The sequence below is a fragment of the Mauremys mutica genome, chromosome 1 (genome assembly GCF_020497125.1).
Source record: "Mauremys mutica isolate MM-2020 ecotype Southern chromosome 1, ASM2049712v1, whole genome shotgun sequence".
Lineage (NCBI taxonomy): Eukaryota > Metazoa > Chordata > Testudines > Geoemydidae > Mauremys > Mauremys mutica.
Genome location: NC_059072.1, coordinates 1,432,759 through 1,568,044, shown reverse-complemented (window position 1 = coordinate 1,568,044; position 135,286 = coordinate 1,432,759). Strand labels below are relative to the sequence as shown.

Genomic DNA, 135,286 nt, shown 5'->3' with positions numbered 1-135,286 from the left:
TATAGACTAAGAGACGTATTGGAGCATGAGCTTTCGTGGGTGAATACCCACTTCTTCGGATGCACCTGAAACCTACAGTGTTAAATTCAGGAGTGTTAAGAGGGGATCTGGATTGAGTAATGTGGCTTATGTAAATGAAATGAGAGATGTGTTAGATAAGTGGGTGCAGGGGAAAGGCATTACAAGCTTGGAAGAAATGTGTGATTTGGTTACTTAGGAGCAATTCCTGAATATGTGCAGTGATGATGTAAAACAGTATTTGTGGCACTAAAAGGTAGATGCAGTGGGTGAGTTAGCTGGGTTTGCAGACTCTTATGAGCAAGCACAAGCTGCAATCAAACATAAACCACTGGCAGAGGAGTCCAGGGTTGGGGGAAAGCAGAATCACCGTTTTACCCCTGGGGGAAAAGGAGGCTGGGCGTTCACCTCCCCATTCCCTTGGTACACGTCCCAAATCTCCTGTACAAGCAAAGGAGTCCAAGAGGTGCTATAATTTTAAGTCCACTGGGCACCTGAGGAATAAATGTCCCTTGCTGAGTGGGAGCAGGCAGCAGGTAACACATGAAACTGCTACTTCTCAGAGCCAGGCTGTGGTCTCTTTCCACACAGGATTTGGAAAAGACGGTTACTCACCTGTAGTAACTGTTGTTCTTCGAGATGTGTTGCTCCTATCCATTCCAGTTAGGTGTGCGCGCCGCGCGTGCACGGCATCTCGGAACTTTTTTACCCTAGCAACACCGGCGGGCCGGCTGGCGCCCCCTGGAGTGGCGCCGCTATGGCGCTAAATATATACCCCAGCCGGCCCGTCCGCTCCTCAGTTCCTTCTTGCCGGCTACTCCGACAATGGGGAAGGAGGGCGGGTCTGGAATGGATAGGAGCAACACATCTCGAAGAACAACAGTTACTACAGGTGAGTAACCGTCTTTTCTTCTTCGAGTGATTGCTCCTATGCATTCCAGTTAGGTGAATCCCAAGCCTTACCTAGGCGGTGGGGTCGGAGTGAGACGTGGCGGAGTATAATATCGCGGAGCCGAAGGCTGCGTCGTCTCGAGACTGCTGCACCAACGCGTAATGGGAGACGAAGGTGTGGACCGAAGACCAGGTGGCCGCTCGACAGATGTCCTGGATCGGAACGTTGGCCAGGAAGGCAACAGACGAGGCATGTGCCCTCGTCGAGTGTGCAGTGACGCGGCCTGGTGGTACGCGAGCCAGCTCATAGCAGGTCCTGATACACGCGGTGACCCAGGAGGAAATCCGCTGGGAGGATATCGGCTCTCCCTTTATGCGGTCAGCAACCGCTACGAACAGCTGGGGCGAACGCCGAAAGGGCTTAGTCCGCTCGATGTAGAAAGCGAGCGCTCTGCGGACGTCAAGGGTATGCAGCTGCTGTTCCCGAGGCGAGGCATGTGGCTTCGGGTAGAACACCGGGAGGAAGATCTCCTGGTTGAGATGGAAAGCTGACACTACCTTCGGGAGGAAGGCCGGATGAGGGCGAAGCTGCACCTTGTCCCCATGAAAGACCGTGTATGGCGGGTTGACCGTTAGAGCGCGAAGCTCAGAGACTCGTCTCGCTGATGTAATAGCGACGAGGAAGGCCGTCTTCCAAGAGAGGTATAGCAGGGAGCACGTGGCTAAGGGCTCGAATGGAGGACCCATCAGTTTGGCCAAGACGAGATTCAAATCCCAGGTCGGGGCCGGGCGCCGCACCGGCGGGTACAAGCGGTCCAGGCCTTTGAGGAAGCGGCAAACCATCGGGTTCGAGAAGATGGACCGCCCTTCCACGGAGGGAAGGAAGGCAGATACCGCTGCCAGGTGGACTCTCAAGGAGGAGACCGCCAGACCTTGCTCCTTAAGGTGCCAGAGGTAGTCCAGGATGGTAGGAACCGGGACCAGGAATGGATTAAGACCTCGATGATCACACCAGAGTGCAAATCTCTTCCACTTCGCTAGGTAAGTGGAGCGAGTGGAAGGCTTCCTGCTCTCGAGCAGGACTTGTCGAACTGCTGCCGAACAGCCTCTCTCCGCGAGGGTCAGCCACTCAGGTACCAAGCTGTCAGATGGAGGGACTGCAGGTTGGGATGGCGGAGTCTGCCGAAGTCCTGGGTGATGAGGTCCGGCCACAACGGGAGGGGGATGGGTTCTCGAACGGAGTGCTCGAGCAGCAGGGTGTACCAGTGCTGCCTCGGCCAGGCCGGCGCGATCAGAATGACATGAGCTCTGTCCCTCCGAAGCTTCAGGAGCACTCGGTGCACGAGCGGGAACGGAGGGAAGGCGTAGAGGAGGTGATCCATCCAGGGGTAAAGGAAGGCATCCGACAGGGAGCCCGGCGAGCGACCCTGGAACGAGCAAAATAGGTGGCACTTCCTGTTCTCCTTGGAGGCGAATAGGTCTATGTGGGGAAACCCCCACCTCCGGAAGATTGTGTGGGCGACATCTGGACGGAGGGACCACTCATGGGAGAGGAACGACCTGCTGAGATGGTCGGCCAGCGTGTTCTGCACTCCCGGAAGAAAGGATGCTTCCAGGTGAATTGAGTGGGTGACGCAGAAGTCCCACAGGAGCATCGCTTCCTTGTACAGGGGGGAGGAACGGGCTCCGCCCTGCTTGTTCACGTAAAACATCGCGGTGGTGTTGTCCGTGAACACTGTCGCACAACGGCCTTGCAGGTGGGTGCAGAAGGTGCGACAGGCCAGGCGGAGGGCGCGCAGCTCGCGAACATTGATGTGGAGGGCGAGCTCCTGCGCCGACCACTGGCCCTGCGTGTGGAGATCGCCCAGGTGAGCTCCCCAACCGAGCGCTGAGGCATCCGTGGTCAGAGTGACGGACGGGCGAGGAGGGTGGAACGGAACTCCGGCACACATGACCTGTGGGTTGAGCCACCAGTTGAGAGACTCGAGGGTCGTCCTGGTGACGGTGACCACCATGTCGATGGGGTCTCGATGCGGCCGATACACCGACGCGAGCCAGGACTGGAACGGACGAAGGCGGAGCCGCGCATACTTGGTGACATACGTGCACGAAGCCATGTGGCCCAGGAGGCGGAGGCACAAGCGCACCGTCGTGGTAGGGAAGGCGACAAGGTCCCGGATGATGGAGACCATCGTCTGGTGCCGAGCGCGAGGGAGACAGGCTCTGGCCACTGTGGAGTCGAGAACCGCTCCGATGAACTCCAGCCGCAGTGTCGGAATCAAAGTGGACTTCTCTGTCTTGATGAGAAGACCGAGCCGATGAAAGAGAGATATGATTTCTGACATCTGATCCATCACCAGTTGCCGGGACTGGCCTCGAACCAGCCAGTCGTCGAGATACGGGTAAACGTGCATCTGACGACGTCGGAGGGCTGCGGCGACTACCGCCATGCATTTGGTAAACACCCTCGGGGCGGTGGACAGTCTGAACGGCAAGACGGCAAACTGGTAGTGAGTGTGGTTGACCACAAACCGGAGGTAACAACGATGGGGAGGATAGATTGCGACATGGAAGTACGCGTCCTTCATGTCGAGGGCGGCAAACCAGTCTCCCGGATCCAGAGAGGGAATGATGGTCCCCAGGGTGACCATACGAAACTTGGGCTTGAGCAGGTACTTGTTCAGCTCGCGAAGGTCCAGGATAGGACGCAGCCCGCCTTTCGCCTTGGGGATGAGAAAATAACGGGAGTAAAATCCCCTGCCCCGTCTGTCCTGAGGCACTGCTTCTATGGCACCCACGCTCAACAGAGTCTGAACCTCCTGTAAGAGGACTTGCTCGTGAGAGGGGTCCCTGAAGAGGGACAGGGAGGGTGGGTGGGAAGGCGGGGGCGAAACAAATTGCAGGCGGTATCCCGACTGGACTGTTTGGAGCACCCAGTTGTCTGATGTTAATTGGGACCACGCCGAAAAGAAATGGGAAAGGCGGTTGTAAAACAGAGGGGAAGGATCCGGTAGGGAGAATGATGGGCTGTCCTCGAGCGTCCCATCAAAAGGCCTGCTTGGCCCCCTGAGGGGCCTTCGAAGCGGCCTGGCCCTGGTTGCGGCGGTTGCCGGATGGACGACGGCGATTTTGGGCCGGACGTCGGCTGTTGTAAGGCGATACCGGGACTGGTAGGCCGGTCGGGAGGGCTGTGGACGGAATGGCCTACGCTGTGTCGCTGGCGTATGCATGCCTAACGTGCGTATCGCGATACGGCCGTCTTTTAAAGTTTGGATCCTAGAATCCGTCTTCTCAGAGAACAGCCCTTTAGTATCAAAGGGAAGGTCCTGTAACGTATATTGGACCTCCGGCGGCAGGGTGGAAGACTGCAGCCAGGCGATACGCCTCATTGTGACCCCGGAGGCCAAGGTCCTCGCACCCGAGTCCGCAGCGTCGAGGGCGGCTGAAATGGAGGATCTGGACGACCTCCGTCCCTCCTCCAACATGGCCGTGAACTCCTGTCGGGAGGCTGACGGCAGGAGCTCGGTAAATTTCGCCAGGGACATCAGGATGTCGAAGACGTACCTGGCGAAGAGGACCATCTGGTTGGCAATCCTCATTTGCAGGCCTCCTGCAGAATAGACCTTTCGGCCTATCAGGTCCATACGCTTCGCGTCCTTTGACTTGGGCGCCGAAGCCGGTTGACCGTGCCGCTCCCTGTCATTAACCGACTGGACTACCAGGGAGTCCGGGGTCGGATGTATATACAAGTATTCATAGCCCGTGGGAGGGACAGAGTACTTTCGCTCAGCACCACGGGCTGTAGGGGGCACGGACGCTGGCGTCTGCCAGATGGTGTTGGCGTTCTTCTGCACCGTCCGTACAAACGGAAGTGCAACGCGCACCGGCATGTCAGCCTCGACCACGTTGGTGATAGGGTCCTCGTCCTCGTGTACCTCCTCTATGGGCAAGGCCATCGCCGTCGCCACACGATGAAGGAGGTCCTGGTGAGCTCTCACATCAATAGGGGGAGGCTCCTTAGTCACTGCACCGGCCACCGCCTCATCAGGCGAGGACGAGGAGGACAACCCCTGGACGACCGTCTCCGAAGAGGGGTCCGCCACCAGCCCGTCGGAGGGTGCGGGCTGCGCATGGCCTTGGGACTCCGATGCTACAGCCTCCGCCGCCGGCGGCGAAGGGGCCGGTCTGGATACCGTCGCCTCTGGGACTCTGCGCTCTGACGCGGGGGGCCTTGGTGGAAAAGGTACTACCCTGGGCCTCGTACTGGGCCCATGGAACCCAAAAGCCCCACGGTTGTGCCCCTTGAGGATGGTCCCGTGGGGTGGGCGGCAGGAGTCCGTATCCATCCGTGCCGGAAGCGACCGACTCGGGTCGAGAAGGCCATGGCGGTGCCGAAGCGCTCGCAGAGTGCGCTGCCGAATGGGGCAGTCCGTCCCCGGATGGCAAAGAAGCGCGAGGTTGCTCTGGTCGGTACCGGGAAGGCGACCGGGAGTGACGTCCGCCACGGTGCCGGGAGCTCGACCGGTGCCGGGAGCTCGACCGGTGCCGGGAGCTCGACCGAGACTGAGACCTCCGGTGCCGTGAACGCCCTCGCGAGTCACGGTGCCGGGAGCGGTGCCGGGGCGGCGATCTTCTACGGTGCCGACGGGATGGCGACCTGGACCTCGTGCGGCGTCGGGAGTATGACCGGTACCACGATGACGAGCGGCACCGGGACTGCGACCGACGTTTCGACAGCGATCGGTGCCGCGAAGGCGAGCGGTGCCGAGATCGCGACCGACGTGATGGAGATCTGCCGCCGGACCGGGACCGTGACCGGGACCGGGACCGGGTGCGTCGTTCATGTCGCCTGTCCAGGGACGGTGGCCGGGTCATTCTAGCCGGCTTCCCCGCCAATACGACAGCCCGCACCGGCGGTGCCGGGGGCCGGAGGCCTGCTGCCTCTATGAGCTTGATCAGCTCTCGCACGGAGGCGAATGTCTCCGGCGTTGACGGCAGCCAGGGCTCAACCTCGGACGGCACCGGGGAGCGTGGCGCCACCGGACTCGACGGGCCTTGCGGCGCCGGAGTCAAGGGTCCGGTGCACAGCTTGTGCACGGGCACCGCAGGGGCCGCCAGGAGCGCAGCCGCTTTCGCCGAGTCTTCAACGCGAGCCTGAGCCAGTGCCTTCGTTAGCCTCTGCTTCTTCGCGGGCGAAAGCGAGCGGTGCCGAGACTTCTTAACCGCTTTCTGCGTCGGCGGTGCCGCGGAGGTGGAGCGGCTCGGTGCCGCCGGTGCGCTCTGCACCGAGGCAGTTCGCGGTGCCGGCGCGGACGGTGCCGGTGGCTGAAGCGACGCCTCCATCAAAATCTGCTTCAGGCGGATATCCCGCTCTTTCCGGGTCCGCGGTTTAAAAGTCGAGCAGATCGAACACTTGTCCGTTCTGTGCCCTTCGCCCAGGCAACGGAGACAGGCGTCGTGCGGGTCTCCGATGGGCATAGGCTTCTGGCACGCCGCGCAGGGCTTAAAGCCTGGTGCCTTGGGCATGAGCCCGTACCGGGTGAGGTAAAAAGGGGAAAAAAAACCCCTTTCACCTTATCTATATACACTAACTAACTATCTAAAACTGTAAAACTAACTACAAAACTAACTATATACAAGAAAGATGTGAACGCTAGGGATCGTGGAGAACGAAGAGTACTCCACAGTTCCAACTGGCCGTCACGGGCGGTAAGAAGGAACTGAGGAGCGGACGGGCCGGCTGGGGTATATATTTAGCGCCATAGCGGTGCCACTCCAGGGGGCGCCAGCCGGCCTGCCGGTGTTGCTAGGGTAAAAAAGTTCCGAGATGCCGTGCACGCGCGGCGCGCACACCTAACTGGAATGCATAGGAGCAATCACTAGAAGAAGAAAGGTTGCTTCCACACAACCAAGCAAGGAGCATATACACGCAGTTAAAATCAATGGTGACGTGCTTCTTGGACTGAGGGACATGGGTGCTGAGATTTCTGTGGTCAGGAGGGACCTGATCCAGGAGAAGGATTTGTTGCCAGGGAAACTGGCAGAATTTGAGCTGGTGGGAAGTTACAAAGTCCTTGTATCTTTAGCTAAAGTAAACATGCAAATTATTCATTTGCAGGCTGAACTGACTGTTGCAATTTTGCACCGTTTCTACTAGGGAACGATTTCTTTAGTGTGGTAGAATCTGTCCCAGGGTTGGTTAGCAGTGAGAAGGAATCCTGTGCTAAAAGGCCCGTGGGGGGGGGGGGTGAAGTCACATGGACTGCTGGGGGAATAGGAGGGTGTCTCTTAGATTCCTCTGCAGCAGTAAAGGGTGCAGCTTTGGGGGCAGGGATGGTTGTGGCCAGTTCCTGTAGCCCCAGGGCTCAAGGCAAGTTCCAGAGGGAGGGGCTGGACGAAGCCAGCTCCTGTCCCACAATCATCTCCCCAGGGGAGGGGGATGTACCACCTTGTAGCAGGGGGGGCGCCCCAGCCGCTGACTGCCAGGAAGTTGCAGGTCAGCAGGGGGCAGGGCCTGCCCTGGGGAGCACAGAGACAGTGTCCTAGGCTGGAATTGGGGGTCCTGGTGACCGATGCGGTGGGAACAGACCCCAAGGAATCTGTAGCTGGAAGCAAGCCCAACCTGAGGGAAAAGGGTGCGGGGGGACTTTGCTGGCCAGTGAAGGGTCTGTCATAGCTGCTATAGTTTGTGGAAGAAACTGTTGTACATGCTAGGGATGGTGATGAGACAGTCCCACAAGCATGTTACTTTTCAGCCTATACCTGTCAACAGGCTGGAAGCTTGGCACAGCAGCAAGAGCATAACAGGCCCATGCTGCTGTATAGAAGGGGAAACTGAGGCACACCGCCTCATAGCATTGGTAGCTAAATGCCAAGACACCTCCACTTTAACAGATATTGCTGTCTGCATTCTGTTAGCAATACTACACCCCAACCTGTTTTCAGGCGCCTGGGGACCAGGAACCCCAAACCTTGCTAGCTAGAACAAGGGTTCTGGGACAGCACGTCCGCTATCAGGTTGGCACTTCCCTTCACATGGACCACGTCCATGTCATAGTCCTGCAGGAGCAGGCTCCCCCTCAGGAGCTTGGCATTGGCTCCTTTCATCTGGTGCAGCCAGGTCAGGGGAGAGTGGTTGGTGTACATGGTGAAGTGGCGCCCAAAGAGATATGGCTCTAGTTTCTTAAGGGCCCACACCATGGCCAGGCATTCCTTGTCGATGGCCACGTAGTTCTGCTCCCAGGATAGCAACTTCTTGCTCAGGTACACGATGGGGTGTCTCTCCCCCTTTTCATCCTCCTGCATCAACACTGCCCCCCAGCCCCGTGTCTGAGGCGTCGGTGAACACCATAAAGGACTTGTCAAAATCTGCGTTTGCCAGAACTGGGCCTCTGAGCAGAGCCTCTTTCAGCGCCTGGAGAGCCTGCTGGCACTGCTCGGTCCAGACCACCTTGTCTGGCTTCCCCTTCTTGCACAGCTCAGTGAAGGGGGTGGCTATGGCGCTAAAGTGGGGCACGAAACTTCGATAGTACCCCATCATCCCGATAAAGGCTTGGACCTGCTTTTTGGTTTGGGGAGCGGGCCAGTCTCTGATCACCTCCACCTTGGCTGGTTCCGGCTTTAGGCAGCCACTCCCCACCCGATGGCCCAGGTAACATACTTCAGCCATCCCCACCTTGCACTTCTCAGCCTTTACGGTTAACCCAGCCTCTCGGAGTCGGTCCAGCACTTGTCTAACCTGGGACACGTGGTCCTCCCAGGTCTGGCTAAAGACACATATGTCGTCAATATACGCCACGGCAAAACTCTCCATCCCCCTCAGTAGCTGATCCAACAGGCGCTGGAAGGTGGGCGGCGCTCCCTTGAGGCCGAAGGGCAGGGTCAGAAACTCGTAGAGCCCCAGAGGGGTGATAAAGGTCGATTTCAGCCTGGCATCTGCGTCCAGCGGCACTTGCCAGTAGCCCTTTGTAAGATCCATGGTGGTGAGGTACCAAGCGCCTCCCAGCTTGTCTAGGAGCTCGTCAGGCCTGGGCATTGGGTAGGCATCAGATACGGTGATGGCATTGAGCTTTCGATAGTCCACACAGAACCGGATCGACCCGTCCTTCTTGGGGACCAGCACCACTGGCGAGGCCCAAGGGCTGGAAGACGGCTGGATCACCCCCAAAGCCAGCATGTCCCTGACCTCTCTTTCTAGGTCCTGGTCAGTTTTCCCAGTGACCCGAAAAGGGGAGCATCTTACAGGGGGATGTGACCCCATCTCCACCCGGTGGACAGTCAAATTAGTGCATTCAGGCTGGTTGGAAAACAGCTGTCGGTACAGCTGCAGCACCCCTCTGATCTCAGCGTGCTGGGCCAGGGTCAGCTGATCAGAGAGGGGAATTGCCTCCAGGGGGGAACCAGCTTTTGTCCCAGGGAATAGAAAAGTGTCATCTCCCTGCTCCTCCCAATGTCCACACACGGCCAACACCACATTCCCCCTGTCATAGTACGGCTTCATCATATTCACATGGTACACCCGGTGGTGGTGCGCCCGGTTCGACAGCTCCACCACATAGTTTACCTCATTTAGTTGCTTGATAACCTTGAAGGTCCCTTCCCAGGCGGCCTGGAGTTTGTTTTTCCTCATGGGGATGAGCACCATCACTTGATCCCTGGTAGCGAAGGGCGGGCCCGCGCCGTGCGGTCATACCAGACCTTCTGCTTCCTCTGGGCTCGGGCCAGATTCTCCCTGGCCAGGCCCATGAGCTCGGCAAGTCTTTCCCGGAAGGTCAGGACATACTCCACCACTGATTCTCCATCGGGAGCGGCCTTCCCCTCCCATTCATTTCTCATCAGGTCTAGGGGCCCCCTTACCCGCCTTCCATACAACAGTTTGAAAGGTGAAAACCCAGTAGATTCCTGCGGTACGTCCCTGTATGCGAACAGCAGGTGAGGTAAGTACTTGTTCCAATCCTGTGGGTGCTGGTTCATAAATCTTTTTAGCATCATCTTTAGCGTCCCATTGAACCTCTCCACCAGCCCGTTGGACTGGGGGTGATACACTGAGGCCCAGTTGTGCCAGACCCCACATTTCTCCCACAGGGACTGGAGCAGGGCCGACATGAAGTTGGACCCCTGGTCTGTTAAGACTTCCTTGGGGAACTCCACTCGGCTGAAAATGGTCAGCAGCGCATCTGCCACAGTGTCTGCTTCGATAGAGGACAAGGCCACCGCCTCGGGGTAGCGAGTGGCTAAATCTACCACTACCAGAATGTATTTCTTCCTCAACCGGGTCGTCTTGCTGAGAGGTCCCACTATGTCCATGGCCACCTTCTGGAAAGGTTCTTCTATGATGGGCAAAGGCCTCAAAGCCGCTTTCCCTTTGTCCCGGGCCTTCACCACCCGCTGACAGGGGTCACAGGATCGGCAGTACTGTCGGACATGGGTAAAGACCCCAGGCCAGTAAAAGTTCTGTAGCAGCCTCTGCCTGGTGCGCTGGATTCCCTGGTGCCCTGCGAGGGGGATGTCATGTGCCAGGTACAGTAACTTGTGGCGAAACTTCTGGGGAACCACCAGCTGCCTCCTGATCCCCCATGACTCCACTTCCCCTGGGGGAGCCCATTCTCGGTACAGGTACCTCTTCTCCCACAGGAACCTCTCCTGGCAACCAGGGGCGGCTCTACGAATTTGGCCACCCCAAGCAGTCATGCACGGGAGGTGCACCGGAACCCGGGAGCAGCGGACCTCCCGCGGGCATGACTGCGGAGGGTCCGCTGGTCGCATGGCTCGGTTGGACCTCCCGCAGCTGCGGAGGGTTCGCTGGTCCCGCGGCTCCAGTGGAGCTTCCGCAGTCATGCCTGCGGGAGGTCTACCCAAGCCCTGGGACGAGCGCCCCCTCCACAGTCGTGCCTGGGCTCCGGTGGACCTCCCGCAGGCATGACTGCGGAAGGTCCGCCGGACCCGCCTGACGCCCCTGCCGGCAAATGCCACCCCAAGCGCGTGCTTGCCGCGCTGGGGTCTGGAGCCGGCCCTGCTGGCAACCTCTCCTCATGGTCTGTACTGCACTGAGGTCGGCCAGGTCTCTTGGCCTCCGCAAAGAAGGATCTTTCTGCAACTCGGCCTGGAACTCAGCAGCTGGGACAGGGATGGGGACCTGCTCTCTCTCGCTGGCTAGGTCTGAGGCTGCAGCCTCTCTGAGCCGGGTCCCTGGGCGTTCCCTCCCCACCAGGTTAGGGTCCTGCGCCTTGGGCAGAGTACCTTCCCCGTTGTCAGGGCGTAGTGCCCTGCGCCGACTCAGACTACGGGTCACGACCAGGGCACCCCGGGCGTTGCTTGGCCAGACCTCCAGGTCCCCCCTCCATTAACAGCTCCGTGGGCAAATGGGGGTGTACCCCCACGTCTTTGGGGCCCCCCTTGGCCCCCCACTTCAGGTGTACCCTTGCCACGGGCACCTTGAATGGGGTCCTGCCCACGCCCATCAAGGTCAGGTAGGTGTCGGGCACCATCCGATCTGAGGCCACCACCTCGGGCCGGGCCAGCGTCACCTCTGCACCCCTGTCCCAGTACCCAGTGACCTTCCTCCCATCTACCTCCAGGGGAACAAGGCACCCCTGTAAACCAAAAACCTCTCTCCGGAGGAGAAGCCCCGCACCCACCCTGTAAACCAAAAACCCGGAGCCTGGAGCATCCAGCCCCCGAGATGAGCTGACCTGGGGCCCTCCTCCCTCCTTCCCAGGTGGGACGCTGTCAGCCTCTCTCTCCTGGGAACGCTGCCCTTCGTCCAGCTGAGTCTTTACCCAGTCAACCCTCTGTGGGTTGGGTCTGCTTAGTCTGTCCCTGAGCCTGGGGCATTGGGCCCGTATGTGGCCTCGTTGGCCACAGTGATAGCAGCCCATGTCCCGTGGGTCCCCTCGAACGGGTCGGACGGACCTGACACTGGATGTTCCCCTTTTGTGGGGGTTCTCCATAGGTCGCCGCTGGGAGGTCCCATGGTGACTCTCTCTCTGCGTGGAGACAGGCCTGCTCCTTTGAGACTCCTCCCTGTTATCCCCTGTCCGACTGTTCACAAATTGGTCGGCCAGCTGGCCTGCATGCTGTGGGTTCTCCGGCTTCTGGTCCATCAACCACAGCCTCAGGTCAGACGGGCACTGCTCATACAGGTGCTCCAGTATGAATAGGTCAAGCAGGTCCTCTTTAGTTTGGGCCCCAGCTGTCCACTTGCGGGCATACCCCTGCGCCCGGTTGACCAGTTGTAGGTATGTGACCTCACGGGCTTTACGCTGACTCCGGAACCTCTTCTGGTACATCTCAGGAGTCAGCCCAAACTCGTGGAGCAGGGCCTGTTTGAACAGTTCATAGTCCCCTGTATCCACCCCTTTCATTCGGCTGTACACCTCCACGGCGGTAGAGTCCAGTAAGGGGGTGAGAAACTGGATCCTGTCTGCAGGGTCAACCCTGTGCAGCACGCAGGCATTCTCAAAGGCCGTCAGGAAGGTATCCATGTCTTCCCCCTCCTTACGCCGGGCCAGGAAGCACTTATCAAAGCTCTTTGTAGGCTTGGGTCCCCCCTAACTCACCGCAGCCGGGGCCCCGCTGCTCCTCAGCCGGGCCAGTGCCAGCTCATGCTTATGCTGCTTCTCCTTCTCCTCCAGCTCACGCTGGCGCTGGTTCTCCTCATGCTGACGCTGGTTCTCCTCATGTTGACTCTGTCTCTCCCGTTCCTCCCACTCCTGCCTCAGTTCTTGCCTTCTTAACTCGAGCGCCTCCCTGTCATATTCCAGCTGCATCCGCTCCAGGAATGGGGAGCTCTGCTAGGACGATCCCCAGCTGGCTGCCGGGGTCAGGGTGCCCTCGGTATTCACTGGGCTTCCCCCAACCCCTCCTCTAGGTATAGGGGGGCAGGGTCTCAGGGTGTCCTCGGCAGCAGTCTGATCTCTCCCAGCCATGTCAGGTCCCGTCCTGGGCCAGACCATCTTCTGGGACCTCTTCAGCTGGGGCATAGGAATGGTTTGTTGTTCGCCCTCCTATCCCTGGACCAGGAGAAGGCGTTTGACAGGATGGACAGTGGGTATCTCCTGGGCACTCTGCAGGTGTTCGGCTTCAGGCCCCAGTTCATGGGCTTTCTCCAGCTGCTGTATGTTGATGCACAGTGTCTGGTCAGGCTCAGTTGGACCCTGACCAAGCCGGTCAGCGTCAGGCGGGGAGTGAGGCAGGGGTACCTCCTCGGGCCAGCTGTACGCTCTGGCGATCGAGCCCTTCCTCTGTCGGAGGCCGACGGGGTTGGTGCTTCGGGAGCCAGAGCTGCAGCTTGTCCTGTTGGTGTACGCCGACGACATGCTCCTCGTGGTCCAGGACCCGGGCGACCTGGTGCGGGTGGAGGCCTTCCAGGTGATCTACTCAGCAGCCTCCTCTGCCCAGGTCAACTGAGTCAAGAGCTCTGGCGTTGTGGTCAGGGACGAGTGGTGGTCGAGCCCCAGGGCCGTAGCAACAAAGAACGTGGCCCCCTCCGAACATATGTCCGGGGCCCCTTACAATGCAGAAACTGGAATGCGGTATTTATTTTATACAATATACAGGGTTCATATTATGTATACATAGGCCTACAGTGTACATGTATTCCATATTTACGCAAAGCGCTTCTTTTGAGCCTTGTTCTCCGCAAATTGGTTAATCAATGCGTCATAGTCCAGAGATCTGGCAATCTTGTTTTCGATTGAGATAGCTGCAAGCGCAGAAAGCCTGTCATCTGTCATGGTTGAGCACAGGATATTCTTGATCAGTTTCATTCTGCTGAAGCTCCTTTCAGTACCGGCGACAGTAACTGGTGTGATCAGAAGAATTCTGATGCAAATGCAAAGATTCGGATATATCTCCTGAAGGCTGTTCTTGTATATGTATGTTAAAAAATTGTTTGCCGTGACAAGTCCTCTCTCTTTCTCGATGACATAAATAAAACGATTCAATTCCATTATGAGTTCATTGGCATCAATGTCTCCCATTTTTCTTTCAAAATTTTTGCTGTAATTCTCCAGTTCATTTTCTCTGTGACACTGCTTCAGGCTGTTAACGTTGTACAGAAATCCAAACAACTTATACCACTCCACGAGTTGGTCAAATCGCGACGAAACAGAAGATATGGCCTGATCAGTGAGAACAAGAAAGAACTGCGATTTGAATTTTTCTTCGGCAGAAAGACGACTCGAATCATCAGCACATTCGTAATCAAACATTCTCTTCTTACGTCGCACACTGGTTTCTGGAAACACCTGCTCAATACCCATATGCTCTGCTATTTCACGTGCATTTGTGACCACAGAGTTATATCCTGTATTTCGATAGTCTTCCTAAAACTTCATTGTAGCACCGACTTCTGCCTGCAGTACGTCAATTGACACATCTGGTGACTGAATTAATTTTCTGGTTTTATTGACGTGAAATAGTATATCCTACCACGTGTACACAGTCAGAACAAAAGGCCACGTACTAACATGGTCTAAAAGCGCACCGGCTTCTGTTGCTGTATTGCCATCTTTCTTTTCGAGCGCATATTCTCGCAAAGATGACAAAGCATTGCACAATTCTTCAAGGTGATAACGCAATGGCTTCACAGCATCAATTCTCGACTCCCAACGAGTGTCCAATAACCCTTTAACAGGTATTGGCGTATGTTCTTGAAGTATATCCCAACGTGAAGGTGACGAAGAAAAGATAACGTTAATCAGACGAAAAAGTCAACGGCATATTTCGATGACTTTGCCACGTCTGAGATCACAAGATTCCAAGTGTGAGCTCCACATGGTACATACAAGACATGGTCATTTATTTCTAGCATGCGGGCTTGAACTCCTTTATTCTTTCCTCTCATATTTGCGCTGTTATCATAAGCTTGGCCTCTCATGTCAGCAATGTCTATTCCTAAGTTGTTTGCCTTTTCAAGAAACGCTTCCAATAAGCCCTTGCCAGTTGTATCATGAACATTAAGAAAACCAACAAACGCTTCACGAATATTGACACCATCTTCACCGTTGCATTCAACAAAGCGTAACACCACAGACATCTGTTCTTCATGTGACACGTCGGGAGTACAGTCCAAAATAACTGAATAATATTTTGCTTTTTAAGCTGCGCTATGTTGGCCTCTTGAATGTTACTGGCAACAAGTTGAATCAGCTCATTTTGGATCTGTGGACCGAGGTACTGAACATGTGTTTCTGCCTTCTTAATCCTCTGTAAAAGTTCGCTGAGGACAGTATCATACTTTGCAAGCAATTCAAACAGTCCCAAAAAGTTGCCATTCAAAGGATCGCCGAGCTTTTCATTACTTCCTCGAAATGCCAAGTTTCTTTCGGACAAGAAAATAACGACATCAACCATGCGTTTGACAACATTTCTCCAGAAATCTCTTTCTTTCAGAAAAGCCTGCAATTCGAGTTGGTCAATAGATGTACGGTTTACTATGCCTGACCGAAGGTCAAACCATTTCACCATACAGTCTTGATGACCCTTGCCTGTTTCATGCTGCTGAAGTCTTTTTGACAGTGCTTTCCAAGCAGATGTTCCACGACGTAGCGGTATGTCGCCAAATAATTTACAACAAAAACAAAAAATGGCATCTTTCTGAACTGAGTACATTAACCATGAACGTCTTATTTTCTCGCCATTTGCCATGGTTCGATAGAAATGAGTACTTGTGAACCTCTGTCTCTCCTCGTTAAATGGAAATTCGTAACTTTCATTCTGCTGCGGTGGGCCACGTGCAACAATATCACACACTTGCCTGTCCGATATTATAGACGGCCAATCTCCTGGATCATCAGTCAGTGGTTCAGATTCAGATACTTCTTTCCCGGCAGCAGCCGGAATATCTGTCACAGTTTGTTTGGTAGAACAACTGGCTTCACCTTCGACCTCACTTGAAGCACTTCTGGATACTTCTGGATACGATTCGTCGCTGCTAGCGCTGTCCGTTTCATGTGCCTGTACCTGTTCGTTGGATTGCAGCGCAAAATACATTGACAACTTTGGAATTTTCTCAAGTTCCTTCTCGGCATCTTTTGCTGCCTTTCGTTTACTAGCTCCGTTCTTATATGTTCTCTTAGACATCACAAAGCACGCTTCTGCGTTGGAAACAATAAAAAACTAAACAACTAAATTAATAACATTTATCCGCCAAACGCCATTATGAACGCAAATACACATTCTTTGAATGGGTCCAACTAAAATTCGAAACTGACCAACAGACAACTGATGTAGCCAATAGCCTTATGATGTATCATAATGACTTCATGGTTTTGTCAGTAAAACCGACATGGATTGTGCAATAGTGTCAATAAATGTCACTTACCTAGTTATACCTTACATTTTTTTGCCACTTTTAGGGGCCCCCTTCCTTGCGGGGCCCCCTCTGGTCGGAGGGTATGGAGGGCGCTCGCTACACCTCTGGCGAGCCCCCTCCCACCCACGCTTCAAGCCATCTGGTGGAGCGTGGGTCCGTTGCTCTATCTCAGCATTTACCTTTCTGCCATGCATCCTTCTCTGCAGGAGAAATGGCAATATTTGGAGGTCAGGGTGGGTGAGCGGCTGCGGAGATGGACAGAATTCCTCCAGTGCCGCTGCCTGCGAGGGAGGGCGCTGGTGCTGAACCAGCTAGTCTTGTCCATGCTCTGGCACCGGCTCAACACCCTGACCCCCACCCCAGGGATCCTGCCCAGGCTCCAGAGGGCAGCTCTGGAGTTTTTCTGGCCAGGACTGCACTGGGTCCCTGCAGGGATTTTGAGTCTTCCCCTGGAGGAAGGAGGGTAGGGCCTAGTCTGCCTTCATAGCCAGGTCCATGTCCATGGGATGATTTAGTTGGGAATTGGTCCTGCTTTGAGCAGGGGGTTGGACTAGATACCTCCTGAGGTCCCTTCCAACCCTGAGATTCTATGATTCTATGATTCCACCTCCAGGCCCTGCAGAGACTCCCTTATGGTGCAGGTAGTCCGGCGTGGAGCACGTTGGCGCACGCCTTCCTCTGCTGCCTCCGAAGGCTCTGATATGACCGGCAGCTCCTTTATCTCCATCCAAGGGGTCTTCTGCAAGACCTCTCTGAGCTGCCGGTCTTCTACCAGGACCTCCCCCAGACCTGGAAGCTCTTTTCGGCAACCAGGTCCGTTGTGGCCACCGAGGGGATGGACCTCCTCGCGGACCTCCTGCTACACAACCCCAATCGACGTGTGGATATGGCGGAGTCTCCCTTGGTGCACCAGAGGTTGGTCCTGGCAGAAACCACCAGGGTCGGAGACCTCCTGGACTATGATGGCGGGGGCTGGGTGGATTCCCCACGTGCTCACTTGGCGCATGTGGGTCTCCACCCTTTCAACCCCCCTGCGCATTCTCCAGGAGGTGGGGGCTGCCTTGCCACCCCTTTCTCTCTTCTTCCTGCAGAGGGCTCTGCGAGAGGGCGCTCCCCGCCCACCCCTAATCCCGGGCGCTCCGGACCTTTTTATCAGGTCCCTTTCACGAGCCTTCCTCCCCCTCTCCCCGAGCCCCCACTCCCATACTCCGAGCCGGCTGCGCACCCTGCAGCGGGTTCGCTTCTGGACCATTCCCAGGGACTAACTGTACACAGTCGTGCTCAACACGTTACATTTCCTCACCCTCGTGTCCCGCCGCGACACCAATTGGCGGGACTATTTGCCACCTGTGGAGGGTGAGGAGCCCTGGTGGGCCGGCCTGTATTCCACCCTGGTCCCACGGCCGCCCGGGATACTGGTTGGCGGCTCCTTCACGGAGCAGTGAGCACAGCTGTGTACCTGGCACGGTTCACCCCCATTCCTGAGGCCTGCCCTTTCTGTGGCGTGAGGGAGAATCTGGCGCACGCCTAAATCGAATGCGCCAGGTTGCAGCCCCTGTTCCGGCTCCTCCAGACCCTCTTGCTGAGGTTCCGGCTGCACTTTTCCCCGCACCTGTTCCTCTTCGCACACCCCATCCGTGGCCCCACGAAGTTGTGAGACCTCCTGGTCAACCTCCTCCAGGCCCTGGCCAAACTCTCCATCTATAACGCCAGGAGGAGGATGCTAGACGGGGGAGGAGGCTCTGCGACCATGGGCCCTATTTCCCTTCCTCCCTGGTCTCACACCTCTGGGCAGAGTTCCACTGGGCAGTGCGCGCTGCCTCCCTTGACAGCTGTGAGGAGCAGCGGGCGCTGTCCAGGGTCCTTTGCTTGGTGTCCCACTCCGGATCCCTAGTTTTGAACCTGTGACCTTCACTCCCGAACCTGTTTTTCATTAGTTGTCCCCCATCTTCATTTGGTTCCCGGGTCCAGTGGTCTCTCCCAGTAGGCTGGGGAAGGGGCTTTTAGAAGTGGCCGGGCTTGCGCCCGCCCACCTCCCAGGATATCCAATAAGGCCCAGTGAGATCCCAGCTAGTAGGACAGACTGAAAAATGGATCTTCCAGTTTCTCCTTTCCAGTCCTCACCAGTAGTGAGGTAAAATTGCTCCCACCCCTCCTCATCGGGCTTACCCGCAAGATGTAGTGGAGCCTGTCTGTGCCTGGGGATTCTGCCAGCAGGTTCAGGAGGTCTGCCATGACCTTGTGCAGAGCCTGCAGAGGAAGGGAGACCCATGGGCCAGAGTAGGGAAATTGGGGCTACACTGGCCACAGGATGGCAAGGCGGTTCTGTGTGAAGCACTGGTGAAACCCCAAACACAGACCCTGGCCTCTCTCATTCATATCCCACTGCAGGCAACTAGTGAGGATTCATGGCAGGATGACAGCAGGCTCTTCATTTTGTAGTTGTGCATTTGCCTTTTCCTTCCTAAGTGACGGACTTTGCACCTGTCTTTATTGAATTGCATCTTGTTGATTTCAGACCAATTCTCCAGTTTGTCACGGGCGTTTTGAATTCCAATCCTGTGCTTGAAAGTGCTTGTTGTCATCTGCACATTTTATAAGCACACTCTCCACTCCATTATCCAAGTCATGAATGAAACCATTGAATCGTGCTGGACCCAGACGGAGCCCTGCCATACCCTGCTAGATTCGCTCTCTCATTTCAACAGCCAAACACTGGCAGCTACTCTTTGAATTTGGTCCTTCAACCACTTGGGCACCCACATAATAATAATTTCATCTAGGCCACATTTCCCCGGTTTGCTTATGAGACTGTCATGTGGGACTGTGTCAAAAGCCCTATTAACACCAAGATAGATCATGTCGATTGCTTCCTCGCACCCACCAGGCCAGTAACCCTGACAAAGAAGGAAATGGGGTTGGTTCGAATGATTTCTTCAATTTGTTCCAGCATTTTTCCAGGTATCAAAGTGAGGCTGACTAGTCTGTAAGTCCCTGGGTCTTCTTTGTTCCCCTTTTTAAACATAGGCACTATCTTCTTAACGGATGTGAAGATATTCTTTTTCTAGGATCTCAGAAGAGAACTGGCGTACAGCACCTGGTTGTTAGGGCCACAAAAGCTGAGCCAGGAACCAGTGGTTAAAATTTGCCCCTGACCATTTCTTCTTTCTCTAAACATTTTAGCAAATTGTAGATGCCTTGGCACTCAACACCTTGAAACCACCCTTTCTCCTCCACAAAGTGCTTTAATGCCAATTACCTCACCCAGACTCACTACTGCCAGGAGTCAGACAAGTGTCCCTCTTCCCACTGGACAGGATGGGATCCTGAGGTACAGAGAATGGAAATGAACTATCCCTGGTCACACGGCACGGTGATGGCAGAGCCAGGGAGAAAAGGCAACACTTCTCACTCTTCCTCTAACTAACAGACAACAAACACCGAAGAGAAGGGATAGAACCCAGGAATTGAGATGGTGGGAACATTTTCGTTGAAGCAGTTTTCTGTTGGAAAATCCCATTAAGATTAAACAAATTTGTTTTTTGAAATCATTAATTGATTAGGACCAAAAAAAATTCAATTTTTTTTTCTTTTTTTTTTTTTTTGCAAAACAAAAGTATCTCCTGTTTGTCACATACTGTTAAATTGTCTCATCACACACAAAGAGGAGACACTGATCTAAAAAACTAGATGAGATGCTTCAGTCTGGGCTAAGTAGTTGCTCCTATTCATCATTTTAAAATAACAAAATACATAGAAAATAGAATATTTCTGCTATGATACAACACAACCCCATTTATCAGATCTAACTGGGACCAGGGACAGATCAGATAATCAAAAACGTGGATAATCTGGAGAATGGGAAAGTGTGAGGCTGCAGCGCCATCTAGCAGCCATAAGAGAAATCGCCGGCTGCTGGACCTGTAGCTGAAGTCGGTGTATCTTAGGTCGATTTACCTGCCCGTGAGGACAGCGGCGAGTCGACCGCTGCCACTCCCCTATCGACTCCGCTTCCACCTCTCGCACGGTGGAGTTCCGGAGTCGACGGCAGAATGATCGGGGATTGATTTTATCATGTCTACAGTAGACGCGATAAAATCAATCCCCGATAGATCGATCACTACCTGCCAATCCGGCTGGTAGTGTAGACATACCCTAAGGCTGAGAAAGGTGCAGGGACTTGTCTTACGTCACACAGCCAGGCAGCAGCTGACTTGAGAATAGGACCAGGACTCCTGACTTTCAAACTAACCATCAATCTTGAATTCATACACTGAATGATCAGAACAAAGTGATCTCAAATGAGCTACAGACCAACCACTGTTCACAGTAATTATTCAGCAAGTATTTTAGAGGCACTGGAACATTAGAGAGAATCATGAACTGCTCAGAGACAATAAATGGAGAGAAGCAGCAAAATTCATCAAGCACATGACTGGTTATGGCTTATTTGCTTAGTCATAAAGAGAACAATAAAGTCCTGAGTCTCCTCCCTGTCTCTAGACCCCCAGCGCAGCCAGTCAGCATGGAGACCCTGAGGGGCGGGAGGCTGAGGGTTCTCACAGATGTCCCAAAGAACAGTGGGGATGACAGTCAGAGCACTCCTCCAGTCCCACCTCTTTGTGAGGGCCTCCCACCATGAGGGCTGGAGAGCAGCCCCCTCCTCGCCAGTGGAGGGAGGGGAGCAGGGAAAAAGGAAACCAAAACCTCAATGTCTCCAGCGATTCTAAGGGACAAAGGCCTAGGTGGGAAAAAACCTCTGCCACCCTCACCTAGTATTTCCCAGGCCTAGAATTTGGCCAGCACCAGGTGGATCAGGTTAAATAGGTTCCAAACTTCTCTGAGGCTCTTACCTCCTCAACAGGGACGTCTGTTTTCTAGTAAAATTATTACTGGGAAAGGAGAAAACTCCAGAGAGGCTCCTCCTCGTGCTCATGTACCTGAACCTGAATTCTCTCTCAGTCTTCAAGGAGTGACCTCGAGAAGGAGACTGGCTGCAGCAAAGCCACGGGGCTCTCTGAGATTGCCCCTGCCCTGCAGCCTGTCCTGCCTGGCCCTTGTCAGGGTCTCTCTGTGAGGTCACCGACTCCCAACCTCCTCTGACCAATAAGCTGAGGCCCTGGAAAAGGCCCTTGTGGTGTCACATCCTCACCCACCACTGCCCTGCAGGGCTGATGTCCAGCCCCTGGCCAAACCCTTTGGATGTTTGAGCTGCTCCCCTTGTATCACCCCTCACTCATTCACTGTTAGTTCTAGGGATCAGGCAGGCTGCACATGAAAATATCAGATGCTGCTCACGTGCCACTCTCGGTTTCTCATAGATGTGTAGGCTTTAAGGCCAGAAGAGACCAATACATCATCTAACCTGACCCATCCCCACCCCGGCATATCACAGGCCTCCTGTAGAGCAAAGTGGCTAGTTAAGGACCAAAGCCTGGTCTTCATTAGAAGACACCAGTAGGTGGAGAAACCACCACTTCCCTAGGGAGTTTGGAGGAAACTGATGCAGTGAGGGGAAGGGAAATGACGCCAAAGCCACACTTGTGAGTCTGTATCACAATTCATGTGCACAACGGCATAAGCAACCTCAACGCCGGTGTTTCCTAACTTTTAAAAGCCTGTTCTATGCACAGTTCTTTGTACTAATACAACTATTTTGGTTAGAATGCATTTATTTATTTAGTGCTACCTAAATAGTTGCTCTGGCACAAATTCTAGCGTGAACACAGCCGTATCTCTGTAAAAGTGCTTTACAGCAATATAGCTTATTCCCCTCCCTGTACTGGGATATCCTGGTACAAAGCACCTTTACACTGATATGACAGTGTCCATGCTAGGGGGGCTGTACCGCTTTAACTATACTAGTGGCACTCAAGCAGCACAACTTTCTAGTGTAAACAAGCCCCTGCTCACCAGCACTCATGCACCTTTATATTGAATTAAAACAAAAGAGTCGGGCTCTTGTTCAGAGGGAAGAGAGATTGCCTCCTCTCAGGAAAAATGGCACTCGGCTACTTGGCCCTCAGGTACTATGGTGATGGGCACCAACTGAAAAACCTAGATAAATAGCTCCCGTGTTCCATGGAGACTAATGAACGTCGGTGCCGAGATGTCATGGGGTTGCTGGTCCCTTTAAGGGGAATCTGGCCCAGGTTACGTATGGGAAGCTAATTTAAAAGGAAGGAGCCCGTGTAGGCAGTTGATTGTCTGTCGAGCACCTGGCCCTGACAAGGCCCATCAGGACTCAGTGGCAAGGTGGTGCTCTTGGGGACAGGAGCTCTCTGTTGCTGTGAAGAAGGAGAGCTACAGCCTGTCAAACTCTCTAGGCTGTCAGGTAAAATGATGGAGTAGAAAGGGGACTGCATTAGCCCCCAGCTCAGCCAATCAGCGTTGAGACTGTGAGGGCAGGAAGCTGAGGGTTCTCACCAGTGAGTCAGCTCATCAGATGATCTGAGCAGTAAATGAACATGTCCTGGGTGGATTGGCTTTGGCTGTAGCGCTAGCATTTAGATGCAGCATTTATAAGCACAATCCTGAGAAATTTATTCACTTCAAAGCACTTAGTGTAACCTATTGAGCCACATTCATTATAGTTTGTTTCTGTTGCTTTTGGGAGTTGAAGGGCACTTGTCATCTTCTCCTTATTTGTGCTTTAAATGAAAAGGTCAGACAGCCCAAGTTTTAAAAAGCGGTAACCCTGGCTTCTGTAGCCGATTGGTCACCCCACTCTGAAACTGTATTTTGGAATGATTCATTCCCTACAGATTTAACAATCATTTTTCAGCTACAACCACTATTCATTTACTTTCTACCCCTGGGAGAATTGTGTGCCCAAAATAAATAAATAAATAAATTATGCACCAAAAAAAAATAAAAAATACTGCACACAATATTTTAAAATTCTGCATATTTTATTTTTCCATATCACACAATATAATCACACCGGTTTCAATTATTTTGTAAATTTATTTCAAAATACCTGTCTGCAGTAAGGCGGTGGGATCCCCCACTGCCCCGCGGAGGGACGAGCCTCCCCTAGCACCAACGTGGGCGGAGCCAGCATGTTCTGCGCCCGCCCCCGCCCCCCCCAGAGGGCAGGGCACAGGACAGGAAGTGGAAAAGAGCAACTGCAGCGGTCAGGTGCCTGTGGCCTAGCTCCGGGGTGGGACGTGCCGGCAGGCTGTGGCTGACCTGAGGGCTGGCCAGGCCAGCCCAGCCTACCCCTAGCCAGCTACCCCGAGGAGGAGCCGCGCCTACCCCTTGCCCGTTACCTGAGGAACCAATGGTGCTGGAAACCCCCAAGGACACTGCCCTAGCCCAGATACCCTATGAGGGGGGGTCCGGAAGTAGCCCGGGGGCAGTCGACCCTGGTCGGGCCACAGGCCAGCCAGAACCGGCGTCAGTGTGTTGCGGTCAGGATCCCCCCCACCCCCCCACTCACGGGTGGCATCTGCCCCTCGCACCCAACGCTCAGAAGCCGGAGCTCCTGACTGTGTCTTTGCTGCCCTGCCCTGACCTAGGGCCTGGCTCATACTGAACTACTGGCTCAGCCCCTGCCTAAGGGCCCGAGCCCCTGGCCGTTTGTTTACTGGCCAGCCCTGACCCAGGGCTTGGGCCCAGAGCCCCCCACAGAGGGACGAGCCTCGGTCGAGCCCTTCTACACAGTCAGCAAGTATGTCAGTAACAATACAGACAACAGGACAGATTAGGAAACGTTATTTGACAAATAGATTCCTTACTAGGCATATTAATTCAGAACGCTGAGTAACAGTTCATTTAAACTACAGGACAGAACCGTATTTCCTGTACCCGTCAGAAGCAGTGCAAAGGCTTCGGGGGAGTCGGGGTTAATGGAGGGGCTGAGGGAGAGGGGAGTAACTGCAGGAAAGGAGCCTGGGTATGAACTTGAAGGGTTGCTGGGTATGGGTTGGAACAGGCTGGAACAGGTTTTTTGGGGGGGCGGGGAGGGATCGTTAGGGAGGATCCCCCATGCAGACCCTGGCTGATCCCTAGCCCCTCCCATTCAGTCAGGCACAGCTGCCCCTATCCCCATGTGTCCCTGCACCCCATGTGTCCTTGCAACCCCCGTCCACATGAGTCCCTCCACCCCCACTCAGACACCCAGTCCTCCATCTCCATGTGTCCCTTCCCCTGTCCACGTGTCTCTGTGCCCCCACTCAGCCATGCCACTTCCCCGTGTGGCTCTGAACCCCTGCCCCCTCTGTCCATGTGTCCTTTCACCCTCACAGCCAGCCCCCTCCCGTCATCTCCATGTGTCCCTGAACCCCTGCCCCCACGTGTCTCTGTGCCCCCACTCAGCCATCCCCTCCCCCGTGTGGCCCTGTTCCTCCACTCCCATTCATCCCCTTCCCCAGTCTGTCCTCCCCCACTAGCCCTTATGAGCCCGTTTGACCCCTCAGCTGCCCCACACTCTCTGTCTTCTCATATCCCCTCTCTCCTGACCTGGCCCGACAGCCACTGTGAAGAAGGCAGCCTCTTTCTCTTCCCTGTCCTGCCTGGGGCTTGCCAGGAGCAGCTGCTGCGTTCTAGCACCACAGCACCCACGGGCGGGTAAAAGGCAGAACTGCAGCAACTTTTCAGTGGAAGCTATTTTCTGCAAAAAATATATATATATATAAATAAAAATATGAGCAGCACATGAAATATGGGTGCGTGCTGTGGCTCAAAATTCCCCCAGGAGTAATTTTCTCTGGAGATGCCTTGGTTCGCCTTCAGCCTATCAAGTACACATGTAAGATCCCTTTTCAAAGAGGCATTTATCAGTGAAATTCTGATGCAGGCTTTTCACCTACTTATTGGAAGCAGGGAATAAATTCTCCTTTTTCAAACAAAGAAAACCACACTTTTTTAATATTCCTTGAGTTTAGCTGTGGTTATAGAACCATATAGTGCATAAATTGTGATCATGATAATGTGACGCTTTCATCTGAGCTGGACATAGCATCTGTTCACTATAATGTCTCAGAAATCTTGATTGATAAAAATCTAGACCTCTTTTTAATTACCGTACTTGGCAAGGGTTAATATTTTTCATCCAGGTAAAGAAGCAAACTTCTTCTCTGTGATCCACTAACTCACAGAGGCTGCTTTGCTAATAGGAGCTTTGCTGCAGCTTCACATTGTTTTTACTAAAAAAAAATAACCTCTGTTACTTTAAAACCTAGGGAAAAACTTTTAAAATTGTTTGTTACTAAAAGCTTATGGTTTTAACTTTTATAAAAACTCCTCTGTAAAAGGGTACATGGTGAAAAAAATGTTGGGGGTCTGTTTCTTTAGATAAGAATAAGACAGTTAAGGGGGGAGAGGAGGGAGATGGCTCTTGTTTAAAATCTTAAAACTCTAGGATTGGTTCATGAAAATGAATTCTATGACACTGTTGTAAAACAAACTCTAATTGGTTCAATCCAAAGGTGGTAATAACAAGTCTGAAAGGGTCTGAACCAGGAAAGTTGCCTCGTTCTACCGAAAGACTAAAAAGGTAAGAATTCTCTCTCTCATTCTCTCTCTGATTCAACCATGTGCTGTCTATCTTCCCCTTTGCAAAGGGGGCTCTCTTTTCCCTTTTCTTTCTTTTAACCTCTCTTTTTTCTTACCCTACACTGGTATTGAATAGTTTCAATGCTTTTTTATTCACTTTTTTACCAAGTGCTTACCAAACAGGCCCTGCCTTAGTAAATTCTCTTTTAAAACCTATTTTTATTGTTTTTAATATTATTTAATTATTTTAAAGGCTCTTTTCTTAACCTACCCTGATAGTAAGTAAGTTAAATGCTTTCCTAGTCACTTTTTTACCAGGTGCTTACCAAACAGGCCCTGCCTTAGTAAATGCCCTTTTTAAACCTAGCTTTTAATGTTTGTAAAGACTCTTTTTTTAACCTACACTGATAGTGAACAGTTTAATTGTGTTTTTCTTAGCAACCCTTTTACCATGGTCTTACTAAACAGGCTTTGCCTTGTAGCCTGATTTGCGGGGGGTTAGTAGTGTTGATGTAATTTATCCACTTAATTTAATCTTATTAGATTAATTAATTTAATTAAATAATAATATTAATAATAATTATTGGATATTAATTAGTATGGGTTTGGCTCGCTGTGAAGGTGCTGCCCATGGGAGCCAGCTGAGGTTACTCAATCAGGGTGAACTGCAAACCAAACGGGGCAGATAAACCCCAAACGCTAGTGGATATTCCAAGACTTAGATTTACCAACCAGCACAAAACCACTTCTCTAGTACCTCACTGGTTACTCAGAAGTCCAAACAAGGCAGTTCCCTTAAAGTACCCAGCCTTAGGCCTCCGTCCAGACACACCTGTCAGATATGATGATGATTTCTAAAAATCTTACTTCATCATATAAAAGAAAAGGTTCTTCCAATCCCAAAGGATCCGCCACATACCCAGGTCCAATTATAACTTAGATCTTACCCAAAATAGACGCTCTAGTCAATTCTTATTAACTAAGCTAAAATTTATTAAAAAAGAAAAAAGAGAGAGTGTTGGTTAAAAGATTAATATACAGACAGACTTGAATTCAATTCTTGAGGTTCAGATACATAGTAGAGATGAGCTTGTAGTTGCCAAAAGTCCTTTTAGAAATAGTCCAGAGGTTATAGTCCAATGTCCATACTCAGGGTGGCTCCAGTCAGTGACTGGGGATCTCAATCCTTGTGGCTTAAGGTTTCCCCCTTTTGAAACCCAAAGCAGATCTGAGATGAAGAAGGATCGTGTCCCAGGGTTCTTATACATTTCCAGCAGCCTTTCGGCCTGAGAAAACAATAGGCTTAACTCCTTCTCCCAAATATCCTGGCAATTAGCACAGAGTAATTTATCCATTAAACAGTTCAGATACAGGTTAGCACAACCTTCAAAGAGACACATAGACAATAATACCATTTCACTCAAGTATCATCATAAATGTTAATATTCCTTTTTTGATCTTTGAATTAAAACTATAGCAATAGACAAGACTTGTTTGCTGACATCACAAGACCTGAGCAAACATCTCCCCTTCTACCTCTAACAATGCAGACTTGCATTTCAAAGCTCTATTCATTTACATATCTTCCTAACCAGTCCTCAAGGTTCACCCATGGGTCAGGTCCGTCTATGAGTTAATTAACTCTTTCTGGCCCTGTCACCTTTCAATGAGATATTATATTATACTCATAACGTCACACTCGCCAATATGTTTGATCAGAAGATAAAGTTCGTCCTAAATCAGGCTTCACAGAGTTTATTAAAGGAACTTCGGGGTCATGACAGGAGCTTACACTGAGACAGATATAGTCATAAAGACCTTTTTATTAAAATCAATGAAATAATAAGCAAATGTTAAAACAGTTCAGGATTACAAAGTTACAAAATATCATAGTTCTTTAAGAGATATATTTATGATAATACACTGTTATAAGCTGCAGACTTAATTGATACTCACAGTCTGGTGCAGCAGCACCTTGGGCGTTTTTCACACCTCTGGCAGAGGAAGTTACTTCAAGATTGTTTGCGTTCTGATTTAACTCTATATATGCTAAATGCTTTAACTAAAATGAAATATAAGGGAGGTTGAATCCCTTTTCACTTACAGTTTGAAAAGAAATAATACTACAGCCCATTAATAGTTAATAGCCATCGTAGATGGTGACATCAATACATAGATGAGGGTATCGTGGAAGGTGGAGGCAATGAAGGTGTAGACAGGAGCAGATAGATGTGTAGAATTGCCTGTCTAATGGTGATTTGTTTCACCTTTTTATAGAGCATTAGTCAGAAATCCTTCCTCCTATGCCCAAAATTCATCTTTCCCCCACGGAAATGTTAGGGTACACTTGTCTCATAGGCTAACATGTATGTGCATATGAATGACAGGTATGTACGCATTTGTGGTGTACTTGTTAGATTTGTGGGCAAAAATCCCCTTTTCCACCCTTTACTGTTACTGGTTCAGTTAAAGGTCTCCAGACATCTGCGTAGGTATTTTGTCTTATTATCACTTTTCTGAGTAAGGGTCCCAAAATATGCTGAAGTTGCCTTAGCGTCATACAGGATGTTTGACCTGTAGGTCTCTTGCATTTCAGCTAAACTTATTCTTAATATAAATCTATAAGCCTATTACATCAAATACTTAAATTCATCAGAAAGACATTTATACAGACCAGCAGATTAATCTTCAGGGCTACACACCCCCCTTTGACGAGGTGGTTTGCACCAAGAAAACCTGTCACCTAACTAGGATTTAGTATCTGTGGGGCCCTTTTTAGTTTCATACCTGGGTAGATTTTGGTAGGTATCTGGAGTGGGCACCATGTATACATAGTCATGTTCATCACCATGTGGTGCTTGTCTATGCGTTTGTCTAGGTGTCTGTCTAGGCCTCGGCCTCTGCCTAGTTTTTGGCTTGGGTTTGTTGAATTTATACTGCATGTAACCTAAAATAAGGAAATTAATTCCAATTCCAATTCCTTGGATAATCACCCATCCTTTTAATCCAAAATTTTCCCTAGGAGTTGTTGCAGGTTCATTACTTTCATTCATTAATTGGGTAATAACTTGTTGGGCTTTGTCCATATCATTAGTAATTTGAGTGAGGTGAGTCTCCTTACAAGCCGTTAATGATTTTAGCTGTAACCCTAGTGGTGGAATATAGGCCAGAAAAGTGTGTGTGCTTTGGATAGTTAAATCCTGATAATCAGGGTTAGACTGAATAATGGTAATGTTCTCAAAAGTGGGGATAGGGGAAATAGCTTGATTTCCTATTACAGTGGGTTGCTTTGGGGTAAAACAGAAATTTGGCTCTGACAGGACACTCCAAGGGACCATATTGGTACCTCTTTTGGTTGGTAACCACGCAAAATTGGTTCCTTCCAGCATAGGTCACCCTCTCCATCGGAGTCTTCCATGTGGTCAGCCTCACCAGGCATGACAATGATGAATTCTGTGCTTTCTCTCCCTGGAGTCCACACAAAACAGTATCTGTTTCAAACACATTACACCTACAGATATACTGAGGCCCTTTCTCAGAACAACAGGCCATCTGTGGCACTTTCCAGGTCTGAGTTGGAGTGTGATAGACTACCAGGGGAGGTGCATTAACGCGTTCCCTGTAGATGTCATCTTCGAGGTGACCTATAGAATGGATAGCAGCCAATTGCCTGTACACATCCCTGTCTGGGTCAAACACTGGTGTAACCCTTCTGCCCCTCTGAGTTGGCAGCATCAAGGGCCGGGTTCAGTATCCAGGGGTTCCGTTTCAATAACACAATGCAAAACCGGCTCGAGCCCCCACCCAGTGACCTGGAACAATTACATACCACCCCCCCGGGCGCCTGTAGGAGGCAATACTTCCCCTCTCGCAAGCACAGAGTCCGAGTGTAGCAAAATCCTTTTAATAAAGGAGGGAAACAACGTGGCATCACATTGAAGAAACACGACAAACAGGATTATAACACAAACCATAAGCAACAAAAACCCACCTCCAAGTATGTTTGGCACTGTCCTTTCCCCCTTAGGGTCTTAAGTCCAATCACCCCAAAGTCCAGCAACCTGAAAGTCTCTGGTCAGTGCCACCCCAGAGTTCAAAAGTTTATCTGCAGAGTTTTACCCCCCCCAGCCTGGGTGGAAATGGGGGGGCGCACACAGAGTATTAAGGGGGCACCTTACGTGGGCCAGGGCCAACTGCTCCGCCTCTCCGTGGAGTTCTGCTGCAGCCTTCACCACGACTGGCTCCACTCCACCAGCTGTGCCGCTCCTCCAGCCGACCCGTGAGCCGCATCAGCCATCCCCACAAACCGCTCCACACTGCTCACTGTTCCATGGGCTGCTCCAACGTGCTGCAGACTGCTCCGCTCTGCCAGCCGCTTAGCGATAGATCTTCAGGCTCCCCCACTAGTTAACACAGCACTCAGTGATCTCAGCTCAGTAAGCTTAGCTCTTTTAGTGATTTCAGCCTGTAGTAGGGGGCCCCGGTGCTGGTGCACTACTGGCCCAATGTGAATTCAGCTCAGTAGGCTCTAGATGGACTCCTAAGGGAATCAAAATTAGCTCTGCTCTTCAACAGTGAAGCAAGAAAGATGTGCCATGGGTGTTCTAGGCACTCAAAAGGAAGCCATACCATAAAATACACACACCACTCTCCAACCTCTTTCAATTTACTGGGTTTTGGAACCCATGTCCCTTGTCTAGCAAGTGCTATTAAAGTTAGGTTGAGTCATTTCTGTCATAGAGCAGTCTCATAGTTCCTCATTCACATAATTAGGGTGACAGCACTTTTTTTTCCTTCCTGCCCCAATAACAAAGAAATTGGGGATCCCAGCTGTCAAAATAACCATCCCATGCTGCCGTGGGCTTATGCAATGCAAATGCTTTGCCACTCCTTGAGATTCTTTCTACACTCCCCATAATTCACCACCAGATGTCAGGGTAGAGCTCATCCTGACTCTGCTTACACTGGTAAGGAGACCGTGAATGAAACATACAAAGATCGTGTCATTATACAATCTTTTGCAAGAGAACTGTCTCCGTTGGGGTGAGGTGTCACAGATCCTGCTTCTCTCATAGCACCCACTGACAAATGCTGGCATGAATCCAAACAAGTGGATCTTTCCTTTTCCAGCTTTTGAAAACATTTAGGACAATACCAACTTAACAGTTGCTCATCTTTAATTAAGTCAGGAACTTCTCCTAATTTTAAGGATCGTAGTGCATCAGAAATTGTACTTAACAACATATTCTCCATATGCAGAGCATATAATTTCTTTTTCCAAATGTTGATCCCTTTTCTGATCATTGTTTAAAGCAATTAACTGATTAATTTTCTGTTGAGTTTCATTAAACAATTGGGTTATATCATGCATATTGTAGACAGTAAATCGTTCTTCCTGTGCCAATCTCTTTATTCCCTGTAACATTGGATTGACTACCCGGTTAGCTTCCTCTTTTAACACATAATCTATATGCTTGTGGATTTTCCTAATATCCGCTTGGTTCCAAATTGACATTCCTGCACCAAATAGTCCTGTTAGGGATCCTAAACCTCCAAGGAGATTCAAGCTACGCTTTCTCCTAAGAGTCTGTGACTTAGGGACTTTATCATCCTTCAACAGAACAATATCTCGCACTCGTTGCTGATAGGCTACAATTCTATCCACAAGTCGTACTGAGAAAAAGGAAGCTACTTTAGTATGCTGACAATAGCTAAATTCTCCTAAGTACCAATTGGACAAATTTAGCACTACAGGAATATGCATAAATTGAACTTGATTAATTTTCCCCATTATGGGTGTTGTGGTAAGACCACTAGCGGGTCCTAGGTTTAACACCGGACAATTTACATAATTTGTTATTGACTGATCATAATCATAGTCAATACTTGGGTCCTGAACCTTAAGTTCAAATGTCATATTTTGGACATATCTTTTGTTTCCTGTTTTGGTTTGAAAGGTAGCTATAATGAGTACCTTGGTCCTCATATTCAAGCTTATACAAGGTAAAACTTCCCCCTGTTATCAAATTATTACAGCTAGCTTTGTTCTTCCAAGTTCCATAAGATACACCATGCTTCAGGGAAGTTGAATTTGTTGATGTCTTGCATCCTCCCCCCTTAGAAGTTTCATCTAAGGGCCACATCTTTTTCCAACCACTAGAGGGTAATGCAGTTACTTCCACCAATTGATATTCAAAAGTAACATCCTCCCCCCTAATTCCCTTAACCTGTTGAATCGGGTTGTTGATAAGTTCTGGGTTAAGTATAATAGTCCGTTCCTTCTTTGTTGGTACGTTCTGTTGCTTGAGCTCAGGCAATTGAGCACGATTGGGTTGTCTGATTTCCTGGGGTTGCAATAGTTCAGTTCCAGACTTAGGATTTTGGCTTAGTCCTACCCTTAGAGCAACAATAAGGGTGTAATAAGTCAGAAATATCAATGTCAATTTCATTGTTTTGAAACAATCCAGTTGTTGCGATTTCGTCTGACGCTGTTCACTTAAGTCCTGAGGAGGAAGTTGCTCCTGCGACCTGGACGATCGATACAGCTTTAACTGGTTAGCATGATAAATTTTGTCTTTATTATGCTTTCCTCCTGTTATTCTGATCTTATATACTGCTGAACTGAGTTTATCAAAGATTTGGAAAGGTCCGATCCATCGGTTACACAACCCATGTTCTGGTAACTTATATGGCAACAACATTACCTGGTCTCCTACCTCCTAAGTATTCTCTCTCTGGTTTTTGTCAAAGTAAGCCTTTGCCTTACATCTGGATTTTCCCAATTTGGCAGCTACCTGCAAGTGGATGTGATTTAAATGTTTTTGCAGATTTTGCAGGTAGGTATCCATTTTTACTCCCTCTAATTGAGTGCCACTAGTGTGCCAAATTAAATGTTCTGGTAATCTCATTGTTCGGCCTGTCATCACTTGGAAAAGAGGAGACTAAGGGGGGATATGATAGAGGTATATAAAATCATGAGTGATGTGGAGAAAGTGAATTAGGAAAAGGTATTTACTTATTCTCATAATATAAGAACTAGGGGCCACCAAATGAAATTAATGGGCAGCAGGTTTAAAACAAATAAAAGGAAGTTCTTCTTCACATGGCACACAGTCAACCTGTGGAACTCCTTGCCTGAGGAGGTTGTGAAGGTTAGGACTATAACAGGGTGTCATAAACAGATAGTTAAGGGTTAATGCCTCTTTTACCTGTAAAGGGTTAAGAAGTTCACCTAGCCTAGCTGACACCTGACCAGAGGACCAAAAGGGGAACAAGATGTTTCAAAAGGAAGGAGGGAAGTTTCCTTTGTTTAGAGTCAGTTTCAGTTTCAGCCAGAGTGGAAAAGATCAAGGAACCAGCCTTTTATCAGAGTAGTAAGGTTTAGAAAAGAATAAATAGGTTTATGTTTATTTTCTTTTTGTGACTTTGTCTTTGTGCAATTGGGAATTCTTTTGTGTACTAAGTTTTGCCCAGGGGAACAAGCTCTGTGTTTTGAATCTGTTGTCTGTGAGAGTAGCTGGTATGCTAATCTCTCCCAGAGGTTTTTTTTTCTTTTACCTTTCTTTTTGTTAATAAAAAGTCTTATTTTTAAGAACCTGATTGATTTTTCCTTGTGTTAGAATCCAAGGGGATTGGATCTGGACTCACCAGGAATTGGTGGGGGAAAGTAAGGGGAATGGTTAAATTCTCCTTGTGTTAAGATCCAAGGGGTTGGATTAGTGTTCACCAGGAAATTGGTGAAGAAGTCTCTCAAGACTACCCAGGGAAGGGAGTTAGTACTTGGGAGTGGTGGCAGCAAAACCAGATCTAAGCTGGTAATTCAGTTTAGGGGTTCACATGCAGGTCCTCATATCTGTACTCTAAAGTCCAGAGTGGGGGTGAAACCTATGACACAGGGTTTAAAAGAGAACTGGATAAATTCATGGAGGTTAAGTCCATTAATGGCTATTAGCCAGGCTGGGTAAGGAATGGTGTCCCTAGCCTCTGTTTGTCAGAGGGTGGAGATGGATGGCAGGAGAGAGATCACTTGATCATTGCCTGTTAGGTTCACTCCCTCTGGGGCACCTGGCATTGGCCACTGTCGGTAGACAGATACTGGGCTGGATGGACCTTTGGTCTGACCCGGTACGGCCGTTCTTATGTTCTTAGGACTTTGCCAGGAGGCCAGTTAGGTTTTAAAGCTGAAATCTCACAAACTCAGTTTGCCAGTTTAGTGACTATTCTAGCTGCTATTTGAATGGGATTGAAGCAAGAGAGCCTGTGACGAACTGGGACTGTTCTTACTGTGGGCTGTGAATGCTGAGTTGGGAGGGTTGGCCTGGGAGGACAATCTGCTTTGGCCTTGAGGGAAGATGCCTGAGCATGTAACATGAGAACCCAGGAAGGGGTTAGAGGCCAGGTGACACCTCTGCCGGGGAAGCTGAACAAAGGCTGGGGAGTGAGAGGGTTTTCAGGAGCTGGCTGGGGAATGGAGGGAAGGACAGACAAGGCTCTGACCCTCCAAGGGGTCTGTGGTGCCCCTGGGGCCCCAAGATGGACCTAACTGGGGGGGGGGGTCCGGTTATCTGTGCCTGCAAGACCTGTCTTGGACTGTGTTCCTGTCGTCTAAATAAACCTTCTGCTTTACTGGCTGGCTGAGAGTCATGGTGAATTGCAGGAAGGTGGGGGTGCAGGGCCCTGACTCCCCCGCACTCCATGACAGAGCCTCCTTCCCTGGAGGAGAGGCCTGGGGCCAGCACAATAAGGGGACGCTCTGAGAGAGGCTGTTTGAAGGCTGGGGGCAGAGAACACCCCGTCAGTCAGGGACAGAGATAAATGTAACAGGGAAGAGGAGAAGGGATGTTCCCAGGGTCACGCAGGATCCCTCCAGCAGAGCTGGGATTGAAACCCAGGAGTCCTGGCTCAGTCTTTTTTGGTTTGTAGTCCTGTTCTGCAAGATGGGCAGGTGCATTGCAGGCAGGCTAGACAGGTCCTGCTCTGGAGAGCGCTGAGATGAGGACAGGAGGGATGAGCACCCGGGGTGGAGGGTTGGGGGGGCAGAAGGGAGCTAGATGACTGGGCCGTGTCTCAGAGGTAACGATGCCCCATGTTTTTACCAGAAGGTCAGGGCCCTCATTCCTTTTTCAGTCCCTTTCCTGCCCCTCAGGGCCTGGCTCTGGGGTGCTGAGGCTGGGGCCAGGCAACACAATGAACTGTTCATGCCAGAGTCAGGAACACAAGAAAGGAGACACAGACAGAGCTGAATGCTGGAGGGAAAGTTTATTATCACTGCACTGTGCTGAGATGGCTGAGAAGAGCAGAGTGTGGGTGCGACAGGGAGAGAAGGGGGCAGAGCAGAGCGGGAGTGACACAGCGTAACTCAGTGATGCTTTGCAGAAGGGACTTTGCAGCCAGGGACACAGGATCTGGTCTCCCTGGGGAGCGGGAGGGACCCGATTCACTCACAGCCCAAGTGTTGGGAGTCCCCAGAGCCAGGCGAGCTGCCTCCCCTAGGGTTTGCGCTTACAAATGAAGGGGTGTCTCTCTTCACAGAGAAAATCGTGCCATTTCTGAAAATCTGGAAAGAAAAACAGAGATGACCCGTGGGGTGGGGCAGGCTGGGCCGTTCCTGCTCATACAGTGACACCTCCCCCGCCCCGTTCCCTGCCCCTCGGAGAAGATCCCAGCTCCTGTGCCCAGCCCTGAGGAAGAGGAGGGTGGGATGGAGCCCTGAGCGCCCCAGATTGGGGCAGCCCCATCCTGCAAAGAGAGGCCGAGGCTCAGTGTGAAAGGGGAGATGCCTGGTCCATGTGCTACTGCTCCTACCTCCCCCACCCCACGTGCCCCCCACCCCAGCCAGAGGGCAGAGGAGAGAGCGAGAGCCCTGCCCCGCGACTGGGGCACCCGCTCAGGAACTGGGCTGCTGCCTCCTCCCTGCTGAGTGAGCTGCCCCCAGCCAGGCCCCCTCCATGCCCTGCCCACCTGGGTCTGGCTACACCCAGGGGAACCTCTGTCCCAGGCAGGGCTCAGCCGCCGTGCAGAGGGGATGTGTCCCTGCCCCAGGAGTCAGTGTCACCGGCCTGCTGTGCACGGAGCAGCACGTTCCTCCCTCAGACCCCGTTACCCCTCTGCTCTGGGGGTGTCTGTGCCCGTGCCCGGGGGCTGCCCGGCAGTCGGATTCCTGCGTAGCCAGGCCAGAGAGCGCCCAGGGAAGGAGAGTCCTGGGGCTGGGCTGGGTGGGCTCAGCCCCTCAGCAGCACCCCAGGCCCAGCAGGGAGCTCCCCGGGGGGTATAGGCCGTTCTCAGTGCCCTGTTCCCTTGGGTGCGGGTTTCTGCTGCTCTTTGACTCTATCCCCGTCCAGTGACAGCGGCCCTGGCTGTGCCCATCTGCCGGCATCAGGCCTGATGGACAGTGAGCCTGTAACTCACGACTGTATCATGATGCACATGTACCAGGGGCTCCGTTAAGGTTACATGGGCAGCCCTAGTCTGGCACTTCCTTGACTTTGGGACCTTCATGGTCCTTTAACATATTTTTTTCAATGTAATTTACTAATAGTTTATAAAAGTAACAAATTATGAATATTTTGTTGGCCTTGCTGGAGCCCTAGGCATAACTAGCAGTGTGAATCAAAGGCTGTGATCCCGCGTAGGCCTGGCCTTGGAAGAACAGCAACGCACTAACTAAGTGAGCCCTTTCCTGGGCTGAGAGGATGGTAGAAGAACATCCAGAATTCCCAAGTAACTGTGCAAACAAATTCCCACACGAGGGCACAAGAACTCCCCGACTCTTGTAAAGGTAAGGAGGGGATGCAGGGCCGGTGCAACCATTTAGGCGACCTAGGCAGTCGCCTAGGGTGCTAGGATTTGGAGGGCGCCATTTTCTTCGGCAGCGACTGCGGCAGCCGGATCTTCGGCCGCCCCAGTCACCGCCGGCATTTAGGCGGAGGGAGCTGGGGCAGGGGAGCGCGGGGAGGGCCGCCTCCAGCAAGTAATTGGGGGGAGCGGCACGCAGGGGAACTCCCCACCTCCGCTCACCCCTGCCCTACCTCCTCCCCGAGCACGCCATGGCTGCTTCACTTCTCCCACCTCCCAGGCTTGCAGCGCCTAAGCTGATTGGCACTGCAAGCCTGGGAGGCAGAAGAAGTTGTAGAACTGATAAATGAAATTGTTTTTAATTGTTCACTTTATTAATGTAACTTCTGTTCACTGTTTGCCATGTTGTAATTCAAACTCCATTTTAAAACACTCACTCCATTTTGTAAAAGCTTCCTCCAACCTTCATTTTTGCAAACCCTGCTGTAATCAGGGGCGGCTCTAAGAATCCCGCCACCCCAAGCATGGCGGCGCGCCGCGGGGCGCGCTCTGGCAGTGCCGGTCCCGTGGCTCCGGGGGACCTCTGGCAGACGTGCCTGCGGAGGTTCCGCTGGTCCCGCGGCTCCGGTGGAGCTTCCGCAGGCACGTCTGCGGGAGGTCCACCCGAGCCGCGGGACCAGCGAACCCTCCGCAGTCATGCCTGCGGGAGGTCCCCTGAAGCCGCGGCTCCGGTGGACCTCCCGCAGGCATGACTGCGGAAGGTCCGCCGGAGCCGGCTGCCGCCCTGCCAGCAAAATGCCGCCCCAAGCATGCGCTTGGCGCGCTGGGGTCTGGAGCCGGCCCTGGCTGTAATCTTATTAGTTTAGTTTAGCTGTGTGACTGAGGTATGGATGGATGATGGAATCAACCTCCAGCCCCAGCCTGTCCTGATGAAACAGAGTTCAAACCCCACCGGCTGAAGATGCAGACAAGAGCTCTAACAAAGTAAGCAGAGTCCACCCTAAAAAGAAAAGGTGCAATAGAAGGAAGATCAAAGCCAGGTCCCAGGCTGAAAGTCACCTGCAATTGACGGGTGATCGATCACCAAACCCAGAGGCAGCGGGACACAGCAAGACCTAGAGACTCTGGATTCAAACTAAAGCCTACAAAAAGGATGGGTGAGATGGGAGACTTTGGAGGGTAACATTCTGCTGCCAACATGGAAGGGCATCGGTGCAGGCCCAACAGAGACCCAGCTCGTCCTTGTGCCCGGCTTTCCTGGCCAGTTACCGCCACAAGCTCCGAACCCAAGCTGCAAACTCAAGCCACGAACTCAAGCTATCTTCAGGACTGGGAACTATGCAGCAGCTGCAGAACATCTGATGGGTGTGTGTGTGTGTGTGTCTATAGGTATTAGGTATAATGTGTGTATAAGGATTAAGATATTAGTTATTGGTCATAATCAATCAAATTGTTATCATAATAAATGTGGCATCTTTGTCTTGCCCCCTGAAAAGATCCTGTGTAGTTTTGTCTGTACAGCAAAGTGAAGTAGCGACGGCGTGCTCGGGGTGCTCGTGCGCGGAGCAGGGGGGAGCTGGGGTGGGAGCGCCTCAGGGCGGAGGTGGGGGATGGGGTTCTGGGGCAGAGGTGCCTCAGGGCGGCGGGTGGGGGATGGGGAGCTGCCGCAGGGGGGGCGCCTCAGGGGGAAGGTGGGGGAGCTGCCGCACAGGTGGGGGGGTGCCTCAGGGCGGGGGCTCGGGGACGGGGGAGGGCCAAGGTGGAAGTTTCGCCTAGGAAGCGAAACGTCCTTGCACCGGCCCTGAGGGGATGACAGGATAATGGATGAGGATGTTTGAACTAGCAGGTATAAAATCTGGGTGGTACCTAACAACATCTGGAGTGACAGACGTAACCGGTTTGTATCGGTGTGTGCCAGGGGAAGTCATCGGAGGGAAATCTGTGTATCGGTTGAGGGGACAGGACTGAGCCTTTCCCTCCTCACAAGCACACCTGTGTTAGTGTCCCTGGGACCCGTTGCACAGGGCATTAGCACTGTGCTTTGCTGGCAGTCAGCCTGGCCGAGCGCCTTTGCCACCGAACGGAGCCTGGGGTCTGTCTTTACGAGTAAGCCGGAGGCTGGAAGGACGGCAAGATGCACTCTCTGCTAGCGCAGCTGGCAGCAGAGCTCCAGCCACAGCAGCACTGAGCAGCCTTAGCACCTTGCAGAGGGAACAACCTTCCGCAGCACGAACAACAGTTTTAATCAAAGGTTAAACAATTGCTACAGAGCCCAGTGCTCAATGGGCTGCTTGTTACCGCAGCGTGTGACTGTCTAACACACCCGGCTCACGGTGGGCCCAGGCCTGTCCCAGTGATAAATGGAATTGGTCTGAGCCCCGGCCCTGCCCCTCACTCCCCACACCCACTGGCACTGCAGGCCCCACACAGACACAGCCCCCAGTGATCGGGGCCAGGCAGGGGATTCGTTGTGAATTTCACCCCTTTCCTGTTCACAGCCTGTCTGCAAAGCGACCCCTCGAATCCACCAACGCTGGCTACTCGCTGTCTGGGCCACTCAGAACTTCTTCCCCTCCCCGCTGGCGCTGTGAGCACCCAGTCACTTACACCACGTCCTGCGGGGTCTGCTCCCTGGCTGTAGCTTCTGCTAACGATCCCCTCCCGGTGCCAGTTTCCATGGGAACTGTCATTCATGTTCATTGTGTGAATGTTTTGAGACTGGGCAGCACTTTCACAAGCAGCCGGCGTGTGTGCGAATGCTTGTGAGTAACACGACCCCATGAGGGGGAGCAAACGCAGCTCTGGTGCCCACATCATTGTGTGGATCAGTGTTTGCACAGCAGGGGTGCGACAGTGACTCAGAGCCATCACCCTTTAACAGATCCGCAGAGTCCCCCTCTGGGGCCAGGGGTGTGTGTGTCTGTGTGTGTCTGTGTGTGTGCACATGTCTCTCCTGCCTGTCACTAGATCAGAGATGTGAACTGACCCAGGCTAGCTAGTAAGCAGCAGTTTTACCAGCTCACACAAGGGGTTCTCTCCTGACTGCCCTCCCAGCATGGGGCAGGGAAGAGAGAGGAGCCAGGATCTGTGCTCCAGAGCGCGCTGGGGCCAGCCCGGATCAGTATCTCAGGATCTGTGTGGTCAGGGCGCTGCCAGGGTTCCCTTGTAGTTGCATGTGGGTCTGAGCTGCCGACTTACCTGAACTGCTTTCGAACACTGTGCAGTGCTCGTTTGGTGTCAGAATATCAGGTTGCCCTTTATCCCAAGCACTGAAGCTGACCAGTGATTTATCGACCCAGCTCCAGCTTTGATTCTGAAGAGACAAAGGAGAGCAGAGCCCCTGCAAAACCCAAGGTTACACAGTTAGAGACGTGTCCCAGAGCCGAGGTGCCATGGGCAGAGGCTGCCCAGTGTCACTGGAGACACTGATCATTGCTATGAAATCTCAGCGCTGACAACCAGGGCTACATTTACTGGCAGCTGAAGTTACACCAGGACCTGCCCAAGCCTCAGACGCATGAAAATAGCAAGTGAAGGGAGAGTCTCCAGCACCCCCTGCCCCTGCCACTCCCACATCGCCGAGGGGAGCGCACCCTGACCTGCCCTCAGGTTCCACGTCCATCTCCAGCACAGGGAATATGGGACTGCAGCAGAATTAGTCACCTGGCGACCCACCCCTGCTCCTCCTCCTGCTCCTGCTTGTTTCCCAGCCCTGCTCCTGCTCAGTCCTGGCCGCCTCAGCTTGCTCCTGGTCCCGGCTTCCTTACCCTGCCCCTGGGCTCCGGCTCTGACCCTTGATGTGCCGCCTGGGTCCCCTCCTGTCTCTGTCCCTCGGCTTGGCTATTAATGCCTGACTCCGGCTCTGGCCCTTGTATTGGATCCGCTTCCTGCTCCTGCTCCGACCATTAATCCTGACTGCCCATGGCCCCGCCTCTATCGTGTGTCCCTTGGGCTGTTTGTTGGGGAGGGAAGCAGAAGCCGTATGAGCCTGGAGTGGGCTGCCAGCACCTCAGCCGATGGAAGGAGTTCTAGGAGATAGGTATATCTCCAATTATTAACTGGGGGGAGGGATAGCTCAGTGGTTTGAGCATTAGCCTGCTCAACCCAGCGTTATGAGTTCTAATCCTTGAGGGAGCCAACTAGGGGTAAAAATCTGGGGATTGGTCCTGCTTTGAGCCGGGAGTTGGACTAGATGACCTCCTGAGATCCCTTCCAATTCTATGAAGGAGCCAGGAATGTTGGCAACAATCCCCTTGCTCTATCTGTGCATTCAGGGATTTAGGTGAGTTCTGATTCCCTTGGCCCTGAACAGAGTTGTTTGGGGTTTAGAGATGGTCCCATATGAGGAGAGATTAAAGATGCTAGGACTTTTCATCTTGGAAAAGAGGAGACTAAGGGGGGATATGATAGAGATATATAAAATCATTAGTGATGTGGAGAAAGTGAATAAGGAAAAGTTATTTACTTGTTCCCATAATATAAGAACTAGGGGCCAGCAACTGAAATGAAATTCTTCTTCACACAGCACATAGTCAACCTGTGGAACTCCTTGCCTGAGGACATTGTGAAGGCTAGGACTATAACAGGGTTGTGGCGAGGCGATGATTCACTGGCCCGGCGCCTCCTGCTGGTCATCCAGGGAATTAGCTCTTCCAGCACAGAGCGCCCTCCGCAAGCTGGTGTCACCTGCTGCTGGCCCCATGTCCCTCACAGATTTCGGTGCCCTTTGCCTGGGGGTTCTGCCCACCACAGTACCCCCTCGCTCCAGGCCTCCCCTCCAGGGGAACCCCTAACCTTCTATCCCCCCTTGCCTCAGTGGCTACTGCCAGTCATCATCCAGCCCCCGCTCCCTCGGCAGACGCAGTCTGTGAACCACTCATCAGCAGCAAGGGGGTTAGGCAAAGGCAGCAGGTCCTATCTCTGGGCTGCCCCTCTGCAGCCCCAGTACCTATTTGGCCCTTTTGGCAAGGCCTGCAGCCTGGGGGTTTTCCTGGCTGGAGCTCCCCAGCTCCCTCTGCCCTTCCTCAGCCCTGCTCCACCTCAGGTACCCTGCTCAGCCCCCCAGAGAGAGAGTGTGTGTGAGCTCCTGGTTCACAGCCCTTTTCTAGGGCCAGCTGTGGCCTGATTGGGGTGCGGACCCCAGCTGTCGCTGTTTCCCCAATCAGCCTAGTCTTTTGTCTCAGCCCTGGCCCTCTCCAAGGGCTGGCTTGGAACCCCTCTCAGCTGGAGCGGGGTGACTGCCCCCCTACAAGGGTTTAAAAGAGAACTGGATACATTCCTGGAGGTTAAGTCCACTAATGGCTATTAGGCAGGCTGGGTAAGGAATGGTGCCTCTAGCCTCTGTTTGTCAGAGGGTGGAGATGGATGGCACGAGAGAGATCACCTGATCATTACCTGTTAGGTTCACTCCCTCTGGGGCACCTGGCATCGGCCACTGTCGGTAGACAAGATACTGGGCTAAATGGACCTTTGGTCTGACCCGGTACGGCCTTTCTTATGTTCTGTGTAATTAATTCCCCAGGGTTTTGTACGGGGCCGTGTCCCTCGTGGGCAGCTCCTCCGTGGGCGGGTGCAGGGGGAGCTGCCGAGGGGCAGAGGCTGACGCTGCCCCAGGCTCCGTGGACCCCCCGAGGGGTGAAAGGCTGCGACGTGGCCCAGGAGGTCTCTGTCTCTGGCATTTTGTCACGGTGAGAAGTGAGGAGGCCAAGAGCAGTCGGGCGTGTTTAGCAAGTGACGACAGCCTGTGGGCTGGAGGGAGCCTCGTCCAGGAGTCTGCGCCGTCACCCCCGCGAAACACCAGCCTCTCCCGCGCTCTGGGGCCAGACAGGAGCGGCTGCAGCAGGGTGCATCTGTGCTGCCCAGCAGTGCTGCCCCCTGAGCTCCCCCGTCTCCCATCGGTGCCACCGGCGGCATTGCTCTGCAGCTGCCGGCCGGCCAGCAGGGCCAGCAGCACCCACCACGTGCGCCCAGCCCCGAGCTCTCAGAAACGTCCCATTCAGCCTCGGCAGCTGGGTGTGTGGATTAACTAGAAGATTTGTCTTCGTGCAAGTCCCACGTCACACACACGACCACACACAGTGTCCCTGCTGGTGTCCTGCCCTGAGTCCATGGGGGAGCAGCAGCAGCTGAGCAGGGCCCCAGGGAGAGACACTAATAGACCCTGGCCTGGAAACCAGCCTCTTCGCTGGACTGCTAGTGTCACGAACGTGAATATTAGTAACAGCAGCTTATACTCTGCACCGGGCGCTGGGGATCGATCCTGTGACTGAAAACCCAGGCGGTTACAGCCCCTTTTCACCCCGTTCCAATGGAAATCCTGCTCTGGCGCCACCCCCGCCCCAAACAACAACCTCACTGAGCAGAGACCCAGAGCCCAGGGGCTGGGGAGGGGCTGCCAGAGGCAGAGCGGGCACCGGGCACTCACCTGCTCAAGATCCCACAGTCCAATCCAGACGGGACTGTTCTTTTTGTGGTACCGCTTGATGTAATAGGACATCATATTATTTTCTCCGGCACTGTGAATGGAGACGAGATGGGCCTCGGGCCCGTGGTGCTGGCACTCAGCCTGGGAGAAGAAGAAACAAAGCCAGTTAAACAGGGACCAGGGGCCTGTTCTCGGCCCAGGGCTATTCAGACTCTGTCTCAGGGATCTGGGAGACAAAACAAAATCAGTGCGGGTGAAGGCTGCCGGTGACAGTGAGGTTGCTGGAGCGGTAAATAGTGATGGACGCGTCAGGTCTACGCAGGGATCGGGATCGCACGGTGAGCTGGGCTGACTTGATCCACGTGTGCTGTAATACAGCTAAACGCAGGGTCGCACGGCCGGGAACCAAGGCAGCCGGCCACACTGACAGCCGGGGGATGTAGCCTGGCAGCCAGGACTGAAAAGCACTGAAGGGTCATGGCCGCAACCAGCTGAATGTGAGCTCTGAGTGCCATGCTGCACAAGAGGGCAGGCGTGAGCCTTGAACGTGCAAGCACAGGGTGATCGCGTTGGAGCAGGGACAGAGTGTTACACATATTCGGCACCAGTGAGACCAGCACTGGGCACCGTGTCCCGGTCTGGGATCTGCTCCTCAGGCAGGACGTTAACAAACTGGAGAGCTCAGAAAAGAGCTCCAAGAACGACACGAGGTCTGGAAAACCTGCCTCACGGAGGGAGACTTGCAGGAAAGCCAGAAGATTTGTGACTGTCCCTCCTTCCAGGCCCAGCTTCCCAGAGAGACGGGGCCAGGGTTTAGCATAATAGCTGTCCTGGGGAGGAGCTGTCCCTGGGCCAGCTGCTGCCCAGCCGGGCACTCCTGCTACCAGCCTTTCCCGTCCCCCAGCTCCATGAGGAGAGGAAGCCTTCCCTGGCTCCTAGCTGAGGTCCCCACAGATGGCCTTGCCCTGTCCCCGTGCCCTAGACAGAGCCCTGCTGGGTAATGGGTCTGTGACCTGCCCCTGTTCTATGCTGACCCGGAGCAACTGCTCCCACAATAGCTACGGGCCAAAGCACTAAACAGCATTGCAGGGGCACTATGGAGCAGAGACAGCAGAAACCACAGCCCCTCCCAGAACACAGGGAATTCAGCCTCACAGGCACATCCACGTTCACTCAGTGCCCCACACAGCATTACACAGGGCTCCAGCCACATGCCAGCCAGCAATGGGGATCGAACCGGAGACCTTCAGCACAGCAAAGCCACCGGAGCTAAGGGAGCTGCTTTGGTAACACTAAGTAAGGAACAGGCCCTTCTAGAGCCAGCCTAGAGGGAGACTGACACGCCGTACCCCAAAGCAACACCCTGACACCCCCACATTTACCATGGGGATGTGATTATGATGCGTTTCGTACAAAGTGTACCTTGTGAAGTATCAATCTAAAAGTCTTGATCTGTTGGACATTAATATCCTGTTGGATTATACGTGCTGTCATTGTATGTGAAGTTATGAAGTTTTGCTGTGTGTGTTACTGAAAGATGTTGTGAGGTTGGGAACACCCACAACCAGCTGTTCAGGTGCAACAATGAAGAAGCTAGACAGTGCTAATGACTATCTCAGGAACTGTGTACAATGGAGGCTTCCCAGAGAGAGCATGTAGGCAATGGCGGGTTCTTGATCAAGGGGGGGACAGACCCCACATCATAAGCAAAGACCTTTCCAGCAAGCTGGAAGAAGCTATAGAAGGGGGAAGTGACATCATCATTTGGCCTCACTCACCACACAACTGAACACCTGAAAACATGTCTGGAGGATAAAGACTTGGACTGGGGAGGTTGTCCCAGGTGGGAAAGAGGGAATCTCAGCCTGAGTATGGAAGATTGGTGAACTGTTTGTACCACCTGGGTGAGGTACTACATGGCTCTGGGAAGAAGCATAAAGGAGTTGGAGGCACTAGTGGTGTTCTCATCCATCCTCCCTGTGGAAGGAAAAGGCCATGTCAAATCGTGGAAATCAATGACTGGCTACACAGGTGCGGGGTCAAGCTGCCCTTTCGGTGGCACCCAAAACCCCCTCCCCTCCTGCCTTGGTCAAGCTGAGACTTGCTTTTAACAGCTTGCTGGCTAGTTGTCTTTAACAATAAGCCATAGTGGTTTCAGGCACTTTACTGGTTTGCCGGTCTCCTTGTACAGTTTCCCCTCCTTAAAGGTCACCTTTCACACAAGGGGCCTTTACGCGATCGCTGTCAAATCTTGTCTGGATGCACCTGAGTTGAGATCCAACGAAAGCTCATGGCTCTCAGCCGAAACTGAGCAAATTATCTTCTTGTTGGCATCCCATACTTAGCACACGAGCACAGCAATTGACAAGTGATAGCCTTAGCCTCCTTTCCCATGTAAGGGAGGGGTGATGAGTTCGATATGTTCCTTTCCCTGGGGTAGGAGTGCCAATGGCAGTAACCACTGACTCATCTGTTGGGGGACTTGCAACTGCCGGATTTTGCGCCAGGTCCAGCATGTCATTAGGCTGGTAACAAAAACCACTACTATTTGGTACCCCAAGATTACTATAATGGGGTGTCAGGCCAAACTCAGAATGTCTGTGCCAGTGGGGGACCATTCCAATAACACTTCCTACCAGTGGTTTGACGGGTCCTGGCCAATTATTGCAAATACCCATTTAATTTCATTGGCATTACGATGCATGGTAACCATAACTCTGTGCCCTTCCTGTTTTGCAGAATGTAACTGGTTCTGTAAATTAGGCTGTAAAAGCAATGTTTGTAAAGCAGTTAAATCCATTCCAAGGGGCACAGGTGATACAACAGAATACAAAGTATAAGACACTTAACTGACTATATTTAAATTCGAGTACATGAAATTCACAGATTGGACAAATGACCAGAGAGGAGTATAAAAATATTGCTCAGGCATGCAGGAGAGAAATCAGAAAGGCCAAATCACACTTGGAGTTGCAGCTAGCAAGAGATGTTAAGAGTAACAAGAAGGGTTTCTTCAGGTCTGTTAGCAACAAGAAGAAGGTCAAGGGAAGTGTGGGCCCCTTGCTGAATGAGGGAGGCAACCTAGTGACAGAGGATGTGGAAAAAGCTAATGTACTCAATGATTTTTTTGCCTCTGTCTTCACAAACAAGGTCAGCTCCCAGACAGCTGCACTCTGCAGCACAGTATGGGGAGAAGGTGACCAGCCCTCTGTGGAGAAAGAAGTGGTTCAGGACTATTTAGAAAAACTGGACGAGCACAAGTCCAGGGGGCCGGATGCGCTGTATCCTAGGGTGCTAAAGGAGTTGGCGGATGTGACTGCAGAGCCATTGGCTATTATCTTTGAAAACTCATGGCAATCGGGGGAGGTCCCAGATGACTGGAAAAAGGCTAATGTAGTGCCCATCTTTAAAAAAGGGAAGAAGGAGGATCCGGGGAATTACAGGCCAGTCAGCCTCACCTCAGTCCCTGGAAAAATCATGGAGCAGGTCCTCAAGGAATCAATTCTGAAACACTTAGAGGAGAGGAAAGTGATCAGGAACAGTCAGCACGGATTCACCAAGGGCAAGTCATGCCTGACTAACCTAATTGCCTTCTATGAGGAGATAACTGGCTCTGTGGATGACGGGAAAGCAGTGGACGTATTATTCCTTGACTTTAGCAAAGCTTTTGATACAGTCTCCCACAGTATCTTGCCAGCAAGTTAAAGAAGTATGGGCTGGATGCATGGACTATAAGGTGGATAGAAAGCTGACTAGATCGTCGGGCTCAGCAGGTAGTGATCAACGGCTCCATGTCTAGTTGGCAGCCAGTTTCAAGCGGAGTGCCCCAAGAGTCGGTTCTGGGGCTGGTTTTGTTCAATATCTTCATTAATGATCTGGAGAATGGCATGGACTTCTCCCTCAGCAAGTTTGTAGATGACAATAAGCTGGGAGGAGTGGTTGATACGCTGGAGGGTAGGGATAGGATACAGAGAGACCTAGACAAATTAGAGGATTGGGCCAAATGAAATGTGATGAGATTCAACAAGGACAAGTGCAGAGTCCTGCACTTAGGATGGAAGAATCCCATGCACTGCTACAGACTAGGGACCGAGTGGCTAGGCTGCAGTTCTGCAGAAAAGGACCTAGGAGTTACAGTGGACGAGAAGCTGGATATGAGCGGACAGTGTGCCCTTGTCGCCAAGAAGACTAACAGCATTTTAGGCTGTATAAGTAGGAGCATTGCCAGCAGATCAAGGGACGTGATCATTCCCCTCTATTCGGCATTGGTGAGGCCTCATCTGGAGTATTGTGTCCAATTTTGGGCCCCACACTACAAGAAGGATGTAGAAAAATTGGAAAGAATCCATTGGAGGGCAACAAAAATGATTAGGGGCTGGAGCACATGATTTATGAGGAGAGCCTGAGGGAACTGGGATTATTTAGTCTGCAGAACAGAAGAATCATAGAATATCAGGGTTGGAAGGGACTTCAGGAGGTCATCTAGTCCAACCCTCTGCTCAAAGCAAGACAAATCCCAACTAAATCATCCCAACCAGGACTTTGTCAAGCCTGATCTTAAAAACCTCTAAGGATGGAGATTCTACCACCTCTCTAGGGAACCCATTGCAGTGCTTCACCATGCTCCTAGTGAAAAAGTTTTTCCTAATATCCAACCTAAACCTGCCCCACTGCAACTTGAGACCATTACTGCTTGTTCTGTCATCTGGTACCACTGAGAACAGTCTAGATCCATCCTCTTTGGAACTCCCTTTCAGGGGTTCATCCCTGACTCAATTTTGAAGCACTTTGAGGAGAGGAAAGTGGGTGGCGTATGTGTGCATTCGGTGCAAGGAGCTCCTGGCCCTCAGAGACCATGTACGGACTTTGGAGGCCAGGGTGGCGGAACTGGAGTAGCTAAGAGAGGCAGAGAGGTATGTTGATGAGGCTTTCTGGGACACTGTAGAATTGTCCCACCTCCGCTCAGACAGCCCCTGCGCTGTTGAGGAGGAAGAACGGCCCAGGGAAGCAGAGAAGTCAATGGGAGCAGAGGGAAACCTTCCCGTAGTTGGGACCCACCTTCCAGATGGTGCTGAGGTTGCCTCTCGCACTGAAGTTGCCTCTCCGGGTGAGGGAACTCCAGTTGCTAGGAAAAGGCAGGTGTTAGTAATGGGAGATTCGATCATTAGAAACGTAGATAGTTGGGTTTGTGATGACCGGGAGAACCATATGGTGACTTGCCTGCCTGGTGCGAAGGTTGCGGATCTCTCGAAGCATCTAGACAGACTTTTGTGTAGTGCTGGGGAGGAGCCAGTGGTCGTGGTACATGCAGGTACCAATGACATAGGGAAGGGTAGGAGAGATGTCCTGGAGGCCAAATTTAGGCTGCTAGGGAAGAGACTGAAATCCAGGACCTCTATGGTGGCATTCTCAGAAATGCTCCCAGTTCCACGCGCAGGGCCAGGTAGGAAAGCAGAGCTTCAAAGTCTCAACACGTGGATGAGACGATGGTGTAGAGAGGAGGGGTTCACGTTCATTAGGAACTGGGGAAACTTCTGGGATGGGAGGAGCCTATACAGGAGAGATGGGCTCCACCTAAACCAAAGTGGAACCAGACTGCTGGCACTAAACATTAAAAAGGTTGTAGAGCAGTTTTTAAACTAGGAGATGGGGGAAAGCCGACCGCTGCAGAGGAGCGTGTGGATCGGACACAGACTTTTCTTAGGGGAGAGTCTGATGATAGAGAATCTCCAGGTTATAGTCAGGAGCAGAGGACGGAAGAGGATAATGTAAGGGCCGGATCAGATGATAAACAGTCACATAAAAAAGAATCAGACACATCAGAAAAGGGCAGACAAATAAACAGTGACAAGTTTTTAAAGTGCTTGTACACAAATGCTAGAAGTCTAAATAATAAGATGGGTGAACTAGAGTGCCTTGTGATAAAGGAGGATATTGATATAACAGGCATCACAGAAACCTGGTGGACTGAGAGCAATCAATGGGACACAATCATTCCGGGGTACAAAATATATCGGAAGGACAGAACAGGTCATGCGGGGGGGGAGGGAGTGGCACTATATGTGAAAGAAAATGTAGAATCGAAGTAAAAATCTTAAGTGAAGCCACATGTTCCATAGAATCTCTATGGATAGAAATTTAATGCTCTAATAAGAATAGAACATTAGGGATCTATTATCGACCTCCTGACCAGGACAGTAATAGTGATGATGAAATGCTAAGGGAAATTAGAGAGGCTATAAAAATTAAGAACCCAATAATAGTGGGGGATTTCAATTATCCCCATATTGACTGGGAACATTTCACTTCAGGACGAAATGCAGAGATAAAATTTCTCGATACTTTAAATGACTGCTTCATGGAGCAGCTGGTACGGGAACCCACAAGGGGAGAGGCAACTCTAGATTTAATCCTGAGTGGAGCGCAGGAGCTGGTCCAAGAGGTAACCATAACAGGACCACTTGGAAATAGTGACCATAATACAATAGCATTCAACATCCCTGTGGTGGGAAGAACATCTCAACAGCCCAACACTGTGGCCTTTAATTTCAAAAGGGGGAACTATTCAAAAATGAGGGGGTTAGTTAAACAGAAGTTAAAAGGTACAGTGACTAAAGTGAAATCCCTGCAAGCTGCATGGGCGCTTTTTAAAGACACCATAATAGAGGCCCAACTTCAATGTATACCCCAAACTAAGAAAAACAGTAAAAGAACTAAAAAAGAGCCACCGTGGCTTAACAACCATGTAAAAGAAGCAGTGAGAGATAAAAAGACTTCCTTTAAAAAGTGGAAGTCAAATCCTAGTGAGGCAAATAGAAAGGAGCACAAACACTGCCAGCTTAAGTGCAAGAGTGTAATAAGAAAAGCCAAAGAGGAGTTTGAAGAACGGCTAGCCAGAAACTCCAAAGGTAATAACAAAATGTTTTTTTAAGTACATCAGAAGCAGGAAGCCTGCTAAACAACCAGTGGGGCCCCTTGACGAACGAAATACAAAAGGAGCGCTTAAAGATGATAAAGTCATTGCAGAGAAACTAAACAAATTCTTTGCTTCAGTCTTCACGGCAGAGAATGTTATAGAGATTCCCAAACCTGAGCCAGCTTTTGTAGGTGACAAATCTGAGGAACTGTCACAGATTGAGGTGTCACTAGAGGAGGTTTTGGAATTAATTGATAAACTCAACATTAACAAGTCACCGGGACCAGATGGCATTCACCCAAGAGTTCTGAAAGAACTCAAATGTGAAGTTGCGGAACTATTAACTAAGGTTTGTAACCTGTCCTTTAAATCGGCTTCTGTACCCAATGACTGGAAGTTAGCTAATGTAACACCAATATTTAAAAAGGGCTCTAGAGGTGATCCTGGCAATTACAGACCGTTAAGTCTAACGTCAGTACTGGGCAAATTAGTCGAAACAATAGTTAAGAATAAAATTGTCAGACATATAGAAAAACATAAACTGTTGAGCAATAGTCAACATGGTTTCTGTAAAGGGAAATCGTGTCTTACTAATTTATTAGAGTTCTTTGAAGGGGTCAACAAACATGTGGACAAGGGGGATCCGGTGGACATAATGTACTTAAATTTCCAGAAAGCCTTTGACAAGGTCCCTCACCAAAGGCTTTTACATAAATTAAGCTGTCATGGGATAAAAGGGAAGGTCCTTTCATAGACTGAGAACTAGTTAAAAGACAGGGAACAAAGGGTAGGAATTAATGGTAAATTCTCAGAATGGAGAGGGGTAACTAGTGGTGTTCCCCAAGGGTCAGTCCTCGGACCAATCCTATTCAATTTATTCATAAATGATCTGGAGAAAGGGGTAAACAGTGAGGTGTCAATGTTTGCAGATGATACTAAACTGCTCAAGATAGTTAAGACCAAAGCACTTCAGAAAGATCTCACAAAATTAAGTGATTTGGCAACAAAATGGCAAATGAAATTTAATGTGGATAAATGTAAAGTAATGCACCCTGGAAAAAATAACCCCAACTATACATACAATATGATGGGGGCTAATTTAGCTACAACGAGTCAGGAAAAAGATCTTGGAGTTATCGTGGATAGTTCTCTGAAGATGTCCATCCAGTGTGCAGAGGCGGTCAAAAAAGCAAACAGGATGTTAGGAATCATTAAAAAGGGGATAGAAAATAAGACTGAGAATATATTAATGCCCTTATATAAATCCATGGTACACCCACATCTTGAATACTGTGTACAGATGTGGTCTCCTCATCTCAAAAAAGATATTCTAGCACTAGAAAAGGTTCAGAAAAGGGCAACTAAAATGATTAGGTGTTTGGAGAGGGTCCCATATGAGGAAAGATTAAAGAGGCTAGGACTCTTCAGCTTGGAAAAGAAGAGACTAAGGGGAGATATAATAGAGGTATATAAAATCATGAGTGATGTGGATAAGGAAAAGTTATTTACTTATTCCCATAATACAAGAACTAGGGGTCACCCAATGAAATTAATAGGCAGCAGGTTTAAAACAAATAAAAGGAAGTTCTTCTTCACACGGCACACAGTCAACCTGTGGAACTCCTTGCCTAAGAAGGTTGTGAAGGCCAGAACTATAACAATGTTTAAAAGAGAACTGGATAGATTCATGGTTGTTAAGTCCATAAATGGCTATTAGCCAGGATGGGTAAGGATTGGTGTCCCTAGCCTCTGTTTGTCAGAGGATGGAGATGGATGGCAGGAGAGAGATCATTTGATCATTGTCTGTTAGGTTCACTCCCTCTGGGGCACCTGGCATTGGCCATTGTCAGTAGACAGGATACTGGGCGAGATGGACCTTTGGTCTGACCCGGTACGGCCTTTCTTATGATCAGGAACAGTCAGCATGGATTCACCAGGAGCAAGTCATGCCTGGCTAACCTAATTGCCTTCTATGATGAGATAACTGGCTCTGTGGCTGAGGGGAAAGCAGTGGACGTGTTATTCCAAAGAGGATAGATCTAGGTTCTAACGAAATTGGTCCCTGACTTGACAAAGCCCTGGCTGGGATGATTTATTTGGGATTGGTCCTGCTTTGAGCAGGGGGTTGGACTAGATGACCTCCTGTGGTCCCTTCCAACCCTGATATTCTATGATTCTGTGATTCAGACCCCGTGTACTTTATAGAACTCAAATTATGATTATTTTATTTCTTAGGTAATTTACTTTGATCCATACACTTACTTATAATCACTTAGAATCTCTCTCTTTCTGTAGTTAATAAACCTGTTTTATATTTTTGTAACCCTTCTGCCAGGCCGAGTTGATAGCAGCAAGGGCCGGGTTCAATACATAGGGGTCCCTTCCCTACAACGTAACGCAAAACCAGCTCGAGCCTCCACCCAGTGACCTGGGAAAATCTTACACACACCACTGGGCGCCGCGAAGAGGCAATACTTCCCCTCTCGCAAGCACAGAGTCTTGGTGTAGCAGAAAAGGTTTAATTACATGAGATAAACAACAAGCATTAAATTGGGAAAATACCTCAACTAGAGTTCATAGATCAAACGTGAGCAAAGACCCACCCCAGGAAATTGGGCCGTGTCCTTCTCTCTGGGCCCTTGAGTCCAGCAACCCCCAAATCACCCACAGTCCCAAAAGTCCCACAATCCAAAAGTCTCTGTCCCGGGTCAGTGCAGCCCCAGAGCTCGAGAGTCTATCTGCAGAGGACCCCCTCCCCAGCCTGGGTAGAAAGGGGCACCTTACGTGGTTCAGGGCCAACTGCCCTGCCTCTCCGTGGGGTTCTGCTTCCACCAGCCGTCCCCGCAAACTGCTCAGCTCCGCTGGCTCTGTGGGCTGCTCCGCTCTGATAGCTGCTCCGCTCTGCCAGCTGCTCTGGTCCACCAGCTGTCCTGTGATCTGCTCCAGCCGTCCTCGCGAGCTGCTTGGCTCCACTCACCCCGTGGCTTCACAAACTGCTCCACTCCGCTCTGCCAGCTGCTCTGCTCCACGGTATAGCTTCAGGCTCCCCCACTAGTTAGCTCAGTGCTCTCAGCTCAGCAAGTCCAGCTCTTTAGTGATTCCAGCTCACAGTAGGGGGGCCCCAGTGCCAGTGCACCACTAGCCCAAAGTGAGTTCAGCTCAGTAACCTATATCTAGATTCTTAAGGGAATCAAAAATTAACTCTGACATTCCACAGTGGAGAGAGGCACAGGTGGAACTGGTGCTTCTGGCTCACACAAGGCACCTTGTAGCCGGTCCGACTCACCCCTGTGGCACCTCCTGCTGGTGACTCCGGGAATTAGCTCGTTTCCAGCGCTGGAGCGCCCTCTGCAGGCTGGTGATCCACCTATCCTCAGGCCCCCGTGTCCCTCCGTGGACCCGGTGCCTTTTACCCCCAGTACCTGTTGGCCCACTGCTAGGCCGCAGCCTGGGGCTTTCTAGGCTGGAGCTCCCCAGCTCCTCAGTCTTTCCCCAGCCCTGCTGCACTAGGTATCCAGTCTCAAGCTCCCTGCAGCTAGGCCCTTCTCTCTCTTAAGGCAGAGAGAGACTGTCTGGCTTCTGGTTCACAGCCTCTTTTATAGGGGCCAGCTGGGCCTGATCAGGGCATGGCCCCAGCTGCAGCCACTTCCCAATCAGCCCAGCCTAAAAGCTGCTTTCTCAAGCCTCAGCCCCTTCCTAGGGCTGTTTTTAACCACTTCAGGACCGGAGCAGGGATCCACCCTGCTACACACCTACACCACCAAGTACAGATATCTGTCCCCAGCCTCTCTCAATTCACTGGGTTTTGGAACCCATGTCCCTTGTCTAGCAAGTGCTATTTAGTTGATAATGAAACCCTTTATCATAAGACAGTTTTGTAGTTCCTCATTTACTTAATCAGGGTGATAACATTTTATTCCTCCTGCCCCAATAACAAAGAAATTGGGGATCCCACAGCTGTAAAAATAACCATCCCAGGCTGCTGTGTGTTATGCTAAGTGGGGTGGGAGTGCCAATGCAAATAACTGAAATGCCAATGCAAATACTTGAAATTCCTTTCCACACTCCCCATAATTTACCACCAGATGTCAGGGTAGGGCTCATCCTGACTCTGCTTACATCTTGTTACCTAACACAGTGTGTTGTTTGAAGTGCAAGGGAAATCTGATCAGGAACAGGGGCTGGTGCATTGTCCTCTCCACATTGAGGGGGGGCAGACTGGGTAATATACTTACACTGGTCAGGCTTCTGACCAGGGCAAGATGGTCCAGCTCTGGGGTCCCAGGCTGAGGAGCTGTGGGGAACTGGTTGGAGTCTCTCTGTTGGTTCATGAGCGGCTGGTGAAAGCACTCATGTAACTGCAGCTGGGTGTGTCCCTGCCTGTGGATGTTTGTGTGAGTGCAGGACCTGGAGGGGTTTGCAGCTTGTCACATTACCACAGTGTGAGAGGGAGCCCAGGTTGGTAAGCCAGAGGGCTCAGCGAAACCCCAGTTCCAGGCTGCAACCTGGGAAACCCATCACAGAGACATGACCCCACCTGGGCCCAGACCGTCCCTGCTGTCCCTGGCAGACACAGCCCATGCCAAGAGCTTTGGGTCCAGAGGAGATCGTGCCCCACCGGGGGCTGCGTTTACATTGTATTCTGCTCCCCAGCCAGGCCAGGGCAGGTTGTTCCCTCACAGCCTGTTCCCAGGGCTCTGTCTGGGGCAGTGGGAAATGTGCAGCCCTGGGCTCCCACCCCTCCCACCGGAGCGGATTCCCCAGTCCAGCCCCAGCCCAGCTCACTGACTGATATTCAACCTAAACCTCCCCATCCCCCCAGCCTCCGACTCCAGCCCAGCGCCCCTGAGCCCCGCTGCCCCCAGCCTCTCACCTCAGCCTCCATCCAGGTTTTCTCTTGGGTGAAGTATCCATAGCAGTAGCCTTGGAAGGGTAGCCAGCCCCTGGGACAGGACACATCTTGTGCCCCTGCAGAGAGAGGGGGTTGCGGGGCAATGGTAGGGACAGGACTCTGCAGTTAGAGGCTGTTTCAGAGGAAGAGCCATTTCTTTTCCATTAGGACAAATAACATCGGGATCCCATTTGGGGCTGTGTCTGGCTGGCAGGACCCTCCAGGCCCTGGCACTGCAGGAAGAAGCTGGATTTGCCCAGACCCCACATCAGCAGAATGGGGCCCCTGGAACCCAGCTCTGAGCAGGGATCCCAGCAGGGCAGGGCCTCTGGGTTTGAATGAGGCAGGGGCTCCTTTCCCATGGCTCCCTGGGGGAGACAAAGGAGCCAGTGCACAGTGGGGTGGCTGATAGACCCTCCCTGCCCCTGCCCCAGGGAGCCCCATGGACCCTCAGGCCCGGGAAGGGGGGGATTATGGAGCTGCCAGCCATAGTGGCCCCCATTCAGCTGCAGCCGAGAATTCCTGCCACCCTGAGCTTCTCCCTCTCTCTCCTTGGGCCATGCGGGACAGTGGGGCCAGGGAAGCCGGCAGGGGGGGCAGGAAGGGAGCACCCAGGGCCACGGGGTGAAGCTGGGGGAGCAGTGGGGTTGGCACAGACTGGGACTAGGCAGAAATCGGGGCAGGGGCCCAGTTCTGGATGGAAGGAGCTGGGGGTTGTAGGAGGAGGGAAGGGGAGAGAGGTGCCCAGGGAGGTGGGACATAGAGGGGGGATAGCAGGGATCTGTGGGGCTGGGGCAGAGGGGAGGGGAACACTGGGCAGGCTCTGCCCTGCTCAGGCCTGGGGGCACAGAGGGACAGGGTGGAGCCGCGTCCCAGCAGGGGAGGGAACGGGACAGTCTGAGGAGAAAGACACAGTGTGCAGGGACTGGGGCAGCCCAGCCGGGAGCAGAGGCCGGATGGGGGAGAAGCTGGGGCTGGAGCGGAGCCATGAGCAGCCCTTGGAGAGGGACCCCGTGGGGACACGGCCGGCCAGTGGGAGGGGACCACGGGAGGGGGGGATGGGAGCCTGGAGCTGACGGGGGCTGAGCGCCCGTTGCCCAGGGACTGGCCCCACCCAATCCTCATGGGAAGAGCCGACCCTGGGGGGCCTTTCACCCACCTTCTCTCACCCGCTCCCTGGGGAGGGGCTGCAGGGCCTGGGGTCCCCCCGGGCAGTGATCCCCAGCAGCAGGAGATGGGCAGTGGCTCTGGGAGCGACGAGGGAAATTAATCCACTTCCCGAGGGGCTGGGCAGGGACTCACCGGCCAGCGAGGGGTTAAAGATCAGGCAGCCGAGGAGGCAGAGGCTGAAGTAGGCGACTGGCCCCATCGTCTCGCTTCCCCTGGGGAGAAAATACACCAGGGAGATGGGGCCATGAGAGCCTGGGACACCCCCCGGAGCGACCCTCCCCTCCCCATGTGGCATTACACGGGGGAGGTGGTTCAGAGCTGGGCTGTTTGTTAAAGGGCCTGGCTGGGATGGAAGGGCCCCAAGAGGGATACCAGACCCAGGGGACTCAACTCAGAAGCCCCAGTGGGGCAGGGGAGCTGTGCAGAGCCCCCTCCCTGGGCTGGATCCCAAGGGCATCTGCCTGCAGCTCTCCCTGCCCCTCCTCTCCAGCCACGCAGGGCAGGGATGCGGGGAGCAGACCCCAGGGAGAGGATGCTCAGCACCGACACCTGGGGATGGGGGTAAGGGGCCGCGCTGTGGGGGAAGCAGTGGGACAGAGATGGCCCCAGGGACTCACACAGGGCAAGTCGGGCCATGAGGCCCCATCACAGGGCTCAACTTCCACCGAGAGCCCAGCATCCAGCGCGGAGGGAGAAGGGTCGGGAGTGGCAGGGACTCACCTGTCCATCTGTCTGGGCGGCTGGTCTGGAGCGATGAGGATCGGAGCTCAGCCTGTGCAGGGCGCTGGCTCTCCGGGGTATTTATAGACCTACCGGGGATGTGGGGACAGGGTGTTGAACATGCAAATCAACCCAGCTGGCAAATACAAAGATCCCAGCCCAGAGCAAACAGAGACTCTGTGACCCGCCCGGCAGCTGAGCTGGGACCATCAGGAAGCCTTGGTTAGGGTGAGATGAAAGGCAGAGGCTTTGGGTAACGGGCCCATCCTTGGCCTGTGCCCAAACCTGAGTCCTTCCAAAAAAGTGCCACCGTGGCTAAACAACAAAGTAAAAGAAGCAGTGAAAGGCAAAAAGGCATCCTTTAAAAAGTGGAAGTTGAATCCTAGTGAGGAAAATAGAAAGGAGCATAAACTCTGGCAAATGAAATGTAAAAATATAATTAGGAAGGCCAAAAAAGAATTTGAAGACCATCTAGTCAAACATTCAAAAAGTAATAATTATTTTTTTTAAGTAGATCAGAAGCAGGAAGCTACTGGGCGATCGAGATGCTAAAGGAGCACTCAAGGGTGATAAGTCCACAGCCGAGAAACTAAATGAATTATTTGCATTGGTTGTCACAGCTGAGGGTATGAGGGAGATTCCCAAATCTGAGCCATTCTTTTTAGGAGACAAATCTGAGGAACTGTCTCAGATTGAGGTGTCATTAGAGGAGATTTTGCCAGGGCCGCCCAGAGGATTCAGGGGGCCTGGAGCAAAGTGGGGGAGCTGCGGCGCTTGTACTCACCTGGTGGCGGTCCAGGTCTTCGGCAGCATTTCGGCGGTGGGGGCCCTTCAGTCGCTCCACGTCTTCAGCAGCACTGAAGGACCGGCTGCCGAAATGCCGCCAAAGACCCAGAACGCCGCCAGGCCAGGGCTCGCGGGGCCCCTGCGGGGCCTGGGGCAAATTGCCCCACTTGCCCCCCCCCCCAGGCGCCCCTGGATTTTGGAACAAATTGATAAACTAAACAGTAATAAGTGACCAGGACCAGATGGGATTCACCCAAGAGTTCTGAAGGAACTCAAATGTGGTTGCCCCATCTCAAAAGAGATATATTGGAATTGGATACGGTTCAGAAAAGGGCAACAAAAATGATTCGAGCTATGGAATGGCTTGCATATGAGAAGCAACTAATAAGATTGGTCTTTTTATCTTGGAAAAGAGATGACTAAGGGGGGATATGATAGAGGTCTATAAAATCATGACTGGTGTGGAGAAAGTAGATAAGGAAGTGTCATTTACTCCTCATAACACAAGAACTAGGGAGTCACCAAATAAGATTAATAGGCAGCAGATTTAAAACAAACAAAAGGAAGTATTTTTTCACACAACACACAATCAACCTGTGGAACTCCTTGCCAGAGGATGTTGTGAAGGCCAAGACTATAACAGGGTTAAAAAGAGAACTAGATAAATTCATGGAGGACAGGTCCATCAATGGCTATTAGGCAGGATGGGAAGGGATGGTGTCCCTAGCCTCTGTTTGTGAAAAGCTAGGAATGGGCAATGGGATGGATCACTTGGTGATTACTTGTTCTGTTCATTCCCTCTGGGGCACCTGGCATTGGCCACTGTTGGTAGACAGGATACTGGGCTAGATGGACCTTTGGTCTGACCCAGCATGGCTGTTGTTATGTATTGTTCTCCATCCTGTCCCTTATGTATCCCAACAGCATTTGCTTTTTTGGCTACAGCTGCACATCGAGCAGACGTCACCCAGGGCCCTTTCCTGGGTGACACAGAACCCCACCAGGTGTGTGACAGTTCAGCGCATTCCCTCCCCGGATCAATACCCTGCCTTTGGCAGCACTGAGCTTCCTTTGCAATTGTGTCACCCATCTTCTTTGGGGCCCTGTGAAGTATTTCACAGTCCTCGCTCTGCCTGACTAACCATAGTAACTCAGTGTCAACTGCACACTTCACCCCCTCGCTGCTCACCCCCCTTTCCAGAGCATTAGGAAATGCAGGAAACAACACAGAACCAAGTAGGGCCCCCTGAGATCTCTGCTGTTTATCTCCTGTCATGGTGAACGTTGACCAGTTAACCCTGCTCTGTGTTTCCCATCCCTTAGCCGGAGTCTGATCCTGACAATACTTCACCCCTCACCCCAAGGCCACCCACCTTCGTTAGGGCTGGGCGAGGAGCCTGGGTGACGAGCTGGGGAGTCGGTCTGTGCCATCGATGAGTTCTGTGCTAAGTGACGAACGCCTTGGATGTATCTTCACCACGCTGCAATCTCCGTTCTGAGTGTGGGCGCCGGCTGCTGTCTCTCTTGTGCGTCGGCCCCGTGTGTCGGACTGGAACGTGAAAGGGGCTATGGGCTAACCAACGCAGGCTGCCTACCTAGAGGCCAGCCACGGGCACGTAACCGCTCTAGACAAAAGGCTGCCCCTGCCCAGAGGAACCAGCTTGGCACGGCAAAGGCCGCCTAGCAACAAGGTCACCTACTGGGAGTGACAGAGGGTCTGGCTGGTCCCAACAGGGCAGGAGCAGAGCTGTTTGCTCTTCCGGCCATTCTCACCTGCTCAGGCTGAGGAGCTGCCTGGAGGAGCCTGACGAGCTGGGGGACCCGGCCTTGCTGAATTCTGACGGCCCCCCAAGGACTCTCCAGGGCAGGGGAGCTGGTGAGGGGCCAGATGTCCGGTTGGGCTCTGGATTTTCTGTGCTGTCCTGTGCTTCCTCTGGTGAGTGAAGAGCGACCGTGTCAGGTCCGTGCGATGCCGGCCTGTGTGCGATGCAGCACCCACCACAGGCCCTGAGAGCCCAAGTGCTGCAGCCTTTGGTGGGATCCTCGGGAGCCCTAGGCTACTGGGGTGTCTCGGGGGCCAGTGCTGGTCCTGGGGCCTCGGGCAGCGGGGTGAGGGGCTCTGTTGCTGTGAAGGGTTCCCAGGCAGAGAGTCGCTGCCCAAGAACGACCCAAGGGGACCAAGGGGACACAGGGCTGCAGCCCGCTGATGCTCCGGGGAGCTTGGAATAGCAGGCGTTAGAGTTGGCAACTCTGAGGCAGAGAACAGCCACTGCCCATGGCCCCTGCTCCCCCACCAGCCTGGGTGATCACCTTTTCTAAGGCAAGAGAGGGACACATGCAGGACCCCGCCCTCCCCCGTGGCCTGGCCCCCGCTCCTCCTCTTCCCCTAAGGCCCTGAGCCGGGCCAGGCCAGAAGCTGGAGCTGGGCAGAGCAGAGGTGCCAGAGAGCAGCCCCTGACCCCTGTACTCCCCCCCGGGGCGCGACGCTCAGGGCAGGTGGAGGTCCAGGGCTCCCCACAGTGGCCCGGGCTCCCTGGGTGGCTCTTACCATTGCCCAGCTTCTGGCCTGGCCAGTGATGCGACCTCAGGAGAAGGTGAGGAGCATGGGGCAGGGCCTTTTGCGGGGGTGGCTAAGGCCCACCTCATAGGGTTGCCACGTGTCTGTTTTTCAACCTGAATGTTTGGTTGAAAAGGGACCTGGTGCCTCCGGTCAGCACCACCCACCGGGCAGTTAAAGGTCCAGTCGGCGGCGTGGCAGGGCTAAGACAGGCTCCTACCTGCCGCGACTCTGCGGCTCCCAGAAGCAGATGCATGTTCCCCCTCCGACTCCTACATATAGGGGCAGCCAGGGGGCTCCATGCACTACCCCTGCCACAAGTGCCACCTCCACCGCTCCCATTGGCCAGGAATTCTGGCCAATGGGAGCTGCAGGGGCGGCGCCTGCAGATGGGGCAGCGCGCAGAGCCACCTGGCCTCGCCTCCACATAGGAGCCAGAGGAGGGACATGCCGCTGCTTCCAGGAGCTGCTTGAGATAAGCATCATCTGGAGCCTTCACCCTTGACCTTCTCCCATGCCCCAACCCCCTGCCCCAATCCCAATCCCCCTCCTGCACCCCAAACCCTCATTCCCAGTCCCACTGCAGAGTCCGCACCCCCAGTTGGATCCCTGACCCCCCCACACACTCCCACCCCCCTGCCCCAGTCCTGATCCCCCTCCTGCCCTTCAAACCCCTCAGCCCCAGCCCAGACCCCCCCCCACATCCCAAATCCCTCATCCCCAGCCCCACATGAGAGCCCACACACCCAGCTTGAGCCCACACCCAACCCCCTGCCCCATCTCAGAGCCCCCTCCTTCACCCTGAACCCCTAATCTCTGGCCCCCACGACAGAACCCGCACCCCCAGCCCAGAGCCCCAACCCCCTCCCGAACCCCAACTCCCTGCCACAGCCTGGAGGCCCCTCCCATACTCCTAACCCCTCAGCTCCAGCCCGGAGCTCCCTCCTGCACCCCAAAACCCTCATCCCTGGTTCCACCCCAGAGCCTGCACCCCCAGCCAGATCCCCAACCCCCTCCCGAACACCAGCCCGGTGAACATGAGCGAGTGTGGGGAGAGTGAGCGACAGAGGGATGGGGGATGGAGTGAGCAGGGGGCAGGGCCCCAGAGAAGGGGCGAGGCCTCAGTGGAGGGCGGGGGGGGAGCAAGGGTGTTTGGTTTTGTGCGAGTAGAAAGTTGGCAACCCTACCACCTCAGCACCTCCCACCAGGAAGAGGCCGGTGCCACTCCTGAACCTCGGACAAGAGCAGAGCAGCATCGCAGCGAAACCAGGAAAATGCTGTCCCGGAGTCATTCAGCCCAGGACCAGGACATGAATTCTGCATTGTGACTTTCAACCCAATTCAGGATGGGTGGTCTCCTCCTTCCCTGTAACCTGACCCTTCTGGGCCATGAGCCCCTACACTCGCCCACCCCACCTCATCTGTGAGGGAGTCCTCTACCATCCCCTCCAAGGAGCCCCTGACCCCTGCATTGCTGGTGAATTTCATCTGTCCTGCTTCCCAGGGGCCGAGATAGAAGAGCCACCACGGTTTCAGCAGCCAGCAGTGAGGGCCTGGCACCCAGCACACTGCATTCTGCTCGTGCATTGAACAGTGGGCCTGGATTCAGGCTGTGGTCTGCTCCCAGCCATGATGTGATCACTGCATTCCCGGCAAAAACACCCAGAAAACCAGCAACAACAAAAAGCCTCCAGTAAATAACATCCTTGGTCCAGCAACTGGCAAGTCCGTAGCAAATCCAGCCAGGGCAGCCAAAATCGAACCAGGGATTCATGGTCTGGGCCCCCTCACAGCAGTCTGGTCAGCGGCTGGCAGGGGAGCCTGGCCGGATCTGGGACACCTTGTCAAAGGCCTTTCAAAAGCCTAAATGCAGTAAGTCAGCTGGTTCTCCTTTATCCACGGCTTCACTGACACACTCAAAGAATCGAAGGCTGTGTCCGTACTACGCAGCTTTAGCGACAGCGCTGTGCTACTACAGCCGTGCCACTAAAGGCGCGCAGTGTAGCTGCTGTTTGTCTCAACTGGGCTGGGGTCTTGAAATTGTCAGTTTGCTCCAGTATCTCCTCTTCTGGCACGCCCAGCCCCGACAGCTCCCAATCTTCATAAGCTGGAAAGAGCAGGTCCAGGGCCGCAATGTGCCCAACAACTGCCATGGTGAAGACTGATACAAAGAAAACATTTCTCTTCTCTGCAATGTCCCTGTCCTCCTTAACTGCTCCCTGTGCTCTCAGAAATCCCGGCACACTCAGTTCTTTGCTAGGCAAATTCACTGGTGTCTCAGGGTGCTTTAGAGAGGTGGCTTGGCCAGACAGGCCTCCTTGGATAGTCTGCATAGCCAAGCACAGACAGCAGGCCCAGTTCTTCAGGGTGGCTAAGTGACTGCGAAGGACCTAGATGCTCGCCGCTAATGACCTTGTGGTATCAGTTGAGTTCAGTTAATTACTCTCGCTGTAAAAGGTGAATGACACCTGCTTCCCCTAGGTTCAAAGCTATAATTATGGGGCTAAGTCAGCATGACTCACTGGTTCGTTAGGTGTTCCCTGCTAGTCACTCATCTGGATAAGAGCCAACTACTACTGGGTGAAGGAGTTACTCCTCTGGCTCAGTGGTCTCCAAAATGGGGTGTGCGCAAGAGGATCCTTGAGGGTGCACAGCAGGAAGAGTGCTTTTTTGAGGGGGGGGCGCTTCAGCAGTTCGGGTGGGAGTCCGAGCGGGTTTTTGGGGGGGTTGTTTTTTTTTCCTTTTTTGCTTCGGCGGAGCAAGGGGTGCATGCTCAAAAATTTTTACTGATGGGGGTGCGTGATCAAAAACGTTTGGAGACCACTGCTCTAGCTCAAAGAGCACAGACTTGTGCTGTGGTTGTAGGCTCAGACCCTGTTCTGAGAAGCCAGTAAGTGGCTCCACCTGTCCCCTCCGCATTCCTGTTCTGGCGCCGAGGGGGCTGGTGTTGAAGTTCTTTCGGGAGCTGAGTTCTATGGATTCTTTTTCTAGATTTAGAGACCATGCAAAATTCTGCTCTAAACTGAAATTTAATGGTAAGCTTAACTATGCAGCGACTGCTGCCTCTCCATAATTCTGATACTAAAGATAACAAGAGCTAGAAAAGTTCCCATCCCAAATGACAGCTACATCTCACATCCTGGTGCTTAAATGATTCTGTCACAAAAATATTTTCCTAAACAAACATTTCCTTGCTGATTACTGATATTTGTGGAATATTTAATACAACCCCTGGACAGACGCCCAGCTTTACAAGCTTTTACAGTCAACATAACAAACACAGATCAGTTTGTTTTCATGATACTCATGGACATTATCATCAGGTGGGGTTGTGCCTCATCAGCCACGGAAGGCTCTGCATTTATTTGAAAACTGCAGTTTAACCTCCAAAAGGACTCAAACGCTTCCTGGCCAGGCCTAGGTAGTAAAACATTTGGAGTTCGGTGTCCAAGTCATTTTGGAGTGCATAGAAACTAAGAAGAGCATTAAAAGAATTTTCCAAATTGGGATCCTGCTGATTTAATGTTGAGGGCTCCTCCTCATCCACTCTAGCACCTCAACTGGACATTTGTGTGATACTAAATACTTGGAGATTAAAGGATGTTTAAACGAGGGTTCCTTGGAATGTTTGCAAAGTGGCTAATGTTTCCCTAACATCCTCCAGCTGCCCTCAGCTCCCATTACATCAGGTAATTTGAAACAGGTGATTTCTGAAATTGATTCAGGTAAGAGGAAGTTTTAAAGGGCAGAACCAGTAAAACATTTAAGAAACTGACATAGAATCTCAGGGTTGGAAGGGACCTCAGGAGGTCATCTAGTCCAACCCCCTGCTCAAAGCAGGACCAATTCCCAAATAAATCATCCCAGCCAGGGCTTTGTCAAGCCTGACCTTAAAAAAACTCTAAGGAAGGAAATTCCACCACCTCCCTAGGGAACCCATTCCAGTGCTTCACCACCCTTCTAGTGAAAAAGATTTTCCTAATATCCAACCTAAACTTAAACCTCCCCCACAGCAACTTGAGACCATTACTCCTTGTTCTGTCATCTGCTACCACTGAGAACAGTCTAGATCCATCCTCTTTGGAACCCCTTTTCAGGTAGTTGAAAGCAGCTATCAAATCCCCCCTCATTCTTCTCTTCTGCAGCCTAAACAATCCCAGTTCCCTCAGCCTCTTCTCATAAGTCATGTGCTCCAGCCCCCTAATCATTTTTGTTGCCCTCAGCTGGACTCTTTCCAATTTTTCCACATCTTTTTTGTAGTGTGGGGCCCAAAACTGGACACAGTACTCCAAATGAGGCCTCACCAGTGCTGAATAGAGGGGAATGATCACGTCCCTCGATCTGCTGGCAATGCCCCTACTTATACAGCCCAAAATGTCATTAGCCTTCTTGGCAACAAGGGCACACTGTTGACTCATAGCCAGCTTCTCGTCCACTGTAATCCCCAGGTCCTTTTCTGCAGAACTGCTGCCCAGCCATTCGGTCCCTAGTCTGTAGAAGTGCATGGGATTCTTCCGTCCTAAGTGCAGGACTCTGCACTTGTCCTTGTTGAACCTCAGATTTCTTTTGGCCCAATCTTCTAATTTGTCTAGGTCCCTCTGTATCCTATCCCTACCCTCCAGCGTATCAACCACTCCTCCCAGTTTAATGTCATCTGCAAACTTGCTGGGGGTGCAGTCCATGCCATCCTCCAGATCATTAATGAAGATATCGAACAAAACCAGCCCCAGGACCGACCCTTGGGGCACTCCACTTGATACCGACTGCCAACTAGACATGGAGCCATTGATCACTAACTGTTGAGCCTGACGATCTAGCCAGCTTTCTATCCACCTTATAGTCCATTCATCCAGCCCATACTTCTTTAACTTACCAGCAAGCATACTGTGGACAGACGTATCAAAAGGTTTGCTAAAGTCAAGGAATAACACATCCACTGCTTTCCCCTCATCCACAGACCCAGTTATCTCCTCATAGAAGGCAATCAGGTTGGTCAGGCATGACTTGCCCTTGGTGAATCCATGCTGACTGTTCCTGATCACTTTCCTCTCCTCTAAGTGCTTCAGAATTGATTCCTTGAGGACCTGCTCCATGATTTTTCCAGGGACTGAGATGAGGCTGACTGGCCTGTAGTTCCCCAGATCCTTCTTCTTCCCTTTTTTAAAGATGAGCACTACATTAGCCTTTTTCCAGTCATCTGGGACCTCCCCCGATCGCCATGAGTTTTCAAAGATAATGGCCAATGGCTCTGCAATCACATCTGCCAACTCCTTTAGCACCCTCGGATGCAGCACATCCGGCCCCATGGATTTGTACTCGTCCAGTTTTTCTAAATAGTCCTGAACCACTTCTTTCTCCACAGAGGGCTGGTCACCTCCTCCCCATGCTGTGCTGCCCAGTGCAGCAGTCTGGGAGCTGACCTTGTTTGTGAAGACAGAGGCAAAAAAATCATTGAGTACATTAGCTTTTTCCACATCCTCTGTCACTAGGTTGCCTCCCTCATTCAGCAAGGGGCCCGCACTTTCCTTGACTTTCTTCTTGTTGCTAACAGACCTGAAGAAACCCTTTTTGTTACTCTTAACATCTCTTGCTAGCTGCAACTCCAAGTGTGATTTGGCCTTCCTGATTTCACTCCTGCATGCCTGAGCAATATTTTTATACTCTTCCCTGGTCATTTGTCCAAGCTTCCACTTCTTCTAAGCTGCTTTTTTGTGTTTAAGACGAGCAAGGATTTCACTGTTAAGCCAAGCTGGTCGCCTGCCATATTTACTATTCTTTCTACACATCGGGATGGTTTGTTCCTGCAACCTCAATAAGGTTTCTTTAAAATACAGCCAGCTTGCCTCGACTCCTTTCCCCGTCATGTTATTCTCCCAGGGGATCCTGCCCACCAGTTCCCTGAGGGAGTCAAAGTCTGCTTTTCTGAAGTCCAGGGTCCGTATTCTGCTGCTCTCCTTTCTTCCTTGTGTCAGGATCCTGAACTCGACCATCTCATGGTCACTGCCTCCCAGGTTCCCATCCACTATTGCTTCCTCTACTAACTCTTCCCGGTTTGTGAGCAGTAGGTCAAGAAGAGTTTGCGCCCAAAACAAAGTGTCAGGACATCATCTGTAACTGATCTGACTGATCCGAATGCTGAAGTGCAGAACACCGTACTTCCATTGATTCCTGGCACAGAGGAACCAGAACCTGAATTGTCACCCCAAGCGCCTGTTCAAGTGTCTACTCCAGAACCTGAGCGATGCTACCCCGTGTGCCACAGGCACCCAGCCGAGCCGCTCAGTTGGCAGGTGAAACAGTTGCTAGCTGAGGCGGACGAGTGGCACAGAGGCAGAATAACCTCTCACTCTGCCTGGAGTGCTCAGCTCGTCTCTTCTGTCCTCTGCAGTTCTAGCTGCTGCAATGGATAATGCTGGGTTCGGTATTGATGGCGGGCAGCAGTGCCGTAACAGGGGCGAGGCGAGTGAGGCACTTGCCTCGGGCACGCAAAGCAGAGGGACGCAGCTGTACCGCGATCAGCGGCACTTCGGCGGCATCTCTACCGGCACCGCTTCTTCGGCGGCAAGTCAGCAGCGAGTCTGAGTCCCTCTCGGAGGGAAGGACCTGCCGCCGCTGCTTCATTCATTCTTCGACAGCAATTCGGCAGCGAGTACTTCTCTCCGACAGGGACTCAGGGACCCACCGCCAAATTGCAGCCAAAGAATGAATGAAGCAGTGGCGGCAATTCGGCAGCAGGTCCTTCCCTCCGCCAGGGACTCAGGGACCCACCGCCGAAAAGCCTGGAACCAGCCCATGCCTCGGGCGCAAAAATTCCTTGTTACGACTGTTGGGGGCGGTAACAACTCAGTGCCGGGGCAGGACTGTAATGCATGTGATATAATTGTGTGTGCTCCATGTTTCCCCGCTAGAGGGCATCTGTGCCCATCAAGACTCCCAGTAGCAGGGCTGTGGAGCGTGTTGGAACAAGATGCAATGCAGCAGCTGAATAAAGAAGCAGGTTCCTTAGCTCTCTGCCCCGTCTTAATTGGCCAGTTCCTGGGTCCCGACGTAACAGGTCTAACAGTTTGGAAATTGGACAGGGATCTGTGATTGTACAGAGGAGCTGTGGGGCAGACTGCATGAGACAGACAGACTTAGAGACCGTCCCTCTGCATTGTACATCGATTGGCAAAACCCAGCCGAGCGTGTCCCTTCCGCAGGTGCCTGGGGTGGCCAATAGAAAGGGGCCGCACTCCATCCATTATTGGGGCGGCACATCCGGGTCTTTGGCAGTGGGTCCTTCACTCCCTCTCTTCCTCTTTGGCAGCAGCTCAATTGGGTTTCCCCCCACTGCTTGGGGCACAAAAAAGCTGGAGCCAGCCCTGCCCTTCCACCCGTTGGCAGGGAAGGAGGTAGGACCACTCTGGGATGTAGGAATGATCTGGATGGGGGAAGGGATTCGCTGCACAGACACGAGAGCCCCAAAGAACAATTTCAGCGACTCATGCGAGCTGAGACAATAGCTCCCAAACTGCTCGAATAGTCACTAGAGGACAGAGCTGGTTTCCTACTGGCTGCGTTTGGCCCCCACCCCCCTTGGCATGCAGCCCAGGACACTCGGGCACTGGCAGGAACGCCTGCAGAAAGCCGACCACTCATAGAAGATCAGGGTTGGAAGGGACCTCAGGAGGTATCTAGTCCAACCCCCTGCTCAAAGCAGGAACAATTCCCAACTAAATCATCCCAGCCAGGGCTTTGTCAAGCCTGACCTTAAAAATCTCTAAGGAAGGAGATTCCACTACCTCCCTAGGGAACCCATTCCAGTGCTTCACCTCCCTCCTAGTGAAATAGTTTTTCCTAATATCCAACCTAAACCTCCCCCTCTGCAACTTGAGACCATTACTCCTTGTTCTGTCAAATGCTCACGTGAATGCTGGAGAATATTCAGGGAAAGCAAATGTGGAGCATGTAGTGACTTCCCCTGGCAAGCAGATTGTAAGTAAGGCTCATCCCGTGATGAGGACACACCATGTGACCTGGATGTCCAAGGAGTGGTGACCAACTCAGCGGGATTGTCACTGAGTGTGCAATACTTGCAAGGAGCGAAAGAGCAGGGGTTATTTGTGGGTGTGGGGGGGCGGGTTGTTATGAACATAAGAAGGAGCTCCCCCCCTGTCAGTGGTCACTCAAACCCTGCCAGCCCCCCACTCGAGGCTGTCACTGGTCACTGGATCCATGCCTGCCCCTCTCCAGCCCTGCCTCCCCACTGCACAGGGCTGGCATCTCCACTCACCCTCCCCGCCCCCACCGCACATTCCTCTGCATCACACTGCACTTTTTAAATTAAAGTCGGCATTTGTCCCATTTGTTCTTGCCCACTTGATCAGTTGCCAAAAGCAAATGGGACAAATGCCCATTTTTGCCACAAAAGTCGGGATGGCTGGGACAGGGCTTAAAAACGGGACTGTCCCAGCCAAAAGATGGGACATATGGTCACCCTACCATTGAAGGACCTCTCCGCCATGAAATTATCTAGTTCTTTTTTGGACCCCATTATAGTTTTGGCCTTCACAACATCCCCAGGCAAGGAGTTCCACAGGTTGACTGTGTGTTGTGCGAAAAAGTAATTCCTTTTGTTTGTTTTAAACCTGCTGCCTATTAATTTAATTGGGTGACCCTGAGTTCTTGTGATATGTAAAGATGCACATAACACTTCTTATTTACTTTCTCCACAACAATCAAAATTTTATAGATCTTTAACATATCCCCCCTTAGTCGTCTCTTTTCCAAGCTGAAAAGTCTCAGTCTTATTAATCTCTCCTCATACGGAAGCCGTTCCATACCCTTAATCATTTGTGTTGCCCTTCTCTGTACCCTTTCCAAGTCCAATATATATATTTTTGAGATGGGGTGACCAGATCTGCACGCAGTATTCAAGGTGTGGGCGTACCATGGATTTATATAGAGGCAACATGATATTTTCTGTCTTATTATCTATCCCTTCCTTAATGATTCCCAACATTCTGTTCGCTTTTTTGATAGCCGCTGCCCACTGAGCAGATGTTTTCAGAGAACCATCCACAATGACTCCAAGATCTTTCTTGAGTGGTAACAGCTAATTTACACCCCATCATTTTATATGTATGGTTGGGATAATGTTTTCCCATGTGCATTACTTTACATTTATCAACATAGAATTTCATCTGCCATTTTGTTGCCTCATCACCCAGTTTTGCGAGATCCCTTTGCAGCTATTCGCAGTCTTCCTGGGACTTAACTATCTTGAGTAGTTTTGTATCATCTGCAGATTTTGCCACCTCACTGTTTACCCCTTTTTTAAAAGCCAGAAGGGACTACTATGATCATCTAGTCTGGCCTCATGTGTCACACGGGCCAGAGACCTGCCCCACAATAACTCATAGAGCAGAGCTTTTAGAAAAATATCCAATTGTGATTTACAAATTGCCCGTGATGGAGAATCTGGCACGACCCTTGTAAACTGTGACAATGTTAAATCCCCCCACTCTGTCAGCCTGTTCTCTGCCAGAGTGAAGAGCTCATTATCAGCTCTCTGTTCACCAGGTAGGTACCCACAGGCTGTGATCAAGTCACCCCTTAACCTTCTCTTGGTTAAGCTAGACAGGTGGGGCACCTTGAGTCTATCAGTATCATTAAGGCTAAGTTTTTATCATGGATACTTTTAGTAAAAGTCATGGACAGGTCACAGGCAATAAACAAAAATTCACGGAAGCCCAGGACCTGTCCCTGACTTTCACGACAAATATCCCTGACAAGAGGGGTAGGCGGGTTCAGCACCCACTGCTGCTGGGGCTCCTGGGTCCCCCACCGCTGCAGTGCCTGGGAGCCCCAGGGTCACCCTGCCCGAGGGGCTGGGCTGTTGAGGGGTCCCCTCGCCCCCGGGCAGCTGGTAGCTGCAGGGTCCCCCCACTGCCCATGATGGCTGGGCAGCTGCAGGAGGTCTGCTGCTCGCCTGCCACAGCTGGGCAGCTGTGGTGTGTTCCCCACCACCAGGCCAGGGGCTGGGAGCTGCAGGGCACAGGTCTCTCTGGGAGCTCCAGCCCTCAGGGCAGAAAATGTCACAGAGGTCAATGGAAGCCATGAATTCCATGACCTTTGTGACATAATCGTAGCCTTAATGATAAAGCAGATTTCCCAACCCTTTCATCATTCTCACGGCTCTTCTTTGAACCCTCTCAATTTATCATCAACATCTTTCTTGAACTGTGAGCACCAGATCTGGACACAGGATTCCAGCAGTGGTCACACCAGTGCCATATACAGAGATAAAATAATCTCTCTGCTCCTACTCGAAATTCCCCTCTTTATACATCTGAGGATTGCATTAGCCCTTTCGGTCACTGCCTCGCATTGGGATGTCCTGGTCACCTGATTATCCCCCATGAGCTCTGACTCTTTTTCAGAGTCACTGCTTCTCAGGATAGAGTGCCCTATCCCAGCATTTCTCCAACTGGGGTCTGCAGGCCCAGCTGATCAACTGCTCCCCCTCCCTTCCAGCGCCTCCTTCATGATAGGTGACAGCTGTCCTGCCCAGAGCCCACACCCCCTCCTGCACCCAACCCCCCTGCCCCACCCTGGTGAAAGTGAGTGAGGGTGGGGGAGAGCGAGTGACAGAGGGAGGTGGGATGTAGTGAGCGGAGGGTGTAGCCTCGGGGCAAGGGCTGAGTAGGGGGGGCTGCTAAAGTTTGAGAACCGCTGCCCTATCCTGCAAGTATGGCCATCATTCTTTGTCCCTAGGTGTCTACATCTGCATTTAGCCATATTAAAATGTAAGAAGGGCAAGGATTTTGGGTGCTCAACTTGAGACACTTTTGAGGAGGCTGATTCTCAGAGAGTGAGTGTCGGCATCCTGCCCCTTTATGGGGTCCTCAGTTGAGGACCCCAAAATTGAAGCCCTGTTAAAAGTCTTAAGGTATGTTTATACTACCTGCCGGATAGGCGGGCAGTGATCAATCCAGCGGGGGTCGATTTATCGCCTCCAGTCTAGACGCAATAAATCGACCCGAGTGCTCTCCTGTCGACTCCTGTACGAGTGGTGCAGGCGGAGTCGACGGGGGAGCGGCAGCAGTTGACTCACCGCAGTGAAGGCACCGCCGTGAGTAGATCTAAAGTATGTCGACTTCAGCTACGTTATTCACCTAGCTGAAGTTGCGTAATTTAGATCGACACCATCCCCTCCCCCCCCAGTGTAGACCAGGCCTTAGTCAAAGAACATAGAGCAAGTTTGGGGAGGAGAATGTCATGATGTCATGATCCAGCCTGCTGGGTGGAATTGTCTCAGCCAATCAGAGCCCGGCGGTCCCATACAGTCACTGATTCAGCTCTCAGACCATGAGTGCCCTGCCCCTGGCTGGTTCTCTGGCCTGTGTGAGGCAGGAGTTCAGACTAAATGGTCTCAATGGTTCCTTCTGGCTGGAGCAGCTGTGGATCTGTGCAAACCAAGGTGTTGCTCCTGTGAGGCGTTAAATGTTTGCTGTTTCCACTGTAGCAGGGTGGACCCCTGCTCCGGGGTTTTAAGGGGTTTAAGAAGTGGCCTGACAGGGCTGAGCTGATTAGGGAAGTGGCTGCAGCTGGGGGCCACGCCCCAAACTGAGGAGCAGGGCCTTATAAAAGGCAGGGAAGCCAGGAGCCCAGACAGTCTCTCTCTGGTGATAGAGAGAGATGGGCCTAGCTGCTTGGTAGATGAGACAAGGTACCTAGGGTGAAGCAGGGCTGGGGAAGGCTGAGGAGCTGGGGAGCTCTGGCCTGGAAAGCCCCAGGCTGCGGCCTAGCAGAGGGCAGAAGGTACTGGGAGGTTGCAGAGGGCAACTTAAGGTTAGGCCAAGGCAGCAGGTCCAAACCCCCTTTGCCAATGATGAGTACTGGATACTGCAGTCTGCCCCAGTGAAGGGGGGGGGCTAAATAGAGACTGGGCAGTAGCCACTACTGAGGCGAAGTGGGGATAGTAGGGTGGGGGGTTCCCAAGGAAGGGGAAACCCAGACAGAGTAAGAAAGGGGTTATTGCCAGGGGGCAGCACCCCAGAGAAAGGGGCACCGGGTCCAAGGAGGGACACGGGGGCCTACGAACAGGTGGATCACCAGCCTGCAGAGGGTGCTCCAGGGCTGAACAGGGCAAATTTGGAGAGCAACCAGCAGGAGGCGCCGCAGGGGTGAGTCCAACCCGTTTACATGTGGCAAACCAGGCAGGAGGCGCTGCAGGGGTGAGTCTGACCCGTTCACACCACCCATCGCCCTTATCTGCAGGAATCACACCCCACGTGCCCCTCGGGGCCATCCGACCGAAGAGGTGTGTTTGTGGAAGTTTATCATTCAGGGACGCTCCCTCGAAGGGACAGTATGACGACTCTGCGAATTTGGCGATGTGCCCTGGAAGGAAGCAGGGGTGAGGACACAGTGAGGCTGTACACAGCCATTCAGAGTTGTATTTCTCTCTCATTCACGGCTTTGTTGTTTAAGGAGCCCTGAGATCATGACACAGGCTCAGGTGCCCAACGGGGAGGAGATGGCAGCACTGGAAGTTAACTCCTGTCTTTGAAACTGAAAGCAGAGGCAAGGGAGTGCTGGAGCAGCAAACAAACAGAGAACAGAGGCTTGTGTATGTGTTTTATGAAGCCAAGAGTAGCCCGACTAGCTTAAGACGAGGGGGGAGGGGAAAGCGAAAAATGGAGATGTCGCAACCTCCAGCCAGTCTGCAATTGTCAGGAACGCTGCAGAGAACTTGTAAACATGCAGAGGGATCTGAATGGTCTTTAGCAGCCAGAGGGGCAGAGGAGAAACATGCTAAAGTGAAATCCTCGCTCTTTTTGCACGTTGTCGGGGAGGAAGCGTTGGGTGGTTATAACAACTTTACATTTGAAGAAGATGAAAGCATGAAGTTAAGTAAAACACTGACTAAATCCGAGGAACGTTGCATGCCAAAAAGGAATGAGATCTTTGAGAGACACCAGTTTTTTACATGCATGCAAAGAAACAGATGACACCAGGGAGCAACATGTCACAGAACTAAGGAAGCTCAGTAAATCCTGCGAGTTTGGGGAGTGACAGAGTCTGGTCAGAGAGAGAATCATTTGTGGCATTAAAGAACATGTACTGAGAGAGAGACTGCGCCGCAGAAGAGATTTAACTGTAAGCAGGCTCTGAATGAGCTCTCCCCTGACAGCTCTCGGGGGAGCGGAAAGGCTTCAGGAGCAGACTGTATTTACACGACCACACGCATTCGGGCTCTGTATCCAGCAGGCAGAGCTGGTTCAAATCACTGTAGTACTGAATGCAGGGCAATGAAACGTTGGTATCAATGTTGTTATCTTTATTGTACGAGTAAAGGGCACCAGATCTGTGCTTAGCCTGGCCTGATTGAGGGGGTCACCCTCAACTAACGGAGCTCACTAAGTCTGGGGCTTGAATGCCAGAGGCCTGGGACAGTAAGAAGGGGTGGGGACAGGTAGGTGTTCCTGCTGGGAAGGCTGGACTCTACCAAAGAGCCTTAGGTAGGGCTTAATGGACTTCTTCTCACCTTTCAATGATAGCACTAATTAAGGCTCTTTGAGAGTCTGTTTTATTAAAAACAACAAGGCGTCCTTGTGACACCTTAGAGACTAAGGCTGTGGCTACACTTAGCACTTCAAAGCGCTGCCGCAGCAGCGCTTTGAAGCGCTAAGTGTAGTCAAAGCGCCAGCGCTGGGAGAGAGCTCTCCCAGCGCTGTCCGTACTCCACCTCCCTGTGTGGAATAACGGACAGCGCGGCTCTGACCACACTGGCGCTTTGCAGCGCCGCAATTTGCAGCGCTGGAGAGGGTGTGTTTTCACACCCTGCTGCAGCGCTGCAAATTTGTAAGTGTAGCCATGCCCTAATACATTTATTTGAGCATAAGCTTTCATGGGCTAGAACCCACTTCATCAGATGCATGCAGTGGAAAATACAGTAGGCAGGTATAAATACACAGTACATGAAAAGATGGGAGTTGCCTGACCAAGTCGGGGGGTCAATGCTAACTAGGCCAATTCAATCAGGGTGGATGTGGCCTGTTCCCAACAGTTGACAAGACGGGGTGAATGTCAGAGGGATTTTTATGAAGTGATCACTCCAGCTGAGATCACTTGCTGTGGGACAGTGTTTCTGCCCAGCCTGATTCTGCAGGGTCATTCCCCCGCTAAGAGCTGACAGTCACTAGCAGTGTGGAGGGGGGCTCAAAACACTGCCCTGCAGAGGTCACAGAGAGGCAGGTAGCAGCAGGAGGTGACATGTGGACAGCTGGCAGAGCAGCTGGCAGAGTGTTATGGCAGCTGGCAGGGCAGCCAGGCAGAGCAGGTGCTCAGATGGCAGAGCGAGCAAGGTGCCTTCTCACCACCCCTCCCACCAGCCCCCGGGGTGAGAGGGGAACTCACACACATGCATAGCTGAACCCTGGGTCCTCTCTGACCAAGGACAACCACTGTGAGTGGGGTGTGAGAGGGAGCAGAGAGGGGCACAGTAAACAAACTTTTGGTTGTAGAACTCAAGAACATGAGGCAGAACACACTGCCCCACATAAGAACGGCCACACTGGGTCAGACCAAGGGTCCATCTAGCCCAGTATCCCGTCCTCTGACAGTGGCCAATGCCAGGTGCTCTAGAGGGAATGAACAGAACAGGAATCATCAACTGATCCATCCCCCATCACCCATTCCCAGGTTCTGGCAAACAGAGCCTAGAGACACCATCCCTGCCCATCCTGGCTAATAGCCACTGATGGACCTGTCCTCCATGGACTTATCTAGTTCTTTTTGAACCCTGTTATAGTCTTGGCCTTCACAACATCCTCTGGCAAGGAGTTCCACAGGTTGACTGTGCATTGTGTGAAGAAATACTTCCTTTGGTTTGTTTTAAACCTGCTGCCTATTAATTTCATCAGGTGACCCCTGGTTCTTCTAGACTTTAAGGTCAGAAGGGACCATTATGATCATCTAGTCTGATCTCCTGCACAACGCAGGCCACAGAATCTCACCCACCCACTTCAGTAACAAACCCCTAACCAATGTCTGAGTTATTGAAGTCCTCAAATTGTGGTTTGAAGACCTCAGGCTGCAGAGAATCCTCCAGCAAGTGACCTGTGTTATGAGAAGGAGTAAATAACACTTCCTTATTTACTTTCTCCACATCACTCATGATTTCATAGACCTCGATCATAACCCCCCTTAGTCGTCTCTTTTCCAAGCTGAAAAGTCCCAGTCTTATTAATCTCTCCTCATACAGAGGCTGTTCCACACACCTAATCATTTTTGTTGCCCTTCTCTGTACCTTTTCCAATTCCAATATGATGTCTTTGAGATGGGGCGACCACATCTGCACGCAGTATACAGGATGTGGGCGTACCATGGATTTATATAGAGGCAACATGATATTTTCTGTCTTATTATTTATCCCTTTCTTAATGATGCCCGACATTCTCTTCACTTTTTTGACTGCCACCAGGGCTGTGGAAGAGGCTGAATGGGAAAATCATCCCAGGCGGTGATCATCCAAATGTAGAGTAGATAGTTCAGGGAACTAACAACCCCACCCCGGTGCCGGGGGGCCCCCGAGGGACCAAGGGGGCAGGTGTTATTGCCAGGCAGTGACTGAGCAGCATCGGGCTGCTCTGGGGCAGGAGCTGGAGCAGATCTATCCCCCAAGAGGACATGAGGCGGTTTCCCCTAGGTCCAAGTTAGGAGGTTGCCACCTTAATGTTTAACCCCCTGTAAAGGTTCGTGCTGGGGCTCGACCCTCCTGAGGGCGGAGGGGAGCCACACCGGCTCAGTACACGTCCTCTGTTCCGGGCCGGTCCCCGGAGTTCCTGGGCGACAAACACAAAATCGCCAGGCGCGGGCCCTCTGTCTCCGGGCTGAGCGACAGTACAAGGTTTGGGGAGCTCAGGCCCTCTGGTGCGGGGCTGAGCAACCACACAAAGTTCCGGGCTCGGACCTTTAGGCAGGGGCTGAGCAAACAAACGGTTCAGTAACTTGGCCCAGGCCCTGGATCAGGGCGGGGCGACAAACAGTCAGGGCTCAGGCCCTCTGGTGCAGGGGCTGAGCAGCAATAGGTTGGTATATAGGCCCCAGGCCCTTACGCCTGCGCGCTGGGGTGAGGGGGAGGCTGCCACCTGTGAGTGGGGTGGCAGGGGGGACGCAGGCTCTCCCACTCCGCCGCGTCCCAGCCCGGGGCCCTGGCAGCGGCTCTCACCGCTGACGGTCAGTGGGGTCCTGACCGCAACACACTGACGTAGGCTCGTGCGTGTCTGCAGCCTGACTGGGGTCGGCTACCCCCGGGCCACTTCCAGTTTCCCCCTCAGGGCCTACCTCATCCGTGGCACCGGTCCCAGGCCAGTCCACCAGCATGGGCTCCTCTCGACCGGGGCTTGGTGGCAGGTCTGGCAGCTCCTCGGGGAAGTCCGGCCAGGCGGGCTCGGGCGGCTCCTCTGGGTAACAGCAGGGACGGGGGGGCTCCGGCAGCTCCTCCTCGTAGCGGGCGCGGGGAAGCTCCGGCCAGTCAGGGCAACTGCCTCGGGTCCTGGAGGTTTCCCAGTCCCGAGCTCCCGGCGGCCCGTCTGCTCCCTGCGGCGGCTGGGTCCTGACTGAGCTCTGGCGGCCGGCTTTTATACTTCCTGTCCCACCCCTTGACTTCCGGGGCGGGAACAGGCGGCGTTGGCTCCGCCCACTTGGGTGTCTGCAGGGGCGCTCCCTCTGCTGGGCAGGAGGGGAGCCACACCGACTCACTACACCCTCTTTCTGAGAACCGCCCCCCCCCAAACACACACACCCCACCTGCCAAGCTATGTGATATGATGATCACACATTTCCCCTTGGAATTGTTCTCCCATTGCTGGGAGAGGGACCCACACAAGCAGGAGGCGGTGACAGGCTGACTGTATGGGACGCCCCCAGCCAGAGCCCTCACCCCCTCCTGTACCCCAACCCCCTGCCCCAGCCTGGAGCCTCCCAGCCCAGTGAAAATGAGCAAGGGTGTGGGAGAGCAAGTGACAGAGGGAGGGGGGATGGAGTGAGCGGGGGCAGGGCAAGGGTGTTCAGTTTATTGCAGTTATAAAGTTGGCAACCGTATGACTTTGCCCTGTGCCCAAAGGAAAATAAACTTCCAGCTGGGCTTTCTCCCCAGCCACGACTGCCTTCCTCGGGGAGCAGTGCAGGAGCCTCCCGCTGCAGCCCCCCGCTGGCTCGCGACCCCCGTCCCGTCTCCTCCAGAGCCCTGGGCTAGTCACATGATCACCTGTCATGTGACTTACATCATTCTCTTTGTGGCATTACGCCCCCTATTCTTCATAGGAATATGCTGTATTTTGCGCAGGACACGGCATGTGAGATATTATTGGCAAGGGTCTGATTTACTGACTGTGATTATCCTACCTGTCAGCATGTATCGGTTTTGTATCTGAAGTTAGAATATTGACTATGCATCTGTGACAGATGCGTTTACCCCTGGGGACGCCCCCGGGACAGAAAGCACTCAGTCTCCATGGCTGGCTGGGCAGGGCATTAGGGAGAACAACAGGTCTTAGCAGATGCTAATCACCCACGGGGTGGGCAGGAGCCTTCCTGGGGATGCTGCAAACAGCCTCTGAGTCATGGGTGTGGTGGCCCTCCAGGGACATGTGACCAAGTCACCTGGTACTGGACTCCATGAGGATACTAGTGTTTTTCCACTGACCGGGGGTGGGAATCAAACTGGGAGACAAAGGGTTCCCGCTATATCCAAAAGCTATTTAAGGCAGGGGAATGACATCATCATGGTTCATTCTTCACTGACTCCCTGCCCAAGAAAGGCGGCTGCTAGAAACACCTATGGAAAAAGGCAGAACTTGGGGAGAAGGGCGGAGCCCAGGCTGGAGGGGGTCTGGCCTGTGAAAGGAATAACTGGAGTTTTAAGATGAAAGCAAGTGCAGCCAGCCTTCAAGAATCTCTGCAACCTGCCGAAAACAACACTTAGGTGAGAAATTACCACAGTACTTGTAACCAGTTTCTTTAGTATCTTAAGCTTAGTTTGCATGTTTGTTTTGTTTGCTGGGTAATCTGCTTTGATCTGTTTGTTATCCCTTATAATCACTTAAAAGCTATCTGATGGGCTTCAACTCACCACTGCTGGCACCCCCTGCTGGTCGCTCTGGGAATTAGTTCAACAGCTGTGGGGCGTCCTTGACACGTGGTAGCCAATTGTCTCCGCTTTGCTGTCCTGGGACCCGCATTGCTCCCTGCTCAGCGACATCCTCTTCAGGACAGTCTTCATCCATTTCAGGGCACTGCCCACTACTCTGGTCTCACCCCCTTCCGGGGAGGGGGGGGCATTGTCAACAGGAGGCCTTCTGTTTGTCCCACTCCAGTGGCCAACCGCAATCCTAGAGTCCTTCTCAGGGGCAGGTCACGGTCTGTCTCAGCCTCTCTCCTCAATGGGCAAGGACACTGCAAAGAGGGAAGGGGGGAGACCCAGGCCTACCCACTACTCTGGGTGGTGACCCAGGGACCCTCTAGCCACAGCCTCCCTCTGCCCTCCTTCTCTCACCTCTTGCCTGCCTAGCTTCCCTGGGCCACTTCCCCTTTGGCCCTATGCACTTTCTCCACCCCTTCTAGCAAGGGCTTGGGCCTGGGCCATCCAGGGTGCTGCTCCTTAGCTCAGGAGCCCATCATTCTCCCTTGAGAGTCAGGGACTCACTTCTGCTCAGCTAGGCAGCCTTTATAGAGGACCTAGCCCAGCCCTGATTGGCTGCCTGTTTCCCTGCCTTGACTGGCTCTCCCCAGGCCTTCTCTGATTGGCTGCTGGTCTGCACCGCCTCTCAGGCCTGGTTCCGCCCTTTTTCTCAGGGGGTGGGGCTGCCCCACCACACTATCCTTTTGTAGTTAATAAACTTGTTTTGTTTTGTCTAAGACCAGTGTGTGGGAACATGACTGGGGGCAAAAAGCTGTTGCAGATCGTCCTGCACCCTGAGGGCGGGGGCGGAGTTCATGAACCGACGCTGTGCAGGCCTCTGTGCACCGCCAGGCGATACACTTTGGGGTTCACACTCCGCGGGGGGGTGTGCACTTGAGTAACTGGGCAGTTTCTGAGCTGAGCCTTCCCACGCAGAGCTGGTCTCAGCAGCTGTGTGTGTAGCTGCAGCGGGGTGGCCCCTACCCACCTGTGTGCTGGTAAGGTGCGGTCTGACGCCTGGGGGAGGGCTTGGCAGGCTTGCCTCAGCAGTACAGTATAAAGGGAGCCCAGGCTGGTGGGTCAGGCAGGCTCAGTGGCACCCAGGGGTAACCCGTCACACTCTTCACCCAGAGAGGCAAATCAGCTGGGTCAGGTGGGACCTGTCTCCCCTTCGAAGGACCAGCCAGCTTATGACACACGGCAGCATCTGCAAGGAATGTTCTGCCACCTCGGTTTCTCCAGGAGACCCTGGTCCATCCTGCATATGATGCCCTGGCCTCAGTTACTCCCCAGAGGCATGGCCGCAGTGCGATATACCTGGGCATGAACCCGGTAGCTCTTACATAACTCCCGCTGTCTCCTCAACAGCACTGGCTACCGCAAGCAAGCCACACCCGTCCTCCACTCGCTACGTTGGCCTCCCAGAGAACCCTGGGCCGAGTTCAAGGTCTCGCTCCTTATCTTCAGGATGCTGCTCAATGACCTGGGCCCAGGACAAAGGCCATGGGTAACAGCCCCACTCCTCTGGCCCCAGGGAGCTGTCTGTACTGGCCAGTGGCAGCACAAACACCCCCTCTGGGCTCGGCAAGGCCTGCTCCTTCCTTCTGCAAGCCAGCGATTCCCAGACCCCTCCTCAGGCCCCTGCGAGAGGCCGGGGCACAGCAGACTTAGCCTGTGACTAAATCAATGGAGAGTTAGCTGCTCTGGCCCCGGGGCACAGGTCCCTCCAAGCTGGCTGTGCGCCCCACTGCCTGACACGCCAGTGTCCAGTGACTTGACTTCTGGACACGTGCCACACGCAGAGCCGCTGCCTCTGAGGGAGCAGAGCCCCCAGGTCACCAGCTACGCCTCAGTTCAGCCCTCTCCAGAGCACCCAGCACTCAAACCACAAAGGGGGGCGGGGATAACTCAGTGGTTTGAGCATTGGCCTGCTAAACCCAGGGTTGTGAGTTCAATCCTTGAGGGGGCCACTTAGGGATCTGAGGCAAAAATTGGCCCTGCTAGTGAAGGCAGGGGGCTGGACTCGATGACCTTTCAAGGTCCCTTCCAGTTCTAGGAGATTGGTATATCTCCAATTATAAAAATAAAAAAGAGGTGCCGATCCAAACAGCAGCCAGGAAAAGGGTAGGGACGTGAGGTTACAGGTGAAAGCAAACCATCCAACGTAGCCTGGAGCCTGCACTGATTGACAAGTCCCGGCACCCGTGCTCAGTGTGTCCAGCGCTGGTCCAGACCAGAGCACGGGGACCCCTGGCAGAGTGCCCCCATACTGGATAACAGCTTGCGCCCTCTCACAACCAGGGCTCTTCGTGAACGGCTCGGTCCGAGGGCCCCTGTGCAGAGTCCTGCCCCAGGGTTCTTCTAGCTTTCTTAGAGCTGCGGCCTGCATCCGGCTCCACCTGGAAACCCCGGGCCGGGCTGAGGTCTGGCACCTGTCCTCAGCGTCGGCTGCGCGCCTCCAATGGTTCAGGGACCCAATAGTCCAGGGACGTGGCTCTAAGGGGTTTCCCCTACAAACCTGATGTGCCCACACCAAGGGCCAGTTCTTAGCGTTCGCTGGAGCCCGTCCCCACATGACCCCCTGCAGGATGTTCGGACACAGGCATGTCTGTGCCCTTCCGCCCCCTGACCCTGAGGCAGCAGGGTCAGCGACTGACCCCTCTGCAGGCCTCGGCCCTCTCGCCTGGCCAGGGTGTCGGCCATGACACTCTTTGCCCTTGACGTGTTTAATCTCCACGGCACATTCGTCGAGCCCCGTCACCCCAGCCCACTCACCCCCCCACACCCGGCCGGAGCCCCGTCACCCCATCCCCCAGCCCACTGACCCCCCCTCACCTGGCCGGAGCCCCGTCACCTCATCCCCCAGCCCACTCACCCCCCACACCTGGCCAGAGCCCCGTGTGACGAAGTGGGACTGTTCGTACTGGGGGCTGGGAATGCTGGGTGCAGGCCTCTAAGTATCTAGCAAAGCAGAAGGCCGGCGCAACCGAATGCCTGACACTCTGTCTCCTAGCAACTGATGGCCCGAGCACCTCCCCTGCAAAGGTGCATCTAAAGGTGTTGGAGACAAAGGGGTCAGGTGACCTCCTGGCCAGGGAAAGAAGCTGAGCAGGGAGGAGGGGCCGGAGGGGGTTGGGCAGACTGGAGCTGGCTAGGGAAAAGAGGGGAGGCAGAGAGAGAGGGGTCTGATCCCCGATGGGGGCTGTGGGGCTCCTGGGCCCCAAGATGGACCTAATAGGGGGGATCCTGTTGTCTGTGCCTGCAAGACCTGTGTTGGACTGTGTTCCTGTCGTCTAAATAAACCTTCTGCTTTACTGGCTGACTGAGAGTCCTTGTGAATCAGCAGGGAGCCCGGGGGTGCAGGGCCTGACTCCCTTACACTCCGTGACACCCCGTCACCCCATCCCCCAGCTCACTCACCCCCCCTACCCATCCAGAGCCCCGTCACCCCATCCCCCAGCCCACTCACCCCCCCCTCACCCGGCCGGAGCCCCGTCACACCATCCCCCAGCCCACTCACCCCCCACACCCGGCCAGAGCCCCGTCACCCCATCCCCCACCCCACTGACCCACCCCCCATACCCAGCCAAGGCCACATCACCCCATACCAAACCCCACTGGTGCCCCCACCCCATAAACCACCCAAAACCCAGCCAGGTCCCACTTAGACCAAACTTCCTTCTGTTCCTTTGCAAAGGCCCAGCCACCAGCCCGGCCAGAACCTGCCGCCCCGTTCCCTCCCCTCTCGGCCAGACCCGGCCTCCCCTTGGCCATCAGGACGTGGTAGGGAGGCCCGGGCTGGCCCTGTTCCCCAACTCTCATTCCCCCGGCCCGTGGCATGGGGGACGGTTGCCCCCCTTTCCCCAGCAGTTTCCTTCTGTCTGTCCCCTCCCAGTTCTGGGTGGAGTCCATCACCCGACAGCCAGGTTGGCATTACACAAAGAGCCTTTATCGGTAATATTGAGGGAGGACATCTCCCGCACCTGCTCCCACGGCTTTGTGCGTCCCCAGGTCCCCGTGGCTGGCCGGGCGGGCTCCGACTGGCAGGGACCCACCGCAGGGCGAGCGCTGGCACCGGAGGGGCAGCCCCGCCAGCTCGCCCGGTGTTCTGGGGCCACGGCCTCCGCCCTGGGGCCAGCCTCACGCGTCTCCGGCACAGGGGCCGTCGCCCCTCCCATGGCGCGGGGTCAGTTGGCCACCTTGTTGGCAGGACCGTTGAAGAGATCTGCGATGTCCAGCATGGCCTGGCGGATGTTCCTCCCGAACCGTCTGGAGTCCTGTGGTGAGAGAGGAGACAGGACCTGATTAACCCGGGTCCCAGCGAGAGCCGTAGGTTAGCAGGGGGCAGGAGCGGCAGGGGGCAGCTTGAGAAGCCCCAGGTGGGCAGAGTTCTCTGGCCCATGGCATTGGGGGGATGCGGGATGTGGAGGGGCCCATTCTGCTCTGGAAGTGGGGTACTACAGCAGGACAGGGCAGGACGGGGACGAGGGTCAGTGGAACAGGAGGGCGTCGGAGTGGGGCCAGGCCCTGACACAGCTCCCCTCCACCCCCACCCCCGCACACACCTCAGCTGCAGGGCGAGGCCGGTCCTGCAACAGTGAGTGATCTGCAAACCCCTCCCGACCCTCGGCCAGCGTGCACTGTGCGGAGATCCTGACGGGCGCTCCCACGCCCCAGACGGCAGGCGTGACCCTAACCCCATGCACAGCACCCACAGCAGACGGGGCATCCGGAGACAGATGTCTGCTGGGACAGGTGGGAGATCTGGCCCCAGGCGAGTCACAGGGACAATGCCCACAGACTGCAGGGCCAGGGAAAGGAGCTACACCGAGCCAGGCCATGCTCCCCCATCTGGTAGGGAACCGCAGGGATTGAGGGGCCAGGGACGGGTGGCAAGATCCCATAGCGGCTGGAGAGCCTGGCTGTTTAGACAGGAGCTGAAGAAGAGGCAATGTGCCAGAGGTAGGAAATGCTGACAGGACAGAAATGGAGGGCAGGGCACTCTCACGTGCTGTCCCAAAACAGAGGAGCCAGGGGACACACGAGAGCACCGACAGGCAGCACATTTACACAAAGCAATGGAAAGGCTTTTCTTACACCATGGTATAATTAACCCGTGGAACTCACTGCCACAAGCTGCCAGAGAGGGTACGACTTAGTGAGTTTCAAACAAGGCCTGGGTAACAGGAACATCCCTGCTTAGACAAACACAGAAGGAAAGGCCTGCCGAGAGCTACGAGCCAGCCCCCAACTGAACGGGCTGGGAGACACTTCTCCCAGGGCACGTTATTCCAGAATCCCTGCCCCTCCCTCCGAAGGTCCTGGTCCTGGCCCATCAGAGAGGGGGCGAAATGGGCCCTGGGGCTGACCCACACGGCCCATTCCTATAGCTAAAGGACAGCGGGCCCCAGGGGAGGGCTCTCAGACCCTGTGTCCCCTCTCAGAGCTGCCCTGCGGCTGGCTGGGTGTACCCCAGGGCTCCTCTCCTAGGGAGAGCCACGAATGCTGATGGGCCACGAGGCCCAGGAGGGGTTCCTAGCCTGGCCCCTATCGGCCAGGCAGTCTGTGCCCAGCCAGGTTGAGGGGGACTCTGACCGTTTCAGGGCTGGAGAACTTGCTGGAGATGTGGAAGGTGATCAGGTTCTCGCCAGCAATGATGTAAGAGACGCCGTATCCGTCGTCAGCCACCTGCAGGGACAGTCAGAGAGAGGCGGATGGGCAGTGTCACCGACAGGGAATGCAGCCAGGAGGAAGGGGCTGGAGCCGCTGATTGTGGGTGGTGCAACCTCGATTGGGTCGCCAGGCCAGCCAGATTCAATAATAGCCTCAGGGTGGGTGTGAGCCTTTCCCTGTGCCCGGCTCTGTGCTCAGCAACCCGGCGCCATCACAGAGTCATACTGGAGGGGCCCTCGAGAGACCATCTAGGCCTGTCCCCTGCACTCGTGGCAGGACTAAGTATTATCTAGCCCATCCCTGACAGTGTTTGTCCAACCTGCTTTTAAACATCCCCGATGACGGAGAATCCACAACCTCCCTAGGCAATTTATTCCAGTGCTTAACCACCCTGACAGTGAGGAAGTTTTTCCTAATGTCCAACCTAAACTGCCCTTGCTGCAGTTTAAGCCCATTGCGTCTTGTCCTGTCCTCAGAGGTTAAGAAGAACAATTTTTCTTCCTCCTCTTGTAACAACCTTTTATATACTTGAAAACTGTTCTCATGTCCCCTCTCACTCTTCTCCTCTCCAGACTAAACAAACTGAGTTTTTTCAATCTTCCCTCATAGCTCATGTTTTCTAGACCTTTGATCATTTTTGTTGCTCTTCTCTGGATTCTCTCCAATTGGTCCACATCCTTCCTGAAATGTGCCCAGAACTACACACAACACTCCAGCTAAGGCCTAATCAGTGCAGAGCAGAGCAGAGCAGAATTACTTCTCGTGTCCTGCTCACAACACTCCTGCTAATACAGCTGTGACGTTATTGATATAAATTGGGACCATATAGAACATGGGTTGCAACCAAGGTCCTGCAGTGGCACCAAATCTTAGATAAAGGGGGTCATCTAAGGTGTCTAAGACCAGATTATGGGTTGCTGGTTATAATTATGCTGTCTGTATGTCTGTATCATTTTTAGTTGAAGTTATGAATGTTGGCTCTATGCTGTCTGTATTTCAAGTTTGTGCTGTGCTTCTGGGGGAAGCCTCCCAGACAAGCTGGTGTTAGCTCTGCCTAGCCTGTTTGATGGCCCATTAAGGACCATCAGCTACACAATTGACCCATGGAGAGAAGGCAGACACGCCTTGTGACTCAGCAAGGTATGCAGAGACTTGTCCATGTGACTGCAGACTCCATTTTGCTGGGATTTTCCACAGTGAGAACAAAGAGATTCTTACACCTGGAAAAGTCTATATAAGGCTGATGCATCATCTCCATCTGGTCTTCAATCCTGCTTCTGACCTCTGGAGGGACTTTGCTACAAACTGAAGCTCTACACAAGGGACTGAATGACCCATCCCAGCGGGGATGTATTCCAGAGACTTGATTTGAACCTGCAATTTACTCCATCACTGCTGCAAGCCTGAACTAAGAACTTTGCCATTACTGTATGTAATTGATTCCATTTAACCAATTCTACCTCTCATTTCTACCTTTTTCCCTTTGTAAATAAACCTTTAGATTTTAGATTCTAGAGGATTGGCAACAGCGTGATTTGTGGGTAAGATCTAATGTGTATATTGACCTGGGTCTGGGGCTTGGTCCTTTGGGATCGAGAGAACCTTTTCCTTTTATTGGGGTGTTGGTTTTCATAACCATTCATCCCCAGGACGAGTGCACTGGTGGTGATGCTGGGAGACTGGAGTGTCTGAGGAAATTGCTCGTGTGACTTGTGGTTAGCCAGTGGGGTGAGACCAAAGTCCTTTTTGTCTGGCTGGTTTGGTTTGCCTTAGAGGTGGAGAAACCCCAGCCTAGGGCTGTAACTGCCCTGTTTGAGCAATTGGTCCTGATTTGGCACTCTCAGTTGGGTCCCGCCAGAATCGCTCCGTCACAACAGCCCAGAATGATGTTCGCTTTTTTTGCAGCAGTGTCACACTGTTGACTCACATTTATATATGTGTCACTCAGACCCTGCCCCGTCCCAGCACAGGCAGTGGGGGGCTGGTAGCTGGGGGCTGGGCTGGGCAAGGTACTTGGGTGCTGATGCCCCGCGAGCTGCAGCAATGCCAGAATCCCTGAGAAACGATAGGGTCACGCTCACTGCCCTCACTTGCACGGAGCAGCCTCGCTCCACCAACTGCCCCAGCTGGGACTCCTGCCCGTGCAGCCCCTGCAGAGACCAGAGGTGCCCTGTCCCTGTGCATGTACCCAGGGCACCCGCCCGCCCCGCCGCTGCAGAGACCAGAGGTGCCCCATCCCCCCGGTGTACCCAGGGCACCCCCCTGCCCCGCCGCTGCAGAGACCAGAGGTGCCCCATCCCCCCGGTGTACCCAGGGCACCCCCCTGCCCCGCCGCTGCAGAGACCAGAGGTGCCCCATCCCCCCGGTGTACCCAGGGCACCCGCCCGCCCTGCCGCTGCAGAGACCAGAGGTGCCCTGTCCCCACGCATGTACCCAACACCCCCCCCGCCCAGCCACTGCACCCCCTGAAGTGCCCTTCCCAACCTACATTTGCCCAAATGACCCTCCCCACCCACACAGCCGCAGTCCCATATGCTCCCACCCTGCCCAGGCACAGAACGGAAGCCCCAGGTGGGAGTAAAACTCACTGGGCCAAAGCCGCCTCCGGAGGAGACGAGATCCTGGTTCTTCTCCATATCAAACATTTTGATCTGTTGCTGGGGAGTCTGACTGGTGGAGAGACGCCAGGGCTCAGCCAGCACCTGCCCAGAACCACACTCCAGTGAGCACCATGCACCTGCCAGCCCCACCTCCCCTCCCCTCCAGCGCGGGGCTCCAACCTCTGCAGAGACCATCCTGAGCTGGGCACAGAGCCCAGGGCCCTCCCTTCCAGAACCCAGCACTGCCCAGAGCAGAGCTGCCAGCCCAGAGCCACAGCCCAGGGCCCAGACTGACACGCCTGGATCCCCAGCTGAGTCTTGGCCCTTTTCTGGCTTTCTGTAAGCGCCCCAGTGCCACGAGGACATGAGCAGTTTCACACGGGGGGAGGCTGAATAGGGGCAGGTAGACGCCAGAGGGGAGCTCGCAGGCCAGGCCAGCTTCTGTCTATCCCGGTCCAGAGGTGAACACGGAGAGACCAACAAGGCTCCGGCTCTCTCTTCCCAGCCTCCAGGAGGAGTTCACTCGGTCTGTGGTGGCCTTACCAGATGAGTGTGGGTGAAACGGTGTGTGCACATATGTGTCAGGTGGGGTAGGGTGTGAATTTGTGTGTGTGCAGGGTGTGCGCATGGTGCCTGTGTGCTTATGGTGCCTGTGTGCATGTGTGCGTGTGCAGGGTGTGCGCATGGTGCCTGTGTGCGTGTGCAGGGTGTGCATGTGTGTGGAGGGGTGTGTGCATTGTGCTCTGTGTGTGTGTGTGTGTGTGTGTGCGCGTGTGGGTTTGCAGGGTGTGCATGTGTGTGGAGGGGTGTGCGCATGGTGCCTGTGTGGATGTGGGTGTGCAGGGTGTGCATGTGAGTGTGCAGGGTGTGCACATGGTGCCTGTGTGCATGTGTGTATGTGCAGGCTGTGCGCATGGTGCTGCATGCATGTGGGTGTGCAGGGTGTGCACATGGTGCTGTGTGCATGTGGGTGTGCAGGGTGTGCACATGGTGCTGTGTGCATGTGGGTGTGCAGGGTGTGCATGTGTGTGGAGGGGTGTGTGCATGGTGCTGTGTGTGTGTGTGCGCGTGTGGGTTTGCAGGGTGTGCATGTGTGTCTGCAGGGTGTGTATGTGTCTGGAGGGGTGTGCGCATGGTGCCTGTGTGCATGTGGGTGTGCAGAGTGTGCATGTGTGTGGAGGGGTGTGCGCATGGTGCCTGTGTGCATGTGTGTGTTAAATAAGATTGGACCCAAGACCGATCCCTGAGGAACAACACTAGTAACCTCCCTTCAGCCTGACAGTTCACCTTGCAGTAAAAATAGGAACTATATTAGCAATTCTCCAGTCATAGGGTACGACCCCCAAGTTTATCATTAAAAATCCTTGCTACTGGGCTTGCAATTTCATGTGCCCGTTCCTTTAATATTCTTGGATGGAAATTATCTGCCCCTGCAACTTAGTCCCATTAAATAGTTTGTGTTTGACTTCCACCTCGGATGTGGTCATTTCTACTTCCATAGCCTCCTTTCCATTGGCCACCCTGCCACTACCCCTAAGCTCTTTGTTACCCTCATTAAAAACTGAGGCAAAGTATTTGTTAGGTGTTGGGCCACACCTAGATTATCTTTAATCTCCACCCCATCCTCAGTGCTTAACGGTCCCATTTCTTCTTCCCTTTTTTTTCTTTTTATGTATATGGCTCTAGAACCTTTTACTATTGGTTTTAATTCCTTTTGCAGGGTCCAGCTCTGCTTGGCTGCCGGCAGTTCTCACTTTAGCGCTACACTTCCTGACCTCCAAGTGGCAGCTTCCCTTGCTGATCCCTCCCTTCTTCCACTCCTTGTAGGCTTTCTGCTTTCTCTAATCACCTGCTTGAGATGCTTGGCCTGCAACCCTTCCCTGCCAATGTTTTCCCCTTGCTTGGGCTGCGGGCTTCAGAGAGCTTCTGCAACTTTCATTTAAAGTAATTCCAGGTCTCCTCCACATTCACATCCTTGAGTTCTTCAGTCCAGTCCGCTTCCCTGACTCTTTCCCTTCGTGTTTTTAGAGTTTGTGTGAGGAAGTGGGACTGTTCTTAATGTTTCCTCTGAACACTGTGTGGGTGCCTCAGTGTCCCCTATGCATTTCTTAAGTCTCCAGCGTGCATAAATGGCCGACACTCTGTATCCTGGCAACAAATAGCCTGGGCCCTTCCCCCCCCCCCCCCCCCCGCAAGGGAATAGCTAAAGGCGAACAAAGAGATCAGGTGACCTCCTGGCCCGGGAAAGAGACAAAGGCCAGAGAGGAGGGCCTGGAGCGGGTTTCAGTCTGGAGCTGGCTGGGGACAGGAAGTGAGGGTAGATAATGTTGTCTGGCTCACTGCCCCCCAGGATGGACCCAGCTGAGGGGTCCGGTTCGCTGTATCTACAAGCTCTGTTTTAGACCCTGTTCCTGTCATCGAATAAACCTCTGTGTTACTGGCTGGCTGAGAGTCACGTCTGACTGCGAAGTGGGGGGGCAGGACCCTGTGGCTTCCCCAGAACCCCACCTGGGCGGACTCGCTGTGGGAAGCGCACGGAGGGGCAGAGGATGCTGAATGCTCCAAGGAGAGACCCAGGAGGTGAAGCCGTGGGAGCTTCTTGCCCTGCAGACAGGCTGCTCCAAGGGAGAGGAGGCTCCCCAGAGTCCTGCCTGGCTTGGTGGGGAGCAGTTCCAGAGCAGCGCCCGGTTCAGTGAGTATCTGGTGAAGATGTCTGTCAGCCATCACAGTCAGGAGTACCTGGGCTCTAGCATTATTAGTTGCACTTGTTCTCCGATCTATATCCGGAAAGTTAAAGTCTCCCATAATCACACAATTCCCAGTAATTTTTTCCTTTATTAAACAAATGAAGGAGGCTCTATCCATACTCAGATCGGATCCTGGGGGTCTGCAGCAGACCCAGAGCACTATCCCAGGGGAACCTCTAGCACAGGGGTCTCAAACTCAAATGACCCCGAGGGCCGCATGAGGACTAGTGCATTGGCCCGAGGGCCGCATCACTGACACACCCCCTTGCTGCCCCTGGCCCCACCCCCAATCCACCCCTTCCATGAGGCCCCGCCCCTGCCCTGTCTCTTCTCCACCTCCTCCCCTAAGCGCGCGCAGTTTTAATAAATATATACACTCAGTAATGCACCTCACTCAAAGGACAAAACACGCACTTAGATTTACTGCCTAAGGCTCTGGGAGGGAGTTTGGGTGGGGGAGGGGGTCTGGATGCAGGCTCTGTGCTCGATGCAGGCTCCAGGCTGCGGCAGGGGGTGGGGGTGCAGGCTTTGGGACGGAGTTTGGGGATAGGAGGGAGTGCAGGGGTGAGGGCTGTGGGGCTGAGGGCGAGGGGTACATGATGCAGGAGGGGGCTCAGGGCTAGGGAAGAGGGTTGGGCTGTGGGATGAGGGCTGTGGATGAGGGGTTCATGATGCGAGGGGGCTCAGGGCTAGGGAAGAGGTTTGGAGTGTGGGGTGAGGGCTGTGGATGAGGGGTTCATGATGTGGGGGCGCTCAGGGCTGGGGCTGAGGATTAGGGTGCGGGGGGATGAGGGGTTCATGATGTGGGGGCGCTCAGGGCTGGGGCAGAGGATTAGGGTGCGGGGGGATGAGGGGTTCATGATGTGGGGGCGCTCAGGGCTGGGGCAGAGGATTAGGGTGCAGGGGGATGAGGGGTTCATGATGTGGGGGCGCTCAGGGCTGGGGCAGAGGATTAGGGTGCGGGGGGATGAGGGGTTCATGATGTGGGGGCGCTCAGGGCTGGGGCAGAGGATTAGGGTGTGGGGGGATGAGGGCTCTGGCTGGGGCTGAGGATTAGGGTGCAGGGGGATGAGGGGTTCATGATGTGGGGGTGCTCAGGGCTGGGGCTGAGGATTAGGGTGCGGGGGGAATGAGGGCTCTGGCTGGGGCAGAGGATTAGGGTGTGGGGGGATGAGGGCTCTGGCTGGGGCTGAGGATTAGGGTTCTGGGGGATGAGGGGTTCATGATGTGGGGGTGCTCAGGGCTGGGGCTGAGGATTAGGGTGCGGGGGGAATGAGGGCTCTGGCTGGGGCTGAGGGTTTGGGGTTGGAGAGGCTCAGGGTAAGGGAAGCCTGCCTTGCCAGTACTGGCGGAGGGCAGGCACTAGGACCCTGCACCCTAATCCTCAGCCCCAGCCAGAGCCCTCATCCCCCCACACCCTAATCCTCTGCCCCAGCCCTGAGCGCCCCCACATCATGAACCCCTCATCCCCCCGCACCCTAATCCTCTGCCCCAGCCCTGAGCGCTTCCCTTCCCCCCCCCAGCCCGGCCCCGGCGGGTCCCGCTTCCCTTCCCCCGGCCCGGCCCCGGCGGGTCCCGCTTCCCTCCCCCACCCCCCGGCCCGGCCTGGCCCGGCCCCGGCGGGTCCCGCTTTCCCCCCCCCCCCTTACCCGAGCGCGTCTCCGGCGGTCCCGCTCAGAGCCGCGTGGTGAGGGGGCGGGACTGGGAGCTCCACGCCGAGCGCAGCGCTCAGCCCAGAGCTCCCAGCCCCTCCCCCTCCCCACGCGGCTCGGATCGGGGTGGGGCTCAGGCGCTCGGACGGAGACTCGGCGCTCTATGCGCCGAGGCTCCAGGAGAGGGGCGGAGGCGGGAGCCTCCGCTTTTCTCTTGGGGGCCCCTGCGGAGCTCCCCTGGGGAGCTCCGCGGGCCGCAGGGAAGAGCTCCGCGGGCCGCATGCGGCCCGCGGGCCGCATGTTTGAGACCCCTGCTCTAGCATCTTTCTTCCCCAAAGTGATTTTGACGCAAACAGATTCTGTTTTATTCACTCCATCATTTCTGTACAGCCTCCTCATCACTACCATGCCGTGCCACTCCAACCTTTGCCTTTGTTTCTGTCTTTGCTGAACAGCACGTACCCTTCAGTACCTGTGCTCCACTCATGACTAAGGCTACGATTTAGTCACTGAGGTCGCAGAAGTCACAGAATCCATGACTTCCAGTGACCTCCATGACTTCAGCTTGCGGAGGTTGGGAACTGCCCAGTGCAGCAGCCTGGGAGCTGCGCTTGTCTGGGAAGAATCCCCAAGCCCCCGGCTACCACCAACGGGAGTACCCCACAGCTCCTGGCCCCCACGGGCAGCAGGGGACCCCTGGAGCTGCAGACGGCAGGGGTCTTTCCTAGCCCCTCCGCAGCTGCCCCACTTCAGGCAGTGTGGGGACCCACAGATCCCCATTTTGTCAGGTATATTTTTAGTAAAAGTCACAGACAAGTCACAGCTTCCGTGAATTTTTCTTTTTTGCCCGTGATCCGTCTGTCACTTTTACTAAAAATATCCCTGACCAAATCTTAGCCTTACTCATGACTACTATTCCCACTCCTTTCTGTTACCCCTAGAATACCTGCTTTCACCTCTCCTCCATCTTGTTACCCAGGCTCCTTGCCTTGGAGTCAGACATCTTAGTCGTTTCTGCTCGGCTTCGCCCAGATTCCTCCCCCAGCTGGGCACAGTCATTCTGGTGCCAGTATCGCCTACCTGGCTGCTAGGGTCACTGGCACGGCCACTTTCTTTCCTCTTAATGTCCCTTCCCCTCCCCTCTGCTGTTCCTTTCATACCCTCTCTCCTGCTCAGGGTTGGAACCAGGCGTGGAGATTACGTCTCCCTGGAGTCCGAGTTCGAAGGCGGGAACAGGTGGAAGGCAGATCCCCACAAGGCCCCGCACACACAGCAGACGGCACTGGCAGGGGCTATGGTTATTTGGCACCATATGGGAGGTGCAGGGCTGGAGCAGCCGTCCCCTGTCTGTGCAGCCCCTGCTGCCCTGGCTCGGCGCACACCCATCCCAGCAGGCTGTGGCCTGTGCAAGGAGACCCTAGGGAATCCTCACCTGCGCCAGGAAGGGTGACTCCACCCCTAGGTACCTGGAGACCACATAGAGGCAGAAGAGGTGTCGGTCAATGCCGGCGCCCGTCATGGCCAGGCGATACATTTGCTGGTGCTTCTCTGCTGCCACCTGGAATAACTGCAGACGCTCCAGCTGCTGCAGTGAGAAAAGGGCACACTCAGGGCAGAGCCGGGACACAGGGGCCAGGGGCTCCCCCTCCGTGGGGTGTGGGCTGGGGACTCGACCGTGGCCTATTGCAGCTCCCTGTGCCACTCTCCCCCTCCACCAAGGGCTCTGACTGAGTGCACTGGCTCTAGGGGGTGTCTTCTACTGTGCCCAGCCCTGGGGAGAGCACCCCCTTAGCAGCCCATGGGACCCACTGGACACTGTGGAAGAAGCATAGTGCCCAGTGAGTAACGCACAGCATGCGGGGGAAGGACCCTAGCTTAGCCCAGCAGTGGGGGGTGGGCCTGGGGGGATAGGTGTGCTGGGGGGGTAGGCCCTGGCCTGGCTGGGGGGACGCAGGGAGAGGCCCTGGCCTGGCTGGGGGGATGCAGGGAGAGGCCCTGGCCTGGCTGGGGGGATGCAGGGAGAGGCCCTGGGCCTGGCTGGGGGGATGCAGGGAGAGGCCCTGGGCCTGGCTGGGGGGATGCAGGGGGGCCCTGGGCCTGGCTGGGGGGATGCAGGGGGGCCCTGGGCCTGGTGGGTTACACTCACGCCCCGGGCCGGGTCCATCATGCTCCGTACGAATGCCGTGGACTCCCTGGTGCAGGATCTCACTGTCTCGGTTCTGCCCTCCCGGAAGAGACGCGTCATGGACGCCTCGTAGGTGAGGCAGAAGCTGCCCTTGTCCTGGAAGGAGACGGGGCAGATCAGAGCTGGGGTGGGGGGCAGGAGGGGGTATGGGGGGGAGTGAGGAGCGCTACCTGCCCCTCGTGCCCATGGGGGGAGCCCAGCGGAGCAGCGCATGGGGCCTGGCCGAGAGGCTCCCCTCACCCCTTCGCTCGCGCCCTGCCAGTGGGGACCGGGAGGGCTGCGGGGAGGGAGCCGGACAGGCCCCTGGCACCATCGCTGGCCCCAAACAGTCCCTAGACTGTAACTCGCGCACTGGGAGCTGCTCTTTGCTGCCTGGGTCTGAGCCAACGGGGACACTCGGGCTTTCCATGTTCAACCTTTCCCCTGCAGCCACGAGGGCTGGAAACGGCCGAGACTGCAGCCCCCAGGATTGTGGAGCTGAGGCCTTAAGAAACACCCCAACCTGGGTAGAATTACAGTAAAATGGCGAGCCAGCTGCACCCCCTCAGTGGGCACCAGACACAGAGAGAGCCGCGGACGGGGCCACGGGGTGGCTCTTACCCGGAAGTGAGCCAGCTGCACCCCCTCAGTGGGCACCAGACACAGAGAGAGCCGCGGACGGGGCCACGGGGCGGCGCTTACCTGGAAGTGAGCCAGCTGCACCCACCTCAGTGGGCACCAGACACAGAGAGAGCCGCGGACGGGGCCACGGGGTGGCTCTTACCCGGAAGTGAGCCAGCTGCACCCGCCTCAGTGGGCACCAGACACAGAGAGAGCCGCGGACGGGGCCACGGGGTGGCTCTTACCCGGAAGTGAGCCAGCTGCACCCACCTCAGTGGGCACCAGACACAGAGAGAGCCGCGGACGGGGCCACGGGGCAGCTCTTACCCGGAAGTGAGCCAGCTGCACCCCCTCAGTGGGCACCAGACACAGAGAGAGCCACGGACGGGGCCACGGGGTGGCTCTTACCCGGAAGTGAGCCAGCTGCACCCACCTCAGTGGGCACCAGACACAGAGAGAGCCGCGGACGGGGCCACGGGGCGGCGCTTACCCGGAAGTGAGCCAGCTGCACCCGCCTCAGTGGGCACCAGACACGGAGAGAGCCGCGGACGGGGCCACGGGGCGGCGCTTACCCGGAAGTGAGCCAGCTGCACCCGCCTCAGTGGGCACCAGACACGGAGAGTGCCACGGACAGGGCCACGGGGCGGCTCTTACCCGGAAGTGAGCCAGCTGCACCCCCTCAGTGGGCACCAGACACGGAGAGAGCCACGGACGGGGCCACGGGGCGGCGCTTACCCGGAAGTGAGCCAGCTGCACCCGCCTCAGTGGGCACCAGACACGGAGAGAGCCACAGACGGGGCCACGGGGCGGCGCTTACCCGGAAGTGAGCCAGCTGCAGCGAGATCTGGATGAAGGCGTCGGGGCTGATCTTGAATCGCTTGATCAGGCCCTTCCCGAAATTGGAGAATTGGAAACAGTGGAAATCCACGTCGTCTGCCAGGGCCTTGGCCACGCGGTAGGAGCTGTCGATAACCGTCCTGCACTGCACAGAGAGCACCGGCTGATGCCCTCCTGGCTAGCACGCGGGGGCCAGAGCGGGGCTCCCGTGCTAATGGGGACTGGGAATGTTGGGAGCGGGGGATCTCGCAGGGCCTCTCCGAGCTCCCAGGGCGGCAGCTCACAAACCTCCTCCCTGGGATTTAACCCAGAGCTTCAGTTCCACTAGCAATGTCCGGCTGGGCCAGGCTGAGTCAGGGAGAGGAGCAGCTGGGGCCCTCGGTGGGCAGGACACAGACCCCATCAGGCTCCAGCCCAGGTCACACTTCCCAGAGCACAAAGGCTGGGGGGTGGGGGGGTTCCCCCGCAGCCTCCTGGGTTACCCCTTCCACTGCTCAAGCCTCAGTCCCCCAGCCCCTGAGGGCAGCATCTAGTGCTCGGGGTGCCCACGCCAGACAGCACCAGGGCTCCTGACCCCGCTGGCAGAGGAGGGAAGAGCCATCAGGAGCAGACAGAATCACACACACAAAACGACGTTAGAATAACGCGAGCGTGGCAATGCCAAGCCCACAATAGTTAGAAAATGCCAGAATGGAGGTTGCCTGGTGCCTCCACCCTCCCGTTGTGCGTCTGTGTTAAGGTGCAGTAGATAATTACATCAGCACTGCGAGAACCTGGGCTTCCTTGTAATATTTTAATGGACATGTATGTGACTCAGTTTCCCCTCACTTTGTATTGTTACCCCACGGGGGTGAAGGAGTTAACTTCTCCTCTGGGCTGGGGAGGTAAGAAAAGATGGTGACTTACCTGTATTGTAACCATTGTCCTTCGAGATGTGTGTGCAGACATGTATTCCACTCAGGCGTGCGCTGCTCAGCACACCGAAGTGGGGGAATTTTGCCCAGCTGTACCCCAGGGGTGGCACTCACGCTCCTCCCCTCATAGCTCCTCCCATGGCTATATAAGGGTGGCACTGCCCAACCCCCCTCAGTCCTTCGCACCGAACTCCCCGGCTGGAGACTCCGACGCAGAGGGTGGACTGTGGAATACACATCTGCACCTGCATCTTGAAGAGCGCCAGTTACAATACAGGTAAGTAGCAGTTCCAGCCCAAGGGGGACTCGGAGTCTATTTAACAGAGTGTAGAACTGCCTTCCCAAAGTCTGCACCGAGCTCGATGCCCTGGTGATCGCATCATGTCTAGAAAAAGTATGCACAGAAGACCACATCGCAGCCCTGCAGCTATCCAGCGCTGAGACAGTGCTAAGAGATGCAGCCAATATCACCTTGTGACAAAGTGGGACTGTTCTTAATGTTTTCTCTGATTATTGTCGGGGTGCCTCAGTTTCCCCTATGCATTTCTTAAGTCTCGAGGAGGTGGGATAAAGGCCAGTGTGCATAAATGGCCGACACTCTGTCTCCTGGCAACTAATGGCCGGGGCCCTTCCCCCATGCAAGGTGATAGCTGAAGGTGTTGGAGAACAAAGAGGTCAGGTGACTTCCTGGCCCGGGAAAGGAGCTGAGCAGAGGAGGAGGGGCTGGAGGGGTTTTGGGAGTCTGGAGCTGGCTGGGGACGAGGAGTGAGGGCAGACATGGGGGTCTGGCTCACTGCCCCCCAGAATGGACCTGGCCGAGGGGTCCTGCTCTCTGCACCTACAAGCTCTGGTTTAGACCCTGTTCCTGTCATCGAATAAACCTCTGTGTTACTGGCTGGCTGAGAGTCACGTCTGACTGCGCAATGGGGGGGCAGGACCCTGTGGCTTCCCCAGGACCCCGCCTGGGCGGACTCGCTGGGGGAAGCGCACGGAGGGGCAGAGGATGCTGAATGCTCCAAGGAGAGACCCAGGAGGTGAAGCCGTGGGAGCTTCTTGCCCTGCAGACAGGCTGCTCACAGAGAGGAGACTTCACCAGAGTCCTGCCTGGCTTGGTGGGGAGCAGTTTCAGAGCATCGCCCGGGGACCCCGTGACACACCTGTGCGCTCATTGAATGACCCCGCAATGGCTGTGGAAGGGTCACCCTAGCCACCTGGAAGCCATGGTAATGCAGGCAGTTACCACCCGGAAATGCACTGAGCCAAGACTGGTTGTCCCTTCATCCGCTCAACAGGGGAGATAAGGTGGTGAACAAAATGACTTAGTCCTTTCTAAATAACATGCCAAGCACCACCTGAGATCTAAACTAGGTAGATTCCGTTCCTCTGCACTTCAGCGTAGTTTGGGGGAAAATATAGTTAAGTAAATAACTTCCACATAACGCACAGTCAACCTGTGGAACCTGTCCTAATGGCCCCCACTATCACCAGATAAAGGAACAGATCTTAAGATGGTTAAAGAACACTTAGTTTGACAGCATCTGTCTGGCAAGAAATCCCTTCTCAATGGTTGTGGTTGTGAAATCCTCATTTCTTTCATTATGGTCCCCACTTCCCTGTTGTTTATCTGTCTGGTTCTTTAGTTGTTTCTCTCTCCTGTGTAATTCATTTTGCTGGGTGTAAGATAATTAGGGTGGTGGGATATAGTTGGTCAGAGAATTGTGTTACAATATGTTAGGACTGGTTAGATAGATTTCAGTAAAATGATCGGTTAAGGTCTAGCTAAGCAGGACTCAAGTTTCACTATATAAATTGGGGTCCAAGGAGGAGACCAGGTGATGCTTCTCATCCCAGTGCGGAGGAATAAGCTCCCGGCCGCCTGGGACGGGCCGTTTAAGGTCATCGCACAGCTGCACGAGGTGAACTATGTGGTGGAACTGTCCAGCCGGGCTCACAGCCACCGAGGGTACCGTGTCAACATGACGAAGCCGTACTGGGCCGGGGAGAGGCTGATTCGGGCCATGTGTGGGCAGTGGGAGGAGAAGGGGGGATGATCCCCTGCTGGATCTCTTCCCTAAGGCAGAAGCTAGCCCCTCACTGGACTCAATTCCCATCTCTGATTACACTTTGCCCAGGCGTACGTTGACGATATCTGTGTCTTTAGCCAGACCTGGGAGGAACACGTGTCCCAGGTGAAGAGGGGGCTGGGTCGCCTCCAGGATGCAGGACTGATTGTAAAGGTAGAAAAGTGTAAGGTGGGGATAGCCAAGATGTCACACCTGGGCCACAAGGTGGGGAGCGGCCGCGTAAGGCCAGAGCCTGCCAATATGATGGGGCATCCATGGGAACGTTGGTGGGTTTGAACGTCCCCAGGTCTCGAAGAGGGGAGAGATGTGATGAAGTGGGACTGTTCTTAATGTTTCCTCTGAATATTGTAGGGGTGCCTCAGTTTCCCCTATGCACTGGATAAAGGCCAGTGTGCATAAATGGCTGACACTCTGTCTCCTGGCAACTAATGGCCGGGGCCCTTCCCCCCTGCAAGGGGATGCTAACGGTGTGGGAGAACAAAGGAAACAGGTGACCTCCTGGCCCCGGAAAGAGACAAAGCCCAGAGGAGGAGGGGCTGGCGGGGGAGTCAGTTGGGAGCTGGCTGGGGACGAGGAGTGAAGGCAGACGTGGGGGTCTGGCTCACTGCCCCCCAGAATGGACCCGGCCGAGGGGTCCGGTTCGCGGTACCTACAAGCTCTGTTTTAGACCCTGTTCCTGTCGTCTAATAAATCTCTGTGTTACTGGCTGGCTGAGAGTCGCGTCTGACTGTGAAGTGGGGGGGCAGGACCCTCTGGCCCCCCCAGGACCCCGCCGGGGCGGACTCGCTGTGGGCAGCGCACGGAGGGGCAGAGGATGCTGAATGCTCCAAGGAGAGACCCAGGAGGTGAAGCCATGTGAGCTTCTTGCCCTGCAGACAGGCTGCTCCGAGGGAGAGGAGGCTCCCCAGAGTCCTGCCTGGCTTGGTGGGGAGCAGCTCCAGAGCAGCGCCCGGTCGCACCTTGGAGCGTTGAGGAGAGGGAGCATGCTCAGTGCAGACAGAATCTTGGAGAATGTAGCTGCCAATCTCCACTGAGCGCTTGCAAACGGAGATTTTCCTAGGTTCAGAGCTGGGGATCTGCACTGGGATGACAAGAGGCGCCTGACGCAGGCTCACCCCAGGCTCGGCTCCAAAACCACGAAGCAGTTCGCGGAACATTTCATGTGGACAAATCAATGTACTTTCCCCAAGCTCATTCGTGGGCACAGCCAACCTGTTTTTTCTTATTTTTCCAGGAGAATTCGGCCCGAGGCAGACCCTCGGCCCGGAAATTCCCGCCCAAGGCTTGAAGTCTGACAAACTTATAAGCAGCTGAAAACAGGCTTTTACAATGGGAAGCGTCTGGCAGTCTTATCTGTAGGAGTTGCTACCTGCACTGCAACCTGCACTAACAAAGCTACCCCCAAGCCTGGAAGAGGAGAGGGGCCGGAAGTGAGCGACTCCAGGCTCTGGCAGGGCCGGGGGAGCCAGCGCCCGGCTCACAGCTGGTGGGAAAGGGGGTCTGCTGATCCTAGCGGGGGCAGGGCAGTCGGGCTTGCGGGGAAGGAATCCCCCTTGCTTGTAGCTGGGCTAAACCTACCTCCTCTGGAATGTCCCAATGCAGCCTCTGGGGAGGGGCCATGGCTGCGCTGGGCTCCCCACAGCAATGCCCCCCGTCACTGTAGCCCAGGTGAAATTTGTCTGTCCCCAGCACGAACTGCAGAGAAAAAGATGAGGAGAGGGAGGGGCCTGTGTGAGTGTAGGAAAAACTCCTGCACCCCCCCGGGGCCCCACAGCCCCTCCTGTCCCTGTGCAAAATCCCTGCGATACCCCTCCCTGGGCCAGGAACCCACAGCCCCTCCTGTCCCTGTGCCCACATCCCCCCAATACCCCCCCCGGGCCGGGAACCCACAGCGCCTCCTGTCCCTGTGCCCACATCCCCCCAATACCCCCCCGGGCCGGGAACCCCCAGCCCCTCCTGTCCCTGTGCCCACATCCCCCCGACACTCCCCTGGGCCGGGAGCCCATTGCCCCTCCTGTCCCTGTGCCCACATCCCCCGACACCCCCCTGGGCTGGGAACCCACAGCCCCTCCTGTCCCTGTGCCCACATCCCCCGACACCCCCCTGGGCTGGGAACCCACAGCCCCTCCTGTCCCTGTGCCCACATCCCCCGACACCCCCCTGGGCTGGGAACCCACAGCCCCTCCTGTCCCTGTGCCCACATCCCCCCGACACCCCCCTGGGCTGGGAACCCTGTGACGTTATGAGTGTAATATAATATTTCATTGGAAGGTGGCAGGGCCCGAAAGAGTTAATTAACTCACAAACTGACCTGACCCATGGGTGAACCTTAAGGACTGGTTAGGAAGATCTGTAAATGACTAGAGCTTTGAAATGCAAGTCTGCATTGGTAGAGGTAGAAGGGGAGATGTTTGCTCAGGTCTTGTGATGTCAGCAAACAAGTCTTGTCTATTGCTATAGTTTTAATTCAAAGATCAAAAAAGGGAATATTAACATTTATGATGATACTTGAGTGAAATAGTATTATTGTCTATGTATCTCTTTGAAGGTTGTGCTAACCTGTATCTGAACTGTTTAATGGATAAATTCCCCTGTGCTAATTGACAGGATGTTTGGAAGGAGAGTTAAGCCTATTGTTTTCTCGGGCCAAAAGGCTGCTGGAAATGTATAAGAACCCTGGGACACGATCCTGCTTCATCTCAGATCTGCTTTGGGTTTCAAGAGGGGGAAACCTTAAGCCCCAAGGATTGAGATCCCCAGTCATTGACTGGAGTCACCCTGAGTATGGACATTGGACTGTAACCTCTGGACTATTTCTAAAAGGACTTTTGGCAACTACAAGCTCATCTCTGCTGTGTCTGAACCTCGAGAATTGAATTCAAGTCTGTCTGCATATGGATCTTGTAACCAACTCTCTCTCTCTCTTTTCTTTTATAATAAATTTTATTTTCGTTAATAAGAATTGACTAGAGCGTGTACTTTGGGTAAGATCTACGTTATAATTGGACCTGGGTATGTGGCTGATCCTTTGGGATTGGAAGAACCTTTTCTTTTATATGATGAGATCAGATTTTCAGGAATCATCATCATATCTGACGTGTGCGTCTGGACGGAGGCCTGAGGCTGGGCACTTTAAGGGAACTGCGGTGTTTGAACTTCTGAGTAACCAGTGAGGTGCTGTAGAAGCTGTTTTGTGCTGGTTGGTAAATCTAAGTATTGGAATATTCACCAGCGTTTGGGGTTTGGCTCCCACGGGCAGCACCGGCACAAACCCACAACCCCTCCTGTCCCTGTGCCCGTGTCCCCCCGACACCCCCCTGGATCAGGAACCTATAGCCCCTCCTGTCCGTGCCCATATCCCCCCAATAGCCCCCTGGGCCGGGAGCCCATTGCCCCTCCTGTCCCTGTGCCCACATCCCCCAACACCCCCCCCGGGCTGGGAACCCCCAGCCCCTCCTGTCCCTGTGCCCATGTCCCCCTGACACCCCCCTGGATCGGGAACCTATAGCCCTTCCTGTCCCTGTGCCCACGTCTCCCAACACCACTCCCGGGCTGGGAACCCACAGCCCCTCCTGTCCCTGTGCTACATCCCCCCGACACCCCATCCAGGCTGGGAACCCCCAGCCCCTCCTGTCCCTGTGCCCATATCCCCATGATACCCCCTCGGGCTGGGACCCACAGCCCCTCCTGTCCCTGTGCCCACCCCACCCACCCCCAGCATCACCCCGCACCACCAGGGCTCAGACCCGCACACCCTGACACTATCCTCCCTGCACTGAGGGTGGGATCTTGGCTCCTGCCCCAGGCACGCCATGGACGGCCCCCTCCCCCCATTACCTCCCAGAGATGCCCCATGATGGGTGCGTCGGCCCACGCGTGCTCCGCGTTGGTGCCCACTTTGCCGTTCTTATACACGACCAGGGTGAAGGATTTGTCGAACCACCTGGGGAGGGGCACAGCATGAGACTTACTTGGCAGGCACTGAGACGGGGAGGGTGCTGGGGCAGGGGCACAGCATGAGACGCACACAACGGGCACGGGGGGAGGGGCACACTGTCGTACACACCCGGCAGGTCCTGGCGGCCACGAGGGCACTGAGGACATGGCATGAGTTGCACACAACGGGAAGGGGGGTGGAGGGCTGGATGTGAGGTGCACATGGCTGGCGTGGGGGAATTACAAGGGGGTGGGGGACACGGCATGAGATGTCTGTGGCTGGCACGGGGGGAGTTCGGAGGGGGGAGCAGAAGGGGGTGGGGGACATGGCAGGAGACACGTGGCTGGCGTGGGGGGATCACAAGGGGGAGGGGGACACGGCTTGAGATGTCTGTGGCTGGCACGGGGGGAGTTCAGAGTGGGGAGCACAAGGGGGTGGGGGACATGGCAGGAGAAACACACGGTTGGCACAGGGGGGAGCACAAGGGGGTGGGGGACACAGTGTGGGACCCGTGGTTGGCACAGGGACAGCACAAGGGGGCGGGGGACACACGCGGCTGGCACAGGGGGGAGCACAAGGAGGCGGGGGATGGCGTGAGACCCACGGTTGGCATGGCGGGGCACAAGGGGGTGGGGGACACAGTGTGGGACCCGTGGTTGGCACAGGGACAGCACAAGGGGGCGGGGGACACGGCAGGAGACACACGTGGCTGGCACGGGGTGAGCACAAGGGGCTGGGGGACGTGGCTGGCACGGGGGGAGCACAAGGAGGCGGGGGAACGGCGTGAGACCCGCAGTTGGCACGGGGGGAGCACAAGGGGGCGGGGGACACGGCAGGATACCCATGGCTGGCACTGGGGGAGCACAAGGGGGCGGGGGACACGGCCTGAGACCCACGGCTGGCACGGGGGGAGCACAAGGGGGCGGGGGACACGGCCTGAGACCCGTGGCTGGCACGGGGGGAGCACAAGGAGGCGGGGGAACGGCGTGAGACCCGCAGTTGGCACGGGGGGAGCACAAGGGGGCGGGGGACACGGCAGGAGACCCACGGCTGGCACGGGGGGAGCACAAGGGGGCGGGGGACACGGCAGGAGACCCGTGGCTGGCACGGGGGGAGCACAAGGGGGTGGGGGACACGGCACGAGACCCACGGCTGGCACGGGGGGAGCACAAGGGGGCGGGGGACATGGCTGGTACCAGGGGAGCACAAGTAGGCGGGGGACGGCATGAGACCCGCAGTTGGCACAGGGGAGCACAAGGGGGCAGGGGACACGGCACGAGACACACGCGGTTGGCACAAGGGGAGCACAAGGGGGCGGGGGACACAGCCTGAGACCCGCGGCTGGCACGGGCGTGCGAGGGAACGGGAAGGGATGCCGTGATGGGAAGAGGCCAGAGTCAAGGCTGGGGAGGCCAGTGCCAGGGTGGAGGTGCGGGGCGGAGGCTCTGTCCCCTACCTGTCGTAGCAGCGGCCATGCAGCAGGGACTTGGCGTACCCGTCCATGCTATCCTCCCTGCCCCGCTCGTACCCGTGCGCCTCCTCGTCCAGCGCCAGGAAGAAGGCAGCCCGCTCGATGGCGTCCAGAGACACCTTGTTCTTCCCTTGGCTGAAGAACCTGGCCCGGGCCTCGGCCCACGGGACCCTGGCCACATTGGGGGGCGGGGGGCACATTACTGAGGCTGATCAAGGGGCTGGGGCAGACCTATGCCAGGATCCTGATGTGTCCCCCTGGCCATCCCCCATCCCACCGGGCCAGGCCCAGTCCCCCTCCCCCACCCCCAACCCCACAGGCCAGGCCCAGTCCCCCTCCACCTCCTCCCACCACTGGCCAGGCCCAGTCCTCCTCCGCCTCCTCCCACCACGGGCCAGGCCCAGTCCCCCTCCCCCAACCACACTGGTGAGGCCCAGTCTCCCTCCCCCAACCCCTCCCCCAACCCCACTGGTGAGGCCCAGTCCCCCTCCCCCTCCTCCCACCACTGGCCAGGCCCAGTCCCCCTCCCCCTCCTCCCACCACAGGCCAGGCCCAGTCCCCCTCCCCCACCCGCATCCCACCACTGGCCAGGCCCAGTCCCCCTCCCCTGCCTGCACTTGGGCGGTCTCCCAGCTGGTGATGCCCATCACCAGCTCGCTGGGCCAGGGGCTCCCAGCTCCCCAGGGTTGGGTCCCCAAGGCTGGCAGTGCCCCATTAGCCAGCCCCTGGCACGGCCTCCTTGGGTACCCACCTTTCTCCAGCAGTGAGTGCCGCCAGCTTCTCCTCCCCGGGCTGCGGGGGCGACGGGTCGTCCAGGATCCTCTGGAACTGCAGCTCCAGGTCCCGCGGCTTCAGCAGCTTCCCGCCCTGGTACAGCCACAGCTTGTAGAAGCGGCCCTTGTGGTAGACGGCCAGGTGCTTGCTGTCCAACAGGTGCTGCAGGGTGTCTGCGGGCAGGAGACGCACCGGCCACAGTCACCTTCTCCTCTGCTCGCTGCAGCCCGCCAGGATCCAGCCTGGGCCTGCACGGCAGCCCTCGGGGGTAACCAAGGGCCCACGGGGCCCTGCACCTGGGAGTGTTGGGAAAGAGCCCAGCTGCGGTGCAGAGCCGCGGGGGGACGGGCTCCGGGCGCTGCCCTGGGGGAATGGAGCCATTGGGCAGTGGGGGGATGGGCTCTGGGTACTGCCCTGGGGGAACGGAGCCGCCGGGCCACGGGCGCTGCCCTGGGGGAACGGAGCCACCGGGCCACGGGGGGACGGGCTCCGGGCGCTGCCCTGGGGGAACGGAGCCGCCGGGCCACGGGGGGACGGGCTCCGGGCGCTGCCCTGGGGGAACAGAGCCGCCGGGCCGCGGGGGGACGGGCTCCGGGCGCTGCCCTGGGGGAACAGAGCCGCCGGGCCACGGGGGGACGGGCTCCGGGCGCTGCCCTGGGAGAACGGAGCCACCGGGCCACGGGGAGACAGGCTCCGGGCGCTGCCCTGGGGGAACGGAGCCACCGGGACACGGGGGGACAGGCTCCGGGCGCTGCCCTGGGGGAACGGAGCCACCGGGACACGGGGGGACAGGCTCCGGGCGCTGCCCTGGGGGAACGGAGCCATTGGGCAGTGGGGGGATGGGCTCTGGGTACTGCCCTGGGGGAACGGAGCCACCGGGCCACGGGGGGATGGGCTACGGGCACTGCCCTGGGGGAACGGAGCCGCCGGGCCACGGGGGGACGGGCTCCGGGCGCTGCCCTGGGAGAACAGAGCCACCGGGCCACGGGGAGACAGGCTCCGGGCGCTGCCCTGGGGGAACGGAGCCACCGGGACACGGGGGGACAGGCTCCGGGCACTGCCCTGGGGGAACGGAGCCATTGGGCAGTGGGGGGATGGGCTCTGGGAACTGCCCTGGGGGAACAGAGCCGCCGGGCCACGGGGGGACGGGCTACGGGCACTGCCCTGGGGGAACGGAGCCGCCGGGCCACGGGGGGACGGGCTACGGGCACTGCCCTGGGGGAACGGAGCCGCCGGGCCACGGGGGGACGGGCTACGGGCACTGCCCTGGGGGAACGGAGCCACCGGGCCACGGGGGGACGGGCTCCGGGCACTGCCCTGGGGGAACGGAGCCACCGGGCCACGGGGGGACAGGCTCCGGGCGCTGCCCTGGGGGAACGGAGCCGCCGGGCCACGGGGGGACGGGCTCCGGGCGCTGCCCTGGGGGAACGGAGCCACCGGGCCACGGGGGGACGGGCTCCGGGCGCTGCCCTGGGGGAACGGAGCCACCGGGCCACGGGGGGACGGGCTCCGGGCGCTGCCCTGGGGGAACGGAGCCACCAGGCCACGGGGGGACGGGCTCCGGGCGCTGCCCCTGGGGGAACAGAGCTGCTGTGCCCAGGGCAAACGGGCTCTGGGTCCTGGTTCTGGGGAGAGGGAGCAGCGGCTCCGGGTTCCTGCTCCCGCCTCGCCCTGTGCCACGTACCTGACTCCGTCCCGGGGATGCGGGTGGTGTTGAACATTCTCTCCATCTGGAAGGAGCACATTGGCACGATGCCGAGCGCCATCACCTAGCAGCACAGCACAGAGAGGACTCACACACAGTCCCTGCCTGCCCCTCCCACAGCCTCAGTGCCCCCCCCAGCCCTGCCCCACGTGACGAGCAGACGCTCACCGGGGGGATCTCCTCACGGTCCAGCTTCCGCCGATAGAGCAGGATGGAGTGCACGATGTTGCCGGCCCGGGCTGCCTGCAGGGGGCTGGGTGTCGCGTACAGGAAATCCTGGGCAATGGGGAGAGGGGAGGGTCACAGCCTGCCACGAGCCGAGCCCCAGCCCCCACTGCTCAGGCTCTGGGGGTGCAGCCCCCAGCCCAGCAGCAGGGGGCCCCTCTGGGGAAGGGGGTCAGTCTCTGGCCACTCCACCGGGGGCCCTTTGGAGAGGACGGGTTGAAGCCCCCCCTCGCCGGCCCTGCACCCTCACCATGGCGTAGTAGTTGCTGTTGACCATGATGGGGCCTCGTCCGCGCAGGTAGACGTACTCCTCCCACCAGTCGCTCACCTGCAACGGGAGAGCGTCATGAGCGGGCAGCACAGACAAGGGCGGCGGGAGAGGCCAGGGCTGGCAGGGGCCTGCCCGACTCCTCCGTGGCGCTGCCTCTGCCTTCTCTGAGGCCGTGGGACCCCAGGGCATGTCCCAGCGGGTGGTCCCAGGTGCCCACCTCCCATCCTGGGACAGCTGGGCTGTGAGTGCCTCCTGCAGGAGGGGCTGGGAACACGCCGGGTTGTGTCCTTGCATTGCCTCCCGCAGCCCCCAAGCTCCTGAGAGGGGAGCAGGCCGGGGTCCCTGATTCACCAGGACTTGAGTCTTGCTGCCCCACCCCCCACCCCCTGACAGACTGGGCATGCTGCCGTGCCGGTTAGACCTGGGAGGGGCCTGCGGGCTCCCATGGACTCCGGCAGGACCAGGTCACTTCTGAGCCCGTGCTAGCCCTTCCCCAGCCTCCGACCTCCGTGTCTGCTCCACGGCTCCCCACCGGCCCCCTCCCAGTCAAGCGGGGTGGCTGGAGGGTGCCTAACCGTCCTCGCTTCCCGCTGCACTGATGCTGGAGCAGCTGCTGCCGATGGCGGGGCCAGGGGGACAGTGAATCTTCACAGCCAGCACTGGTGCCCACAGGCAGAGCCGAGGCAGATGGAGCCACTTGGACATGTCGGGCAGATGGGCTGTAGCTCCTGTCACAGGCCTGAGAGCCCCACTCCTGCCCTGGGGCTAGCGGGATGTGGGGGGTACTGCCAGGGCAAGCCCAGGGCAGCTGTCCCCTATGCGGAGCCAGCCCCTGCCAGCAGGCAGGCTCGCCACGAGCTCCCACCACCCAGCTCCCGCGTCCTGCCAGTCCGGGCACCGCAGACCCCCAGAGCCTACAGCCCACCGGCCTCCGGACCCTGGCTTTGGGGTAGTTGGGGAGGGACCCAGGAGAAGGCGGGAGAGGCAGGAACTGGAGCAGAGTGGAGCGGGAGGGCTGCTGGCTCCGGGCACTCGGTGGCACAGGGGCAGGGGAACTCACATAGTTGGTTGCCCACCACGATTTGAGGACCAGGTACTTCTGCAGCCTGGGAGCTGTGTGCTGCTGGAAGGCTTGGGCCAGGACTTCCATCTCACGGTACTTCTCATCCTCCAGCAGCGGGTGCACGGACTCCAGGTACTGCAGAGACACGGCCAGCCTGAGCCCGGGCTCCCTGTGGGGGCAGCCTGAGCCCCCCACCTGGGTCCCCGCCATCCTGGGCAGGGCTCAGAGTGGGTGCATGCTTCCTTTCAGAGCAGAGAGAGGATTCCTGCTGGGTGGGTCTGAGCTGCCCCCTCGCCAGCCCCGCTCCAAGCAGCAGCAGTTCTGAGTGTCCCAGCCCTTCCCTTGGGGACAGGTCCCAGCCAGCTCCACCCGTCAGGAAGCAATGCCCCCTAGCCCGGTTCCCAAGCCCTTCTCCTGGGAGACAGTCCCCCAGCTCCCTGCCAGGAGCCGCTGCTTGAAACCAGGCTTCGCATTTCCTGCATTGATTCCCCCATTTCTCCCCTTTCCACCCCCTGGAATCCCCCCAACAGAGCCGCTCCCTCCCTGGGTCCCCACCCCACTAGTTCTGTAGCCACTCGAGGCCGGGTTGGCTTCTCCCATTCCCACGCCCCCAGCCAGCCCCTCCGGAGTCTTCCTTTGCTGAACATTCCCGGCAACGCTCGGGGCCTGCGGCAGGACCAGCCCTGCTGCCTGCCCAGCAGTAGGGCGCTGGTGGGGTCCCCACGCTGCACCCCGTCTGCCCACGCTGCAGGGCAGAGCTCCTGGGGTGCCCACTGGGCTGCATTTGTTCCCCTCTAGACAGCCACCCAGCCCAGAGTGACATCCAGGGGTCTCCACGGCCAGGCCAGGGGGTCTGACTCACTCTGCTCCTGGCCTGGAGGCTGCAGCGGGCGTGTCTGTGCCGTGTCTGTGCCGTGCTGCTTTCCCTGGTCCCTAACACCGAGGATCCTGCGCTGTCCAACTGCAGCTCCCTGGAGCGGTCACTCCTTTGCTGCCCCTCCCCTGTAGCCTGCCAGCCCGGCTACGAGCCGCAGCCTCCCAGCGCCGCGTTACGCTGGCTATCGCCTGGCCCGTCTCCCTGCTCCCAGCTCTGGGTACAGACACTTCAGTCCATTCAGGCTCTTCTGCAGCGCCTGCTGTTTTACTGCGCCCACGGGATAGGACCGGCCCTGTTACTGGAGCCCCCTCCATGCCCGTTTCCTTCCCAGTACAGAGCTCCTCTAACAGGCCCTGCAGTGGGGATCCCACGAGCCAGAGATCCTGCGGGTGTCATGTTCCTGTACCAGCTAGAGACCGGTCACAGAGCCGCCTTACACACCCCATATCGCCCTTCAATGCTTGGCCAGGTGTGGCCGAGGTTTGTGTAAATAACAGTCACATCTCAGAGTTACGAACTGGCCAGTCAAGCACACACCTCGTTTGGAGCCGGAAGTGCACAATTGGGCAGCAGCAGAGGGGAGAAATGCAGGTACAGGACAGCGCTGTGTTAAACGTGAACTACTAACACACCAGGGGAGAGTTAGGAGGAGACGTGACGAGGTCAGGGAGCCAGAGCCGCCCAGAGGATTCAGGGGGCCTGTGGTCTTCGGCAGCGGGGGCCCCCCGCTTCAGTGGTAATTCGGCGGCAGGGGGTCCTTCCGCTCCAGGACCCGCCACCGAAGTGCCCCGAAGACCCGCGGCGGGGGCCCCCTGCCACCGAATTACCGCCGAAGACCCGGCACTTTGGCGGCGGGTCCTGCTTCTGCAATAATTCAGCGCCGAGGGGTCCTTCCGCCCAGGGGCAGAAGGACCGCCCGCCACCAAAGACCTGGAGCGGAAGAAGCTCCGGGGGCCCGGGCCCCGCGAGAGTTTTCCAGGGCCCCCAGAGCGAGTGAAGGACCCCGCTCCAGGGGCCCTGAAAAACTCTCATGGGGGCCCCTGCGGGGCCCAGGGCAAATTGCCTCCTCCCCCGCCAGGGCGTCCCTGCAGGGAGCTGCATCTGGGCTTGTTTCATTTCAGTTAAGATGGCTACAAGCAGCATTTCTCTTCTGCACAGGGAAGTTTCAGAGCCGCAGCAAGTCAATGCTCAGTTGTAACCGTTTGAAAGAAGAATCGTAAGGCTCTGGTCAGCGTCAGGCTGGGCACAGCCTCCATCCCCGGGCGGTCAGAACGCTCAGGTTCTACTGTATTGTACACACGCGCCACCTGGCGGCTCAGCCGGCTCTACTGTTTCGCCTTTCATCACATCGCCCTCTTGAGATGCCCCATTCCTGCCATGGACAATCTGTGGCTTTGAAGTTCAGTATGGATCAGTCTGTGTCTGAAGCGTCCTGGTTTGCTAATTACATGACCCGAATGTGAAACAACTTGGTCGTGGGGCTGTCCATTAGGTACAAGGATGGGCTTTGGTCAGCTTGGAGTTCTTGAGTCGTCCTCTTCTTGTTCTGCGTCTGCAGAAGTTGCTCCGTTCATTGTTCTGAGGAACGAATTGTAGATGTCGATAGTTTCTGTTGAACTCTCCACTGCTAGTTGTGATCACCTGTGATCTGGGCTCCGAATTCTTTTCGTTACCACAGGTGGAGTTGGCCCTCCTTTGTCTCCATCCAATTTGACATGAACATGGGCACTAGGCTCTGGACCTGGCAGTTCTGTAACAAAGTGACGTCTGTGTTCAGATGCTCTTTTAGCCTTTTCATCCAAGCTGGCCACTCTCTCCACGTCTGCCCACTTTGGAGACAGAACTACCTTTCCAACTTTGGAAAAGAACCTGGGTTGTCTTCCCATCGGGAGCTGTGCTGGGCTATAGCTGGTACCTGCTATTGGTTTTGATCTGTAGCTCAGAGGAGCAAGGAATGGATCTTCCTGATGTAGAATTTTCGGACTCTCTCTACGGCTCTCTCTGCCTCTCCAGTCGCTTGTGAGTAATGTGGGCTGCCAGTAATAGGATCACAATCATATTTCGCTTGGAAGGACTTAAATTCTGTTGTAGAGAATTGTGGTCCGTTGTTTGTCACTGTTTGTTCTGGAATGCCAAAGTGAGCAAAAGTGCACATCCATTCCTCTATAACACGACAAGATGTCACGGCTTTCAAATACGTTATTTCTAACTAACCCACACACCTCCTGGGAGTGGTGTCTGTCCCATCTAGTGGCACTGAGACCACAGAGAGAGAGAGATTAATGAGTCTGCTCTACAGCCTTAGCTAAAGGCTGGGTGGCTTTTAGCTCATGCAGCAAAGGCTCATGCTCTAAGCTCCAGAGGTCCCAAGTTCAATCCTGCGCGTCGATGACTGGGGCCTGTCACTGTTACATAAACACATGGGAAAATAGTCCACAATGACGAGGTCATGGTGTCCCATAAATCTGCAGCTCATTCTTTCCAGGTCTGTCTGGTAGGGGGAGTTTTATTCATTTTCTTTGTGTTGTGATGGTCTGTTAGTTCTGCAAGGTTCACATGCAGATACTTTACGTCCTCGCTGATGCCCAGCTCAGGATGAGGTTTAGGATTTCTCCTCTCATTTCCTTTGGAATTACAATGCAATTGCCTTTAATCATGAGCAGGGCTATGAGCTGGTCATGCAGGTAATGGATTCTGGGATTTTAGGTGACCTCTGCGGCCTCCGCCCTGGGCGGCGGGGCTCAGGCTTCCGTGATTTATTGTTTATTCCCCACGACCTGTCTGTGACTTTTACTCAAATACCCATGACGAAATCTTAACCTGAATCTTGAGTCCATTTGAGTCGCTCAATTGTCCCCACACTGCAAAGTAGCCTCTTGCCACTTCCTTAGTGCCCTTTAGATTGAACTGTGACGCAGTAGGGACTGTCTGCATGGGGGATGGGAGAGCAGGGGGTGACTTTAGGTGAGGGACAGGACCTGAGCCAGGAAGGGGGTGAGGGGAGTTAACACCTTTGCCCGGGAAGCTGGACAAAGGAAGAGAGCCGGCTGGCGGGGGTTTTAGTTTCAGTTTTGGGCTGGCTGGGAAGAGGCAGGGAACCCTGAGTCTGGGGTCTAAGTTCCTTGCTCCCCAGTGGGACCTGGCTGGGGGGTCCTGGTTGTACCTACAAGCCCTGCTTGGGACTGTGTTCCTGTTGTCTAATAAACCTTCTGTGTTACTGGCTGGCTGAGAGTTACGATGAATCGCAGGAAGTGGGGGGTGCAGGGCCCGGACTCCCCCACACTCTGTGACAAGAACTTCCTGAAGTTGTGTGTCTATCAGGGTTGGTTTCTGTAGCTGGAGTCATCTCTTTCCCGACACTGGTCTGCGTGTGTCCACAGCATCCTCGTACACCTTCACCTCCTCTTCGAGCTCACAGGTCGTTGGGCACGATGCCTGGCTCCGTGACAGAGTGTCTGCTACTCGGAGATTGTTCCCAGGAACATATCCAGCAATTGGGTTAAATTGCATTAACCTTAGCAATAGACACTGGCACCTCAGCGGGTGCTTGACCCAGGTCTTTTCCCCTGATCAGGTTTAAGCAGTTTATGGTCTGTTATCAATCAGTGTAAATAAATCCAATCCACACAGTTATCTGCAAAAGTGCTCGCACGCCCACACGCTTGCCTGGCCCTCCTTGCCAATCTGTGCAGATCGACTGTCTGCTTTGGTGAGCATGCCAGAGCCAATGCAGCTGGCTTCCACTCCAGGCTCAGTTGTTCCAACACCACACCACACCACAGCTGCTTGCATCACACTGACCCCATTGTGGGTTTGCTCAGATCACAGAACTCGAGAACTGGAGCTGCTGAGATAATTTCCTTCACTTTTTTAAGGCAATGTCTTGATTTGACCCCATAGCCACAGAGTGTTGGACTTTAACAGCTCATTCAGTGCAGGTCTAAATGACTTGTAGGTATCAACCAAAGTAACTGACCATCCCCAGTACACATCTCAGTTCTGGTACGTGACTTGGTGCAGTCAGTTCTTGAATTGCTCTTACTTAGGGCTAGGACTGATCCACTCCATTTGGGGAGTGGGGCGGAAAACATTTTTCCTTGTTTTGCTTCATCCCAAATTGACTGATCAGGTTCAGGGCTTCCTTGAGAGTTTTCAAAGACCCACCTATCAGAATATCATCCATGAAACCTGCAGCTCCACTTGGTTCATTAACAGTTCTGCGATCGGTCTTTGAAAATTTTAGGTGCACTAGTGATCCCAAAAGGTCATGTACAAAAGCAAAATCTCCCAAGGGGTGTGATAAATGCAGTCAGTTTAGCACTTTCTTTGGCTAAAGCAATCTGCCAGAATCTGCTCGAGGCATCCAGCTTGCAGAATACTGTAGCTCCTTTCACTTTGGGGAGGAAGTCAGCCAGGGGTGGGAGGATTTATTTTTCTCTTACCTTCCTCTTCTCATTAAGTCTTTTAAGATACACACAGATTCATATTTTTCCATGTTTCTTTATAACCGGTGCCGTTGGGGCACACCATGCTATTGGCTCAGAGATTTTCTCAATTATGCCCATCCGCTCTATTCTCTTTAACTCAGTTTCCACTGTATGAAGTACAGGGATAGGAATCCTGCAAGGTGTATGTACACTGTATGGTTCAGCAGCATCTCTTAAGGTGATTTGTACGGGATCTCCTTTTAGAAGTCCAATATCACCAAATATTCCATGAGTTCTTCCACTTTTTTCACTAGGTCCATCCTGGTGCCACACTGCAGCTGAGAAGGCTGTTGGTCGGTGGTCCTTTGATCAAAAGCTATGGATTCAGGGTGTAAGTTATTTCTGTGGTAAACTGGCCCAAGTTCAGAAAACCTCCTTTGTGGGTATGTTTGCAGTCTGAAGTCTTGCAAACTACCACTTGCATTCTGTCCGTTGGGAAGGTCTGTCAAAGCTGAAGTTCTCTGGGGCAGTGAAGGGTGGTATGCTGATGTGATCCTGCAACCTTTGTTGCTTGGTTCCTTCTGTTTCTGTTCTTAGTTGACCCCTGACACCATGTCATGTACTTCTGTACCAGCTATGGACTGGCTTATACGCACCAGATGTGTTCCACATAAGATCCTCTAATAAGCTGCCAGGTATGGCAGAGGTCATTTCAACAGGGTGTTTTACACTCCATGCCACTAAGTGGCTGAACAGTAGACTACAGATTAGCTTCCATTTCGCTGGGGAAGTGGACATCATCTGCCATCCAGTCCCAGCAGGTGCTGCTCTTAGAAGGCAGGAGTGGTACAGCCAGTCCCATAAGAGAACTACAAGGGGCACTTGGGGACACTGAGATATAACAGATACAAGGAAAGGCAAATGGTTACCCTGTGGAACTCACTGCCACAGGACAGCGGTGAGACGAGGCGCTATGTAAGATAGGGCCCCTCTTACCCTACGGAGTGTGGCCTCCACGCTGGGAACTGGCAGCTTGGGCAGAGAGGTCTGGAAGCTGTAGAGCATGGGCTTGTGGCCAGACATCACCTTCACTAGAGCCTGAAAAGCAAAGGAGGGGGCTGGAGTGAAGGGGGGGACTGAGCCCCCACACTCTGCCTGGTGCATTATTAACATACCACCTCCCCCCCCCCTAGAGCCTTGTACCCCCTCCACAGCAATGAACCACCCTCCCACCACACAGATATACCGCCGACCTCCTTGCCGCATGCATACCCAGCAACGGGCTGCCCCGGCATACTCACCCCCCAGACCCTGGTGCTCCGGCTCATCTTGCCGTGGGGCTCGAACATCCAGCCGTGGTAGGAGAGCAGCAGCTTGAGAGACTGCCGGCAGAGCAGGATCCCCGAGAGCCAGACGCCCGTGGAGAAGAGCGCGGCGCTCAGCAGGGTCCGGTGCTGGAAGCTCAGGTAGCGGCTGCAATGAACGAGGAGAGGAAGTTCAATGCCGGGGCAGCCTTCTCCACCCGGCAGGCACCTCTACCAGGCACCGTGGAGCAGCGTGGACCCTGCATGCGGGGGGCACCAGGGCTCCGGGAATCACTGGGGGCTCTGGGGAGGGAGCAGCAGTACCAGTGGGAAATCCCAGTGGACGCCAAGGGAAGTGTGGGCCAATGGCTCGAGTGTTGGCCTGCCACTGGGAAGCCATGGGTTCAAGTCCCTGCTCTGGCAGACTCCCTGTGTGACCTGGGCCAGTCACCTCACCTCTGGGCCCAGTCTTTACTGTCTGTCTCCCCAGGGGAAGCTGGGGAGGCCCAGAGGCTGCAGTGATGGGCGCCAGGTAAGGGAGGCCCCAGGCGGGCGGGGAGGCCTGGGGCAGCTGGCCCTGCCGAGAGGGCGGCTGACACTCACCAGCTGGGCAGGTACCGCCTGATGTGGCAGATCAGGCCCATGGACAGGTCAACACGGCAGTACATGGAGCTCACCGTCGCCATGACAACCACCAGCCAGCTGGAGGGGGTGGCGGGGTACACGCCGGTCAGGATGCTGTTCTGGGGGGAGAGTGCGAGTCAGGGCGACGCGGGGCAGGGGGCACCAGGGAGCTGCCTCCGTGGCACAGCCCGTGATCCTCGCCACGCCCCCCACGATAGTCCCCCAGCGTGCCTCCCGCTCCCTCCCTGTGCCCCGGTGCTGCAAGACACGCCAGCCCCAGCGTGATCCTGCCACACCCTGGCATCGCAGCCAGCAGTGCCCACCAGCCCAACCTTTGGCACTGCAACCCCCCTCCCCAGGGCCCTCCCAACACCCCCTGCACTGCACTCCCCTCCCAGTGTCCTCCATAAGCCCCCCAGAACCGCACCCCTCAGTGCCCCCTGGCCCCACCCTTTGTCATGACACCACACACCCCCACTGCCCTCCCAGCACCTCCCAGACGCGCACCCCCCCATACCCAGTGCCCCGAGCACCCCATACCACCACCACAACCCCTCAGGGCCTCCCGTCACCGCACCTCCAGCCCCACCACACCCCGTAGTACCCCCAGCCCCACCCTTTGGCACCACACACCCCCAGGGCCCTCCCAACACCCCTCAGCACCAAACTCCCCTCCCAGTGCCCCCCATAGTCCTCCCAGCACTGCACCCTCAAGCCCCACCACCCCGGCACCAAACCCCCCAGTACCCACCCTGCACTGACACTCCATCACCCCCCAGTGCACCTGTGACGTTATTGATATAAATTGGGACCATATAGAACATGGGTTGCAACCAAGGTCCTATAGTGGCACCAAATCCTAAGTAAAGGGGGTCATATAAGGTGTCTAAGACCAGGTTCCGGGTTGCTGGTTATAATTATGCTGTCTGTATGTCTGTATCATTTTTAGTCGAAGTTATGAATGTTGGCTCTATGCTGTCAGTATTTCAAGTTTGTGCTGTGCTTCTGGGGGAAGCCTCCCAGACAAGCTGGTGTTAGCTCTGCCTAGCCTGTTTGATGGCCCATTAAGGACCATTAAGGACACAATGGACCCATGGAGAGAAGGCAGACACGCCTTGTGACTCAGCAAAGTATGCAGGGACTGGCTCATGTGACTCCAGGCTCCATTTTGCTGTAAAATTCCACAGTGAAGACAAAGGGATTCTTACACCTGGAAAAGTCTATATAAGGCCAATGCCTCATCTCCATCTGGTCTTCAATCCTGCTTCTGACCTCTGGAAGGACTTTGCTACAAACTGAAGCTTTACACAAGGGACTGAACGACCCATCCCAGTGGGGGATGCATTCCAGAGACTCAATTTGAACCTGCAGTTTACTCCAGCACTGCTGCAAGCCTGAACTAAGAACTTTGCCATTACTGTATGTAATTGATTCCATTTAACCAATTCTACTTCTCATCTCTACCTTTTTCCCTTTGTAAATAAACCTTTAGATTTTAGATTCTAAAGGATTGGCAACAGCGTGATTTGTGGGTAAGATCTGATGTGTATATTGACCTGGGTCTGGGGCTTGGTCCTTTGGGATCGAGGGAACCGTTTTCTTTTATTGGGGTGTTGGTTTTCATAACCATTCATCCCCAGGACGAGTGCACTGGTGGTGATGCTGGGAGACTGGAGTGTCTAAGGAAATTGCTTGTGTGACGTGTGGTTAGCCAGTGGGGTGAGACCAAAGTCCTTTTTGTCTGGCTGGTTTGGTTGGCCTTAGAGGTGGAAAAACCCCAGCCTAGGGCTGTGACTGCCCTGTTTGAGCAATTGGTCCTGATTTGGCACTCTCAGTTGGGTCCCGCCAGAATCGCTCCGTCACAGTGGCGTAGTCGGCAGGATCCACAGAACCAGGTCAATTAAGCTTTGGGTCAGAACCCCACGCTATCCAAATTTTAACTTTGGGATTGAGAGTTTGGTTGGTTAAAGATCAGTGACCATGCGACAGAGAGCATCAGGAAAAGCAAGGAAACTGCAAGCCTTGAGAGACAGTCTGCAGTTTGATTATGAGCAAGAACTGGCAGAAATTCGAATGGAGAAAGAGGCTGATGAGAGAAAGAAAGAAGTTGCTAGGAGAGAAGAAAAAGCTCGTAAGAGGCGTCTGGAGCTGCTGGCTGCTGAGGAGAAAACTCGACAGATGCAACAGGAGACAGCTAGACTCCAACTCCAAGTCAAAAAAGCAAGGGAAGAACGGCAGAAACTGTATCCTCTTGAAAGTCCAGTTTGTAACAATGTTGGTATGTTGTATAACTCTGAGCAGTTGTCTGGGGGTAACCAAATGTACCCCAACAATGCCATCTTTTATGTCAATGCTGTTACTGTGTGTTCAGTAGGGGGTGGCCCCATAAATTGTGCCAGTGCTATGGATGGGAATGGTAATGGAAAATTCATAGAGTGTGTAAAAGTCAATGGTAAAAGCTGTTTAGGGCAAATTATGGCTTCTAACATCACTCTTGTTAAAGCAGATCTGGTCAAAGAGGAAGATTATTTACCAAATCAGAGTGTGAATGTTGTGATCCTCTGTGAGTTTACTGTCCGTGTGCCTTTAGCTAGAATCCACCTTGAGTGGAATGGGGCTCAGCATGAAGTGATAGCTGGCGTCAGGAAGTTATTGCCTAAAGATCTTTTAATTGGGGAGAATGTTACAGCTTTGTTCAGTCCAGGTAGCCAGTCACAGGAGAGGAATGATCTTAAACCTGTGTCTATTGTGGGCAATGATTTGCCTGAGGAGGGTTGCTCCAAAGGTTTGTCTGTGCAAAAAAGCAGTATTTCTGGGAATGAAGTTTCTGAATGTCTGTCTGATGTCTCAGAAGGAAATCTGGAGTTAGATCAGGAGCAGATTAAAGTAAATGGTCAGGTTAAAGCCCTAACTGAGGAAGGAAAGGGTAAATTTGTAATGGGTAATGGATTGGTGGCTAGTGCAGCTTGTAGAAGTAAACCTGAAATGGGTAACTGTGATTTGCTAAAAGTAGCTCAGTGTAGTGAAAAGAGCAGCAGCTTATCTGTTGGAAGAGGCAATGTGCCTGGAAGGGAAAGTTGGGAGGAGCCTAGGCAGCCTTGTGAGCTGATGGCTTTGTCTAATCAGCAGTTTGGGAAGGGAGGGATAGTGGAAGATGAGTGTCCATATCCCTTACCTGTTTCCTGTGTGGAGAAATGTGACAGTGGAGGGAATGTGCCTGTGTCTGTCAGGAGTATTGACTTGCCTATAAAGGAAGCTACCCCAGTCTCCAAGCAGTTGTCTGTGAACAGCCCTGTGTGCTGGGACAAGGGAAGTAAAATCCCAAGCTGTGTGTCTGGTAAAGGAGAATGTGTCTCCGGCTCTTCTGTGTCTGTGGAGCAGACAGAAGGTGCCTGTCAGCCTGTGATGGTTGAGGGTGATTCAGTTGTCTCGAAGTTGGTTGTAAATACAGCTAAAGCCCAGGAAGGGAATGGTCCTGAGTTTGGGTCTGCTGGGGAGAATGGCACTGTGACTAGGTTGCATCCAGTTAGTGTCTTAGCAAAATCCCAGAGAACAGACAATTCTGGTGCTTGTGGTTTGCCAGTTGCTAATGTGTGGTTGGAAAAGGGTGTAGCAGCTCTGTCTGATCAGGGTGATACCCCAGCCAGGGCACAAGGAGAGCATAAAGGTGATTTAATTGTGTTACCGACTGACAGTTTGACAACTTGTAGCAAGAAGGAAAAGATTCCTGAACTTGTTCATGGCCAAGGGAAGGAGATTGTTTCTAACCTGTTATCTAGAAAGTCTGTAGCATCTGTGGTTGCTCAGGGAAGTGTTCCTGTAGAGCAAGCCCTAGGTGAAGAGGGGAAGGGCAGAATTTCTGTGAGGGGTGAATTGCTGCTTAGAGAAGCTCCTAGGGAAAGGAATCCTCATGGTAGCCTGTGCAAGCAGTTTACTGCAACTGAAGGGTGTAAAAGTGATTTAATCAAGAAAGTTTCAGTTCCTAACAGCCAGAAATTTTCTGTTGTGAATGGATCCACTGACTTTCCTTTTGAGAGATCCAGTGTGGGCAGCTTTGAAAAGGTCTCAGGTGGAGTAGAAGCTGTTAAGGAAGTTGAGCAGCCCTATAACCACCTGGCTGTGTGTGGCCAGCTTGTTGGTGGGGAGACAATGCTGTTGAGACAGGAATGTCTCCATGCTGAATCTGTAAGTGAGCAGTCTGTGCTTCAGGATCTGAGGACAGATTCAGTTACTGGTGTTTCAGAGCAGAACAGTTGTATGGCTAAATGCTTGAGGAGGCAGGGGAGAGCAAGCCAGCTCTCACCCTCAGACTCTTTGGATTGGTGTGGTACCTCTGTGAGACAAAGTCCAGCCTTGGAATCCATAGCAGCTGAAGAGTTAAAAGCTAGTGTCTGTGTTGATGCGAATTACTTGGCTGGCAGGGAGAAGACAGAATTGCTAATAGCTGTTAGCACAGAGGGCCCACCCCATCAGCCAGTGAATTCGGTTAAGCAAGAGAAATCAGGGTCTCATCCTGCAGGACAAGGAGGAAAGAGAAGACTGAATTTTGCAAAGGGAAGCCACAGGTTAACCCTAAAATGCCCAATCTCCAATGGTATTGAGCCAAGGGTATGGCATGACAAATATAATTGTAAATGGACACTTGCAATGAATTTGTTGTTATTGCTAATGCTAATTTTTGTAACTAATGTGTTGCTATTGCCAAGGACTGTAACAATGTACAATGGGCCTAATCTTTTGGAAAATCCCTGGAACATGGTGAAAGGAATACATGAAAACACACTTTATGTTAAAGGGCCTTGCTATACTGATGTTTCACAGTTAATGCATGTAAACAATGTTGGAACTTTTCACAGGGGAAAATACATCCCAGACCTAATGTGCTGTATGAAAGGGGAAACTGAGGCACACTACCATATTGCTTTCATGGCTAAATGCCAAAAGTCCTGTACTATGAACAACATCAATATCTACATTGGTTTAATGTTAATTGGGTTCAAAACATTGGCCAAAGCTGGTATGGATAAAGTAGCTGTTTTCTTTAGCTCTTGGCAAGATCACATGAAACATACAGGAACCATGCTGCAAAAGCTAACCAAGTTATACCTTAAGTTTGTAAAGAGATCCATTCATGTTATTGAACATGACTTTGATAAACCATTTCGGTTATACACTGATACGGCCTCTGGCCCAACACTAGCTGTAGTGAGACAGACCCAAGGAAAGGGGGTTCTTGGGATGCAGTCAGCGATGTTTTGTCATCCCTTCCTGCATCAATTTTGCGTTGGGGGTGTGACGTTATTGATATAAATTGGGACCATATAGAACATGGGTTGCAACCAAGGTCCTATAGTGGCACCAAATCCTAAGTAAAGGGGGTCATATAAGGTGTCTAAGACCAGGTTCCGGGTTGCTGGTTATAATTATGCTGTCTGTATGTCTGTATCATTTTTAGTCGAAGTTATGAATGTTGGCTCTATGCTGTCAGTATTTCAAGTTTGTGCTGTGCTTCTGGGGGAAGCCTCCCAGACAAGCTGGTGTTAGCTCTGCCTAGCCTGTTTGATGGCCCATTAAGGACCATTAAGGACACAATGGACCCATGGAGAGAAGGCAGACACGCCTTGTGACTCAGCAAAGTATGCAGGGACTGGCTCATGTGACTCCAGGCTCCATTTTGCTGTAAAATTCCACAGTGAAGACAAAGGGATTCTTACACCTGGAAAAGTCTATATAAGGCCAATGCCTCATCTCCATCTGGTCTTCAATCCTGCTTCTGACCTCTGGAAGGACTTTGCTACAAACTGAAGCTTTACACAAGGGACTGAACGACCCATCCCAGTGGGGGATGCATTCCAGAGACTCAATTTGAACCTGCAGTTTACTCCAGCACTGCTGCAAGCCTGAACTAAGAACTTTGCCATTACTGTATGTAATTGATTCCATTTAACCAATTCTACTTCTCATCTCTACCTTTTTCCCTTTGTAAATAAACCTTTAGATTTTAGATTCTAGAGGATTGGCAACAGCGTGATTTGTGGGTAAGATCTGATGTGTATATTGACCTGGGTCTGGGGCTTGGTCCTTTGGGATCGAGGGAACCGTTTTCTTTTATTGGGGTGTTGGTTTTCATAACCATTCATCCCCAGGACGAGTGCACTGGTGGTGATGCTGGGAGACTGGAGTGTCTAAGGAAATTGCTTGTGTGACGTGTGGTTAGCCAGTGGGGTGAGACCAAAGTCCTTTTTGTCTGGCTGGTTTGGTTGGCCTTAGAGGTGGAAAAACCCCAGCCTAGGGCTGTGACTGCCCTGTTTGAGCAATTGGTCCTGATTTGGCACTCTCAGTTGGGTCCCGCCAGAATCGCTCCGTCACAGCACCCCCTAGCACTGCCACCCCAGCACTGCACCCCCCAGTGCCTCCCTGGCAGTACCCCCTGGGACTGCATCCCCCCTGGGCACTGCCATCCCAGCAGTGCACCCACACACACACTGCACCCCCCCGCACTCCCCCTAGCACCAGCCCCCGTGCCCCCTGGCAGCACCACCCTCTGGGGCCCAGCTCACCTTGATGCGGGCAAAGCGTTTCTTCCACGAGGCGACCCCAGACAGGTAGATCTGCTTGAGGGCCTCACGGCTCAGCTGGACATCGACACCCTCGGGGGTCACCGTGAACTGGAAGGCCACAGCCTGGTGAGCTTCCGCCATCTTGGGGGCCCCGCGCTGCCTGTCAGGGGAGGGGCATAGATCAGGCATTGGGGTCCCCACTGAGCACGGGCACTCGCCCCTCCCTTCTCCCCAGCATCTGCTCCTCCTGACACCCCTGCACACGGCCCACAAAGCAGCACCGCCCCCCGCAATCCCCCTGAGCAGCACCCAACAGCCAGCCCCTGCCCGGGAAACGGGACCTCCCCGCCCCACGGGGAACGCCCGATCCAAGGCCCAGGCCGGGGCAGACAGAGGCAGCCCTGGAGGGCGCGGAAGGAAGGGGACCCCGTGACCACGCTCCTCCGGACCCTGCACACGTGGGCTCGCAGGGGGACGGAAACAGAGCCCAAGGGGCCCGGGCCACCTCCCTTCGGCTCCAGGTGTTGGGGGCTCGCCAGGCTCAGCGACCCACCCAGGGACCAGCTTGCTCTTGGCGCCCCATTCTCCATGACCCACAGCTGAGAAATCCCTGCCCCATGGCAGCGACGGCTCCGGCCCTGACCCCTAGAGCGACAGGAATGGGTGGAGAGCTCCGTGGGGCAGGGCCGTCTCCTGGTGCGTGTGACCAGCACCCAACACGGGGGGCACGGGCCGCTAGGGGCTGCCCCAGGGTACCAGCCTCCTGACCCTGGCACCGTACGTCCTGGGGGATCGATTCCACCCCCCCTGCCCCAACTGCCAGAGAACCCCCAGCCCCGGCCGGCTCCTGGGAGAGCCCAGAAAGGCCCCGCCCCAGAGCGGGCACCCCCTGCCCCACCTCCCGCCCCAGAGCGGGCACCCCCTGCCCCAGCCCCACCTCCCGCCCCAGAGCGGGCACCCCTACTCCACCTCCTGCCCCAGAGCGGGCACCCCCTGCCCCTGCCCCAGCCCCACCTCCCGCCCCAGAGCAGGCACCCAGAGCAGGCACCCCTACTCCACCTCCTGCCCCAGAGCGGGCACCCCCTACCCCAGCCCCACCAACCACCCCAGAGCAGGCACCCCTACTCCACCTCCTGCCCCAGAGCGGGCACCCCCTTCCCCAGCCCCACCTCCCGCCCCAGAGCAGGCACCCCTACTCCACCTCCTGCCCCAGAGCGGGCACCCCCTGCCCCTGCCCCAGCCCCACCTCCCGCCCCAGAGCAGGCACCCAGAGCAGGCAGCCCTACTCCACCTCCTGCCCCAGAGCGGGCACCCCCTGCCCCAGCCCCACCTCCCACCCCAGATCTGGCACCCCTACTCCACCTCCTGCCCCAGAGCGGGCACCCCCTGCCCCAGCCCCACCTCCCGCCCCGGGGCGGGCACCCCCCTGCCCCAGCCCCACCTCCCGCCCCAGAGTGGGCACCCCCTGCCCCTGACTCTGCCCCACCTCCCACCCCAGAGTGGGCACCCCTACTCCACCTCCCGCCCCAGAGCGGGCACCCCTGCCCCACCTCCTGCCCCAGAGTGGGCACCCCCTGCCCCACCTCCCACCCGACCGGGCACCCCTGCCCCACCTCCTGCCCCAGAGTGGCCACCCCCTGCCCCTGCCCCACCTCCCACCCCAGTGCAGGCACCCCTACTCCACCTCCCACCCCAGAGCGGGCACCTCCTGCCCCAGCCCCACCTCCCGCCCCAGAGAGGGCGCCCCCTGCCCCATGTCACGGAGTGTCGGTGAGTCAGGACCCTGCACCCTCTCTACACCATCATCTCATCCATGCATTGAGACTCTGAAGCTCTGCCTGCCTACCTGGCCCTGTGCGTGGAACTGGGAGCATTTCTGAGAATGCCACCATAGAGGTCCTGGATTTCAGTCTCTTCCCTAGCAGCCTAAATTTGACTTCCAGGACATCTCTCCTACCCTTCCCTATGTCATTGGTACCTACATGTACCACGACCACCGGCTCCTCCCCAGCACTACACATAAGTCTGTCTAGATGCCTCGAGAGATCCGCAACCTTCGCACCAGGCAGGCAAGTCACCATACGGTTCTCCCGGTCATCACAGACCCAGCTATCTACCTTTCTAATAATCGAATCTCCGATTACTAACACCTGCCTTTTCCTAGAAACTGGAGTTCCCTCCCCCGGAGAGGCAACCTCAGTGCGAGAGGCAACCCCAGCACCATCTGGAAGGAGGGTCCCAACTACGGGAAGGTTTCCCTCTGCTCCCATTGACTGCTCTGCTTCCCTGGGCCTTTCATCCTCCTCAACAGCGCAGGGGCTGTCTGTGCGGAGGTGGGACAATTCTACAGTGTCCCGGAAAGCCTCATCAACATACCTCTCTGCCTCTCTCAGCTCCTCCAGTTCCGCCACCCTGGCCTCCAAAGTCCGTACATGGTCTCTGAGTGCCAGGAGCTCCTTGCACCGACTGCACACATACGCCACCCGCCCACAGGGCAGGTAATCATACATGCAACACTCAGCGCAATAAACTGGATAGCCCCCACTCTGCTGCTGGGCTTCTGCCTGCATTGGCTCCTAGTTAATGGGAGGATGGTTTACAGAAGGGAGTTTTGAAATGTGGTTCGGTTTATAGGTTTTAGGGGGACCACAGGGAAGGGGTTAGGGCTGGCGAGGGACTCCCACTCCCCTTGCGAAACTCCCTGTTAGCAGCCCCTGGTCGCAAAGTTCCCTGGTCGCTTTTGCGCGGCTTTATAAAGCCCTGGCCTGAGTGAATGCCCCACCCACTGATTAAGGCTCAGCCAATTACCAGAGGCTTCGAGCTTTCAAACCTGCCTCCAACTGCCAGCCAGAGCACACGGTCCCTCAAACAACCAAACAACCAAACAACCAAACAGACTGACAAACACAAGCTCAGCACACAGCAAGTAACCCCCAAACACAAACAAACGCACACTACAGACAGGAACCTCTCCTTGCAACCTCTCCTCATGGTCTGTACCGCACTGAGGTCAGCCCGGTCCCTGGGCTTCCGCAAGGAGGGGTCTTTCTGCTACTCGGCCTGGAACTCGGCAGCTGGGACAGGGATGGGGACCTGCTCTCTCGCTGGCTGGGTCTGAGGCCGCAGCCTCTCTGAGCCGTGTCCCTGGGCGTTCCCTCCCCGCCGGGTCAGGGTCCTGCGCCTCGGGCAGAGTACCTTCCCGTTGTCAGGGTGCAGAGCCCTGCGCCGACTCTGACTACGGGTCACGAGCAGGGCACCCCGGGCGTTGCTTGGCCAGACCTCCAGGTCCCCCCCCATTAACACCTCCGTGGGCAAATGTGGGTGTACCCCCATGTCCTTGGGGCCCTCCTTGGCCCCCCACTTCAGGTGTACCCTCGCCACGGGCACCTTGAATGGGGTCCCGCCCACGCCCATCAGGGTCAGGTAGGTGTCGGGCACCATCCGATCTGAGGCCACCACCTCGGGCCAGGCTAGCGTCACCTCTGCGCCCCTGTCCCAGTACCCAGTGACCTTCCTCCCATCTACCTCCAGGGGAACAAGGCACTCGCTCCGGAGGGGCAGCCCCGCACCCACCCTGTAAACCACAAACCCGGAGCCTGGAGCATCCAGCCCCCGAGAGGAGCAGACCTGGGGCCCTCCTCCCTCCTTCGCAGGTGGTACGCTGCCAGCCCCCCTTTCCTGCAAACGCTGCCCCTCGTCCAGCTGGATCTCTACCAAGTTAACCCGGTGTGGGGTTGGTCTGCTCAGTCTGTCCTTGAGCCTGGGGCACTGGGACCGTATGTGGCCCCTCTGGCCACATTGATAGCAGCCCATGTCCCGTTGGTCCCTTCGAACTGGTCGGTTGTCCCTGGCGCTGGCCGTTCCCTTTGGGAGGGGGTTCTCCCGATTCCCCTTTTGGGAGGTCCCAGGTTGACTCTCTCCCTGCATCGTGACGGGCCTGTTCCTTTGGGGCTCCTCCCTGCCACCCCTCAACCGGCTCTTCACAAACTCATTGGCCAGCCGCCCTGCATGTCGCGGGTTCTCTGGCTTTTGGTCCCTCAACCACAGCCTCAGGTCGGATGGGCACCGCTCATACAGCTGCTCCAGTACCAGCAGTTTAACCAGGTCCCCCTTCGTCTGGGCCCCATTGTGACGGAGCGATTCTGGCGGGACCCAACTGAGAGTGCCAAATCAGGACCAATTGCTCAAACAGGGCAGTCACAGCCCTAGGCTGGGGTTTTTCCACCTCTAAGGCAAACCAAACCAGCCAGACAAAAAGGACTTTGGTCTCACCCCACTGGCTAACCACAAGTCACACAAGCAATTTCCTTAGACACTCCAGTCTCCCAGCATCACCACCAGTGCACTCGTCCGGGGGATGAATGGTTATGAAAACCAACACCCCAATAAAAGTAAAAGGTTCCCTCGATCCCAAAGGACCAAGCCCCAGACCCAGGTCAATATACACATCAGATCTTACCCACAAATCACGCTGTTGCCGATCCTTTAGAATCTAAAATCTAAAGGTTTATTTACAAAGGGAAAAAGGTAGAGATGAGAAGTAGAATTGGTTAAATGGAATCAATTACATACAGTAATGGCAAAGTTCTTAGTTCAGGCTTGCAGCAGTGATGGAGTAAACTGCAGGTTCAAATTGAGTCTCTGGAATACACCCCCGCTGGGATGGGTCAACAGTCCTTCGTGCAGAGCTTCAGTTTGTAGCAAAGTCCTTCCAGAGGTCAGAAGCAGGATTGAAGACAAGATGGAGATGATGCATCAGCCTTATATAGACTTTTCCAGGTGTAAGAATCCCTTTGTCCTCACGGTGGAAACTTACAGCCAAAATGGAGTCTGCAGTCACATGGACAAGTCTCTGCATACTTTGCTGAGTCACAAGGCGTGTCTGCCTTCTCTCCATGGGTCAATTGTGTAGCTGATGGCCCTTTAATGGGCCATCAAGCCAGCTATGCCGGGCTAACATCAGCTTTGTCTGGGACACTTCCCAGAGGCAGAGCATAATACAAAATATAGACAGTATAGAGCCAATACTTATACTTAAACTACAAAATGATACACAGACATACAGACAGCATAATCATAACCAGCAACCCAGAACCTGGTCTTAGACACCTTATATGACCCCCTTTACTTAGGATTTGGTGCCACCACAGGACCTTGGTTGCAACCCATGTTCTATATGGTTCCCATTTATATCAATAACGTCACACCCCCAACGCAAAATTGATGCAGGAAGGGATGACAAAACATCGCTGACTGCATCCCAAGAGCCCCCTTTCCTTGGGTCTGTCTCACTACAGCTAGTGTTGGGCTAGAGGCCATACCAGTGTATAACCGAAATGGTTTATCAAAGTCATGTTCAATAACATGAATGAATCTCTTTACAAACTTAAGGTATAACTTGGTTAGCTTTTGCAGCATGGTTCCTGTATGTTTCATGTGATCTTGCCACGAGCTAAAGAAAACAGCTACTTTATCCATACCAGCTTTGGCCAATGTTTTGAACCCAATTAACATTAAACCAATGTAGATATTGATGTTGTTCATAGTACAGGACTCTTGGCATTTAGCCATGAAAGCAATATGGTAGTGTGCCTCAGTTTCCCCTTTCACACAGCCCATCAGATCTGGAATGTATTTTCCCCTGTGAAAAGTTCCAACACTGTTTACATGCATTAACTGTGAAACATCAGTATAGCAAGGCCCTTTAACATAAAGTGTGTTTTCATGTATTCCTTCCAACATGTTCAAGGGATTTTCCAAAAGATTAGGCACATTGTACATTGATACAGTTCTTGGCCATAGCAACACATTAGTTACAAAATTTAGCATTAGCAATAACAACAAACTGATTGCAAGTGTCCATTTACAAACCTGTTTGTCATGCCACACCCTTGGCTCAATACCATTGGAGTTTGGGCCTTTTAGGGTTAACCTGTGGCTTCCCTTTGCAAAATTCAGTTCTCTCTTTCCTTCTTGTCCTGCAGGATTAAACCCTGACTTCTCTTGCTTAACAGAATTCACTGGCTGATGGGGTGGGCCCTCTGTGCTAACAGCTATTAGCAATTCTTTCTTCTCCCTGCCAGCCAAGTAATTTGCATTAACACAGACACTAGCTTTTAACTCTTCAGCTGCTATGGATTTCAAGGCTGGACTTCGTCTTACAGAGACATCACACCAATTCAAAGGGTCTGAGGGTGAGAGCTGGCTTGCTCTCCCCTGCCTCCTCAAGCATTCAGCCATAAAACTGTTCTGCTTTGAAACACCAGTAACTGAATCTGTCCTCAGATCCTGAAGCACAGACTGCTCACTTACAGATTCAGCATGGAGACATTCCTGTCCCAACGCCATTGTCTCCCCAACAAGCTGGCTACACACAGCCAGGCGGTTATAGGGCTGCTCAACTTCCTTAACAGCTTCTACTCCACCGGAGACCTTTTCAAAGCTGCCCACACTGGATCTCTCAAAAGGAAAGTCAGTGGATCCATTCACAACAGAAAATTTCTGGCTGTTAGGAACTGAAACTTCCTTGATTAAATCACTTTTACACCCTTCAGTTGCAGTAAACTGCTTGCACAGGCTACCATGAGGATTCCTTTCCCTAGGAGCTTCTCTAAGCAGCAATTCACCCCTCACAGAAATTCTGCCCTTCCCCTCTCCACCTAGGGCTTGCTCTACAGGAACACTTCCCTGAGCAACCACAGCCGCTTTCTGGGTCTCACTTACACTTAGACTCACTTCAGGCCCCACAGGCGGATTTCTACACAATCCCCTTTTAGGCACACCTACAGACTTTCTAGATATCAGGTCAGAAGCAGTCTCCTTCCCTTGGCCATAAACAAGTTCAGGAATCTTTTCCTTCTTGCTACAAGTTGTCAAACTGTCAGTAGGTAACACACTTAAATCACCTTCATGCTCTCCTTGTGCCCTGGCTAGGGTATCACCCTGATCAGACAGAGTTGCTGCACCCTTTTCCAACCACACATTAGCAACTGGCAAACTACACGCACCAGAACTGTCTGGTCTTTGGGACCTTGCTATGACACTAACTGGATGCAACCTAGTCACAGTGCCATTCTCCCCAGCAGACACAAACTCAGGACTATTCCCTTCCTGGGCTTTAGCTGTATTTACAACCAACTCCGAGACAACTGAATCACCCTCAACCATCACAGGCTGAAAGGCCCCTTCTGTTTGCTCCACAGACACAGAAGAGCCGGAGACACATTCTCCTTTACCAGACACACAGCTTGGGATCTCATTTCCCTTGTCCCAGCACACAGGGCTGTTCACAGACAACTGCTTGGAGACCGAGGTAGCTCCCTTCATAGGCAAGTCAATACCCCTGACAGAGACAGGCACATTCCCTTCACTGTCACATTTCTCCACACAGGAAACAGGTAAGGGATATGGACACTCATCTTCCACTATCCCTCCCTTCCCAAACTGCTGATTAGACAAAGCCATCAGCTCACAAGGCTGCCTAGGCTCCTCCAAACTTTCCCTACCAGGCACATTGCCTCTCCCAACAGATAAGCTGCTGCTCTTTTCACTACACTGAGCTACTTTTAGCAAATCACAGTTACCCATTTCAGGTTTACTTCTACAAGCTGCACTAGCCAACAATTCATTACCCATTACAAATTTACCCTTTCCTTCCTCAGTTAGGGCTTTAACCTGACCATCTACTTTAATCTGTTCCTGAGAAACATTTTCCTCACCAATGAGATCTTTCTGCTCTTGATCTAACCCCAGATTAACTTCTGAGACATCAGACAGACATTCAGAAACTTCATTCCCAGACAAACTGCTTTTTTGCACAGACAAACCTTTGGAGCAACCCACCTCAGGCAAATCATTGCTCACAATAGACACAGGTTTAAGATTATTCCTCTCCTGTGACTGGCTACCTGGATTGAACAAAGCTTTAACATTTTCCCCAATTAAAAGATCTTTAGGCAATAACTTCCTGACGCCAGCTATCACTTCATGCTGAGCCCCATTCCACTCAAGGTGGATTCTGGCTAAAGGCACACGGACAGTAAACTCACAGAGGATCACAACATTCACACTCTGATTTGGTAAATAATCTTCCTCTTTGACCAGATCTGCTTTAACAAGAGTGATGTTAGAAGCCATAGTTTGCCCTGAACAGCTTTTACCATTGACTTCTACACACTCTATGAATTTTCCATTACCATTCCCATCCATAGCACTGGCACAATTTATGGGGCCACCCCCTACTGAACACACAGTAACAGCATTGACATAAAAGGTGGCATTGTTGGGGTACATTTGGTTACCCCCAGACAACTGCTCAGATTTATACAACATACCAACATTGTTACAAACTGGACTTTCAAGAGGATACAGTCTCTGCTGTTCTTCCATTGCTTTTTTGACTTGGAGTTGGAGTCTAGCCGTCTCCTGTTGCATCTGTCGAGTTTTCTCCTCAGCAGCCAGCAGCTCCAGACGCCTCTTACGAGCTTTTTCTTCTCTCTTAGCAACTTCTTTCTTTCTCTCATCAGCCTCTTTCTCCATTCGAATTTCTGCCAGTTCTTGCTCATAATCAAACTGCAGGCTGTCTCTCAAGGCTTGAAGTTTCCTTGCTTTTCCTGATGCTTTCTGTCTCATGGTCACTGATCTTTAACCAACCAAACTCTCAATCCCAAAGTTAAAATTTGGATAGCGTGGGGTTCTGACCCAAAGCTTAATTGACCTGGTTCTGTGGATCCAAGCACGACTACGCCACTGTGACGGAGCGATTCTGGCGGGACCCAACTGAGAGTGCCAAATCAGGACCAATTGCTCAAACAGGGCAGTCACAGCCCTAGGCTGGGGTTTTTCCACCTCTAAGGCAAACCAAACCAGCCAGACAAAAAGGACTTTGGTCTCACCCCACTGGCTAACCACAAGTCACACAAGCAATTTCCTTAGACACTCCAGTCTCCCAGCATCACCACCAGTGCACTCGTCCGGGGGATGAATGGTTATGAAAACCAACCCCCAATAAAAGAAAAAGGTTCCCTCGATCCCAAAGGACCAAGCCCCAGACCCAGGTCAATATACACATCAGATCTTACCCACAAATCACGCTGTTGCCGATCCTTTAGAATCTAAAATCTAAAGGTTTATTTACAAAGGGAAAAAGGTAGAGATGAGAAGTAGAATTGGTTAAATGGAATCAATTACATACAGTAATGGCAAAGTTCTTAGTTCAGGCTTGCAGCAGTGATGGAGTAAACTGCAGGTTCAAATTGAGTCTCTGGAATACACCCCCGCTGGGATGGGTCAACAGTCCTTCGTGCAGAGCTTCAGTTTGTAGCAAAGTCCTTCCAGAGGTCAGAAGCAGGATTGAAGACAAGATGGAGATGATGCATCAGCCTTATATAGACTTTTCCAGGTGTAAGAATCCCTTTGTCCTCACGGTGGAAACTTACAGCCAAAATGGAGTCTGCAGTCACATGGACAAGTCTCTGCATACTTTGCTGAGTCACAAGGCGTGTCTGCCTTCTCTCCATGGGTCAATTGTGTAGCTGATGGCCCTTTAATGGGCCATCAAGCCAGCTATGCCGGGCTAACATCAGCTTTGTCTGGGACACTTCCCAGAGGCAGAGCATAATACAAAATATAGACAGTATAGAGCCAATACTTATACTTAAACTACAAAATGATACACAGACATACAGACAGCATAATCATAACCAGCAACCCAGAACCTGGTCTTAGACACCTTATATGACCCCCTTTACTTAGGATTTGGTGCCACCACAGGACCTTGGTTGCAACCCATGTTCTATATGGTTCCCATTTATATCAATAACATCACACCCATCTGCCCACTTGCTGGCGTACCCCTCCATGCGGACGGCCAGTTGCAGATAGGAGACCTCAGGGGTTTTATCCTGACTCCGGAACCTCTCCCGGTACATCTCAGGGGTCAGCCCAAACTCACGCAGCAGGGCCTGCTTGAATGGTTCGTAGTTCCCTTTCTCCTCCTCCCCCCGCTGGCCGTACAATGCCACGGCCTTGGGGTCTAGTAAGGGGGTGAGAACCTGGAGCCTGTCCGCAGGATCCACCTGGTGCAGCTCGCAGGCCGTCTCAAAGGCATCTAGGAAGTCATCCATGTCCTCCCCCTCCTTACGCTGGGCCAGGATGCACTTATCAAAGCTCCGCGCCGGCCTGGGCCCCCCCTCACTCACGGCAGCCAGGGGCCTGCTGCCCCCCAGCCTCGCCAGGTCCAGCTCATGATGACGCTGTCGCTCCTTCTCCTCCCGGTCATGTTCCCTCTGTCGCGCCTCATGTTCCCTCTGTCTCTCACGATCCTCCAGCTCTCTCTGTTTTAGCTCTTTCTCCCATTCCAGCCACTTCTGCTCCACGGATGCCGAGCGTCGCCGGGACGATCCCCTGCTGGCCGGGGGGGTCACGGTGCCCTCGGTAGTCGCTGGGCTCCTCCCCGCCCTTCTCCTATGCCTAGGCATGGGGGGTCTCGGGAAGCCCTCAGCAGCCAGCTGACCACTCCCCGCGGGGACAGACACTGGTGCCTGCGCTGCATCTGCCCGGCTGCATCCCTCAGAGACAGGGACCGGTTCATTCACGCGATCTCCCTCCTCCAGCTGGGCAATCAGCTGGTCCTTGGTGAGCCTCCCTCTGCGCAGCCCCCTCTGCTTGCACAGCTCCACCAGGTCACACTTGCGCTGCGTGGCAAACCTCTTCCTGCTGGCCTCTCGCAGGCCGGGGTGCTCGCCGCTCCCCACGGGTTCCAGGGGGACCCCTAGTGCACCAGCCCTTCTTGAGGTCACCACCTCTCTGCCAGGGTCGAGCTGCAGACTCCTCCGCCCCTGGGATCGCTCGCTGTGATCCCCCGGGGGACCCTGTTACTGCGAGAGCCTTCTCTCTGGTCACACACTCCCAAGGGTTAATCACCCCTAAAATCGTCCCTTCGTATTACTGCTCCCCAGTCACTTACTGCAGGACGCACCATCCGCGGGGTGTGGTGTCCACCGCAGACACCAGTTGTCCCGGAGTGTGGGGGAGTCCGGCCCTGCACCCCTCTTCCTGGGACTCACAGTGACTCTCAGCCAGCCAGGAAAACAGAAGGTTTATTGGACAACAGGAACACAGGCTACAGCAGAGCTTGTGGGCACAACCAGGACCCCTCAATCTGGTCCTTCTGGGGTTCAGGGAGCTTAGTCCCCAACTTGGGATTCCCTGAATTCCAACCACCCAGCCCCAAACCGAAACTGAACTGAACTCCCTCTAGCCGGCCCCTTCCTTTGTCCAGCTCCCGGGCAAAGGTGCTGACACACCTCCCAGGCTCAGGTTACAGGCTGAGCACCTGTCCCTCACCCAAAGTCACCCCGGCTCTCCCATCCCCCACACAGACAGTCCCTGCTCCATCACAAGGGGAACCCTGACCCCATTGCCCCCACAGGAGACTCCCCCCAGCCCCAGTCGTAGGAATCACTCCCAGGCACCGCTCCCACGGTAACCCTCAGCCCCAACTCTCAGCCCCACTGTCCCCCCCACCCCAGGCCTCGTTGCCCCCACAAGAGACTGGCCCTCAGCTCCAGGCCCTCTCGCCCCACAGGTCAACTGTCCAGCCCCAGCTCTCAGCTCCCCCCTCCCCCGCCCCAGGGACTGGCCCTCAGCCCCAGCTCTAGGCCCTGCTGTCCCCCCCTCCAGGGGGCCACCCCCAGCCCCAGCTCTCAGCCCCCCGCCCCTAGGCCGACTGTGACAGCCGTGGGGACTGTCTGTAGCATTCAGATGACCCAGCTGGGTGACGCTGCCCCGTGGCCTTGGTACTGCTACCCAGCGGGTGGAGAGTCAAAAGGTTCAAGTGGCAAAGCAGGAGCCATGCTGGGTTTTCTCTGGGGCACTACGGATGGGCCGTTTGGGTCCATGATCCCGGGAACCTCCCAACCCCCTCGCCCCGCTGGGTGTCTGACTCCTCACCATGACCTGCTTGGTCGCATGGTTCCCTCTAGCTCCTCCTCCGGCCCAGCGGGCACGGCCTGGCACAGCCACTGTCTCCTTGGGACATCCACACACCATCCCCCGGCAGCACCCCCGGCATGGGAACAGCTGAGCGCGGCACACCATGGGGCAGCACAGAGCAGGCAGGGTCCCAGCCCCCCTCTGCCACTGAGCTGCCTCAGGGAGCAGGGCTGCTGGGCCAGAGCCTTGGAACCTGGGGTTCCCCTGGATCAGGGGATCCCCAGGGCCTCCCTGGGGAGCAGAGACAGAGCGAGCCCCACTCTGAGGCCTGAATCTGCCCCTGAGACTACAGGGCTGCCCCAGGGGCAGGGCAGGGGATTCGCAGCCCTGCCAGGTGCTGGCCGCCAGCTCAGACCCACCCAGCGGGGGGATCCCGCAGCCCCTCTCAGGCGCTGGCTGAGCCGGGAGGAAGCCAGGCCAGCACGGCCCCAGGGGCAGGGGATTCGCAGCCCTGCCAGGTGCTGGCCGCCAGCTCAGACCCACCCAGCGGGGGGATCCCGCAGCCCCTCTCAGGCACTGGCTGAGCCAGGAGAAAGCCAGGCCAGCACGGCCCCAGGGGCAGGGGATTCGCAGCCCTGCCAGGTGCTGGCCGCCAGCTCAGACCCACCCAGCGGGGGGATCCCTCAGCCCCTCTCAGGCGCTGGCTGAGCTGGGAGGAAGCCAGGCCAGCACGGCCCCAGGGGCAGGGGATTCCCGGCCCTGCCAGGTGCTGGCCGCCAGCTCAGACCCACCCAGCGGGGGGATCCCTCAGCCCCTCTCAGGCACTGGCTGAGCCAGGAGAAAGCCAGGCCAGCACGGCCCCGGGGCAGGGGATTCCCGGCCCTGCCAGGGCCCAGGGACTGCAGTCTCCTGGGGCAGCTTTGCGGCAGCTACCCTGCGATTGTTACTAGTGCTGGGTCGATCCTGCTGGCCCGGGGCCGTCTCCCTCCCTCCTGAGTGCAGTGTAGGCGAGCCCCCAGCAGGAGGTGCTGCCAGCTCGCTGGTGGGGGGCCGCTCTGCACCCCCCTTCCCGGGCTGTGGAGGATGTGCAGGGCCCCCAGTCCAGCTGGGGGGGAAATCAGCCCTGCCGAAGGGCCAGGGAAGTCTGGTAGGGAGGGGAGAGCAGGAGCCCCTTGGAGGCACCTGTCCACAGAAATGGGGGGCCTGCACTAAGGGGCTCCGCCAGACCTTGCTGGGGGCCAGCGGCCGAAGGGCCAACACGGCCCAAGTGACAGCAACAAGCCCGGGGCTGGCACGAGAGGCAAAGGGACCCCCAACAAGGCAAGGGCCAGCGCACCCCCCGCGTGGCCAGCACCTCGAGCATGTCCCCAAACCCAGTGGGGCCCCCTGGAGCCCAGCGGGTTAGGAGACCCCGACACAGGGATGGGTACCCCCAAACACCAGGGAACACAGGCTGCAAATGGGCAGCATACCCCCAAAGGGACAGTGCACCCCTACGTGTGCTGAGGACACCCCGCCCCAGCCAAGCCCAGCCATGGGCCAAAGAGCAGCGTTCAGCCAAACCTGCCATCTGTGCACCCCAAACCCGTCAGGAGCACGTACCACACAAAGGGACAGCGCATCCCCAGCCCGCCAAGGACACGTGGAGGGCAGGGGGCAGCACGGCCCGAAACACGCCCAGGACGGCCAGCGGCTGTAGCCCAGCTGGGCACCCGAGCGAGGTCACTGGCAATCAGCTAGGACAGGCTGGGAGTTGGCTGGAGGCCAACTGAGGCAAAGGGCAGCCTTGGCCCAGCAGCCCCGTGCCCTGCCCTGCCCGGGGAGCCGAGCAGCAGCCGCTGGTACCTGCTCAGAAGGTGCCGAATCTCCAGGTGTCAGCGCCACGTCCGCCCTTGGCAGAGCCCCTGGGAATGGTGCTTCCTGCGTCCTTCAAAGCTGCTGCTCTGCGTCCCCTGCTCGCCCCGCTCCCCGCTGCCTGTAACAGGACACCTGGCATCCAGCCTCCCTGCAGCCCTAAATGGCATCCGGAAATCGGATCCTGCCCCTGCGGGCCACCCCCGCCTCTCCCTCGCACCCGCGCCCCTGGTCTGCTTGAGACCCTGGCTAGCAAAGGGCCAAGGACACATCCCTGCCCATGATGCCCCCTCCCCTGCCCTGCCCAGCCCCCCATGCCCCTTCTCTGCCCCTCCCTCCAGGCAGCTGGTAGCTATAGCCTGTGGCTACCCGTCCTGACCCGCCCCGGCCCTGACCCAGGCCTTGCCTGGCTCTAGCACCGGCTGCTGCTCAGCTGCTCTACCCAGAGAACGGCGGCTCCCCCCAAGAGACAGCTCCTCCAGCCCCCAGCCTGGCAGGACACAAGCCAGGCAGGGGCACGACTGGGCCTGGCTATGCTGCCCTTCCTCCCCTGCACGGGGGGAGGTGGGGAGCTAGGTGGGTGGGTGTCAGAGGGCAGCCACTGCCCAGGGCACCCTCCTGCAGCAGACCGCAGCATGGTAGGCATGCCTGCCTCAGTTTCCCCTTTCAGAGTCCCCAGTTACTCCACACGCACTGTCTTGCCTCACCAGTACCCTCCGTGGGTCAGGCATTGCGCAGACCGTCTCACACGTCGTCCCGGCCCACGACACCCTCCCCCTCACCTCGCACACGGGCGCCCGGACTCCCCGTCCTCATAC

General features: G+C 54.8%; 2 protein-coding genes across 9 annotated transcripts; both read right to left on the bottom strand.

Moving 5' to 3' along the window:
• Positions 1-34,979: 34,979 nt before the first annotated feature.
• LOC123375781 (C-type lectin APL-like) lies at positions 34,980-76,549 on the bottom strand. Of its 4 annotated transcripts, none has more exons than XM_045027041.1 (7): positions 76,314-76,549; positions 56,639-56,727; positions 56,051-56,130; positions 54,731-54,825; positions 42,942-43,082; positions 39,716-39,857; positions 34,980-35,279 (listed from the first exon to the last, which is right to left on the bottom strand). In XM_045027041.1, exons 2-7 carry the CDS (start codon positions 56,644-56,646, stop codon positions 35,212-35,214), a joined length of 534 nt encoding a protein of 177 aa, XP_044882976.1. In that variant the 5' UTR covers positions 56,647-56,727; positions 76,314-76,549; the 3' UTR covers positions 34,980-35,211. The 4 variants fall into 4 exon arrangements, with proteins under 4 accessions (XP_044882976.1, XP_044882999.1, XP_044882991.1 ...); XM_045027064.1 differs by lacking the exon at positions 76,314-76,549 and adding an exon at positions 59,198-59,778; XM_045027056.1 differs by lacking the exon at positions 76,314-76,549 and adding an exon at positions 58,798-58,933.
• Positions 76,550-82,100: 5,551 nt separating this feature from the next.
• Positions 82,101-134,570, bottom strand: CPT1B (carnitine palmitoyltransferase 1B). 5 transcript variants are annotated; one of them, XM_045026960.1, is made up of 19 exons: positions 134,460-134,570; positions 120,681-120,840; positions 114,100-114,239; positions 113,494-113,665; positions 113,189-113,290; positions 106,886-107,023; positions 105,805-105,882; positions 105,498-105,605; positions 105,309-105,393; positions 103,602-103,797; positions 102,836-103,021; positions 101,280-101,385; positions 99,021-99,137; positions 94,425-94,589; positions 92,969-93,103; positions 92,255-92,407; positions 86,412-86,525; positions 83,746-83,838; positions 82,101-82,427 (listed from the first exon to the last, which is right to left on the bottom strand). In XM_045026960.1, the coding sequence occupies exons 2-19, from the start codon at positions 120,819-120,821 to the stop codon at positions 82,338-82,340; spliced, it is 2,319 nt and encodes a 772-aa protein (XP_044882895.1). In that variant the 5' UTR covers positions 120,822-120,840; positions 134,460-134,570; the 3' UTR covers positions 82,101-82,337. The 5 variants fall into 5 exon arrangements, with proteins under 5 accessions (XP_044882895.1, XP_044882886.1, XP_044882903.1 ...); XM_045026951.1 differs by lacking the exon at positions 134,460-134,570 and adding an exon at positions 121,324-121,482; XM_045026968.1 differs by lacking the exon at positions 134,460-134,570 and adding an exon at positions 121,449-121,475.
• Between the last annotated feature and the right edge of the window lie 716 nt (positions 134,571-135,286).

Coding starts and splice junctions, on each gene's coding strand:
- LOC123375781 (XM_045027041.1), bottom strand. Junction 43,083..54,730: donor AAACCTGGATGGAGGCTGAG/GTGAGAGGCTGG, acceptor TTCTTCTCCCAG/GCTGAGTGCCAGCACCACGG. Junction 35,280..39,715: donor AGTGTTCGAAAGCAGTTCAG/GTAAGTCGGCAG, acceptor TTTTCTTTCCAG/ATTTTCAGAAATGGCACGAT.
- CPT1B (XM_045026960.1), bottom strand. CDS start 120,821: ATGGCGGAAGCTCACCAGGCTGTGGCCTTCCAGTTCACGGTGACCCCC. Junction 113,291..113,493: donor GGAGCACCAGGGTCTGGGGG/GTGAGTATGCCG, acceptor TTTGCTTTTCAG/GCTCTAGTGAAGGTGATGTC. Junction 82,428..83,745: donor AGTTCTCCAGCCCTGAAACG/GTCAGAGTCCCC, acceptor CTCTCACCACAG/GACTCCAGACGGTTCGGGAG.